Raw genomic sequence first — 144,179 nt, forward strand, 5'->3', positions numbered from 1 at the left:
CCTCACAGGTGTGCCATATCAAGATGCTGATTAGACACCATGATTAGTGCACAGGTGTGCCTTAGACTGCCCACAATTAAAGGCCACTCTGAAAGGTGCAGTTTTATCACACAGCACAATGCCACAGATGTCGCAAGATTTGAGGGAGCGTGCAATTGGCATGATGACAGCAGGAATGTCAACCAGAGCTGTTGCTCATGTATTGAATGTTCATTTCTCTACCATAAGCCATCTCCAAAGGCGTTTCAGAGAATTTGGCAGTACATCCAACCAGCCTCACAACCGCAGACCACGTGTAACCACACCAGCCCAGGACCTCCACATCCAGCATGTTCACCTCCAAGATCGTCTGAGACCAGCCACTCAGACAGCTGCTGAAACAATCGGTTTGCATAACCAAAGAATTTCTGCACAAACTGTCAGAAACCGTCTCAGGGAAGCTCATCTGCATGCTCGTTGTCCTCATCGGGGTCTCGACCTGACTCCAGTTCGTCGTCGTAACCGACTTGAGTGGGCAAATGCTCACAATCGCTGGCGTTTGGCACATTGGAGAGGTGTTCTCTTCACGGATGAATCCCGGTTCACACTGTTCAGGGCAGATGGCAGACAGCGTGTGTGGCGTCATGTGGGTGAGCGGTTTTCTGATGTCAATGTTGTGGATCGAGTGGCCCATGGTGGCGGTGGGGTTATGGGATGGGCAGGCATCTGTTATGGACGAAGAACACAGGTGCATTTTATTGATGGCATTTTGAATGCACAGAGATACCGTGACGAGATCCTGAGGCCCATTGCTGTGCCATACATCCAAGAACATCACCTCATGTTGCAGCAGGATAATGCACGGCCCCATGTTGCAAGGATCTGTACACAATTCTTGGAAGCTGAAAATGTCCCAGTTCTTGCATGGCCGGCATACTCACCGGACATGTCACCCATTGAGCATGTTTGGGATGCTCTGGACCGGCGTATACGACAGCGTGTACCAGTTCCTGCCAATATCCAGCAACTTCGCACAGCCATTGAAGAGGAGTGGACCAACATTCCACAGGCCACAATTGACAACCTGATCAACTCTGTGCGAAGGAGATGTGTTGCACTGCATGAGGCAAATGGTGGTCACACCAGATACTGACTGGTATCCCCCCCAATAAAACAAAACTGCACCTTTCAGAGTGGCCTTTAATTGTGGGCAGTCTAAGGCACACCTGTGCACTAATCATGGTGTCTAATCAGCATCTTGATATGGCACACCTGTGAGGTGGGATGGATTATCTCAGCAAAGGAGAAGTGCTCACTATCACAGATTTAGACTGGTTTGTGAACAATATTTGAGGGAAATGGTGATATTGTGTATGTGGAAAAAGTTTTAGATCTTTGAGTTCATCTCATACAAAATGGGAGCAAAACCAAAAGTGTTGCGTTTATATTTTTGTTGAGTGTATTTGTCTTCTATTAGAAACACATCTATCTAAAGCAGAGGAAACTTTACTGACTGGCCTAATTTAGTTGTTTTTTCAGCTTGTTATAACAGCAGACAAAGAGGAGTAAGTATATTATATAAAGTGAGGAAAATAATTATTTGAACATCTACCAACCAGCAAGAATTCTGGCTCACACAGACCTGTTAATTTTTCTTTAAGAAGCCCTCTTATTCTGCACTCTTTACCTGTATTAACTGCACCTGTTTGAACTTGTTACCTGTGTAAAAGACACCTGTTCACACACTCAATCACACACCAACCTGTCCACCATAGCCAAGACCAAAGAGCTGTCTGAGGACACCAGGGACAAAACTGCAGACCTGCACAAGGCTGGGATGGACTACAGGACAACAGGCAAGCAGCTTGGTAGAAGACAAAATGTTATGATTATTTATTAGAAAGTGGAAGAAACACAAGATGACTGTCAATCTCCCTCGGTCTGGGATTCCATGCAAGATCTCACTTTGTGGGGCAAGGATGATTCTGAGAAAGCTCAGAACTACAGAGGAGGACCTGGTCAATGACCTGAAGAGAGCTGGGACCACAGTCACAAAGATTACCTTAGTAACACACGATGCTGTCATGGTTTAAAATCCTGCAGGGCAGCAAGGTCCCCCTGCTTAAGCCAGCACATGTCCAGGCCCGTTTGAAGTTCACCAGTGACCATCTGGATGATCCAGAGGAGGCATGGGAGAATAGAGCTTTTTGGAATCAACTCCACTTTAGAGGATAAGAACAACCCCAAGAAAACCATCCCAACCATGAAGCATGGGGGTGGAAACATGATACCCTGAGGGTGCTCTTCTGCAAAGGGGACAGGACGACTGCATCGTATTGAAGGGAGGATGGATGGGGTCATGCATTGCAAGATTTTGGCAAACAACCTCCTTCCCTCAGTAAGAGCATTGAAGATGGGTCATGGCTGGGTCTTCCAGCATGACAATGACCCAAACACACAGCCACGGCAACTAAGGAGGGGCTCTGTAAGAAGCTTTTCAAGGTCCTGGAGTGGCCTGGCTAGTCTCCATACCTGAACTCAATAGAAAATCTTTGGAGGGAGCTGAAACTCCAAACCTGAAAGATCTAGAGAAGATCTGTATGGAGGAGGGGACCAAAATCCTGGCTGCAGTGTGTGCAAACCTGGTGAAAACTACAGGAAATGTTTGACCTCTGTAATTGCAAACAAAAGCTAATGTACCAAATATTAACATTGATTTTCACAGGTTGTTAAAATACTTATTTGCAGCAGTAACATACAAATAAATGATTAAAAAAAAAACATACATTGTGATTTCTGGATTTCTGTCTCTCACAGTGGGCATACACCTAAGATGAAAATTTCAGACCCCTCCATGATTTCTAAGTGGGAGAACTTGCAAAATTGTAGGGTGTTCAAATACTTATTTTCCTCACTGTATTATAGTATTAATATTAGAGTATTATATATACTATATAAGTATATAGTTCACAGAAGAGTTCCATTCATTCGTAATAACTCTGACGGATCGTGAAGGTCAGTATATAATAATCCAGGCAACTATTTCTCGTGAAATATTTACAATTGTTAATTTATGTGCTCCCAACAATGATGACCCAACCTTTTTTCATACACTCTTCACAGATTTCTAATTTAACCCTCTGTGGTCCGAGGGCATTTTTTTTGAACAGTTCACTTTCCTGACATAAATGTTTTATTATTGCTGTTAACTTTTCTGCATCCCACAATCAAGTTTTATGTCTCTTCTGTCAGGACAACTTGTAATTTCAGAATATATATGCAATAGTTGTGTTTTATAAGTGTAACAAAGGTTTACAATCAGAAATAAGGAAAAAGTAAAATGTAATATATTTTCCACACAAATTTATTCAAAACACACAGTAAACTATAATAAACAACTGTTTTGACACTTTCTAAAGGTCATTTGGGCTCTTGTGTGAAAGACTGTACAAGAAAAAGGTTCAAACAATAAACACAAATGCACATTTTGAACAATATAATCAAAATGGTCTATGCATTTTGTTTGTCTTCATCTCAAAGCAATTTCTGTCTGCTATTACACAAAAGTCACATCACAAACTTCTACTGTGTTTTGGAGTGTTCTGTCCTGCTCTGAAAGCAGCTTTGACACTTTGGCCCATTTATACTCTGAGGAGCGGCCCCTTCCCCCCTCGCTCCATTGATATGGTAAACAGTGCTTTACGCCCGAGCAAGAGAGCTTGCCACAGGCTTATTCAATAACATTCATAGGTAATGAGGAGTGGAGCATCTCTAAAACTCACACACTCGGTGTTTGAGCACATGAGATTGTCAGAGGCCCTCCTTCTGCGCTGTCTGCTCAGTTGCACTGATTGCTGTGTGTAATGGCACAGGGCGCATTTGAGCAAGCAGCCAGATGGATATTCAAATGGGCCAACTAGTAACACATCACTCCTAAAAACAATCATTGGGTTATCGTGAGGTAAATCTGCCCTACGATTGGATTTTGGAAAATCATGTGAGGGTGAACCAATTCCGATTGGACACTCACATTGCGCACGTCATCACACAGCTTCTATGAGGAGTACAAAGATGGCCGATGGCTGGCTTGAAAGTCCGCGGAGTTAACCTTTCAGCAAGAAAAAGTAAGTTTCTATCTCATATCATTAAAAAGTTATTCATAATTGAGTAAAGCTTGGTGTCAGCCATCGTATACAATGGCATCGGCCCCAGAGCATTAATGGCCAATTCAGCAGTCATCATTGGAGGGGACTTTAACGTTGCTTTAAACCTGTCTTTAGATCATTCCAGTTCTCCAACATCTGTAAGGCTTTCTCAGTCTGCTAAAACTATAAATGAGTATATGGATGACTTTGGTTTGGTGGATAGTTGGAGAATCAAAATACATTGACATAGGAATACACATTTTTCTCTCCTGTATATTAGTCTCATTCTAGAATTGACTTGTTCCTCTCTAGTAATTGTATAACTCCCAAAATTAATTCTAAAATTCATTCCATCACTATCAGTGATCATGCTCCTGTGTCACTTTCTGTACAAATAGAATCCACTATTAAACTGTCACACTCATGGTGCTTTAACACCTCACTTTTAAAGGACTGTGAATTTGATAAAATCATAAGAAGAGAGTGGGCAGGCTTTATAGAAAGATATGACTCTCCGAGTGTTTCTCCTTCTTTGCTTTGGGAAACTGGAAAAGCAGTAATTAGAGGGAAAATTATTTCATATTATTCTTATAAAAATAAAATGGAACATAAATTAGAAAATAACCATATCAAAAAACAAAAAAAAAGTTCCTCATTCAGTGACTTAGATATGATAATTTCGAACTTAATAATAAATCAGGTAAATTTCTGGCAAATCAACTACAACGTAATAAGGAAAAATCAAGGATAACATACATCAGATCAAGCTGGAAACTACAACCCCTGGCAAATATTATGGAATCAGCGGCCTCGGAGGACGTTCATTCAGTTGTTTAATTTTGTAGAAAAAAAGCAGATCATAGACATGACACAAAACTAAAATCATTTCAAATGGCAACTTTCTGGCTTTAAGAAACACTATAAGAAATCAGGAAAAAAAAAATTGTGGCAGTCAGTAATGGTTACTTTTTTAGACCAAGCAGAGGGGAAAAAAAAATATGGAATCACTCAATTCTGAGGAAAAAATTATGGAATCATGAAAAACAAAAGAACACTCCAACACATAACTAGTATTTTGTTGCACCACCTCTGGCTTTTATAACAGCTTGCAGTCTCTGAGGCATGGAGTTAATGAGTGACAAATGGTACTCTTCAATCTGGCTCCAACTTTCTCTGATTGCTGTTGCCAGATCAGCTTTGCAGGTTGGAGCCTTGTCATGGACCATTTTCTTCAACTTCCACCAAAGATTTTCAATTGGATTAAGATCCGGACTATTTGCAGGCCATGACATTGACCCTGTGTCTTTTTGCAAGGAATGTTTTCACAGTTTTTGCTCTATGGCAAGATGCATTATCATCTTGAAAAATGATATCATCCCCAAACATCCTTTCAATTGATGGGATAAGAAAAGTGTCCAAAATATCAACATAAACTTGTGCATTTATTGATGATGTTATGACAGCCATCTCCCCAGTGCCTTTACCTGACATGCAGCCCCATATCATCAATGACTGTGGAAATTTACATGTTCTCTTCAGGCAGTCATCATTATAAATCTCATTGGAACGGCACCAAACAAAAGTTCCAGCATCATCACCTTGCCCAATGCAGATGCGAGATTCATTGCTGAATATGACTTTCATCCAGTCATCCACAGTCCACGATTACTTTTCCTTAGCCCATTGTAACCTTGTTTTTTTCTGTTTAGGTGTTAATGATGGCTTTCGTTTAGCTTACCTGTATGTAAATCCCATTTCCTTTAGGCGGTTTCTTACAGTTCAGTCACAGACGTAGACTCCAGTTTCCTCCCATCCGTTCCTCATTTGTTTTGTTGTGCATTTTTGATTTTTGAGACATATTGCTTAAAGTTTTCTGTCTTGACGCTTTGATGTCTTCCTTGGTCTACCAGTATGTTTGCCTTTAACAACCTCCCAACAATTTCCCATGTTGTTTGTATTTGGTCCAGAGTTTAGACACAGCTGACTGAACAACCAACGTCTTTTGCAACATTGCGTGATGATTTACCGTCTTAAGAGTTTGATAATCCTCTCCTTTGTTTCAATTGACATATCTCGTGTTGGAGCCATGATGCATGTCAGTCCACTTGGTGCAACAGCTCTCCAAGGTGTGATCACTCCTTTTTAGATGCAGACTAACGAGCAGATCTGATTTGATGCAGGTGTTAGTTTTGGGGATGAAAATTTACAGGGTGATTCCATAATTTATTCCTCAGAATTGAGTCCATATTTTTTTCCCTCTGCTTGGTCTAAAAAGTAACCGTTACTGACTGCCACAATTTTTTTTTTTCCTGATTTCTTATAGTGTTTCTCAAAGCCAGAAAGTTGCCATTTGAAATGACTTTAGTTTTGTGTCATGTCTGTGATCTGCTTTTTTTCTACAAAATTAAACAACTGAATGAACATCCTCCGAGGCCGGTGATTCCATAATTATTGCCAGGGGTTGTATATGCAGTCGCCACAGGAAATTAATCAGATATTTAAGAACTACTACAGCAATCTATATTCATCGGAGAATACACCTAATCCGGTAGATATCCAGTCATTACTCGACAATCTAAACCTACCTCAGCTATGTAAAGAGCACACAGATACATTAGACACACCTGTAACTATCATAGAATTACATGCAGTTTTGAACAAAATGCCTAATGGTAGGGCTCCTGGCCCAGATGGCTTTCCTCCCGAATTCCTGAAACATTTTTGGCATTCACTATTAGGACTGTTTCAGAAATTTGGACTAAAGGTCAGATTCCCACTCATATGAAAATGGTCTAGTTGTCAAGGAAGATGCAAGTATACGCCCTTTTATCTCAATGCACAATATGGTAGCATTCAGTTTGTTAATTTAGTAAAAGACCAGGGGCTGCGTTTTTGTCCTGATAGAACTGGCATCCAGTATAATACTAGTGCCGAAACAATGCAGACCTGGTGTGGTGACCCTGCACAAAACAGGAACAGCTAGCTGAATGTACCACAACATTTCTATATTTTAACCTCCTTACTTGAACTATACTGTCCCATGCAAACATTTTTGAATGTGTTGCAGTGTGATGCAGGAATTGATATGTATTGCATTAAATGAAGCTGACCAGACAAACCCTGAACTATTTTGGGATTATATTGTCTGCAATGATTATACTGTCAACGATGAAACTGAAGTCAAAGTAAATGCAAATGTCACTGTGGTATTGTTTTGGTTCCTTTTTCATTTGTTTGTTTTGAAAATTGCATTTTCTATATGGCCCATCTTCCTCTGGATTGGGTTTGTATAATGCACTTGTAGAATGCCAAAGGACTACATAATACGGACTTTTGACAGTCATTTCATTAAGGTGAATAGCTGTGCATCTGCACTACTGGAAATGTTTCAGTAGAGTGAAGAGGACACCTCTTGAATAAAGTTACTGTAAGGCCCCTGTCACAGTGGCGTATTCGTAGAGCTGCTTATTACAGTGCATCATCTACGCTGTACTGAGCAGCTCTCCGCCCACTTCACGAGGAGTTTTTTCTCAATACGCAGCAGTATGTTGAGGGCTACGTGCGTTAAATGGAAGAAATTAAACATGTTTAATTTTCTTCAGCGTACAGCACAGCATGGAGCCTTCACGCAAGTACATGCAGCGCCGTGCTACTGTCCGCTATTGTGAGCCCGCCCACACTTCAACACAGTACTGTACACCACTTCACATCTCCCTGTTGTTCTTCTGGAGCTATAAATACTGCAAGATTGTTGCTTCACTTTATCATACTGGACTCATATGAGGACTGGTTCACTGTGTTGCATCGTTTCATAAACGTGCTCTGTGTGTGTGACACACACACACACACACACACACACACACACACACACACACACACACACACACACACACACACACACACACAGACAGCGAGAGAGCTATCAATAAAAGCGCTCTCTCCCAGTTTAACGAGTCAGTGTTTCGTCCAGGGCAGCCTTTACCACAGCTAGACTCAGCAGCATCTGGACACAATGAAAGTGACCCACAAGACAAAAATAATAATAATAATAATGTTAAATGACTTTTTGAGCCGCACCACACCATGCAGTAGAGAACAGAGCACACTTCCACAGAGGCAGAAAATAGCACTGAACTGGTGCGGCATGGCACACGCGACTGAAAAAGGCTGAGTATGCACGTATTTAAATGAAACAATGCCGCAATGAGCAGCTCTATGAATACGCCATTGTGACAGGGGCCTTAAGCAACACCACTGCAAGGATCAAAGCAAGGACTGCAAGGACTCATGACACTGTCAAAAGCTGGCTTCTAGCTTGCGACAAGCAAATGAAGGGAGACAAGGTTTAAGCCAGTCAAGAGAGTTCTATTGTAAAAATTAACTTTAAATAAAAATAAGCAGTGAGGTGCAGCATGTCAATGGGTGATTCTTAGACTACGGGCACTTATGTCCTTTGATCATATTGTATGAAAAACAGAAAAAAGGGGAAATTTCACACTTTTATAGTTATATTTACAATGAAAGTGTGTTAAGAAATTTGTTCTAGTAGTCTGATGACTTTTTCACCTTTTTTCAGCATCATTATATGCAAATAGCCGTTTTGTGCTTGTCCCACACCCAGACTTTTGATCTTCAATGATAAAAATGAATGGTAAAGAAATGTTTTTTCTAATGTTTTAAAATATCTCAATAAAATATCAGTAAAATAATCAAAACATAATTGGGGTATTCAATGTCATACAACTGTTGTGATTTTTTTTAACAAAATGTAGTTGTCCCACACTATTGCTGTAATTTCCACCACAACACTAATGTCCCTTTAAACAGTTTGTATGAAAGATTGTTTGGGTAGTTTCTATGGTGATAAACAGTGACATCAGAGCACATGTATATAGCACCAAATCACAACAAACAGTTGCCCCAAGGCGCTTTATATTGTAAGGCAATGGTGTGGTGGAAATTATATTTACAAGGCCAATAGTGCCCGTAGTTAAAGAATCACCCCAATACATAAGGTGTATACAGCACATGTATGTGCATATCTGTCTGAGTGGGAAAACCAAAACAAAAACTGAACAAAAAGAGGTTAGCTGTAGGAGCAAGCAGAAAGTGAGAACTAATGCATCCTGCACTAATACACCTCCAGCCCCTATCTGACTAGCATCTACCTGTAATTTAAAGGGTTGCCCAACCTGTGGTGCTACGAGTACAGGAGCTGAACACAAAGGAGCTTTTACTGCTCCAATTGCCTCGTTACACTGGGTGGACCAAACAAACTCAAACTTGGCCTTCAACAGCTTGTGGTGTCCCCACTGACACCACTACCAAGATGTTTTTGCAAAAAAGCACAATAGTACCTCGCCATTCCCAGGAAGCGCATAAGGTCTTTCCTTGTGGTTGGCTGCAGAAACTGCTTTACAGCCTCCATTTTTGTTTCCACAAGACACACAAAACCCTGACCAACAACCTTTCCAACTCAAGTCAGTCGCTTTAGCAAACTCACACTTTGTTCAGTTAACCATAAGCCTGTTCCACACCAGTTTTCCAACAAGGCAACACAGACACCAACCATCCTTTCACCGCCGGAATCTTGACAGACTAACAACCAAACACAAAAAGTAGCTCACCTGCTGCCAATCTGGGTTTAAGGACAGGGGATACTCCCCACTATTCTCAAAAACAGCTACCTAACTGCTCCCTAGTCTTTGTGCAATTACATATGATGGGGTATTATGCACACGAAACCAGTAGAGTGAAAAGGTAACCAGAACCTGGCCATTTTCAACAGCCATGGAGGTGCTCCCGAGCCAGTGTTGGGGAAAGGGAAGAGGAAGCTCCAACTGCATTCACTGCAGCCTAAAACAAAACCACCACAAGTCTCATATGGAAACTCGCTGATAAACCTCAGAAGGGAAGGACACCCACCTGAACACAAACCCAGCAAAAAAAAAAAAAAAAAAAAGGTGCATCACAAACAAAATTAATAAATGTTAACACAAAAAAGGAACAAATGCTCTACTGCTGCCCACTAAACAATGGCCTAACCAAACATTCCCTCAACAAAATTGGCAAACTCAACCAGTGAAACAGTCCTCAAACTCAAATCTAACAAGCCAATTTGGATGAGCCCCCATCTGTCACAAGTTGGCTCCTAGCTTGCAACAAACAAATGAGGGGAGATGAGGTTTAGGCCAATCAAAACAGTTTTATTGTAAATAATTAACTTTAAATAAAAATCAATGAGGTGTGGGATGTCAATATGTAAGTTTTATACAGTGCGTGGATGTGTGAACATGTATGTCCAAATCTGCCTGAGTGGGAAAACCAAAATTAACAAACTGAACAAAAAGAGGTTACCTGTGGGAGCAAACAGAGAGAAAGTGTGTTGCTGGAGCCCTGCTTATATAAGGAGCTCCAGGTGACTCCAGTCAAACATGGCCCTGCCTCTGCCTGCAGGAGGACCTGCTCCTGCAGGGCCATGCCAATACACCATGTTCCCAATTTGAGCTCTGAAGAGGAACAAGGCAGGGATTTATGCTTAGTTCTTCTGAAACATCTTGCACCGGCTATTCGATGTTATCTAGGTATATATGGATCAAACAGAGAATATACTGTTACTAAAATATGCTTTTGATGGGATCATTGATTTTAATGAATTCCAAGACATATTCCGTGACTTGGAAATGGTCATGTATCCCTTTCCCCAGCAAAACTGGCTGTAAAAGTAATGATTTCCTTTGACACTGCTCCTTATATTTAAACAGCAAGTCGCTCAGTGGAATAGCACTTGCACTACCACTATTCAGACCTGGGTTTAAGTCACAGTACCTATCCATGTCTTTGAACAAGACACTTCATCTGCATCATCCCAGTCCACCCAGCTGTATATGAGTACCAGGCTTGGCTGGGAAAGTAATGTGGGGAGAATCAGACTCCCATATGTTTTATGATATGAAATGTAGGAAAAAGAATGGCACTTCTCCTTATTGTATTTAATTTGTCCATTTACCTACGGCCTCTGAACGTGCAGGGATTGTGTACAAAAATGTGCTGTAATTCCTAAATACTTAATGAGATGTTTATTGAACACAGAGTATTAAAGTTGAAGATATATGCTGCAAGTTTATATTGATTGTTTCAATTCAGCTCCAACTGTGGTGGTGGTGTACAGGCAAAATTCGACAGCGTGTTCATATCCAAATAGTTGTGGACCTACCTGTACATAGCAAACTACAGCCATTGATAAAATTTTAACTGAAAAATGATCTAAAGTTTGTTCACAAGAGAAGGTCACATATTTACATACGCATGCACGCACACACACAGACACAAGCACACACACACACACACACAGCAGGCCTCTGCTCATCATGGCAGCCTCATCTATCTTCCCAATATTTCTTATTATTTGGTCTGCAGGTCACAGCCCCTGCAGAATTCATGGACCTCTGCTCCTTATCAAGATCAATTCTATTCAACTTCATAGGAGCTGGGCACTCTTATTATATAATTGAATTTGGATGGATAATGAGAGCAGAGCAGAGCTCTAACACCTGTGATCTCCAGAGACAAAGTGTGGACCACCTGCCACAGCTGCTAACACATGACAAACCAAAGCAGAGAGGGACTCTCACAGGAACTTCATTCACAGCGGAATAAAACCGAGTTTGGAATGAATCCGATTTACAAAGAAAATAGCACAGAACAGATTTACATGCAAATAGCACATAGCTGCAGTGACTTGAAACTATCTGCAACACAAACCACAGTCGAAACAAGTGCAAATCCGGCCCTGATTTTCCAAGACAGAAGCTGTCTTATTAAAAAAATAAAATAGACTGACGTGTGCTTGTGTGGAAAATGACCTTGTTAAAGTTTTGACACTTTAACTTTGAAATTTTTCTTGTTTACAGGTGGCCTGCTGAGAGTTTTATCATAGGAAAAAATATGACATTATGCATGACTCAGTTTTCTTACACTACTTGGGAAATGAAGCAAGACTGTTTCCCACTGAAGAAATGTTTCACCCACTGGGAAATGTCTTTGAATGGTTTCTTAAAAGGGAACTAACAGTACGAGAGTGCAGCATTTACGTGCATGAGAAGTAAAGATCATAAGATTTATGTTATCACTAAGAAGACCCTAAAATAGGAACAGTTGTCTGAGATTTCAAGTGCTTCATATGCAGGGGTAAAAATAAAGGCTATTGTTTTCTTGTTGTTTGTATCTCAGCAGCATATCTCAACAGCACATGAATAGGCCAACAATCAGGATCAAAAGTCAGTGATCAACATAAAAAATCTGCAACAAAGATAAGTGTTCAGCATCAAAGATCATTATCAGTGATCACAAGTAAGCAACCTGGGTAAAAGGTTAGTCTTAAGGATACAATGATTGTCTGTTAATTGACGTACTTTGGTCCAGATCTAGGTAATGATCCAGGTCAGGTGACCAAATCTATTTTGGACATGAGTAGTTTAATTTTACATACCATTCCACTGCAGATGCTGTATCAGACTATTGTAGGAAAGAAAGAGGTGAGCAAGAAGGTGGGGCTCTTGATTGACCAGTTGATTTACTCTCCTATCCTCACCTATGATTATTAGTAATGGGTAACGACTGAAAGAACTAGGTCAGGGATACAAGTGGTGAAAATGAGTTTCCTTCATTGGGTATCTGGGCTTACATTCAGGAACAGGATGAGAAGCTTGAATACTTAGAGGGAATTGGAGGAGAGCAGCTGGTTCTTTGCATCAAAAGGAGCCAACTGAGGTGGTTCAAGCATCTGGTGAGGATGACCCCTGGAGTGTGATGTATATATGTCCAGAGAGCGCTCAAATAGTGCCAGGTAATCTGACACTAAATTCAATCACAACGCTAATTTGATGGTTGATGAGAAAACTTGAGAAACAAATGATCAAATGCAGCCAACATAAGAAAAGATATGCTGATATCTGGAAAAAAATAAATAAATAAAAATAAAACAACTATGGCCACTGCAGTGGCATAATTCATAAAGAAATGGACTAAATCCAAATATTTCCAAAACATCCATAAATGCTATGTCATAACCTTCAGTATTATTATAAGAAATACTGTGATGAACCAAATAAATATATGATCTCAGCCACAAGAGAATACAACCAGAGACACCAAAGTAGTCCAGTTTCTCCAACTGTCATAGTCATGGCCCTCCTATGACCCTGCCCGGTGATTTTCTGTTTCGTTGTTTTCTCTTGCCTCATAGTGAGTGCCGTTTTATTTTTGTCTCTGCCCTTTGTTTACTTTGTTGTTGCTCTGCTTTTCTGTTTCTTTTCAGTCACTGATTGTACTGTCTGTTTATATACTGTTGCCACATGTAGTTCCATTCTAGTTTAGTCTTGATTTTTTTTCCTTGTTGAACTTTTTTGGTCTCAATTTATTTTCTAGTTTCTGTCACTGAATTCTCTGCTTCTCTGAATTCTCTGCTTCTGTTTACTAAAGTTTCACTTTCCTGCACTCTCTTGCACCTGCTGGACTCATCTTTGTCACATCCTCACCTTCACCACACCTGACTCTTGTCACGTCTTGATTACCCCACCTGCATTTAAGCCCCATTTCACATCCTCACCTTCACTACACGTGACTCTTGTCACGTCTTGATTACCCCACCTGCATTTAAGCCCCATTTTTCAGGTTATCCACTGCTAGTTTGTTGTGCTCTGTGCCTTGTGCTGTTGCTCTCGTCCCAGCCCTTTTTTTTATTTTTATTTTTATTTATTTATTTATTTATTTATTTGCATTTTTTTCACGCCATAGTTTGGATTTTGATCTGGTTGCCTTACTGTGTATGACCCTGTTTGTGTTTTTTGGACTCTGCTCTCATCTCTGCCTACATACTCTGTCTCACTGTGTTTTTTGAACATTGCTTGTTTTTGACTATGCCTCAGCCCAACGTTTGCCTGTTACCTCTGTATTGGTGCCTGCCTACCTGTGTACTGAACCACTGCTTTGCCTCCAGATAAAGCCTTTCGATTCCCTCATCTCTGCCTCTGGGTCTGCATTTGTGTCCTCAACCTTTTGTGCCACTTGTTCAAGAATCCCAACACCAACATTAAACAGGTGCATCACAATTAGACCTCAATTTGTTTTTGTCAGGGATTTCAGAGAGTGAATTTTTATTAATATTTTCTGGACTCATTACATGTAAACTAAAACTTTTCAAGCTTATATTTATTTCTTTCTTTTTTATTTTCATAATGGTGGCCTTCAGCTCTAAAAAATAGAAAATGTATATCTGAGAATGCTAGAATATTTAATTTTTAAGTCACTATTTATGCACTATATATTCAGTACACATAACCACAATCATGGCAAGAACTGCTCACTTGACAGTTGTCCAGAAGATGTTCAGTGACACCCTCCACAGGGAGGGTCAGCCACAGAATTGCTGAAATGTCTGGCTGTTCACAGAGTGCTGCATCAAAACGTATTCATGGAAAGTTGACTGGAATGGAAAAGAGTGGTAGGAAAAGATGCACAAGCAACAGGGATGACTGCAGCCTTAAGAATACTGTCAAACAAAGCCAATTCAAAAACCTGGAGAGAGCTTCACAAGAAGTGGACTGAGGTTGGAGTCACTGCATGAAGAGCAACCGCACACAGACATGTCTAGGAAATGGGCTACAAGTGTTGCATTTTGAGTGTAAGGCCAATCCTGAACCAAAGACAATAAAGAGAAAAATAATTTGGCCACTACTCAGTGGTCCAAAGTCCTCTTTTCAGATTAAACTAAATTTTGCATTCATTTGGAAATCAAGGTCCCACAGTGGATGAAGAGTGGTGAGGCACAGAATCCAAACTGCTTGAAGTCCAGTGTTATGTTTCCACACACCATGTGATAATTTGGGGTTTCATGTCATCTGATGATATTGCGCCACTGTGTTTTTATCAAAAGTCAACACAACTCTCTACTAGGAGATTTCAGAGCACTTCATGTGTCTATCTGCTGGCAAGCTTTACAGATATGCTTATTTAAGTTTCCAGTAGGGCATGGCACCGGCCCACACTGCCAACATTACATGTACCTGCTTTGCTGACCATGGTATTACTGTACTTGAATCACCCCATGGACAATTCCTCATATATTTTGTTTGGTATATTGTCAAGAGGAAGATGAGAAACACCAGACCCAGCAATACAGATGAGTTGATGGTTGCTATCAAAGCAGCCTGGGTGTCCGTAACACATCAGCAGTGTCAGAGGCTGATTGTCTCCATGCTACGCTTCATTGATTCATTTATTTGTGCAAAAGGGAGCATTGTGTGCATAAATGAACATATGCTTCAGAAATTTGACATTTCTGTATTGCAAATCCTTTATTTTGGATTGATCTCAGGAAATATTTTAATAATTTGAGATACACATTTTCTATTTTTTCTGCACTTCACTGACTACAAACACAGCATCAGAGCTGCTGAAGGTGACACCATCCTGGCAGAAGAGTTAAATTTCTTCTTTACTCGCTTCAAGACTTTGACACCAGGAGCAGCCACGTCACTACCAGCAGCCAAGAGCAACTTCACAGTGGGCAAGCACGAGGTGAGGCACACGCTGAGGGGTATCAATGCAAAGCAACGGGCCCTGACAGCATCTCCGGATGGGTGCTGAAAGATTGTGCTGAATCTGGAATAAGGACGTTCTGTCAGACTGCTCATAGAGAGTCAGGATTGGCCCTCACGTATCCACAGATCTCACACTTTTAAATTCAGATAAAACTGAAGTTATTGTACTTGGCCCCACAAATCTTCGAAACATGGTGTCTAACCAGATCCTTACTCTGGATGGCATTACCCTGACCTCTAGTAATACTGTGAGAAATCTTGGAGTCATTTTTGATCAGGATATGTCCTTCAATGTGCATATTAAACAAATATGTAGGACTGCTTTTTTGCATTTGCACAGTATCTCTAAAATTAGAAAGGTCTTGTCTCAGAGTGATGCTGAAAAGCTAATTCATGCATTTATTTCTTCTAGGCTGGACTACTGTAATTCATTATTATCAGGTTGTCCTAAAAGTTCCCTGAAAAGCCTTCAGTTAATTCAAAATGCTGCAGCTAGAGTACTGACAGGGACTAGAAGGAGAGAGCATATTTCACCCATATTGGCCTCTCTTCATTGGCTTCCTGTTAATTCCAGAATAGAATTTAAAATTCTTCTTCTTACTTATAAGGTTTTGAATAATCAGGTCCCATCTTATCTTAGGGACCTCTTAGTACCATATCACCCCTCATAGGGGCTCATGTTGACCGTTGGGGTTTTTCTGTAATTATTGTATGGCTTTTGCCTTACAATATATAGCGCCTTGGGGCAACTGTTTGTTGTGATTTGGCGCTATATAAATAAAATTGACTTGACTTGACACTCAGAACCAGTTCCCTTCAAGGCTGTACGATGAGCCTGCTGCTCTTCACCCTCTATACCTCTGACTGGACCCCCATCCACACCAGCAACACCTTGATTAAGTATGCGGATGACACCACAGTGGTAGGCTTTATCACTGGAGGAGATGAGTCTGCTTGCCAGGAGGAGGTGGAACAGCTGACAGTGTGGTGTAGAAAAAAATAACCTGCTCCTGATCACACCCAAAACCAAGGAGCTAATCATTGACTTCAGCAGAAACAAAACAGACATTCAGCCCATTATCATTGGCAGGACCTGTGTGGAAAGGGTCAGGGATTTCCATTTTCTGGGAGTCCACACAGAGGAGAAACTGACCTGGAACAGGAACACCACACATTTGTTAAAGAAGGCACAGCAAAGACTCCACTTTCTCACAATAGGAAAAGTAAAATAAACCAGAGATTTCTCATGTCTTTTTATCACTTTATCATGGAGAGCATCCTCACATTCTGCCTCTGCATGTGGTTTGCCAGCTGCACGGTGGCAAACAGGAAAGAGCTCCAGAGGGTTACCAAAATGGCAGAGAAGATCACAGGGTGCATGCTACCCACACTGGGGGACCTTCATGGCTCTTACTGTCTCTGTTGTGAAAAGTGTGATGACATGGACCCACAACAGGGGGCGTAAATGAATGGTCAATGGAAATACGAAGTAACAATTTAATGTTGTGAAATGTGCACAACGGATACAGATACAATTCAATACTACGGTCAATTATAAAGTTGGTGTCATGTGGGCAGGCTCGAGGATAGGAGACGCCCGTCCAGAGAAGAGTCGGGACCCACACGATTTCCAACGCCAACGGATCTGGAACACCCCAGAGCCGCCAAGTCCTGAGTCCCCAGGTGGCCACCGTCTCCAGCTGTCAGATCGGGTACTGCTGGCAGGAAACAGAAACAGTCAAGAGTGGGTGTGTGTGCACACACCCAGTAAAACAGTCAGAAGATTATTCCTGGTGGAGGGAGAAAAACACCACCTCCTTATCTCACTACTTCCTCCGGTTATCTGTGCAGACTCCACTTAACAAGTGTAAGAGTGAAGAGTGGAGAACGCCAACTCTTACCACTCCCTCCAACTCGGCAGTCAGTGGAGAAGCTGCAGACTCAAAGGTACAATAGCTACTAGCTCAGATGTGAAAGACGTCACAACTTAACTTAGCTGAGTCAATAATTACGGCTGAGTGTCTACCTGAATGGTTTAGATCAGGGGTAGGCAACCTGTTCCAGAAAGAGCCATGAGGGTGCAGGTTTTCTTTGCAGCCACTGACTCCACCAGGTGATTTTACTGATTAATATCACTTTGAGCAGATGGAATCAGTTAATCAGTGAAATCACCTGGTGGAGTCAGTGGCTGCAAAGAAAACCTGCACCCTCATGGCTCTTTCTGGAACAGGTTGCCTACCCCTGGTTAGATGATTTCTCGGCGGAGATGTGGTGTCTTCTCCCGGCCTTTATGGGTGAGGTGTGATGAAGGTGATGAGTGACAGCTGTCAATTCCAGTTCCTGGCGGCGACTGCGCCCTCTGGTGCCTGAAGCCCGCCTTCAGGCAGGGCACCCTCTGGCGTTGGGCCAGCAGTACCTCCTCTTCGGGCGGATCACACAACAGTCTCAGGAGAGCCAACACCATCCTAAAGGATTCATCCCACCCTGGCCGCTCTCTGTTTGAGCTACTGCTATCAGGCAGGCGGTACAGGGTCATTAAAGCAAGTACAAACAGATTGAAAAACAGCTTTTGACATTGGGGTGAATGTGAGGCAATATTGTAAAGCCCTTTGAGTGTCTGATGCAGATGGACAGGCCTTATATAAATGCAGTCCTTTTACCATTTCTAGCCAACCCAACTGCTGTTGGAGCTATGAATGCCACTGATAATAGCCATGTCACATGCCACACTTGGCATAGTAAGTCCCTTGTAAGTAAGTAAGTCCCTGCTCCCTTGTTTTGCACTCGGGATCGCCACAGCAAATCCAAGGTGGATCTGCATGTTGAATTAGCACAGGTTTTACGCCGGATGCCCTTCCTGACGCAACTCCACATTACATGGAGAAATGTGGCAAGGGTGGGATTTGAACCCGGAGCCTTCTGAACTGAAACCAAGCACATTAACCACTTGGCCACCACCCCTCACATATGACAATTGGCATAAATATTTGTAAATGAGCAATAGCCACTATCATATGTGCAATGTCTACAGTTTCTGTACATACTTTTCTCCTGTTTTTGCATATAATTTTGCTTATACGTACTTAGCACTATTTTTTTCTTAACTTCCACTCTGAGCATGCCTTTTTTTTTTCAGTTACATTTTATTTTTATTTCCTTTAAAGTCTTTTAAGACCTTTGAAGTCTGTGTGTGGTTAACTCAGGTTTATATTTGCACTGAAAAGGCTTCCACCTTACCTTTTGTTGTACTTGTTACAGTGACAATAAAGAATGTGAATGTAGTCCATAATTATCAAAATGACCATGGAAAAATACTTGAAACTGTAGTTTAGTTTCTGTTCTGCAAAATATACAAAATTTTCACTTTCTGAAATACCTCAAAAAAATCATATTTTTCACAATATTCAAATTTTTTTAGATGCACTTGTAAATATTGTCTGGTCACACAAACAGAAAACAATGCCTAGCTAACAATACTGTCTTTGAATCAAATGCACAGCACGTACAATGGGGGAGATTGCATAAAGGTAGTGTATTCATCGTGAGTTATGGTAACAGTTTGAAGCATTGACACTTTTATGTCAGTTCTTTGGCCAGATGTCTCCTCCACACATGAAGTGGGGATAAGTGTGCAGTACAAGTGCACCCTCTTCACACTGCTTGGATACAGATTCACACCAGGGATGGAAAGTGTGAGATTCAGACTGAAGAGGGTTTCTCTTGAGCCGATGCCTCTAGGGCCCACAACCAATCACAGAGATCCATGTCTGTACCTGGAGAGGTTTGATCCTATCAGACAGTGGAGAAGGCCATGTGGCTGTTACCCCAGACTCTGGCGTGTGCACACATACACACTGTAGATATTGTTCTCAAGCAGATAGCTAGCTAAGAATAATGGTATTTCCCAGCCTGAGTGACATTATCTTTTTTTGGTATAGGCTTCAGTGCTCAGGCTCTGTAATGTTACACTTTGCTGCAGCATGAAGTCGTGGATGAACAGGGGGCAGACAATAAGTGTAAAATGAAGACAGAGTTAAAAAAACAAAAGTACACAACACCAGGTTTTATTTTAAGCGTGCTTTGTTAGTGAGCAGGATATATCAATGATTTTACAAAAACAAAAGGATTTCCACCCAAGTGTTAATCTAGCCAAAAACAACTTAACTGAGTGACCTAAGTGTAAATTTGTTGGGTCAACATGATGAATTTGCGTTACTGTTCCCTAATTACCATGGTTCAAGCCAGCTAGATTTGAAAAGGTAAATGATGACCGAAATGTAAATTTGTTGGGTTAACATGACCAATTTGCCTTACTGTTACTCAATTATCATGGTTTAGGCAAACTAGATTTGTAAGCGTATATGTAACAAAAGTAAAACGTAAGTCCCTATGGCTGCTCCCTTGTTTGCACTCAGCAAATCTGGGGTGGATCTACATGTTGAATTGCCCCAGGTTTCATACCAGATGCCCTTCCTGACACAACTCCACATTACATCGAAAAATGTGGCAGGGATGGGGTTTGAACTGGGAACCTTTCGTACTGAACCCAAGTGCACTAACCACTTGGCCACCACCCCTGCCATGTAAATAGGTCCAGCTACTTTTGAAATAGTACAGTTGCATATCAACTTAACTTTGCTGTGTTGGATCAGCAAAATTTATGCAGATCCACCTGGAATGTGCTGTGGTGACCCTGAGCTCATACAAGCAGGCAGCCAAAGGGTCTTACTGTATTGTGTTTTTTTTGTTGTTGTTGTTGTTTTTTTTGTTTGTTTGTTTGTTTGTTTTTTTACATTTACCCGTACAAATCTAGTTGGCCTGATCCATGGTAATTTAGTAACAGTAATGCAAATTCATCATGTTGACCCAACAAATTTACATTTAGGCCACTCAGCAAAATTGTTTCTGGCTATGTTAACACATTTTACTTGGGTGGAAACACTTTCCATAATTTTATTATGTTCACTAAGCAAGTTTAAGCTTTTTAATGTTATGTTAAAACTACATGATTTGACTGTGTTCACCTGTAAAACTTGATTCTATATCATAGATGTTGTGTGGGCCGCTGAAGAGGAGGTACTGCTGGCCCACTACCACCAGAGGGCGCCCTGCTTGGAGTGCGGGCTCCAAGCACGAGAGGGCGCCAGACCCAGAGGAAGTGACAGCTGTCACTCATCCTCTGCACCAGCTGTCACTCGTTTATCATCACCACCATATAAGCCGGACTGCAACTCCACCTCCCCGCCGAGAAATCGACTACCAGTACTAAGGTAATTTCTCTGCTGAATTTAAACTGTGACTTACGTCTGATCTGTTTGCAGCCGTTGTCCTGTGGTGCCCTTTCAACTGGGTTGGCGGTCCGTGAGAGAAGCGACGTCTTCGCCTCTCACTCCATCCAGATAAGTGGTTACAGGAGCTGCTAGTGTGTTCCTAGTTTGGAGGTGGAGGTGCTCCCTCCTAACTGTGTTTGGACTGCGAATTACTGAGTGTGCGGACTCACACTCACACATCATCTTTCTGCTTTCTGCCAGCAGTACCAGGGTCGACAGCCGAAGACAGAGGCCACCTGGGGACTCGGGACTTGGCGGCTCCGGTGTTCTTCAGGCCGTTGGTGGTGGAAGCCGTGTGGGACGCGGCTTCTCTCTCGTCGGGCGTCTTCTATCTTCGAGCCTGCCCACACGTCACCTGGTGTTTATTGACTGTGAAAATTAAGACACGTTTCGTTGTGTAATATCACAACATTAAATTGTTACCTTTTGGCTTACTCATTGTCCGTTCATTTGCGCCCCCTGTTGTGGGTCCGTGTTACGACACCTTCCCAACAATAGATGCTACATGTTAGACTTACATTCATGTAACATAAAAACCAACTACACCCATGTTTGTTTTTTTGAGTGGCAGGTCTTGGGTTTATGTTTGTTTATTTATTTATTTATTTTTTATTTGGATCCCCATTTGCTGCAGCTGAGCTGCAGCTATTCTTCCTGGGGTCCACACAAATCAACAAACACAATATACAAAAATCCAAAATGCATTCAAAAATATATAAAATGAGAAATAATAAAAAGGAAAAAACAAAAAAACAAAACAATCAAGTTCCGATCAAATTAATCTTCACAGCTCGTCAATTCATGTATACAAAAAAACTTATCTATAAATGATCAAAAATTAAACCCAGATTGCTTATTATGTCCACAAATGTTGTTTTAGATTTGTAATGAATTCCATTCCTTCATACCCCTAAATATGACCGTGTTCTTTATGGCATTAGTCCTGGCTACAGGAAGCATAAACTTTCCCACCACAGCATGTCTGGTTATGTATGCATGATTTTCTGAACTGAAAGAGAAATTCCTAAACAAAATACATGGTAACTTAGTAACAATAATCTTCCTGGTAAAAATAATCAGTGAATATAAAAGTCTATCTTTAACTAGCATCCAGTTTAAATTTTTATGCATTGTAATAATATTTGTCCTGTAACTGCAGTTGAGTGTTATATGAGCAGCTTTATTTTGAATAATCAGTAATTTATTTATCATTTCACCAGAGGCATTTGACCAAGCTGTTGGGCAATAATCCAGGTATACTAATAATAATGTTTGTGTCATGATCCAGCCCTGTTGGGCCTGGCTGTTATTATTTTAAAGTCTTTTTTCTATGTTTGTGCTCTGAGCTTTTTGTATTTCTTAATCATGCCATGTATCATAGTCATGCTTCAGCTGGTCTTGTTTCTTGTTCTTGTCAGGTTTTCATGTTCATGTTATCATTGGTTTTGTTTGTCAATCATCCTCGTATTTGTTCACTCTTGGTTCCTTATGTAGCTGTAGTTTAGTTCTGTTCATCACATTGTGTGTATTATGCTTTGGTCACAGTTTTTGGTTGTTATTTACCTGCAAGTGTTTCCTGTCTGGTTATGTTCCTTTAGTTATTTATTGCTCTCTGTTTATCATTTATTTTGTGTTGCTTTATTATACTTTAGTCACAGGGTTTTGTTATTTATCTGCAGTGCTTCTTATTTGATTATGTTCCATTTGTTATTTATTGCATTTTCTGTTTATCTGTTATCTTGTTTTATTAATTGCATTATTCTCTAGTCACCGGGTTTGTTTATTCGCTGTTTTTCAGTTGTTTATTTTGCTCTTCTCATTTGTGTATTCAGTTCTTATGTTCAGGCTTAGTTTGTTACCGGTCATAGTTGTTCTGCATTCTGTCCATGGTTTCTGTTATTGCCTCTTGTTCTTTGACTGCCCCTGCTCCAGCTCTTGTGTCTTTGTCTCCCACACTTTGATTCAGTCTGCTTTGCATTTTCACTCACTCCCGCTCTTGCACCTGCTCACGCATCTTTGTCTGTTTCATCACCCCACTCTGTTTTCCTGCATTCACTATCTTGTCTCATGCATATCTCTGTTCACTAGTCACGCCCCCTTCCAGAACCTTCACCAACACCTGCATCTCATTTCACTAATCACACCACCAGTTATTTAAGCCCTCACAGTCTCACAGTCCCTTGCTTGATTGTTGAATGTCTTTCACTTTCCAGCTGTTGTTTCCTGCCTCATTTTGTCTTGTATTCAGCCTGCCGGTATTAGACCTTGTTTTGTCGTTGACCACGTTTTTGTCTCTGCCTTTGACTGCCACCACGCTTTGTATTTTGACCTGAGCCTGTTTTTTCAACCAAGCCTCAGCCTCACGTCTGTCGGTACCTTTGCCTCATTGCTGGACCACCTGTAAACTGAATCACTGCCTTCTTCAATGATTAAACCTAATTCAAACTGCACCTGCTGTGAGTTTGCATTTGTGTCCACCTGGTTTGTGCCCCACCCTGACAGTTTTAATAGCATAATTCAAAGTTGAACAACTTAAAAACCTTGCATGTCTTCTCATAATCAGTAAGGCAAGGGAACAAATTATTATGTTTTGAGACTGATCCAGATCAAAGTATAAATCCTAAATATTTTAATGAGTTAGTTATTGAAACATTTTACTGTTGCACGCACAAACAGCACTTTCAATCAATCTAAAATGTTAATTATCCTCAATCGTGAAAATTAAAAGGGGAAGTGAAAAACTTTTTTACTGTAATTTTACAGTTTGGGAGTAATTGTAATGGTTTAGTGACTTGTTTTGGAGAGAATGAGGGCTCTCTCCGCCACCAAAGGTCTTGTAGCAGTAAACCAGCCTTGCAACTTCAGAGACACTGTGGTACTACAACAATAACAACGCTTATACACTCCCATGTCGAGGCACCAGCAAGGTAGCAGCTATAACAACACAACAAAGACTTCATTTCTTACATGTTCATCATCATGGCGGAGCTGGCAAAAAAAGAAAAAAAAAATAGCACTGTCGTAGGAACAGAGGAAAACAAAAATAGCATGACAGAGTAACGGGATACATACGGGTCAACTTCAGTAGGGTTTTCTTGAAATAGCAGAGCTGAAAGATAAAGAAATGTGAAAAACAGATGCAGATGCTCAGCCCTGAGCAGTGGACTGCTCAGGGCTGAGCCCCTCCCCCTCCAGGATTGTCGGACAAGGCCGTTGACGGCGCCAAACAGGCTGCCTCCGGAGTGTTCTGATAAACTGGACCTTCAAATCTCGGTTGTCGTCTTGTGTCCTTGTTTTGTCTGTGTGATTATTGTTTTTCTGTGCTGATGGGGATTTTTTTCCTCATTGCTGCTGTGTAACGCAGCGGCTATGAGGGTTTTTTTTTTTTCTCCTTTTCCCTCGTGTTTTGCTTTTCAATATATGTTTATGTACCGGGCCGGCCTGTGTGTTGTGTGTTATGTGTGTGTCATCTGTTATGGGTCGGTCCTGGTTTGCTCAGCCCTGCTGTTGACCAAGGCAGGGATGTACATCTGGAGCTGGTCCCCAGGCGCCTAATGGCGACTTCTGCTCCTACTGGCAATTAGGATGGGTTAAATGCAGTAGACACATTTCTTTGTGCAGGGAACATGTTCTTCTGTGCATATGATAATAAAATTCTTTTGAATCCTTTGAATCTGTGTTCCTGCTGCTGGGGTAAGATTTTGAATGGAGTTTGGTGTGATGTGAAAGCATGATGTCATATTTCCTCACTGATCATGCACGTCCTCACAGAGACTGAATGAGAAAGAGAAACAGAGAAAGAGATTGTGTATGCAAGAGAGACAGAGAGGGGCAGAGACAGGGACAAACAGAGGCAGAGACTGAGAGAGAGAGAGAGATAAAGAGAACAGAGTGAGAGACTGGGCACACCAGCAGAGTTTTATGACATACACTGCATGTGGAAAGTATTCACAGCACAACACTTTTTCCAGATTTTATGTTGAAGCCTTATTCCAAAATGAAGTAAATTCATTTTCCCTCAAAATTTTACTCACAACACCCTATAATGACAACATGAAAAACAGTTTTTTTATTATAGAAAACAACAACAAAACTAAGAAATCACCTGTACCTAAGTATGCACACCCTTTGCTCACCACATTGTTGGTGCACCTTTGTAAGCCACTACAGTCTCAAGTCTTCTTGAATATTATGTGACAAGCTTGGCACCCCTATCACTGGGCAGTGTTGCCCATTCCTCTTTGTGGCACCTCTCAAACTTCATCACGTTGGATGGGGAGCATCGGTGCACAAACATTTTCAGATCTCTCCAGAGATGTCCAAGAGGATGCCGGTCTGGGCTCATTCAAGGACATTGACAGAGTTGTCCTGAAGCTACTCCTTTGATATCTTGGCTGTGTGTTTAGGGTCAATATCCTGCTGAAAGATGAGCCGTCACGCCAGTCTGAGGTCAAGGGTGCTCTAGAGCAGGTTTTCATCCAGGATGTCTCTATATCTTGCTGCATTCATCCTCCCCTCAATCCTGAGTAGTCTCCCAGCTCCTGCCTCTGAAAAACAACCCCAAAGCATTAAGCTGCATACACCATGCTTCACTGTAGGGATAGCACCTGGTTTCCTCCAAACATGTTACCTGGCATTCACACCAAAGAGTTAAATCTTTGTCTCATCAGACCAGAGAATTTTGTTTCTCATGGCCAGAGAGTCCTTCAGGTGTCTTTTGGCAAACTCCAGGCTGGCTGCCCAACAAAATAATAATAATAATTGTCATCATCATTGTCATCAGTTTTCCTCCAGGCACATAGCTAGAGACAAATGGACTATATTTATATAGTACTTTTTTTCCAAAGCTTTGCAATGATGCCTCACATTCACCTACACAACAAGGTCAGCATGTTGCCACACAAGGTGCTCAACTGCACACCAGGAGCAACTTCAGGAATAAGGACCTTGTGCAAAGCCCTCTGCAACTTCAGGAATAAGGACCTTGTGTAAAGCCCTCTGACAAGTACTTGAACCAAGGACCCCCGGTCTCAAGCCCTCCACTTTAACCGCTGGGCCACAGAGGAGTTGAAATCCTCACCCAGCAGTGAAAAGGTACACATTTGAAGACATTTTTTTTCATACATACAACAAAAACAACAGTAATAATAATTATATTTTTAACAACTAAAACATCATTCAGTCGCTATTACTCTTGAGTATTCTAGTTTTACTCCTACAGTTCTGTAGGAAGTAGAACTGATGAGACAAAAAAAAACAAAACTGGTTATATAATTTTTTTTTTTTTAATAAATAACGATTACAATTATGAAGCTGCCTGAAGATTAACAAAATGAATATTTTCTTTTCATTTTACCGTGCGTTGACTAAGGACAATCATGCAATAAATCAGATTTTTTAAATGGTTCAAGACTACCCCTGCCTATTCTCCATGTAATATGGAGTTTCGTCAGGAAGGGCATCCGGCTTGAAACCCATGCCAAATCAACATGCAGTTCCAGATCTGCTGGGGCAACCCCAAGTGAAAAAAGGGAGAAGTCAAAAGAACTTAATTTCTATATCAAGACAGACATAAGTTTTAAAGCCACTGTCAGCTATTATTTTAGTGCAGTAAATTCAGGGCTCACTTTGTTTAATCCAGTTGACAAGATTGTTTTCTTTGAGGATTCTTGCCGTTTCATGATCTATCATTAATTAACAGTGACGATAATTGCTAAGAGCATGAACTGTGTTATATTCCAGTTCATCCAGCCAAAACAGCAGACACGCCTGGAAACACCCACACGGTCCACATGCACAAGACCTCATACTTTGCACTGGCTGTAGTGCTCACAGTGTTGAAACTGAGCCTATGGTGTTTTGTGTGAGTGAGTCAATATTCTATTTTGACTAACTAGGATAGAGGATGCTATTTTTTTGTGCAATTGTCTGAACAGTAAACAAATAAGAATTGACAAAAGCATTTAAAATCCAATCACAACACATTAGGATGTGCTACACTGCTGCAGATTGCTCTTATTTTATTTACAGCATCTGTTATCACAAACACACACCAATGAAAATTGGGAAGCGAGAGCCACTCACAAATATGCACCTTCAAAGCTTTTTTCTACCATTTCACAGGTCAGAAGGGATTATTTCTGTTTTCATGGTGTGGGGTACCATCATAGCCACACAAATAGACTATTTCACAAGTATGACGTTTGTGCTTCAAAGACACACACAGAGACAGACTCACAGACACAAAGGTACTTTATTAAATTAGATGGGGAAACATGTGCCCAGTGCCTCAAAGACAAGAGCCTTTCTCTTCCCACCTAATTCCAACAAAGGGACGCTTCCTCCTTTGTTCTACACTCCCTTTTGTCTCTGTTCGGACAAGGAACGAGGGATCCAGGGTAAGGATGAGTGCCTGCCAATTCCTAGCAGAGAGGGGAAAAATCTCTCCTTTCTTTTGTTTGTTTGTTTTTCTGTTAAGTTAATGTGAGCAATGCTGATTAGCGGGTGGTACACTGCACAGTCGTCTTCTCCAAGACTGGAAATGAAAGCAGACAACTATTTCTATCTCGAATCTGTCTCAGGAGTGATGTGGTCCTCACTAAACACTGTAGACATGTAGAGATGCAAGAAAGAATTAAAAACAAACATCACGTAGGGACAGGCCATCTCTAAAAATGGGTGAATATTTCTAGTTTGATTGCTTGTGTATGCAACACGAACAACAACCGAGGAGGAACACATTCTAAAAATCAGGGCAGGGTCAGCTCTGAGTGTAGGTACATCCACCGCCCTATGGAGGTGCCTAAGTCCCGACTGGAAACCATGCAGACAGACTCCTAGTTGATCTTTACCTTCGTTAACAGATTTATTTTGGGCTGTAAGTTTACATATGCCATGGCCCAAATCTTTCAAACTCAGTTTCCTCTAATTGTACATATTAAATTTTTCAACAAAGTGCATGTTGTGAGTTTTAAAGACTATTTTATATTATCTCTTGATGGCATCTTTAATGAACAGGCAAATCAAGTCAAGTCTGGGGCCATGAACTGGTGCTGCCGCAGACCCGCCTTGGGTCCTGGATGACAACTACCCAGACAGACACCCCGTCCATTCCCACATCTTGAAAAAATAACCATCTATCGGTCACAGCCAGGTGAAACGTGGGCATTCCCTTGGCCTTCTCCAGCTACTGGGATTCTCAAATCTCACCTGTCTGCTGGATCATGCACAGATAAATGGGCAACATGGCCAAAATGTTGAAGCTGATTCTCTCTCACATGCAAGTGATACTTGTAGCGGAAAGCTGTGCCAACCTTCAATGTCCTAAGTTTGCATCAAGCAAAGGTCATGAAATTTCTTTAAAAGGAGAAACTTAACACAGCAAGGCCTGGTATATCTCCAGGTATCAAAGGGAGACCCTCCGAGCCAACACAGGATGGCTCGGTGTCATAAACCCCCACCCTTTCCAGGATTTAAGATTCCCCAAAGTGCATTCCTCACGGAGCTGCGAATTCCCTTATCAGCCCGAAAGATGTTCCAATTCCTTTCTCTCATAAAAAAAAAACAGACCACAGAAAGACATATCTGCCCCCAAAAGTCCTATACATATGTCTTTACAACCTGATTCAAGAAAAACCATCTCACTGAAGAACTGCCATCAACTTGTTCATCACAGTCCAGTTTTTCTGATCAAAATCGACCCAATATTGACCACATTCACATTTTGTGATGAAATCCAAAACCCAGTCCTTTCTAGTCCATGGAACAAGAGTGACCCCTGTTTATTCTGATGATCCCAGACTACGAGCGCTACAGAGATAAAAACATCCAGGTCAGCTAAGCCGCAACAGAGAGTGAACTGCCATTGCAAGTCACAGCAATTATGACTGAAAGCGCTCCTGGTAACCTACAAAACCGGGCATGGTGACTGGCAGAGTCCCTTTGCCAAGGTACCGGAGACAGCTGTGTGGACGGACGGTTCCTCGACTGAAAACCAGACGGCTTCCAGCATCGGACCTCACGGAGACCAGCTGCACTGCACCTCCAAGTAAGACCGGGGCATGATGTCAGAGATAAACAGAGTGGCTTTGTTTAATTCTATTCAAAATCATTAATCTTCTCTCACATATATCTTCTTCTCTCATAAATACCAAAGTAAATTCCCTGCTGACTAGGATGAATTTCACTCATAAACTCCCGCTATGAAACCAAATTATCTGAATAACATATAATCATTGCTCACTGAATTTCGTCATCATCAAATTGCTTACTGTGATATATCCTGTTATTTAACTCCTGTCTGAGTTAAATAAATATCTTAAACATGTGAAGTTGTCTGTGATTTTTGTATGGTTTTACAGATGGTGTCGGGTCTGACCTGCAGAACGCATGCCTGGAATATTGAGACTGAGTAATTAAAGTGAGACTGAGTAATTAAACTGAGACTAATTAATGAATGTTTAAATTAAAGTACCTATGCTTCAAATAGGTGGTGCCCTTCTTCGGGGTAAAATTATCCACAAGTGATAATTTCAAATATCCTAAACACATATTATATTCTTCCTGATTCTGCAACATACTCCTCATCTTAGTGTCTCTTAGTCACCACTTGTTTGATGCATAGTCATTCCAGCAGTACCCAAGGATCCTTCAGAGACCTCCAAGTCTCACAACCATACAACAAGATAGGCAGCACCAGGAAAAAAGACTTGGACCCATGTTTGCCTGTAAAGATCTGGGCATTGCCAAACTCTCTTGCCAAACTCTGTCCAGTGACCTCATGACTACGTAAACTCTTCCCTGTAGTCCCAGGGTGCATCAGCAGCAGCCAACCAACAAACTGCCATTTACATTCATACAATTATGGTTAACACTGCTGGCTCACAGCAATAAGGTCGTGTTCCACTCATGTTCCCGTGGGTTCCCTCTGTATTCTCCCACTTCCTCTTACTCCCAAATGTTTCAATATAAACCCCATATGGTGCACGAACCCTGCATCATAAGGGGATCTATATGGGATTCATATGGGACAACACTTTTGTGAGCTGATGGTGGGAGCTGTCAGCAGAATGGGATGTACAGCACAGGCTGCTGCATGGTTGATGTTTGCACAGTGCTGTGACATGCAGCTGGAGCCATTCTACAGCTGAGTTTTTATTTTTGTCTCTGTTGTGGCGGCATGGGTACAATGCTCTCCAGTAATTCCACCTCCAGAGAGACATGCTGGATACAGTATGTCATGATAGGTGCTACACACCTGTCACATCCCGGTCAGCTGTGTTTGATGGCACCCCACTGGGACATGTCAGCCCATCCAGGTGCACGAACTGCACTAAGGGCCCCTTCACACATAGTGTGCAGTTTGGACAAAGTGCACACTTAGTGTGCATGATGCAGGAATTGTGTGCAAATCGTGTAATGTCGTCCCTGTCGCCAACACCTCATACACCTGTTGCTACAACTAAGCACCTGAAAGACAAAATGTGCGCTGTGCAGACCCATCGGCCAAATTCCAGGTGACATGCACGAACACCTAACACTGCTCACATGGAACTTAGAAAATGTGTGGCCAGTCACAGTCTTGGCACGACAAGAGACTGCAGATAATCACTGTCATACTGCTGTGAAATTTGTCTAAGTTCCTCACGAGTGTGACTTTGCAAACACACACTGACACATGGGTGGGTGTGTGCTCCACTCACGGGAGGCGTGGCTTCTGACAGAAGCAGCTATAGTGATCTGTCATTCTGGACATTCCAGCTACACAAGACCAACTATGTTTGGACACTCATTGACCAACAACTGTCCACTGTGAGGTGCGTGTGTCTGATTGCTGTATTTACGTGGACATAAATAAAAAGATATATCGCCGTGGTGGCGACAAGCTGCAGCACGCGAGCGCGTGCACGGAGTGGACACTGACAGCCCCCCAGGTTGGAAGAGACCATCAGATCAGAACACGCAGTGGGCGATCTGACCATCACGTCACCCACGTGAGCTCTGTTCCACATGAAGCGGTGTCTGTGCTGTGGCAGGCCATCCACAAAACACGCGTCTCAGGCAGAACATGAGCACGGCTGACTGGATGCCCCTGACCAGTAGATGTGGACATGATCAAAACACACTGGATCATTGTATTGCTTGATAAATGCAGTGTTTTTACATGGTGTGGGATTTAATTTTTTTTTGTAATATTTCCATGTCCTTCCTTATATAAGGCAGATTCCCATAGCTTTCACAGGACAGCTCTTTAGCTCAGTGGTAAAGTCTCTGACTGGTAATCCAGAGCTCTTGAGAGGCGCGAGTTCACATCCAGTGGGTGGTGTATTTTTCTCTTTCTTTTTTATGATTCCACATAAGTGGCGCGATGTGGTTCCATAGGTACTGGCTGGATTTTATTTTTTATTTATACCACATAAGCGGCGCGATGTGGTTCCACACGTAGCAGCTGGTTTTCACTTTTTTTTATTTATACCACATAAGCAACGCCATGTGCTGCACCTAGCACTGTTCCTGCTCAAAAGACACCGGCACATACACAAACTCTCGCACCGGGTTTGTGCACGCCTGCGCTTCGGCGCGATGTTTCGTGTGCTAATTTCGAACTGTTTTGCGCTGTTTTGCCATTTTTGTCCAAATGCCATCCAAACTTCGCACTGTGTGTGACGGGGCCATAAACAACAATTGCACTGCACTCTGGCCACCATTCGAGTTTTCACCACCTCAACTGCACCTTGACAATGTTGGATCGGGGAGCAAGACACACTTGCATGCCACTTGTGGTGCTTGGGGGATGGACACGACACAGTGAACACCCCTTGGACAATGGTGTCCTGGAAACTACATTCATGCTGGCCGTGCAAATGGGCTCACATTTTCAAAGTGCCTGATGACTACTCTCGGAAGTTCATGGGGGGGCACTTCGTCTCTGGCTGAGTGTGGGTCGAATGCCCATTCGCATGCCATTCGCCATCATTTGGCCGCTGGTGTGAAGGCTAGCTCGATCATGACATTCGACCAGGGTTCAACGTGCCTAATCATTTCATGCAGCCCCTCGACTGCGGTCCAAATGGTCCAACCTGCATATGACATGTCGTATAAATGTTGCGACCATGGTCAGATAGCAGTACAACTTCATCTCGACCACTGTTCCAGTCGGTTTTTAGCATGAGTGCAATGCAAATGTGGAGCGTATGTGCTATGGCTGAAGGGTTTTGCTGACTGCTGTACGAGGCGTTTGAGTGTGGCTCAGATTTTCATGAGTGCAGTTTGAATACTCAGCCTCATTCATATTATGTGTGAAGGGGCCTTAAGGGAAGTTTCTTTTTGGTTCCCAGAATATCCTGGTAATGTTAAAATAAAGTAACCTAAAGATATGTTTCATCCATACATTCCCAGAAGATTCTGGTAATGTTACCTAAAGTCATAGTCTTGTTATTGAAAGAAATTTGGAGTAAGGAAGACAGTGATACTAGAATGAATATATTTGTCAAATTTCCCTCAGCTATAAACATGACTTTTCAATATAAAAGGAAGTAATAACATTAGGTAAGCATTCGAGAAACTTTTCTAATAACCATAACCTAAATATAACCAATATTTAACGTTATGTGTTGGCTGGGTCCTGACACAGTGAAATGCCACATAATATGTAATTTATCAACTAGTGCCATTAATATTTGCTAACCTGGTAGATGCTGCTAACAACAACTGGCTGCACCATGCAACAAACCAAGCAGTATACTGAAATACCAACACACCTTCTTCACCATCATCCTTCTCCATGAGGTCTCCTTGGTGTGCTGCTCATTTGTTTTGTTTAGTTCTCTATATTCTGCAAGAGCAATCCAAATACTGTAAAGGCTTTAATGGAGGTGACTTGTAGTCGGAGATGTCATTCCCAGTTGCAACTTATGACTTTGGGGGTAACTGAACTTTGCAGTGATCTAGGGGACAGAGGCCAAGGTTTCTCTATGCTCCAACATTCCAGAGGAATATTAAGGTTATGGTGCATTTACACATAAGCAAGATGCGTTACGAATGTCATTTTTCTGTCATTCCTGACACATTCGTGACATTCTTAATGTGACTTAACGCATCTGAATAGGTTTCTTAATAGTGCATGTTGGTGCGTGATATTCTTGATATTCGTGGCGCATGTTTTTTGCCTGTCAAAAAATCTTCCACGAATGTCACACACCACCCTCATTTTGTCTCACGTCGTGGAGGTCGCAAGTGAGCGTATTGATCCATCTTGATGACTAGTGATCCTTAATAGAACGTGACAATGTTTGTAGTGGTTCCTGTGATGGTTCTTGGAGCCCAAACTGTCATGCGTTATTACGAAGTGACACGGAAACTGTCATGTTTTGACACGACTTGTAACGCGGCATCACATTTCACTACGTGCCACGACGAATCAGTTTTCTGTCACATGTGCATAATTAAACTTGGCTCCACAGCGTTCAGTTTGATGCAGTATGCCGAAGAGGAACAGTGACACGAAGTCAGCCAAATGTCATTCTACAGTTCCTGCTGAAGCTCCTCAGGACGCTCCTGCAGGTGTTCCACCAGCTGTTGTAATCGATGAATGGGAGATTGAGTCTGAGCAACCAGTGGAGCGAGAGGAGACTCACATGCAGCCAGACATCTCTGCACCTCCTCCAGTCCGGAGGAGGAAGAAGCGTGCGCACAATTAAACCCTGCTGCACCACATTTTGATTGCTGACACCAAGTTGGCTAAAAGTCTAATTTCATTGCTCTTCAGCGCGCTCCTGCAGGTGTTCCACCTGCTGCATGTGCCTGATGTTTGGGAAAATGCGCGAGACGAGAGCCGCATGAAGCCACACATCTGACTCTGTCCGTCTCTTCCTCCTCCTCTCTGCACCACTCCATGGCACAGAGGCCAACTACGCATGCAGTCAACTTCAATCAACTTTTTTCTTGTATAGCGCCAAATCACAACAAACAGTTGCCCCAAGGCGCTCCACATTGCAAGGCAAGGCCATACAATAATTATGAAACACAGTCTACGTCTAAAGCAACATAACCAAGGGATGGTCCAGGGTCACCCGATCCAGCCCTAACTATAAGCCTTAGCGAAAAGGAAAGTTTTAAGCCTAATCTTAAAAGTAGAGAGGGTATCTGTCTCCCTGATCTGAATTGGGAGCTGGTTCCACAGGAGAGGAGCCTGAAAGCTGAAGGCTCTGCCTCCCATTCTACTCTTACAAACCCTAGGAACTACAAGTAAGCCCGCAGTCTGAGAGCGAAGCGCTCTAATGGGGTAATATGGTACTATGAGGTCCCTAAGATAAGATGGGACCTGATTATTCAAAACCTTATAAGTAAGAAGAAGAATTTTAAATTCTATTCTAGCATTAACAGGAAGCCAATGAAGGGAGGCCAACACGGGTGAGATATGCTCTCTCCTGCTAGTCCCCGTCAGTACTCTAGCTGCAGCATTCTGAACCAACTGAAGGCTTTTTAGGGAACTTTTAGGACAACCTGATAATAATGAATTACAATAGTCCAGCCTAGAGGAAACAAAGTTCTTCTGAAAAACTGGAGCGATCTGACTTTGGTTGGATGAATATGGGTGTGTGTGGAGACAATTCACCTCGTTCACAACGTGACAGAACTTACGATATACACTGTTACACGCAATAGTGCATAACAACGCGGAACATTATTCTTGACCGTGCGTAATGGTTCCTGATAATTCTGCAGCAACACGTGCCATTAATCGTAACGCATGGTAACAGGTTGCAGCAGTTCCTGAGGACACCTGAAGCCTCTGCCCCGAATCATCACATTCGTGATCAGCGGCCAAGAATGTATACTTCATGGTATTCGTGACTTGTCGTCGTTATGTGTAAACGCAGCATTAGACCTCCACCATACCAAGTCTTCCTGCTATGCAATCATCAATATCTGTGATGAAATGATCACTATTTTATGTTGAAACATAATGTTAATTTTGTCAGCTTGATTTTGAGCACATGCAAGTTTTCACAGTAACTTGCTTTTACTTACTGCGTACACAGTAATTAGGGAAGTGAATATTCTGACTTTATCATCATTTATGTGCATATTTTGAAAGTCCAAACTATATAAATCTGAATACTTATCAGACTGGTTGGCCAAAAGTGATTAATACCAAATACCAATGTATGCATCATTATGCGCCAGCCCCCCCCCCCCCCCCCCCCCAAAAAAAAGAGATTTGTGACATTAGTGACATGAAATTTGGGGTTCCACAGGACTCCTAGGCCCCCTGCTTTTCTCCCTTCATATAGCACCCCTTGGGCACATATTGCAGTGTTTTGGGATTACCTTTCATTGCTATGTTGATAATACGCAGTTATACATGCCGGTAACTGCTGGTCATCTCATCCAAATAAAATCCTCAGAGGATTGCCTTGCATCAGTGAAAAGCTGGACGTTTAGCAATATCCTACTTTTACACTCTGACTAAACTGAAATGATGGTGCTTGGTCCAGTGAGACATCAGCACCAATTTGACCAGCTAACAATTAGCCTATGCTCCTGTGTCAGACATCACACAGACAAAGTGAGGAACCTTGGGGTAATTTTTTTTTTTTTATCCTACGTTGTCCTGAGACCCATCCTGTCTATGGCTGATGCTGAGACCCTGATTCATGCATTTGTTTCTTCTAGATTGGACTACTATAATGTTGTACTTTCTGGTTTACTGCAATCCAGCATTAGGGGTTTCCAATTGGTTCAAAATGCTGCTGCCAGACGTTTGACAGGAAGCAGAAACTTTAACCACGTTACACCCATTTTGGTGTCTGTTCACTGGCTTCCTGTCTCTGTGAGATCAGATTTTAAGGTTCTCCTATTAACCTATGAAATTATTCATGGACTAGCACCCCCATACTTAGTTGATCTAATTAAACCCCACGTACCGGCCCAGGCTCTGGGTCCGCAGGGAGCAGGGCTACTTTGTGTCCCTAGTGTGAATTAAAAGTCAGTGGTTACAGAGCTTTCTCTTATCGTGCATCTGCCTTCTAGAATGATCTTCCTGCGTCAATAAAACAGATTCTGTCAGATTCTGTAAAGACTTTCAAGTCCAGACTTAAGACGCACTTATTTTCCCTTTCCTATGGCTAGCATACTGGCATAGTATGGTACTATGCTTCCTACCCTTTTAAGTTCATTTTATTAGTAAACAGAGCAGGTCACGGCCTCAACTTTATCTAAAGTCTGGGTCTTTTAGTGAAGCTTAGGGCTAGTGTCCAGCGATCACCTTAGAATTTCTTCTGTTTTCCTTGTTGCTTAATGCTGACAAATTATACCATATTTGTAGTGTTTGTGCTGCCTGATTCTGTTTTTGTTTTTTTTTCCTCTGTCTGAGGTGCGGCTCCATCCAGAGGTGGGAGTGGGTGTCTTCTTCTGTAATGGCCATGAAATAGACGGGATCTGTGGTCCCAACCCCCCCGCTGTGGACCCAAGCTCCCCCTTCCCCTCCTCTCTCCAGCCAGCCTCCCAACCTGGACACCAGCATGGATTGCCAAAATTTCCTGTATATCTGTATTGTCAAGTGTCTCAGTAGCATGGCCCAAGCAGAGGGTCACCCATTTGAGTCTGGTCTGCTTGAGGTTTCTTCCTCAAGTCATCAGAGGAATTTTTTTCCTTACCACTGTCGCCTGTATGCTTGCTCGAGGCATTGGTAACGCTAGACCTTACTTGTGTGCAGTGCCTTGAGGCAGCATTGTTGTGATTTGGTGCTCTATAATTAAACTGAATTGAGATATTGTAAAATTCTCAGAGGGATGGACCAGTCATGAAAAGTCTAAACTGTTGAGGATCAAATTTTACTTGCACATAGTCAATGGGGTAAAAAGAAATAAAGGTGATACTACCAAGAACCCATTTTCCCACCCAGGAACCCACCATGTTCCAGAACTGCAACCTACCTACCTACAGTAGTGTTCAGAATAATAGTAGTGCTATGTGACTAAAAAGATTAATCCAGGTTTTGAGTATATTTCTTATTGTTACATGGGAAACAAGGTACCAGTAGATTCAGTAGATTCTAACAAATCCAACAAGACCAAGCATTCATGATATGCACACTCTTAAGGCTATGAAATTGGGCTATTAGTAAAAAAAAAGTAGAAAAGGGGGTGTTCACAATAATAGTAGCGTCTGCTGTTGATGCTACAAACTCAAAACTATTATGTTCAAACTGCTTTTTTTTTTTAGCAATCCTGTGAATCACTAAACTAGTATTTATTTGTATTACCACAGTTTTTCATGATTTCTTCACATCTGCGAGGCATTAATTTTGTTGGTTTGCAACCAAGATTTTGCTCCTTTACTAGTTTGCTTGGGGTCATTGTCTTGTTGAAACACCCATTTCAAGGGCATTACCTCTTCAGCATAAGGCAACATGACCTCTTCAAGTATTTTGACATATCCAAACTGATCTATGGTACCTGGTATGATACCTGGTATGCGATATATAGGCCCACCACCATAGCAGGAGAAACATGCCCATATCATGATGCTTGCACCACCATGCTTCACTGTCTTCACTGTGAACTGTGGCTTGAATTCAGAGTTTGGGGGTCGTCTCACAAACTGTCTGCGGCCCTTGAACCCAAAAAGAACAACTTTACTGTCATCAGTCCACAAAATATTCCTCCATTTCTCTTTAGGCCAGTTGATGTGTTCTTTGGCAAATTGTAACCTCTTCTGCACGTCTTTTATTTAACAGAGGGACTTTGCGGGGGATTCTTGCAAATAAATTAGCTTCACACAGACGTCTTCTAACTGTCACAGCACTTACAAGTAACTCCAGACTGTCTTTGATCATCCTGGAGCTGATCAATGGGTGAGCCTTTGCCATTCTGGTTATTCTTCTATCCATTTTGATGATTGTTTTCCGTTTTCTTCCACGCATCTCTGTTTTTTTGTCCATTTTAAAGCATTGGAGATTATTGGAGATGAACAGCCTATAATTTTTTGCACCTGTATATAAGTTATCCCCTCTCCAATCAACTTTTAATCAAACTACGCTGTTCTTCTGAACAATGTCTTGAATGTCCCATTTTCCTCAGGCTTTCAATGTGAAAAGCATGTTCAACAGGTGGTGGCTTCATCGTTAAATAGGGGACACCTGATTCACACCTGTTTGTTCCACAAAACTGACGAACTCACTGACTGAATGCCACACTACTATTATTGTGAACACCCCTTTTTCTACTTTTTTTACTAATAGCCCAATTTCATAGCCTTAAGAGTGTGCATATCATGAATGCTTGGTCTTGTTGGATTTGTGAGAATCTACTGAATATATTGGTACCTTGTTTCCCATGTAACAATAAGAAATATACTCAAAACCTGGATTAATCTTTTTAGTCACATAGCACTACTATTATTCTGAACACTACTGTAAGTACAAGATGTAAAGTGCTCATGGACATGGCCAGGGTAAGAAGGCTGAAACATGACCACTCCCCAAAAAAGATTCACAAGTTGAATGGTCAAAATTAAGCCAAGAACATTCTGAAGACAGATTTTTCAAATGTTTTATAGAGAGATGAAATGAGAGTGTTCCATGAGTGGCTGGATTACTAAGCGACCCACAGTGCCACATCAAGTCAGACACCATCAAAACCACAACTTGCAGACACTGCAGAAGAGCTGTTTGGTCTGAGTACAACCTTCTGACAGCAACCCTGCAGTTTTTCTTTAACAGGATATTTAGTTAATGAACACCTTGTTGCTGCGAAATATCATGAATTAATGAATCTATAAATCTCTTGCACTCTTACAGTGAATATTAATGAAATAAATACAGCACAATAATAAATTGTGCAGCAACTGCAACACATTTTGTTTTTCGGTGTATTTACAATATGTCAGGATATGGGAAAAATTAGATCCCAGAAACAGGACACACACATGGGCTTTGCATTGTAAAAGATGATTTATTTACAGTGTAAATAGGCAAGGCAGACAGACATGATGATAGATGTGATTTATGTCTGTGGCAATATGACAAGTGGGATACTTCTGACAGATGCATAAACAAACTGTACCAGTGATTTAGCTTACAAACATCTAATCATATGTGTGGTTTTATTAACATTAGATCACTGTCCATCAAGTTATTGGAAGTCCATATTTTGGTGGCTTAAAATTAATTAGATATTGTGGCTTTGTATGAATGACTGGAAAATATATCTACATGCTGCTGGATGACATTTCAAATGATTTTATTAATGGCCATGAGCCCAAGATGCAAGGCCATGTAGAACACTGCTCCTTTTTTTTTTTTTTACCTGGCAGCTTTCCATCTTCCAACACCTAAGTTGGGTTGCTGTCCAGCCCCTTGACCCGTGTTCTATGTAGTTACTTTATTGAATTGATTGAACTTATTTAAAATCTGTTAACACATACTCAGGCCAAGTCAGAGGGGCATGCATTGGTGCCTTGTATCGCTACATCCACTAAACTAAGGAAATGTCTTGGGTCCTGGATGGAAACTTTCCCGTCAGAAAATCTATCCATCCCCATCTCTACAAAGTAATCATTTACAGTAGTGTTCAGAATAATAGTAGTGCTATGTGACTAAAAAGATTAATCCAGGTTTTGAGTATATTTCTTATTGTTACATGGGAAACAAGGTACCAGTAGATTCAGTAGATTCTCACAAATCCAACAAGACCAAGCATTCATGATATGCACACTGTTAAGGCTATGAAATTGGGTTATAGGTAAAAAAAAAAGTAGAAAAGGGGGTGTTCACAATAATAGTAGCATCTGCTGTTGATGCTACAAACTCAAAACTATTGTGTTCAAACTGCTTTTTTAGCAATCCTGTGAATCACTAAACTAGTATTTAGTTGTATAACCACAGTTTTTCATGATTTCTTCACATCTGCAAGGCATTAATTTTGTTGGTTTGGAACCAAGATTTTGCTTGTTTACTAGTGTGCTTGGGGTCATTGTCTTGTTCAAACACCCATTTCAAGGGCATGTCCTCTTCAGCATAAGGCAACATGACCTCTTCAAGTAATTTGACATATCCAAACTGATGGACCCAAAAAGAACTCCAGACTGTCTTTGATCATCCTGGAGCTGATCAATGGGTGAGCCTTTGCCATTCTGCTTATTCTTCTACAAGCATCTATTTTGATGGTTGTTTTCCATTTTCTTCCACACGTCTCTGATTTTTTTTTTTTTTTGTCCATTTTAAAGCATTGGAGATCATTGTAGATGAACAGCCTATAATTGTTTGCACCTGCGTATAAGTCTTCCCCTCTCCAATCAACTTTTTAATCAAACTACGCTGTTCTTCTGAACAATGTCTCGAACGTCCCATTTTCCTCAGGCTTTCAATGAGAAAAGCATGTTCAACAGGTGCTGGTTTCATCATTAAATAGGGGACACCTGATTCACACCTGTTTGTTCCACAAAATTGACGAACTCAGTGACTGAATGCCACACTACTATTATTGTGAACACCCCCTTTTCTACTTCTTTTTTACTAATAGCCCAATTTCATAGCCTTATGAGTGTGCATATCAAGAATGCTTGGTCTTGTTGGATTTGTGAGAATCTACTGGTACTTTGTTTCCCATGTAACAATAAGAAATATACTCAAAACTTGGATTAATCTTTTTAGTCACATAGCACTACCATTATTCTGACCACTGGCAACTTGCTTCTGACAGATTGTTTGTTGCTGTGACGCTACTCTGAACTTCACATGGTTGTATACGCTTCTTTTATTTCTGTTTAGCACTCTTCTGGTTATTAATTGTATCTACTCTGAACGTTATTTAACAACAGTCTTGTTGTGAATCGCTAGCAGTTAGCATTCGCAAGCGGTTAGCTTTCGCTAGCTAGGTTTACTCCTTCCCTCCCCCCATCGTTACTTTTTATAGCTGTTTCTTTTTTACCTGTTTAATACATATGTTCGTTTTTCCGTCGAACTGTGAATTTTAAGTAATTATTTTACTCCTGTGTAAAATCTTAGAAGCGGCTAGCATTTTCGCTAGCGGTTAGCTTGCATTAGCTATTTCGGACCCCCGTCATCATTTTTTATTTCATTTTTTTTACACTTCTGTTAGTTAATTAACTGTGTAGTGTATATTATAGCTGCTGCTTTTTTTTTACCTGTTTAATACTTCTGTTAGTTTTTCAGTGTAATTGCTGTGAATTTTTATTAATTTATTTGCGTCTGTGTGAGCCTTAGGAGTGGTTAGCTTATCCATTATTGGTTAGCTCGTCTTTGCTTGGCTACATTCTTGAATTTCATCAGTTAGAGCAGCTTCTTAGCTCAGTGGCGTTAGATGTTACGGGCACTCCAGATGAGGTTAGTGTTGGGCCGTCTAGCGAGCCCATTAGCATCAGCTTAGAAACGCTGGCTGTGGAGGACGGCTTTCGGACTGTGGCTAGGCGGAGGAAGCCCCGTAGGGCTTGGGGCCCGGTTGTGGCACCCCGATCACACTCACGAGTGCGAACTGTGAATTGATTCTCCCCCTTGGACTTGCCTGATGTGAATTCTCTGAACCCACAAGTGACTTCCACTTGTGTCTCCAGGCCGGAACACCGGACTTTAGTGATAGAGGATTCTAACCCGCAAAGTCAGGTTACAGATGCCGACTGACGTTAAATGTATTCCTGGGGCCAGAGCTCCCGACATGGCATCTCATCTTAGGGTGCTGACGCTGCAGAAGGGAAGACAGACGAAGGAACATGACATGAGATATAGTCACATAGTTATTCACGTTGGCACCAATGATATCAAGATGAAGCATTCAGAGGTCACAAAAATGGACATAGAGAGGACTTGTGACCTTGCCAGAAAGATGTGTCGGCATCGATTAATAGTCTCTGGTCCCCTCCCCTGCAGGGGTACTGATGAGGCATTTAGCAGGCTGACATCGTTAAATAGGTGGCTGGTGCAGTTTTGTAGACAGCAAGGCTTTAGCTTTATTGATAACTGGCCTTCGTTCTGGGGCTGCCATGGCTTGCTGATGCCGGACGGCCTCCACCCTGCTGGGGAAGGCGCCGCCATCTTGTCTGTGAACATAGATAGAGCTCTACAGGGAGGGTAACATTAGGAATCTACAGCAGGCCACAGAGCAGGTGATTAGAGACCCTGCAAGGCTTATGACAAATGTGGGTGTGGAATCCATTAGCTTAGCAGGGAATTTAGTGCAGAAAATCCACTATGGTGATAGTGCAGTTTATTTGCCAGGGAGGGAATTTCAATAAGTTGAGACTGTGGCCTCCTTCCGTAGTCGTGTCCATAAAAATCATACTGGGATATGCTTTCCAAACTTAATACCCATTACTATATTGGATGATGTTGAAATTGAGGATGGTCCAGTGGTTGTTCCAGCAATAGCAAAGATTTCGTTTCTGCTACCAACAGCACAAGATTTCCTGGATTACGTTGGGAAGAAAATAGAAGTCATCAGGTTAAACATATCCCAGCACGCCTTAACCCAGCCACTACACCCTGCTATTGAGGTGGGTGCCACTACTGAGGTATTACCTAGATTTACAGAATTTGATAGTATCTCAATAGGCATGCTGACAAAACTCATAATGTCAACAAAAAGCACAACCTGTTTATTTGATCCGATACCAATAAAACTGTTTAAGGACCTGTGGCCCACTCTTGGGCTGACTGTGCTGAAATTTATTAATCTTTCTTTAACTTCTGGATCTGTTCCTAAATGTTTCAAATCTGCAGTGATTAAACCACTACTTAAGAAACCTAATCTTGACCTTAGTGTATTGAAAAACTATCGGCCGATATCAAATCTATCATTTTTCTATAAAATTCTGGAAAAAGTTGTGTCACGGCAGCTCATAGACTATCTTACTGAGAATAATCTCTTTGAGCCACTGCAGTCTGGTTTTAGAAAATATCATTCCACAGAGACGGCTCTCACTAAAGTGGTGAATGATCTTCTGCTTACAATGGATTCGGAGACCACTACGGTTCTGTTGCTGTTAGATCTCAGTGCTGCATTTGATACAGTGGATCATCATATTCTACTTGATAGGCTGGAAAATCATTTTGGGATTATTGGGAGTGCACTTGCATGGCTGACATCATACTTGACCAATCGTTCTCACTGTGTTGCATGGCTGACATCATACTTGACCAGTCGTTCTCACTGTGTTTTGTACAGTAACACTACCTCTAACCTTAGTGACATGAAATTTGGGGTTCCACAGGGGTCTGTCTTAGGCCCCCTGCTTTTCTCCCTTTATATAGCACCCCTTGGGCACATATTGCGGCGTTTTGGGATTACCTTTCACTGCTATGCAGATGATACTCAGTTATACATGCCGATTGCTGGTAATCTCATTCACATAAAATCCTTAGAAGATTGCCTTGCAGCAGTGAGAAGTTGGACATCTGGAAACTTCCTACTTTTAAACTCTGATAAGACTGAAATGATGGTTCTTGGTCCAGTGAGACATCGGCATCAATTTGACCAGTTAACGCTCAGCCTCGGCTCATGTGTCATACATCACACTGACAAAGTGAGGAACCTTGGGGTCATTTATGATGCTTCATTGTCCTTTGGCCTTCACATTAGAAATATTACTAGGACTACTTTCTTCCACCTGCAAACTATAGCGAAGATTTGTCCCATCCTGTCTATGGCTGATGCTGAGACCCTGATCCATGCATTTATCTCTTCTAGATTGGACTACTGCAATGTTCTATTTTCTGGTTTACCACAGTCTAGCATTAGGGGTCTCCAATTGGTTCAAAATGCTGCAGCCAGACTTTTGACATGAAACAGAAAGTACAACCACATTACACCCATTTTGGTATCCCTTCACTGTGGCTTCCTGTCCCACTGAGATCAGATTTTATGTTTCTGCTACTAACCTATAAAATTATTCATGGGCTGGCACCTCCCTACCTAGCTGACCTAATTAAACCTTACGTACCGGCCCGGGCTTTACGTTCTCAGGGTCCAGACTTAAGACGCACTTACTTTCCCTTTCATATGGCTAGCATACTGGTACAGTTTTGTTTTCCACTTTTTACTCTTTTAATTCATTTATTAGTAATTGGAGCAGCTGCGGCCTCAACTTTACCTAAATTCTGGGTCTTTTAGTGAAGTTTATGGCTAGTGGCCGGCGATCACCTTAGTATTTCTCTGTGTCTTGTTGTTTCATGCTGGCAAATTATACAGTACTTTTTGTCTTTCTAATGCCTGATACTGTTTTTTCTCTCTGTTTAAGGTGCAGCTCCATCCAGAGATGGGAGTTGTATTTGTGTTGGCGATCCTCCTGTCCTGTGCGCCAATAGCATTTCTTGTATATTCGTCCATGAATTGTTCTGTAATTTATGTTTGTAACATGGCCCAAGCAGAGGGTCACCCCTTTGAGTCTGGTCTGCTTGAGGTTTCTTCCTCAGAGGAAGTTTTTCCTTACCACTGTTGCTCTGGGGGTTGCTCAGGTTAGACCTTACCTGTGTGAAGCGCTTTGAGGCAACTCTGTTGTGATTTGACGCTATATACAGTGAGGAAAATAAGTATTTGAACACCCTGCGATTTTGCAAGTTCTCCCACTTAGAAATCATGGAGGGGTCTGAAATTTTCATCTTAGGTGCATGTCCACTGTGAGAGACATTCTAAAAAAAATAATCCGGAAATCTTAATGTATGATTTTTTAATAATTTATTTTTATGTTACTGCTACAAATAAGTATTTGAACACCTGTGAAAATCAATGTTAATATTTGGTACAGTAGCCTTTTTTTGCAATTACAGAGGTCAAACGTTTCCTGTAGTTCTTCACCAAGTTTTCACACACTGCAGCAGGGATTTTGGTCCACTCCTCCATACAGATCTTCTCTAGATCTTTCAGGTTGGAGTTTCAGCTCCCTCCAAAGATTTTCTGTTGAGTTCAGGTCTGGAGACTGGCCAGGCCACTCCAGGACCTTGAAATGCTTCTTACGGAGCGCCTCCTTAGTTGCCCTGGCTGTGTGTTTGCGGTCATTGTCATGCTGGAAGACCCAGCCATGACCCATCTTCAGTGCTCTGACTGAGGGAAGAAGGTTGTTTGTCAAAATCTCACCATACATGAACCCACCCATCCTCCCTTCAATAAGGTTGCAGTTGTCCAGTCCCCTTTGCAGAAGAGCACCCCCAGAGTATGATGTTTCCACCCCCATGCTTCACGGTTGGGATGGTTTTCTTGGGGTTTTTCTCATCCTCTAAGCATGGTAAGTGGCACTAATTCCAAAAAGCTCTATTCTGGTCTCATCTGACCACATGACCTTCTCCCATGCCTCCTCTGGATCATCCAGATGGTCACTGGTGAACTTCAAACGGGCCTGGACATGTGCTGGCTTGAGCAGAGGGACATTGCTGCCCTGCAGGATTTTAAACCATGACAGCATCATGTGTTACTAATGTAATCTTTGTGACTGTGGTCCCAGCTCTCTTCTGGTCATTGACCAGGTCCTCCTGTGTAGTTCTGAGCTTTCTCAGAATCATCTTTACCCCACAAAGGGAGATCTTGCATGGAATCCCAGACCGAGGGAGTTTGACAGTCATCTTGTGTTTCTTCCACTTTCTAATAAATAATCATAACAGTTGTCTTCTACCAAGCTGCTTGCCTGTTTCCTGTAGTCCATCCCAGCCTTGTGCAGGTCTACAGTTTTGTCCCTGGTGTCCTTAGACAGCTCTTTGTCTTGGCTATGGTGGACAGGTTGAAGTGTGATTGACTGAGTGTGTGAACAGTGTCTTATACAGGTAACAAGTTCAAACAGGTGCAATTAATACAGGTAAAGAGTGCAGAATAAGAGGGCTTCTTAAAGAAAAATTAAAAGGTCTGTGTGAGCCAGAATTCTTGCTGGTTGGTAGGTGTCCAAATACTTATTTACAGCAGTAACATACAAATAAATTATTAAAAAATCATACATTGTGATTTCTTGATTTTTTTTTTTTTTTTTTTAGATTATGTCTCTCACAGTGGACATGCACCTAAGATGAAAATTTCAGACCCCTCCATGATTTCTAAGTGGGAGAACTTGCAAAATCACAGGGTGTTCAAATACTTATTTTCCTCACTGTAAATGAAAATAAATAAAACACTACTGTATGTGCCTCAGTGAGGTGAAACATGGACGTCCCCTCACTGTAAAAATCATCAGGGTGATTCAACTTTAAAATGTAACTTCAACTGCTGCCTTTAAAAACATAAGTAAACCCAACTTAAAAAGCTTTTATTCAACTCAGGAAAGTAAGTTATATAAGTTGCCCAGTTGGTAACTTGTATAACTTACCTTCCTGAGTACTGGGAGTAATTACAAAAGTTATTATTCAACTCAAGAAACTGCAAACCGTTTTTTGTTGTTGTTTTTTAGCTTTCACTTTTGATATTCTGTGTACTTCTTATCCTGTGTGCTGCTATACAATCCTGCTGGAACCTCAATTTCCCTGAGGGAGTCTTCCCAAGGGATCATTAAGTTCTATCTAATCTAATCTAATATATATAAACTGCCTAGTTGGCAACTTCTGTAACTTACGTTCCTGAGATGAATAAAAGCTTTTCTTGAAGTTGAGTTTACTTATGTTTTAAGGCAACAATTGAATTTAAGTTTTTAAGATGAATCACCCAGATATTTTTTTACAGCGTAGGACTTTTCCAGCCAAGGCACCTAAGGTGCTAGTTTCCAAAACACTACCTTACAGTGACTCCAAGGAGGGATTAAAGACTTTGTCCCTGCTCTGAACAGCACTCACAGTATCTCTTTATAGGCTGGCTTTGATATCCAGTACCTTCTTGGGAATCCTGTGAATCCCCAGGATGTCTCAGAGCAGCCCAGTCATCAAACCCTTTGTGAAAGTCAATATAGACTGCACTGCCAATGTTCAGACTTCCATCTAATGAGTAGTCACAGAGCTAGGATGTGGTTGATGGATGACTTCTTGTTTGTGAAGTCAGACTGTCCAGCTGCTGAGTGGCAAGTAGTAGCTGGAACTGAATGTGATTAAAAATAATCCTTGCAAGTGTTTTTCCTTACACAGACAGCAGTGCAATATACCTGTAGCTATTCTAATACAAGTTATCACTCTTTATTGTTAGGAGTGGGATAGCAAGTAATTTCTGTCAGCCTATAGAGAAGATGCCCATCTCCCAGATTTAAAAAAAACTTCAATCAGCTCCAATCAGGCACAACTGCTGAAGGTAGCCAGCCCAATGGGACAAAACAGCAGAATCGTCTGTCAGAACATAGCCATCATCTGGCATAACTGTGGCCAAATGGGGTGTATGATTTGAGGAATTAAAGGCCTACATTTATCTGGAGCCCTATACCAGGGATCCTGGACAAGCAGTTGAAGATGAGAGTGCTGCAACTCCTCTGGATGATATTCTGAGTGCTGTCAGACATGAAACAGCTCTTCCAATGCACATTTATGACACAATGCAATCTATTGCAACTTTTAGGGTCTGGCAGGCAGAAGAACACCCACATTCTATTTGGTTTGCCAGTTGTGTCAATATCTGCAAGATGATGTTGAGGTTGATGTTGACTTTTGGCCAGATTGAATCTCATGCACAGAGCAGATGGTGCTCTACAGACTTCAACTGAATCCTCAGGAAGCCACAACCAGAGTATGGTCACAATTCACAAACTGGCCCCATCAATAGACCATAGAGTTCGGCAGAGTTCCCCAGGATTTTCCCATGAGATCATGATCCCCTTTTGCAAATCTGGAATTAGAATACCATTGGGGCACTCCTTCTGCTGAATCACCTCTGGATTATTTACACATTATTCACTTTGTGTGTTTTTAGGAATCCGCTAGCTTAGCGCAGCTACTAGATCTTAGCCGGTTTAGCATGGCGGCTTCTCCTGTCTCTCCCGTACTTTTCTGCTCTGGGTGTGAAATGTTTAGTAATTCCTCGGCCTCCTTTAGCAGTAACGGTACTTGTAATAAGTGCAGCTTATTCGTAGCTTTGGAGGCCAGGCTGGGCGAATTGGAGGCTCGGCTCCGCACCGTGGAAATTCTACAGCTAGCCAGGCCCCTGTAGTCGGTGCGGACCAAGGTAGCTTAGCCGCCGTTAGTTCCCCCCTGGCAGATCCCGTGCAGTCGGGAAAGCAGGCTGACTGGGTGACTGTGAGGAGGAAGCGTAGCCCTAAACAGAAGCCCCCGTGTACACCGTCACCCGTTCACATCTCTAACCGTTTTTCCCCACTCGACGATACACTCGCCGAGGATCAAACTCTGGTTATTGGCGACTCTGTTTTGAGAAATGTGAAGTTAGCGACACCAGCAACCATTGTCAATTGTCTTCCGGGGGCCAGAGCAGGCGACATCGAAGGACATTTGAAATTGCTGGCTAAGGCTAAGCATAAATTTGGTAAGATTGTAGTTCACGTCGGCAGTAATGACACTCGGTTACGCCAATCGGAGGTCACTAAAATTAACATAAATCGGTGTGTAACTTTGCAAAAACAATGTCGGACTCTGTTGTTTTCTCTGGGCCCCTCCCAATCAGACCGGGAGTGACATGTTTATAGCCGCATGTTCTCCTTGAATTGCTGGCCTACCAGCTTCTGAGTGGTGTCCAAAATGAGGTGGGCTTCATTGATAATTGGCAAAGCTTCTGGGGAAAACCTGGTCTGTTAGGAGAGACGGCATCCATCCCTTTAGAGGGAGCAGCTCTCATTTCTAGAAATCTGGCCAATTTTTTTGGATCCTCCAAACTGTGACTGTCTAGCGTTGGGACCAGGAGGCAGAGCTGTGGTCTTATACACCTCTCTGCAGCTTCTCTCCCCCTGCCATCCCCTCATACCCCATCCCTGTAGAGACGGTGCCTGCTCCCAGACCACCAATAACAGCAAAAATCTATTTAAGCATAAAAATTCAAAAAGAAAAAATAATATAGCACCTTCAATTGCACCACAGACTAAAACAGTTAAATGTGGTCTATTAAACATTAGGTCTCTCTCTTCTAAGTCCCTGTTGGTAATGATATAATAATTGATCAACGTATTGATTTATTCTGCCTAACAGAAACCTGGTTACAGCAGGATGAATATGTTAGTTTAAATGAGTCAACACCCCGAGTCACACTAACTGTCAGAATGCTCATAGCACGGGCCGGGGCGGAGGATTAGCAGCAATCTTCCATTCCAGCTTATTAATTAATCAAAAATCTAGACAGAGCTTTAATTCATTTGAAAGCTTGTCTCTTAGTCTTGTCCATCCAAATTGGAAGTCCCAAAAACCAGTTTTATTTGTTATTATCTATCATCCACCTGGTCGTTACTGTGAGTTTTCTCTGTGAATTTTCAGAACCTTTTGTCTGACTAGTGCTTAGCTCAGATAAGATAATTATAGTGGGCGATTTTAACATCCACACAGATGCTGAGAATGACAGCCTCAACACTGCATTTAATCTATTATTAGACTCTATCGGCTTTGCTCAAAAGTAAATGAGTCCACCCACCACTTTAATCATATTTTAGATCTTGTTCTGACTTATGGTATGGAATAGAAGACTTAACAGTATTCCCTGACAACTCCCTTCTGTCTGATCATTTTTTAATAACATTTACATTTACCCTGATGGACTACCCTGCAGTGGGGAATAAGTTTCATTACACTAGAAGTCTTTCAGAAAGCGCTGTAACTAGGTTTAAGGATATGATTCCTTCCTTATGTTCTCTAATGTCATATCCAACACAGAGCAGAGTAGCTACCTAAACTCTGTAAGGGAGTTAGAGTATCTCGTCAATAGTTTTACATCCTCATTGAAGACACTTGGATGCTGTAGCTCACAAGAATACAGAAGTGTCTGACTCCGTGGTATACTCACAAACTCGTAGCTTAAAGCAGATAACCCGTAAGTTGGAGAGAAATGGGTCTCACTAATTTAGAAGATCTTCACTTAGCCTGGAAAAAGAGGTTTGTTGCTCTATAAAAAAGCCCTCCGTAAAGCTAGGACATCTTCTACTCATCACTAATTGAAGAAAATAAGAACAACCCCAGGTTTCTTTTCAGCCCTGTAGCCAGGTCTGACAAAGAGGTCAAGCTCTATTGAGCTGAGTATTCCATTAACTTTAACTAGTAATGACTTCATGCTTTCTTTCGCTAACAAAATTTTGACTATTAGAGAAAAAATTACTCATAACCATCCACAAGATGTATAGTATCTTTGGCTGCTTCAGTGATGCCGGTATTTGGTTAGACTCTTTCTCTCCGATTGTTCTGTCTGAGTTATTTCATTAGTTACTTCATCTAACCATCAACATGTTTATTAGACCCCATTCCTGCCAGGCTGCTCAAGGAAGTCCTACCATTATTAATGCTTCAATCTTAAATATGATCAATTATCTTTGTTAGTTGTTATGTACCCAGGCCTTTAAGGTGGCAGTAATTAACCATTACTTAAAAAGCCATCACTTGACCCCAGCTATCTTAGCTAATTATAGGCCACTCTCCAAACCTTCCTTTTCTCTCAAAGATTCTTGAGAGGGGTAGTTGTAAACACGCTAACTGATCACCTGCAGAGGAATGGTCTATTTGAAGCAGTTTCAGTCAGGTTTTAGAATTCATCATAGTACAGAACAGCATTAGTGAAGGTTTCTATAAATGATCTTCTTATGGCTTCGGACCAGTGGACTTATCTCTGTGCTTGTTCTGTTGGACCTCAGTGCTGCTTTTGATACTGTTGACCATAAAATTTTATTACAGAGCTTAGAGCATGTCATAGGTATTAAAGGCCTGCGCTGCGGTGGTTTGAATCATATTGTCTAATAGATTACAGTTTGTTCATGTAAATGGGGGAATCTTCTTACAGACTAAAGTTAATTATGGAGTTCCACAAGGTTCTGTGCTAGGACCAATTTTATTCACTTTATACATGCTTCCCTTAGGCAGTATATTAGACGGCATTGCTTAATTTTCATTGTTACGCAGATGATACCCAGCTTTATTTATCCATGAAGCCAGAGGATACACACCAATTAGCTAAACTGCAGGATTGTCTTACAGAATAAGACATGGATGACCTCTATTGTAGTTAAGTTATTGTACTTGGCCCCACAAATCTTAGAAGCATGGTGTCTAACCAGATCGTTACTCTGGATGGCATTTCCCTGATCTCTAGTAATACTGTGAGAAATCTTGGAGTCATTTTTGATCAGGATATGTCATTCAAAGCGCATATTAAACAAATATGTAGGACTGCCTTTTTGCATTTACGCAATATCTCTAAATCAGAAAGGTCTTGTCTCAGAGTGATGCTGAAAAACTAATTCATGCATTTATTTCCTCTAGGCTGGACTATGTAATTCATTAATCAGGTTGTCCTAAAAGTTCCCTAAAAAGCCTTCAGTTGGTTCAGAATGCTGCAGCTAGAGTACTGACGGGGACTAGCAGGAGAGAGCATATCTCACCCGTGTTGGCCTCTCTTCATTGGCTTCCGTTAATTCTAGAATAGAATTTAAAATTCTTCTTCTACTTATAGGTTTTGAATAATCAGGTCCCTCTTATCTTAGGGACCTCGTAGTACATATTACCCCATAGAGCGCTTCGCTCTCAGACTGCGGGCTTACTTGTAGTTCCTAGGGTTGTAAGAGTAGAATGGAGGCCGAGCCTTCAGCTTTCAGGCTCTCTCTGTGGAACCAGCTCCCAATTCAGATCAGGGAGACAGATACCCTCTCTACTTTTAAGATTAGGCTTAAAAACTTTTCCTTTCGCAAGGCTTATAGTTAGGGCTGGATCGGGTGACCCTGGACCATCCCTGGTTATGTTGCTTTAGACGTAGACCTGTGGGGGGGTTCCCCATGATGCACTGTTTCGTTTTGCTCCGTATGCATCACTCTGCATTAATCATTAGTGATCGATCTCTGCCCCCCTTCGCGGCATGTCCTTTTTTCTGGTTTTCCATCATCCCCAACCAGTCTCAGCAGAAGACTGCCCCTCCCTGAGCCTGGTTCTGCTGGAGGTTTCTTCTGTTAAAAGGGAGTTTTTCCTTCCCCCTGTGGCCAAGTGCTTTCTCATAGTGGGTCGTTTGGACCGTTGGGGTTTTTAATAATTATTGATGGCCTGCCTTCCACATATGGAGCGCCTTGGGCAACTGTTTGTTGTGATTTGGTGCTATATAAGAAAAAGTTGATTGCGTGATTGATGTATCATATCTAGGTGCTATACATGTGGAAGGTCAGACCTTACAGTGTTTCCCAGTCAGTATTTTAGGATGCCCACCAGGCCAACGAGAACTCCTACAAGGCCAGAAATATTTTTTTTATGACTCAAGGAAAAGTAACTGCTGAAATAGTCAAAAATAATTATGCATGAGTTTTGAAGTCAGTCGTCATTTTGGCACATCAAGAACACCTTGATTATGGTTTTCACTCTCACTCACTCACCCTCTCTTCTGTGGACTTGTTTGGCAGCAGGTTAATCAGCTCATTACTATTATTTTGATCTTACCCCTGCAGATGGCTTGTTTCATGAAATGTTCACTCGCCTTTTGAGTGATCAATTGGTGTCTTTGAAACGCCTCAGTAATGTCTAATTTACATCAGACAGTTTGCATTTCTGAAGACATAGGAAAAAATGTATAATTTTTGAGACTCTCACACTGGTCTGCATGATGCCTTTGTTGCGACTGATGAGCAGTGGCTTGTTGCAGAGCCTGATTCAGGGTTGCTAATTTGCAGCTTACAGGCCATGTTTGGCCCAGCATTAAGCCTGGTTCACATGACAGGATTTTAAAAGTACTGTATCTTTAGGTTTCCAAAACCTGAAAGACCACACACGTGAAGATAAAAAAAAAAATCATAGATCTAACAGGTTTGATCGTACAGTGTGTGGTGTTCAGCCACACGGTAAGGACACCACCACACACGAACAGATTTCACACACGAACATTCCCAGCTCAGACAGGAAATCTTGCAGAAATCTCTCGAGATTAAACATGACTTCAGAGTAAACAAAGGGAGATACTTTGTGGACTATTTAAAACAGAGGGAAAAAACAATACAAAAGAAAAAGAAAGGCGGTCTTTAAGGAGTGAAGACAGCGCGTCCACCGGACTTTCTGGTAAGTCAGAACAGCTGTTTTGATTTTATTTTCCACTCCGTACATCCGTCACCTCGCTTTCTGATTGGCTTCATGTCACATTCAGCAGGCTGCATGCTCGTTTGTGGTCGGAGGTGTCAGGAAGCATGAACTTGTGGCACAGAAGGTGCAGGACACAAATGCAGACCCACAGGCAGAGCTGATGGAATAATCAGAAAAACTTTATCAGGAGGGAAAGCAGCGGTTCGGTACACAAGTTGGCAGACAGCAAAAGCGGAGGTACAAGTAGGCGTGAGACTAAAGGCGTGGTCAAAATACGAGCAGGGTTCAGTAACATGAAGAGACTAAGTACTTGGGCTGAGGCAAAAGCAGATCTGAAAGACAAAACAAGGTTAGTACACGACAGGGCAAAGACAGGACAAGACAAAAGGCTGGTATGTGGATAGAAACAATCACAACAAACTGGCGAGGTGGTGCTGAACTCAAAAGACTTAAATAAGGCAGGTGGTAAATTACAGAGAACAGACACAGTGTGCAGAAGGTGCTGGAAGGGGGTGTGACTGGGGAAGACAAGGCAAGTGCAAGAGAGTGGAGTAGGACAAAAGCAAAGTGAACAGGGGCAAGATACTAAAGTGACAGAAAACCCAACGGTGTAAAACATGACTTACTTGACAAAGCATAATAAATGTGAATGAAATAAAGGGGCAAAACTAAGAACTAAGGTGGGGAGTCAAACAGTGGAAAACCAGAAAACTAATGATAACAACTAAAACTAGAGAGGACCTGATACGGGAAAGTGAATACAATAAACATGACAAAACAAACTAACGACTGAATAGAAAATAATGATGAACAAAAACAAAACCAGAGACTTACAGACTACAGGTAATGCAAAGAATGACTAAACTACAAATAAATGATAACAGAGAATTCAATTGGTAACAAAAGCATTACACAAAATAAAGAAATGAACAGAACCTAAACCCAGGACCTAACTGACAATGTATAAAGATATTAAAAATCCTCAGTATAAGTCTAGACCCAAATAAGGGGAAAACCCCGACATGAACCCCGGGGCCGGGGCAGATCCTGACAGGAGCACACCACACACGCTCCGATATCGGGCCAAAATAATCCAACATGTTGAATATCCTCAATTTGCAATCTTAACACACCACACATGGCAGGAATATCTGATAAGATTATCTTTAGCGTCATCATGATTGTCGGGGCGTCCTTAAGATTGTTGGAAGGAGAAGATCGGGTCCGATAACGTCCTAATTATCCTGCCGTGTGAACCAGGCCTTAGTTCTTTCTTCTTCTCCATATTGCCATTGTGCAGTGCATGGGGTCAAAAAAATGTTGTTGAAAAGCAATGTGTCAAGAAAATTAGTTAGTAGTGGTGGTGGTGGTTTTCCTCCACAGCAAAATTGGGACCTATATTTCCATATAAGATAAGTCTTGATTGCACACTGGTAGGTTCCCTCTGTAAATCTGAACATTTTTACAGTAGGGAAAAACTGACTGTGTGACATCTGTTAATGGATTCATTTCGGAGAGAATTAGCAAGATGGCGGATCTCTGCACAGCAGTAGGTGGTGTCACAATTATTTTCTTCATCTGTACCTGCTACTTTTACAGCTGGGCTCTTGGATGTAACACCACATAGCAGGTGATTAAAATGATATCTTTCAGGGCTCAGCAATGTTTTGTGTAAATCATGTCTGTCATGCATCTCAAGCACCTACTTCTGAACAATTTTGTCCTATGAACACATATGCAGATGACTGGAGTGGATGAGTGACTAAACTGGGCTATTGACCTTGTGTCATTCATTGCTTAAAACTGACCACTAAAGATCTGTTCATCAGACTAGCACAAAGATAAGTAGCCTTTGTCTGAGAGTTACTTATTTAGACATGAAGATGTTACACTTATAGCTCTGCTTACAAAAAAGAACATCAAACAACCACAAGCAAAACCCCAAATATAATTATCATTGCGAGCATATATTTGAACTTAACAACTTCAGTTTAGTTATTGACTATATATTAAACAATATAGGATTGTGTTAGAAAAATTTGGCACTTTGAGCTTCTGCACATTTATTTTTTTGTCTGACATAGAAATGTCAGGCTTCTTCATACAGTGCATCCGTAAAATATTGACAGCTCTTCACATTTTCCACATTTTGTTAAAGCATGATTCCAAAGTGAATGAAATTCATTTTTTCCCCTCAAACTTAATACACAGTACCCCATAATGACAATGTAAAAAGGTTATATTTCTGTTTGTTTTTTTTAGATTTTTTGCAAATTTATTAAAAATAATAATAATATAATATAAAACTAAGCAATTGCATGTACATAAGTATTCACACCCTTTTCTATGAACCTTAAAATTAAGCTCATGTGCACCATGTTTCCAAAGATCATCCTGGAGACATTTCTGCAGCTTAATTGGAGTTCACCTGGGGAAAATTCAGATGATTGGACATGATTTGGAATGGCACACATCTGTCTATATATAAAGTCCCACAGCTGACATCTGTCAGAGCACAAACCAAGCATGGAGTCAACGGAACATTCTGTAGACCTTTGAGACAGGATTGTCTCGAAGTACAAATCGGGGGAAGCGCATACAAACTTCTGCTGCTCTGAAGGTCACAAAGAGCACAGTGGCCTCCATCATCTGTAAATGGAAGAAGTTTGGATCCACCATGATTGTTCCTAGAGCTGGCTGCTTGTCTAAACTAAGCAATTGGAGGAGAAGGGCCATAGTCAGGGAGGTGACCAAAAGCCAATGGTCACTCTGTCAGATCTTCAGCATTCCTCTGCAGCAATCCACCAGTCAGGCTTGTATGCGAGTGGTCAGATGGAAGTCATTCCTTAGTAAGAGGCACATGGCTGAAAAACAGATGATGATGATTGACTTTTTTTTTTTTTTTTTTGGGCAGCCCACCTGGAATTTGCCAAAGGAACGCAAACTACTCTTAGACCATGAGAAACAAAATTCTCTTGTCTGATGAGACAAAGATTGAACTCTTTGGCATGAATGCCAGGCGTCATGTTTGGAAGAAACCAGGCACCATCCCTACAGTGAAGCATGGTGGTGGCAGCATCATGCTGTGGGGATGTTTTTCAGTGGTAGGAACTGGGAGACTAGTGAAGATTGAGGGAACCATAAATGGAGCAATGTACAGAGACATCCTGGATGAAAATCTGATGCAGAGTGCTCATGACCTCAGACTGGGGCAACGGTTCATCTTTCAGCAGAACAATGACCCTAAGCACACAGCCAAGATATCAAAGGAGTGGTTTCATGACAACTCTCTTAATGTCCTTGAGTGGCCCAGACCTGAATCCGACTGAACATCTCTGGAGAGATCTGAAAATGGCTGTGCACTTATGCTTCACATCGAACCTGATGGAAGTTGAGAGGGCCTTCAAAGAGGAATGGGCAAAACTGCCCAAAATAGGTGCACCAAGCTTGTGGCATCATATTCACCAAGACATCAAAAAGGTATTGAGAAAAGGGTGTGAATATTTATGTACATGTGATTTCTTAGTTTGTTATTTTTAATAAAGTTGCAAAAAAAAATGTAAAAACTTTCTTCATATTGTCATTAAAATACAAGGCATCTATGGGGGGACTGACCAAAGATATGCATTGCCACATAATGCACAGACCTACTTCTCTCCTCATTCTACATGCGTAATTAACACATTGTGTAGGTAAAGTGCCCACCTAATATGGCTCATTTCTTTCTTCATACAGCTATCAACTATAACATGACCACCTGCCTAATATTGTATATTTCCCTCTTTTGCCACCAAAACAGCCCTGATGAGGCATAATAATAATAATGTATTAATTTATATAGCGCCAAATCATGACTAATCGCCTTAAGGCGCTTCACAAACATCATTTAAAAGCAGAATAAAATGAAATAAGATTAAAACACAATAAAAAATAACCATAAAAAGGTAAAAGAAGTAAAATAAATAAAAGGAATAAAAAGACACACAATCATATAAAATACTAATGATAAAACAGGGAGAACAAATGTGTCTTCAGCCTGGCTTTAAAAGTCTCCACAGAGTCCTTTAGAATCCGATCTCAAAGAGACCGGAAGCCAGTGAAGGGATGCCAGAACCGGCGTAATATGGTCAAACCTTCTGCTTTGTGTCAGAAGTCTGGCAGCAGTATTTTGAACCAGTTGAAGACCCCTGATGCTGGACTGTGGTAAACCAGAAAACAAAGCATTACAATAGTCCAATCTAGAAAAAACAAAAGCATGAATCAGAGTCTCAGCATCAGCCAGACAAGATAGGGCGAATCTTTGCTATTTGTTAGATGGAAGAAAGCAGTCCTCGTAATGTCCCTAATGTGGAGGTCAAAGGACAACGTAGGATCAAAAATTACCCCAAGGTTCCTCACTTTGTCAGTATGATGTATAACATGTAACATGTAAGGCATGGACTCCATTACACCTTTGAAGATGTGCTTTGGTACCTGGCAACATGACATTAACAGAAAATCCTCAAAATCCTACAAGTTGCGTAGTGGGACCCCATGGATCAGACTTTTTGGACCACATCTGATAGATATTGACCACTCTGGACTGGTAACATCCCACAAGAGCTGCAGTTTTGGAGATGGTTGTCTAACCACCGCAATTTGGCCCTTGTTAAAGTAACTCAAATTGTTATGCATCCCCATTTTTCCTGATTCAAACATGTTAATGTCCACATGACACTGCAATGAGATGATCAGTGTTATTCACTTTGCCTGTCAATGGTTATAAAGTTATAGTTGGTTAGTGTGTGGATATGCTCTCAAATTTTTATGTAACATTTTACACATGCAGGGAACAGAAGTATGCCAGCTGTCATTGAGAGAAATGGCAATGGTTTAGATCAGTGTGTGCACATAAAGGATATTTGCGCTATCCTCCTCAACATACGCTTTCTTTGAAAATATGTGGTGTTTTCAGAAATTTTGTTTTACTAATTTTTTATGGTTATGTGATGCTACGATTTAGGAGTAGCCATTTTTAGTGAAACTGACAAAACCTTACAAGAAATATTCCTAATGTGAAAAGCTCATTTCACATGTACCATCCATGTGGACATAGTGACACATCGGACCTCTGGCAAAGCATCAATATTTGAAGTTTGAGGAATGTGACAAGGCTGGAGTAGTTTGACTTAAACTAGGCTTCTGAAAACAACCTGTGACATGTCCAAGTTAATAATCCCACTATCTTTTTTTACTCTTTGCACAAGCAGCTTTCTTTGTTCCCCACAAACATTCACAGATGAGAGCACCAGCAAACCCACTGCGACTTCTCTGAACCCTTCTGCAAGAGTAAATAGTGTTTTCCTTCAGGGCAAAACTGCAGAGTAGAAAAGTATTTACAAGTGTGTATGTGCATGCTGGTGAATGTGTATATTGTGTAAAGTTGTTTGTGTGTATCTTTCAGGCCAGCAAACACAGGTTTTGACACTTATCATTGTGTGGGAGGAGGGAATAGCAGGAGGCAATAGAGTTGGACACCACACATACATACAGACTCACAACTCACGACATCTGAAAGAAATCCCGGCAGCAATTTTACAGCCAAGCAAGAGAACAGGCCTGCGGTGTGACAAAACGTAACATAAAAACACAACTTGCAACAGCAATCAGTGGTATAGAGGGAGTATTGGAGAGGATAAATTCATTTCCTTCCAGTATTATAAATACACCCCAGTGACACAAAGAGTGAAAACAGAAAGTATAGAGAGTGGCACATATTTTCTTTAAGTTTCATTAAAACTTGACAGAAAAAAAAAGAATGGTGGGACGTTGAAACTGTATTTAAAAATCTGTATACCTCTCTTTGTTATGTTTGAGCTGCTTGGGTGGGTTCTCAAGACCAGGCACCTAAGTGGCTCTACTCTACTTTTCTACTCTTCTATTTTACTCTTCCTTTTTAGGTATTTAGATATACCTTAGTATACTGGCATAGTTCCACCTTAGAATTGGAATATAATATATAAGATATACCTTACTGAATTTTCATGTGCAGGGGTGCATGGTACGATAAAATTACCATCCCAGTAAGTGAACCTAGAGTAGAAACAGTATTCAGCTTTTTAACACAGCAAACTATGTAATCCCTCCCGGAGAGATAGTATGTATTAAAAGAAAGCAAATGTCTTGGGTTTCCTCAAGGCATGCACCAAAGGTGATACCAGTGTGAGGTATTTGGTTCAGATGCTGCCCACTTAAGGTAACGTGAGTATGGAAGGGATAAAACAGAAGTCAGCACTTTGGAAACATCTTATGAAGACAACAAAGTTAAAGGAGATTGCAACCTTTGAATTACAAAATTATCAGCAGAGGAAATTCAAGCAACACAAGCAACACAATAGGTTTTAACAAGAGTGCACAGCTTTTTTGAAAAGATAGTTGTTCTATGATTCTTGCTGTCACGTGCCATGTAACTCAAATGACAAGAACAGGTGGAACAAAAGAAAAAAATCACAGCAATTTTTTTTTTTTACATTGTTGTGGTGATGGATTGTGGGGATGAATCACATCATCACCAAGAGATTTGTGTAAAATTGTTATGATTTAAACAAGCCTTGCTCTATGGCTGACGAAGGCACAAACCAGAAATGGCACAAAAAATCTCAGCAGTGGAAAAAAGCCACAAACCATGTCATAAAAAGTCACAAACTGACGTTAGACAACCTAGACATTATAAAGAAGAGTAGATGCCGCATCAGGGTTTTCATGTATCCATAATCCCTTGCGCGCCAGAGAGTCACTGCAGTCAAAACAACATAGAGAATCCCCATGATGACAATTGTAAATGAATATTATACTACAAAAATGTATTTTTTATGCTTTGTGCATCACATTAATAAGAGACTGCATGCATGACACCCTGAAACGTGCTAAAACAATTATAATGAATAATCTGTGTCTGCTACGTTTAATCTGCATGGAATTTAATAAACACAAACCAAATTTCAGACATATTATATATATTAGTCTGGAACAAAGAGGACAAACAGTGTTGTAAAGGACAATAATCAAGACATTAAAGAGCAAACTTCACTTTCCCTCAGAACGACATGAACAGCAGCTCCCATTGAAAATAACGGAGAGACAGCCTTGATTCTCGCATGTTTACATAAACAAACGCAATAACGTCGTCTAAACCCAGAGAATATATTCACGAGAGTTTTAGGCACAATATAAAAATAGTTTTATGTTGCGATGTTAATGGTGTTGTCCGTGTGTAGCGGTTAAGTGCAGCGTGATAAGAGCGTATCAATGCAGTTCTCAATGTTACTGAGATCTTGCAGCAGCGGCGACCTCTCCGAGGTTTTGCGGGATTTGAAACCTGAAAAGGCAGATTGGTTGCTGTGGCGCAAGAATGCAGCGACCATCTTGGTCCAGTCATCGTAGTTATTCTATCACAAGGGCGATGGTAGATGAACATAGACATTATAAGAGGAGTAGATGCCACACTGGGTTTCGAGGTGCAAGAAATGGGGCCGCCATCTTGGAGTGTCGTAGTGATTCTATTACAAAACAGTGAAGGTTTTGATTATCTTATTTTCTTTTTAATCTTTCTAACATAATAGTGTGGAAATACCAAGTGTTCCAATACTTTTGGAGGCACTGTAATCCTAAGCTTATGATGAGTGCAAAATAGTGTGGTATTATTACTGTTTTGTTTAAGATGCTTAATTTTCATTGTTGCTGCCATTTGTGTGAAATCATAGTCATATCTTATATCATATTGATATGACAATATTGCGTATGATAATTTGGCCAAATTGTAAGCAAAAAAGAAAATGCTGTAAAAGGGTAGGGATCTGGGGTCAGAGCACCCCCAGAGACTGAAAGGCAAATATATATATATATTTAAAAGGCAGGGGGTCTGGGGGGGGGGGGGGGGGGGGGCTTCCCCAGAACCTCAAAGGCAAAAAATAAATACATAAATTTGTAAAAAGCTGGGGGGGGGGGGTGGGGAGCAGAGCCCCAGAAGCTGAAAGGTTTTAGCCATCCTCATGCTCCACCGAAGCATTTACTCAAAATAAGTCTGAAGGACCTAAATGACATGGTGGAGGCTGAAGAGCTTCACTCATCATGTCCACGACATATACATATTAGCTTATAGCAACAAGGAGAAGATTCAACTGAAAAAAAAGCAGTAATGCAAAAAGGTAACATAATTATTTCCTGTAAGGTGCTGACTGGAATGGTGAAGAGTTGCAAGTAAGGCATGAGGGAGAAGCACTGTATGTTTGTGAGGAAATCACGGAGCAGATACTCGTGAAACCAAAGGGGTGCCAGTAGACTTACTGGTGGCTGATATTAAGATGCTAATAGAAAAATTGTTGTTTTTAGACTATGTAGGGACTTTTTCATATGACATCATTATGAAAATTCAATCACAAATATTTTGCTGATCAGTATATTCTTTAGATCTTGGTTCTTGGTTGTTGATGTCCACAAAAAAGCTTTTGTCATTATGGGCCATGTTTTTTTACCTTGGCCTTTGACCAATCTAGCTCCAAAATCTGATTGTTATAATTGTACGGTGGGGTGTTTTTTGGTCGGGTTTTGGGTGGTGAGTTTTATTTGTTGTCTTTTTGTTCATGATATTCCAGATTCAAGATTCTCTCATTTGTCCCCAAGGGGAAATTTTGTCTTGGACACACAGGCAGCCTCATAAATACACTAATCAAGTACAGACATGACAAGACAGACCCAGACAATACATACAATCACAATGACACATTAGTGACCTGCTCTTTGGTTGAGTTCAGGAGGTCACTGATATAGGGAGGAATGAGTTTTTATACCTGTTTGGGTATCTCTTTTTGTTTTAGATGGAACTCGGTAGCAGCATCCCAGATAGAAGCAGCTCATATTGAGGGTAAAGACATGGAGGGGTCAGAGGTTATTTTCCTCACCTGTTTAATAACAGCCTCCTCAATATATGCTGTAATGATGGATACTCTCTTACTCCCATCACTTTATGGCCGTGCGCACCAGCCGCATCAGTTCTGATTTAGTTTTGACTGACAGATTACTGAACCACACAGACATTCCATACCTAATAACACTTTCAACAACAGCCTGATTAAAAAATAAGCATAATTTTCTGTTCAACACCAAACACACTCAGTCTGCGCAGGAAGTACAATCTTTGTTGAACCCGGCTGCAGACTGAGGTCACATGGATGTCAATGTAACACCCAGGTATTTGTAAGATGGACCTGGGTGACCTCAGCACTGTCAATACAGAGCGGGGTGTGGTCTCCCATATGTCCTGGGTCAAAACAACCTCCTCAGTTTTCCTTGACATTGACAGTGAGATGATGGACTTTACACCACTGCACAAAGTTCTCCACCTCTGATGTGTACACTGATGTATCCGTGTTTGTTCTCCATGAGTCCTAGATGGCTGTGTTGCCAGAGAATTTGGAGTGGAGCTGGAGTGTCTTCTGGTGTAGTTGTTGTATAGAGGGTGAACAAAAATGGCGAGCTGACACAGCCCTGCGGTGCTCCCAGTGTTGATGGATTTTCAATCTGATGATGTATGGTTCTCTCTGACCTGGCTGAGTCCTGTTGGTTAGAAAAGAGTGATACCATCTGATGATATATGGATTACAGACCACTGAAATGAGCTTACTGAGAAGGATGTGTGGCAGCAAGGTGTTAAATGCAGAGATAAGTCAATGAATAGAAGTCTGTTATAGGCCCTGGGATTTTCCAAATGTTGTAGGATCAGGTGCACTACTGTCAGAATTGCATCATCAGTGCTACGGCTGTCTCCGTAGGCAAACTAAAGTGTGTCTAGGTGGCTCTCAGTATTTCAATTTAGCTCTGTCACCAACTTCTCAAAGCACTTCATTACATTAGATGTTAATGCAATGGGGCTGTAATCATTGTTTTCTCTGGGGGACAGATGTTTTGGGAACCGGGATGATGGTGCCTTTTTCCATAAAGATGGAATATGTGGGAGTCACCTGACCTCTGGAAGACAGGGACCCAGGCTGGTGAAAGTTCGGCCTCGCATGTCTTCAAAAGGAAGGCTGAAATACCATCAGGGACCGTTGCTTTATTTGCTTTAACATTCCTTTAAAAGCCATGTGACTTCTCCAGTAGTGATGTTATTTTGTGGTGCATCCTCAGCTGTTAAATTACTCAAGATGTTATGACAATCAGATAAGAAATTATGTAAATCATGCCTCAAATAAAATATATAATCCAGTGATTTGCCATTTTATTCCCATCTATTGAGTGTAAGGATTTCTTACTGAGAGTTATATTTGTAATGGCTTTCATCATGGCCCACATTCTCCTTGTGTCCCTAGTTCTGAAGTCCCATTCAATTGAGTCTCTGTATTGTTGTGTGTGTGTGTGTGTGTGTGTGTGTGTGTGTGTGTGTGTGTGTGTGTGTGTGTGTGTGTGTGTGTGTGTGTGTGTGTGTTATTAACTTTATGTTTTGGTTCTTGCTGAATATATCTCATTTTTATAAGTCCTTATTATTAAAAGCAATCCTCTTATGCTTATGCAGTCTTTGGCATCTTTTGTGATGTAGGCTTTGTTGTTAGGATACAATTTTATTGTATTTTGGGGTATCACAGCATCAACAGAAACTGATGTAAGATGTTATCATTTCTGTGGTTTTACTTAGGTCAGATTCGTGGAAAACCTCCCAATCTGTAGTTATATAGCACCCCTTTAAAGTTTCAATGCTGTCATTTATCCACAGTTTAACAGTTTTAATCAAGGGTTTGGTCCTTCTAAGGGTAGTGCGATATATGGGGATTAGCTGCACAATGTTGTGGTCAGAGCTGGACAGTGGTGGTTTAGCCTTTGCTATGGTTGCATTCTGAATGTTTCCATAGCACTTATCAAGCACTTTATTTCTGGTGCCACATTTGAAATATTGTTCAAACCCTGGTAGGGACATTTCCAATCTACAATGATTAAAGTCGAAGTCGATGAACTGGAGCATCAGGAGTTTGCTGTAACTGTCTGTGCACACACTCGGCCAATAATGCTGCTGCTCTTCCAGCATTTCCACTGGCAGTACATAGACGGCACAGAGGATTATGTCCCAAACTTTGTGGGAAGGTAGAACAGTCTTAGTGTGATGTACAAGTATTCAACGTCAGGGTTGCAGATGGTTTCTCTCATTGTATACTGCCTGCACCATTCAATCTCTGATGTATACGCACACTCGCGGCCTCTGATTTTGCCAGACTCATAACTCCTATCAGCGCGTAAGAGCGCAAAGCATTTATCTCCACTAGTGAACTGGGGATGCCTGGGTGCTGCCAGGTCTCAGTGACAGTCATCAAGCAGCAGTCATGATACTCGAAGCAAGCCCCGGTGAGTAGCCTGAGCTCCCTCTATTTTGTTTTTGAGTGAGCGCGCATTACACAAAATCAGTGGAGGGTAGTGGTGGCTGGCTACCTCTTCTCCGAAGGTACTGTCTCACTCCTCCTTGCCGGCCCCCACCTCCTTCGCCTCCGCTGCTTTTCTCTATCATTTATTTTATCGGCAGATAATGAGGCCGAAGGTGTTTTAGTCCCTCTAGTAAATCAGCCAGAAGCCTTGATGTTTCCATCTAAGAAATCCTGCAAGAGACCCGAGGGTTTCTCTGTCATAAACACGCACTTCCTGGTTAGTGTGCAGCGATGTGTTGGCAAAAGTTTGATAAAAATATGAGCCAAACAGCGGTCCAATGTAACACCATCTCCCAGCTATAACCATCTTGCAGAGTCACACCAACATTTAAACAGACAAAACGTTTTCCAACCGCTGGATTGCGATTAAAAACACAGATATGCGGCAGCACTGTTGTCTGTGTCACCGCAGAGCAGCGCCACCAAGTTTTATATGGGTTTGTTGTGTGGTATTTTTCTTGTCTTGTGTCTGGGTGTTTGGTGTTGGGCATTTCCCTCCTTTCCCCTCCTGTTTGCTACACCCTGTAAAAGATCATTCCACCACAAGTGTCCTGCATTTCCTGTTAATCACTCACTCTTTATTAGTTGCACTTCTCCATCATTTCTTCATGAGATCATTGTGCCTTGTACCTTCTTTCGAGCATTTCTTCTTAGTATTTTGTCCTGTTCCTGCCTTGCCATGTTTTTGACCTGCTTGCCTGTGTTTTGGATCCTGTTTTTGCCTCATGCTTCAGATACTGTTGGTTGTTATGGCCAGCCTTATTCTGTACTGAACACTGCCTGAACACTCATTAAACCCTGTTGAACTCATGTCTGAATCCTGCAGTTGTGTCCAACCACGTCACATCAGTGAGTCTCACAGAATGAATTCACCAGACATGGATGCAGCAGATTCAGACCCATCCCAAAGACAAGCTGGCTACTCTGTGCACTGGCCTCAGCGAGCTGACCAAATGCCAAGACATTCTGATGTCCTCTCTGAGCTCTCAGGTAGGACAGCTCCAAAACAGACTGAATAATCAGTAGTACCCTATGCCACAAGACAAAACTACCATTAACCCACATCCGGGTCCATCAGTGGAGTTGCCACCGCCCATCACTAGCTCTGAATTTTGCAATCAGCTCTCCTGACTGGAACCTTTTCCAGGGAGTCATGTGACGTCAAGTCATTCATCACCCAGTGTGGATTGCATTTTGAAGTGATGTCACTGATGTTCCAGTCCGAGAGGGTGAAGACAGTGTTTATATCTCACCTGACTGGGTGGGTGGCAGCCTGGAGCGCTGGCAGTTGGAGCCGCGGGTTGGAGTCATGTCTGTCACTCCACCACTTCACCGTCGCTTTGCTGTAGGTTTTCCAACATACCTCTCCTGGCAGAGAAGCGTCGATGTCACTAATGAGGCTGAGGCAAGGCAGACAGTTGGTAGCAGATTGCGCCACTAATTTCTACATCCTCCCTGCCAAGAGTGAGTGGAACACAGTGGCCTTAGCCAATGCGTTTTTCCAAGGACTCACCGACAATATGAAGGATCAGCTGATCACCATGGAGCTGTCAGAGGATCTGGATGCATTCATTGCTTTAGCAATAAAGGTTGATGGACAGCTGATGGACCGACGGCAGGAGGGAGCACACCATCCAATCACCGTTTTCCATCCCCAGCAGCAAGTCCGACTCATCAAACCAGGTTCATGCTGGTGGATCCACTTCCACTGTGTCCAACATCGAGGAACCCATGCAGCGGGGTGCACTCATCTTTCGGCGGAGGAGCACCATCGCTGTCAGCTGAAGGAACGGTGTTTCTACTGTGGTCAACGTGGTCACTTGATCTCAGGTTGCCAGGTCAGGGGAGCTTCTTCTTCAAAAACCCAGCTTTCTGGGTGAGTCAAAGTTTGCTTGATGAAACTCCAGCCCTGAGCATGGTCCAGACTAAAATTAAAATCTAAAAACTAAAATCTGACATTTCCTCTGTGTTCATAAAGATGTTATTGATTCAGATTCTGATGATAATCTTGTCCAAACATCTCTAATCAGGAATCTACACCTTAAGATGCACCGCCTCCCATGCCCCTGGAGGTTAAGGTGGTGGATAGCAGCCTCCTGGGGAAAATGACCTCAGTCTGTCCAATTAAGGTTCATCCAAGAAACATTCCTAAACCATCAGCTTTCAATATTTAAAAACATGACAACCTGGCTATTTTGGGGTACCCCTGGGTTAGGCAGTACAATCCTTCTTTTAATATTTTATTTTTTTTAAATAATTTCCTGGGGTCCTAGTTGTGTTAACACGTGCAGGGTTAGGGGTAAGGATCTTTCAGAGTCCTCCAATCCTGATCTCTCCGGGGTTCCATCTTGTTACCATGACCTAGCTATGTTTTCAGGAAAGCCAAGGTAAAATCTTTACCATCTCATTGTAGTAATGTTTGCCCTATTGATTATTATTGATTATTATTGATGTACATTCAGGAGTCCCAAGCAGAGAGGACACTCACACTCAGCATGTCCGGATGGTACTCCAACAGCTGTTATAAAACCAGCTGTATGTCAAGGTGGAGAAATGTAAGTTTCACAAATCCTCAGTGTCTTTCCTGGGGTTTTGGTTGGCTGAGGGTCCTTGCAAGGTGATGGCCATGGAGGATTCGGCCACTCTTCACAGCCTCAAGGAGGTCCAGTGGTTCCTCAGTTTTGCAAACTTTTATATGAAGTTCATTAGGAATTTCTGCACCATAGTGGGTCTGTTGCATAACATTACCTCCACCCACCAACCGTTGATTGGTCATATGAGTGCAAGGAAGCATTTCAGGAGCTAAAGAGATGTTTACGTCAGCCCTTGTGCTTCTCCTCCTGGACCCTAGTCAGCAGTTTGTAGTCGAAGAGGGTGCCTCTGACATTGGCGTGGGGCTGTCTCATATATGTCATTCTGATGGCAAACTGCATCCCTGTGCTTTTTATCCAAGGTGCGACGTGGCCTTGGAGTGATGCCACCTTGCTAGAGGGGGCACAACTGTGTTGTCTAGTGTGGACTGATCATAAGAATTTGGAATATTTATGCATTGCCAAGAGACTTTATGCTAGACAGACCCGATGGTCAATCTTCTTTTGCCGATTTGGTTTTGTATTGTCTTACCGCCCTGGCTCCAAAAATGGCAAACCTGATTCACTGTCTCACAAATTTGATCCTGATTACTTCAGTCCTAGTCCCAAACTATACTACCTACATTGTGTTTTGTCTCAGCCCTCACTTGGGACATTGGAAATAAGGTTAGAGTGGCTGCTGGAGGGGAAGCCGTGCCTCCAGAGTGTCCAGTTGATAAACTCCTGGTCCCGGATTCCCTTAAAGGGGAGGTTATGCAATGGGCTCACTTCAGCCCATTTGCTTGCCATCTGGAAATAAAAAGATCACATTGCTGGTCCTCCAGTGGTTCTGGTGGTCACACAAGTCAGGGAATTATGGAGTATGCCAATGCTTGCCAAGTGTGCACCACCTGCAAGATTTCAACTCAGAGACCATCAGGCAAATTGCTACCACTACCTATCCACATTTGACAATGGTCTCATATCTCCTTAGAGTTTGTAATTGGCCTTCTGATTTTGTAGGGATTCACCATAATTCTGTCAGTGGTGGATAAATTTTCAAAAATGTGTCATTTCATGCCAATACCAAAGCTGCCCTTTCTGGTAAGAGTTCTGGTCAGAGTCTCACTTCAGGTATAATCCACAAGCCAGTGGTCAAGCTGAATGAGGTCTTAGCATTCTGGCCTCATAAAACCCATCCTCATGGGTGGTGTAACAAAAATTGAACTCAAATGTTATTTCTAAAGCACATTTAAAACAACAGCTGTTACCTCTAGTCTTTAGTCTGGTTTTTGGCACCCCCAAAAAGAGTTGGGGAGAAGACCTTAAGGTAGTGATGTCCAAAGGGCAGAGAGGGTGCAGGTCTTCCTTGCAGCCACTGTCTCCAGCAGGTGATTTTACTGATTAACATCACTTTGAGCAGGTGGGCTGTCTTTTTGTTTGACTGGGTTTGTTGTATGGGATTTTTCTTGTCTTGTGTCTGGGTGTTTGGTGTTGGGCATTTCCCTCCTATCCTCCTCCTATTTCCACACCAATCCAGATCTTTCCACCACACCTGTCCTGCATTTCTTTCTAATCACTCCCTCTGTATTAGTTGCACTTCTCCCACCTCTTCTTTGCAAGATTGTTGTGCCTTGTGCCTTCTTTTGAGCATTTCGTCTGAGTATTTTGTCTCTTCCTGTGCACTGTTTTTGACCTGCTTGCCTGTGTTTTGGGCCCATTCTTGCCTCATGCTTCAAATCCTGTTGCTTCTTACAGCCAGTCTTATTGTGTAACAAACCCTGCCCCAACACTCATTAAACCCTGTCAAACTCACATCTGAATCAGTTGTGTCCAACCACCTTGTGGCACTGAATCTGACACTGATCACCTCTAGTTATCTATCCAAGTAATATTTCCACTAAGTTTGAAATAAATCCCTATTGCCATTTTGAGTTATCTTGTCCAAACACGCCAGTGTAAACAGTACCCATCCATTGCCGCTTCACCAGGCAAAAAGTCCAGAGGGCAAATTGTGAAATTCTCAGAGATTTCAGAGACCAATTTATACTGTTGAGTTGAAAAGCTAATCTGTTGAAGCTAGTCTGGAAACCAGAGTAACGACATTAGCAACAGGTGTTTTAGCCACGACAGGTGTTCCAAAACACCAGCTCCTCTGACAAAGCAGTGATGAGGGAGAACAAAAACAAAGCAAAAGAAAACAGACACACATAACCACAGAAAGCAACAACAAAGTGCAGGGATAATGAAAGAAATGATCAAACAAGTGTCTCTGTCTAACACAACCAAAAACCTAATCTCAATTTAGCCAGAATTCAAACTTGAAAATTGGTTTCCTATTAGTGATCATGATTGATTACAGCTGTTTGCTTCTCTGTGACAACGTAAAAAGGGTTTGAGAGTACTTGATGGATTGGCCAACAGTACAAGCACACACACACACACACACACACACACACACACACACACACACACACTGTTCATTGCTATCCACTATTTCAGGGACCCATAAGTCCTTGCATTTAAGAAATAATTCACTTCCTCTTAAAGTGCTATGGGGATTATGTCAGGTTGTTAGGTGTTATTGTTATCTGCTTGGTGTGGGATTTTGTGTCTTTTTGTCTGCTCACGATGGGGTTTGCTTGGTTTTGGCTTTACTGGCATCTCTTGTCTGGTGGTGGGATTTGGGTATGTCTTGTCTCTTTGTTTGTCACACCACCTTCCTGTCTGCTCTCCCACACCTGCACCTCATCTGCTCTGATCACTCTTCTTATTTAAACCCTCTGTTTGCACTCATGTTTCACCACTTCATTCTTCCCTATTGTCTTTGTTCCAGCCCTTGTTCACAGTTGTTACCTTGTTTTGCTATACCGTGTTTTTGAACCTCTTCCCTGTTTATGACCTTGTCTTTTTGTCTCATGTTTTGGATACTGTTGTTGATTCTGGCCTGTTTACCCGTGTACTGACCTATTTCTGTCTCTACCATAAAACCTATTTTACTCTAAGTTCTGGTGTGAGTCTCACATTTGTGTCCAGCATTTTAGGGTCCACGTTCAGGTCAGAACAAACTGACCAAACATGGATGCAGCAGACTTTTCCCATGTTCACCTGGTGCTCTGCATTCAAGGGCAGAAGCTTGAACAGCAGGAGGTGCGTTTATTGACTCTGACCACCAGCATTTGTGAACTCGTTAAAATCAATACCAGCTCATGTCCGTCTACCCTGCACAGTTTCACCAAAGTATTTCAGCAGTCTTTTCAGCGCACGTCCCCGGGGTGGGAGGCTATGAGGTCATTATTGACTCTCAGGCAAGGTTCACGGCAGGTGGCAGATTACGCCATCGACTTCTGCACCCTCACCACCAAAAGCAAGTGGAACATGGCAGCAATAGCTTTTTTTTTTCAAGGACTCTCTCATCAGTTCAAGGACCAACTTGCCATGGTCGATCTACCAGAGGATCTGGATTCCATGATCGCATTGACTGTCAGAGTGGACTGAAGGCTGATGGAACAACACCAGGAAATGGGCTCCAGCCACGATCGAGGAGCTGGCACAGTGAGGAGACAACAGTCAAGTGGGCATCTGCCATCACAGATGACCACGCCCACCACCCTCTCACAAGAGGAACCTATGCAGCTGGGACGCACCTGGTTGATGGCTGAGGAACATCTCAGATGACAGTGAGAAGGGAGGTGCTTCTATTGTGGACAGCTTGGGCACCCGATCACAACCACCATCCTCCATGAGGGTGAGTCAAAACATTATTAACTCTGGGAATGAAACCAGCCAAGTTAAAGCCACAATCACATGTGATGGTGTTTCAGAGACCATATTGTTGTTCACAGACTCTGGTTCTGATGCAAATTTTCTACATCCATCTGTCACCAGGAATTTGAGCCTTACGCTGCACCCACTATCATGCCCCCTGGAGGTTAATGTTGTGGATGGCAGCATTTGGGGGCAAGTGTCCCCCCACTCACAGCTGGTACAGCTGACATTCCCAGGTGGGCATACTGAATCTCTGAGTTTTCACATTTTTGGTAAAATGACACATTCCATTATTTCGGGACAGCCATGGTTACAGAGACACTGTCCAAGTATTGATCGGGCCTCAGGACAGATCCAGTCCTGAGGCCCTAGCTTCTCCCTTTTCCACTCGAGGTTGCGACAGCAGATCCAAGATGGAACTGCATGTTGATTTGGCAGAGGTTCCTTGCGCAAGTCTTTATTACACGGAGAACCTGCTGCTCTGGAACCAAGCACACTGACTGCTTTTAATTTATGTTCTCTGTTCTTCAACACATTCAAAACATCTCATAAATTTCACATTTGCATATGTGCAAGATACAACATTCATTCATTCATTCATCTTCCCCCGCTTAGTCCAATTAAGGGTTGTGGGGGGCTGGAGCCTATCACAGCAGCCATAGAGCGCGAGGCGGGGTACACCCAGTACAGGATGCCAGTCTGTTGCAGGGCCACAAACAAACACAGACACACACACACCTACGGACAATTTTAAAGATACCAATCCACCTAACCCACATGTCTTTGGAAGTGGGAGGAAACCAGAGCACCCGGAGGAAACCCACGCAAACACGGGGAGAAGATGCAAACTCCACACAGAAAGACCACGGGAACTGAACCCACGACCTTCTCGCTGTGAGGCAACAGTGCTAACCACTAAGCCACCATGCTGCCCAAGATACAACATAATTTACATATTTGTACACAAATGACTGAATTGATTTGACATAAAAGATAATGTCTGAGAATATATATATATATATATGTCCCTTAGATCTGTGAGGTAGTTGTGTGATATCCTGCAACACTCTGTGAGACACTACATGTGACATTACATAGTTGTAGTGTATCTGTTTGCTGGTGCATCCAGTCTGCTCTGTGTACAGAGCTAAGTAGAGTCTGTCGTGATAACAATTTGGCTAGGAAACAGCTGTGTGTTTTTCTGGGTAGAATTACAGTTGCATCATAAAGGGCATCTGGTGTAAAACCTGTGCCATATCCCAATGTGGATCTGTACTGGATCTGTTTGGGTGAACCTGTACAGAATGGGGCCCTCGGCAGTTCCACATTGTCCGAGTGGTTTTCTTCTACATTTTAATTTTCATTTTCCTTTATGTAATTTTGAATGCCCAATGAGGCCAATAGGTGTGTGGAATTTTTGGCCATAGTCAGGACAAGGAATAGAGTTAAATATTCTCTATCACAGTGCTAAATTAACTCTATCACAGTGTAGAATCAACACTTATTGGAGTAGAAACTGTTATAGTTGTGACCCAAAACCCAGGATTGAACTCCATCGCAGGGAGACTGAATGTATGAAGGAAACCATATTTACTGTACAAGGACAGATGCTGCAGAAATAGTGTGTACTGATATGGTGGTTTGCAGAGTGGAGACCCAGCCCACGTTGCGGTGGAAACAGGAGGTCACAGCCTGATGAGACCAGGTGTGCAGGTGAAGATCCAAGGGGAGGAATTGGTGGTAGTCCATGGTCCAGGTGGCCCCTGTGGAGCTGACGGGGAGTGGTGTCAACGCGGAGAAGGAGAGACAGTATGAGTGCAGCAGCTCACAGTCACTCTGAAACCCAAACTGAACAGAAGGTCAGAACGCAGCAAAAATGCAGTTTGCAAACAGTGAGTCAACAAACACTGTGACGGAACATATACAGAAAGGCTCTATGCAGAAATAGAGAGGCCAGGAACCAGGTAGTGAACACTGAGTTTCTGGTGCCGATGAGTTGTTGAACCAGAGTTTATATGGAGGCAGGTTGATTGCAAACAGATGTGCTCATCAGCTCCACAAGGAATGCCACATGGAAAGAGAGAGAGAGAGAGCAGAGGAGCAGGTACCAGGACGACACACAACAGAAACACTTGATTTGGCAAGATGGTAGAGCTGATTTCACTCTATAATAGTGTATTTGCTCTGTTTAGACTGGGACTATATGTTAACCCAGCAGAGTATATTTTACTCAGCAAAATTTACTGTGTGCCGTTGCTTACTGATGCTGGAAGGACTTCACTGTATTGGTAAAGGTGCCAGTGGTGTAGGGATAGACAGTGCAGCACGTGCCATCGTACTGGTGCCCGGGACATACAGGGGCCTGTGAATTTGTCTGAACTAATTTACATTATCACAGTGAAGTGCAGTGCGCACAGTGTATGTAAAAGTGTGGAAAAGTGTACTTAAAAGTAAACATCATGCATGTTATGCAGGTGATTCATTACCTAAAAGCCTTGAAGCAAACCTATCTCTGTCATGGTTTCCAAATTTATGAAATAGTTAAGTGCAATATATTCTAAAATGGTGTATTTTTCATGAATAGTAGGCTAAATTTACAATAAAGAATACTCAGTTAAAAGAATAATGTAATGTCTGTTTGGGTATTTCATAAGATGAAGATGCTATGCAGTGATGGATGCAGGGTAACCTATACGTTGCCTACCCATCAATTAATGACATAGCTGGATTTATAACAAGTGACACCAAAGACCTTGTGGAAAAATGTTGTCCTACAAACATAAATCTGGCAGTAATAACAGAAAGGACAGAAAAGAAAGCGAAGAGAAGAGAGCAACGATGACTAAATTACACAGTTTTGGATTTTCCTGCATGGCCAATATATCATGCCAGCAGCCCATCAATGAGTCTGGACACGGGGCTCCTGTTGTTGCCGGTGACAGTGGTGTCAGCTGAGAGATCATTTTCCAAGTCAAAACTGATCAAGAATTCGTCCCCCATCACACCACCAACACACACACACACATATGCACACACACAACATGAATCCAACATTGTCAGCTGTGGCTGAAGGTCCCGGAGATCAGTGCTGGACCAGCTGACCACTGTGTGCTGCACCTCAGCTGTAGAACACGCAGTGCACATATGATGGCTGATGTCATTTCTATCACATAAACTGTAGTTTACATGACAGACAGAAAGAGTGGAAATGAAATAAAACACATAAGGGTGAAGGCATGCACTCATTCTTGTGTGATCATACGCTTTGCTATGGATATACGGCGCATGTCAGCTGATCGCAGAGTGACAGCTGGATGTGACCGTACATGCAAGGTGTTACATTACAGACAGACATCAGACAGATGCAGGACATATGCATAATAATACATACTAATGCATACATGAAATTAAAATCACAGTATAAAGGAACAGACAGTAAGCCTTTTGTTTCTGTGAGGTCTGCCGAGGTCCGCTGACAGAGGTGGGCATGTCCCCCTGCGACCTGCAGCTGTTCAAATATCTGTGCTTGTAAGTCACAGCTTGGCAACACCTGTACTGGCTTGTAGGATATGAAGTCGCATAACTACAGTGTGAAGTGTGGATGTCAGCATGCTGTCCTCACGTGGGAATAAATGAAAACATATTGCTTCAGCTGACCGGCCTGTCAGTGCACCGCAAAGCTGCTGAATATCGTGCCATTCAGGAAATCACCCCACAGGATGCGGGATTTCCCCACATTGTAATAATTAAAACACGTCAATTTTGCAGCAGATCACTGCTGATGTGTTCATGACGTGAGATCCTGGCTCTTCATGAGACGGGAGCCGAATCTTCATGAGATGGGAGCCGACTCTTCATGAGACGGGAGATGGCCAGCTTGAGCGCATCAGGTAATTCATGTAAAACATGCAAGAGAGAACAGTGATCCATGACATTTCATTGCTTCCTGGTGTACGTCTAGGCGGAGGCTAAATGCGCTCCTTATAACGGGAATTAAGTATTATAAATTGTGTTTATTTTTTCCTCCACTGCTTCCACGTGCTCGCACTGTGTTCATGTGCACGAACATGAGCGTGCACCACACCGTAGTAGTTTCATGTATGCTTGCCTGAACGTGCATTCCTCCTGACAGCAGGTGTAATGTTTTGTGGTTCCTCATTTCGTTTTTGGTTTGCGGATTGTCTTCCGTTTTCTGTGTCTTTCGTGTTATGTGTGAAGGGGCCCTTAAGGTTTATCATGTGTTTATCACACTCTTGACTTTGCAAGAAAAATATTTTTTGTTCTCATTTCAGCACCACCATGCATTAGACAGCTTCTTCCCTGCTATCTTTGCAGTCTGTGCACTTTTTGTTTTGGTTTGTCATTTCATGATTTGGTTTTATTTTCCACACTCTTTGGGTTGGCCGTTTAACTTTCATCTCAGTGCATTCCTTTATTTTCCCACATGTCCCAGCTTTTCTGTTCACCCTTGTTGCACCTGTTGTTAATCAGTTGAGTATGTATGCCTCTCCCTCCTCACTGTTAGTTCTCAGTCGACTAGTTTCCCTAAGTTTGCTGTCACGTGTTACGTTCAGCTCCTGGTCCGTGCCTCACGTCCTGTCCACCCGCACCTGTCCGTCGCATGCCTCACTGTTGTTTTTGAAAGTTCTTTTTGGTTATTCCCTCGTTTGATTGTCAGCTTGTCTTTTGTAGTGTTTTTTGTGTTTTTGTCTCATGGGACTGTTTGGTCACAGTTGTTTCCACTGCTACGTTGTATAATTAAAGCACTTGTTTTTTCAAACTTCACCCTTTGTGTCCTGCTGACTGCATTGTGGGGTCCAATCTTGAATCATTTGTGACCTAACCATAACAATAGACCTCAGTGTGGGTGTGTGTATGTGCGTGAATGCACGTGTATGCTGTATGCTGCCCATGCTGAGGTTGCTACACCACTGAAAGGTGCTGCCATCTTATCTTAAAGGTGGCATGAGAAAATTACAGTAGGCAGTGAAGCAGGTGATGGGAGAGCCTTCTTACCCAAGTCTTACTGTGGGTCTAGAGTGCAGTAACTTACTGGGGAAAAATAAGTCGGCAAAAGCCTTGTACAGATAGCATCACTGAGTGTGTGAAACAGTCTCAATTTGAACATTTTTAAAACCTATCATGTACTCATCAAGTCATACAAACAGTATGTGAGCTCACAGTATAAAAAAAGTGCCTAATGAGAAATCAGATAGCAACATACATTTTCAAAAAGCTCATGTGGCACATGAAGCATATAAAAAATTCTCAGATTTCAGTTCAGTTGAATTCAATTTGTCCTTTATGTTCATTGTATAATGGATACAACAAATTGCATATGTCCCTTGGTGCTACGAATGTAAAGAGTGAGAAGGTGCTACATACACATATTAAATAAAAATGTAGAATATACTATATAAACAATAAAATCTTGAGTATTTGTGGGTGATTCTTTAACTACGGGCACTATTGGCCTTGTAAATGTAATTTCCACCACACCATTGCCTTACAATATAAAGCGCCTTGGGGCAAATGTTTGTTGTGATTTGGCGCTATATACATGTGCTCTGATTTCATTGTTTATCTCCATAGAAACTACCCAAACAATCTTTCATACAAACTGTTTAAAGGGACATTACAGTGTTGTGGGGGAAATCACGGCAATGGTGTGGGACAACTACATTTTGTTTAAAAAAATCACAACAGTTGTATGACATTAAATACCCCAATTATGTTTTGATTATTTTACTGATATTTTATTCAGAGATATTTTAAAACATTAGAAAAAAATGGGGTTTTTTTACCATTCATTTTTATCATTGAAGATCAAAAGTCTGGGTGTGGGACAAGCACAAAACGGCAATATTTGCATATAATGATGCTGAAAAAAGGTGAAAAAGTCATCATAGACTACTGGAACAAATTTCTTAACACACTTTCATTGTAAAGATAACTATAAAAGTGTGAAAATTCCCCTTTTTTCTGTTTTCATACAATATGATCAAAGGACATAATAAGTGCCCGTAGTCTAAGAATCACCCTTGTATGTATGTGCACACTGTTTTACATTCAGCTGGTCTGACATGGTCAAAATAGATACTGCAGACAGTAAATTTTATGCAGCATTGAGTGCTATTATTGCTTTGGATAAAAATGTATTTTTTAATCTATTTGTCTGGGTTTTTATTGCTCTGAACCTTTTGCTCAAGGGCAACAGTTCAAACAGTAAGTGTCCATGATGAATTGGTTCTTGTAAAATGTTGTGTGCCCTTCTGAGGCAGCAGGAACTATATAGATCTTGTAGAGAGGAGAGAGGGCAACTGATGATCTTATGGGTGGAGTTAATGACCCTCTGGAGTGTCTTCCTCTCAGCAGCTGTGCAGCTGGCAAACCAAACACAGATGTAGTATTTCAGGATGCTCTCTATAGAACAACAATAAAAGGACAGGAGCAGTCTTTATCCCCCGCTGGCTGAAGGCTTGAAGGAGCATTAAGTTGTGGTGATTTCCATCTGTCTGTCCAAAAAAGGGTATAAGCATTTTGAAATCAACCTCTTACATTTTTTTATGGGGAATGTTGTGAAACTTGGTAAAAAGTCCTTGTTATGGGTTGGTAATATGCAAATTATAATATTGTTGGAGTTGGGCCCATTTTTACCAGCGTTGTGGCCCTTAATTAACAAATCTAGACTCTGTCAGTTTTCATGAGTGGGTGCCTGCATTCTGAAATCAACTACTCACATATTTTGGATGAATTTCATGAAACCTGGTACAAGTCCTTGAAATGTTATCAAAATGTAGCAAGCATTTGTACCAAAGCAGCACTTGCCAGTGGGGGATATTGTACTCTCAGAGCACTCTTGTTGTATTAGATGGTTTTATTGCGTATTCTCTGGAATTGCAGCCTCTGCTCTGCCCTTTTAATGACAGCAGTGGTGTTGGCATTGTAGGTCAAATCCTCCTTGATGTGGATGTCTAGAAACCGTAAGTCTGAGACCCTCTCCACAAAGTCCCTGCTGATGAAAAGATGATGATTGTCTATCTCTTTTCTCCTGCAGTCAATCAGCTCCTTGGGTTTGGTTGTGCTCCCAAGCAAGTTATTTTCTGTGCACTACACTGGCAGTCATTCCACCTCGTCCCAGCATCCAGACCCACCCCCTCCCCCCAAGATGAGCCCCACCACGGTGGTGTGATCAGCAAACTTTATGATGCTGTTGCGAGGGAGTGTGTGTGCAGTCATTAGTGTACAGGGTGTGGGTCCCAGTGGCTCAGCATATAGCCCTGGAGGATCCAGTACTGAGGCTGAGGGCTGAGGGATATAGGGGCCTACTCTCACTCTCTGGGAGTGATCACAGAGGAAATCCTTGATCCAAAAGCAGATGAAGTGAGACAGTCCCAGGTCTAAAAATTTGGACACCAGTCTTTGTCTAATTAGCACATTAGTGTGCATGCACCACCTGATGCACTTTGCCCTTAATGAAGTGCCAGTTTACAGCAAAGAAAAGCCTTCACTGTCTATCCATGTGGCTAGCTGACACTTTAAAAAATTGTTAACAGAACTGTCTATGCATTAAGCAGGTAGCTGAGTGGATGAAGAGCTCGACTGCCAATATGTAGACCTGGATTTGAATCTTGCGCATGCTACCTGTCTGTGTACTTGTACAAGGTACTTAATCTCCATTGTCTCAGTCCACCCATCTGTAAATGGGTACCAGTCTAAGCTGCGGCCGTAATCTGTGTTGGACTGGCATTCTGACCATATGGGGTGGTAAACCCATCCACTTGATACTACAGGATCCAGAGATAAGCACCGGCATCAATGGGCTTCAGGACCTGTGTGGGAGTTATTCTTAACTTCCTTCTGTGAGGCAGGATGGTGATAGACGTGGAACTAAAATCCAAAAAAATGTAGTCTTGCATAGCTCCCTTGCTGCTCCAGGTGGATCACACCACTATGGAGAGCTGTGGTTATGGCACCTTCTGTTGATCTATTTGCTCTGTAGGTGAACTGGTATTGGTCAAAACTTGCTGGGAGACTTGAAATGATGTGTGTGCAGATGGGCATTTCTAATCACTTCATGATGATCAGTGTAAGTGCCACTGGACAGTAGTTGTTCAGTCTGCTAATGGTGGACTTCTTTGGGAGAGGTATGATCATAGAGGACTTCAGGCAGGGTGGCATGGTGGACTGAGACAGGAGTGGTTAAATATCTTGGTAAATACTCCATCCACCTGGTCTGCACAATCCCAAAGCACCCCTCCAGAGATTCTGTCAGTCCTTGCTGCACTCTCAGCTTGCACCTCACCTCATACTCCTTCACCATGAAGATGCAGCTGCTCTGGGCAGATGTATCCTGTGTGACTGACTCTGATGACTTCATCTCAAAGTGTGCAAAGAAATGGTTTAGCTCCTCTGCCATAGATGTGTCACCATCAACAGCTAAGAGGTTGGATCTGTAGTTGGCAATGTGCTGGAGCCCTTGCCACACCCATTGCCAAAATTTCCTGTATATCTGTATTGTCAAGTGTCTCAGTAGCATGGCCCAAGCAGAGGGTCACCCATTTGAGTCTGGTCTGCTTGAGGTTTCTTCCTCAAGTCATCAGAGGAATTTTTTTCCTTACCACTGTCGCCTGTATGCTTGCTCGAGGCATTGGTAACGCTAGACCTTACTTGTGTGCAGTGCCTTGAGGCAGCATTGTTGTGATTTGGTGCTCTATAATTAAACTGAATTGAGATATTGTAAAATTCTCAGAGGGATGGACCAGTCATGAAAAGTCTAAACTGTTGAGGATCAAATTTTACTTGCACATAGTCAATGGGGTAAAAAGAAATAAAGGTGATACTACCAAGAACCCATTTTCCCACCCAGGAACCCACCATGTTCCAGAACTGCAACCTACCTACCTACAGTAGTGTTCAGAATAATAGTAGTGCTATGTGACTAAAAAGATTAATCCAGGTTTTGAGTATATTTCTTATTGTTACATGGGAAACAAGGTACCAGTAGATTCAGTAGATTCTAACAAATCCAACAAGACCAAGCATTCATGATATGCACACTCTTAAGGCTATGAAATTGGGCTATTAGTAAAAAAAAAGTAGAAAAGGGGGTGTTCACAATAATAGTAGCGTCTGCTGTTGATGCTACAAACTCAAAACTATTATGTTCAAACTGCTTTTTTTTTTTAGCAATCCTGTGAATCACTAAACTAGTATTTATTTGTATTACCACAGTTTTTCATGATTTCTTCACATCTGCGAGGCATTAATTTTGTTGGTTTGCAACCAAGATTTTGCTCCTTTACTAGTTTGCTTGGGGTCATTGTCTTGTTGAAACACCCATTTCAAGGGCATTACCTCTTCAGCATAAGGCAACATGACCTCTTCAAGTATTTTGACATATCCAAACTGATCTATGGTACCTGGTATGATACCTGGTATGCGATATATAGGCCCACCACCATAGCAGGAGAAACATGCCCATATCATGATGCTTGCACCACCATGCTTCACTGTCTTCACTGTGAACTGTGGCTTGAATTCAGAGTTTGGGGGTCGTCTCACAAACTGTCTGCGGCCCTTGAACCCAAAAAGAACAACTTTACTGTCATCAGTCCACAAAATTCCTCCATTTCTCTTTAGGCCAGTTGATGTGTTCTTTGGCAAATTGTAACCTCTTCTGCACGTCTTTTATTTAACAGAGGGACTTTGCGGGGGATTCTTGCAAATAAATTAGCTTCACACAGACGTCTTCTAACTGTCACAGCACTTACAAGTAACTCCAGACTGTCTTTGATCATCCTGGAGCTGATCAATGGGTGAGCCTTTGCCATTCTGGTTATTCTTCTATCCATTTTGATGATTGTTTTCCGTTTTCTTCTTCCACGCATCTCTGTTTTTTTGTCCATTTTAAAGCATTGGAGATTATTGGAGATGAACAGCCTATAATTTTTGCACCTGTATATAAGTTATCCCCTCTCCAATCAACTTTTTAATCAAACTACGCTGTTCTTCTGAACAATGTCTTGAATGTCCCATTTTCCTCAGGCTTTCAATGTGAAAAGCATGTTCAACAGGTGGTGGCTTCATCGTTAAATAGGGGACACCTGATTCACACCTGTTTGTTCCACAAAACTGACGAACTCACTGACTGAATGCCACACTACTATTATTGTGAACACCCCTTTTTCTACTTTTTTTACTAATAGCCCAATTTCATAGCCTTAAGAGTGTGCATATCATGAATGCTTGGTCTTGTTGGATTTGTGAGAATCTACTGAATCTATTGGTACCTTGTTTCCCATGTAACAATAAGAAATATACTCAAAACCTGGATTAATCTTTTTAGTCACATAGCACTACTATTATTCTGAACACTACTGTAAGTACAAGATGTAAAGTGCTCATGGACATGGCCAGGGTAAGAAGGCTGAAACATGACCACTCCCCAAAAAAGATTCACAAGTTGAATGGTCAAAATTAAGCCAAGAACATTCTGAAGACAGATTTTTCAAATGTTTTATAGAGAGATGAAATGAGAGTGTTCCATGAGTGGCTGGATTACTAAGCGACCCACAGTGCCACATCAAGTCAGACACCATCAAAACCACAACTTGCAGACACTGCAGAAGAGCTGTTTGGTCTGAGTACAACCTTCTGACAGCAACCCTGCAGTTTTTCTTTAACAGGATATTTAGTTAATGAACACCTTGTTGCTGCGAAATATCATGAATTAATGAATCTATAAATCTCTTGCACTCTTACAGTGAATATTAATGAAATAAATACAGCACAATAATAAATTGTGCAGCAACTGCAACACATTTTGTTTTTCGGTGTATTTACAATATGTCAGGATATGGGAAAAATTAGATCCCAGAAACAGGACACACACATGGGCTTTGCATTGTAAAAGATGATTTATTTACAGTGTAAATAGGCAAGGCAGACAGACATGATGATAGATGTGATTTATGTCTGTGGCAATATGACAAGTGGGATACTTCTGACAGATGCATAAACAAACTGTACCAGTGATTTAGCTTACAAACATCTAATCATATGTGTGGTTTTATTAACATTAGATCACTGTCCATCAAGTTATTGGAAGTCCATATTTTGGTGGCTTAAAATTAATTAGATATTGTGGCTTTGTATGAATGACTGGAAAATATATCTACATGCTGCTGGATGACATTTCAAATGATTTTATTAATGGCCATGAGCCCAAGATGCAAGGCCATGTAGAACACTGCTCCTTTTTTTTTTTTTTTACCTGGCAGCTTTCCATCTTCCAACACCTAAGTTGGGTTGCTGTCCAGCCCCTTGACCCGTGTTCTATGTAGTTACTTTATTGAATTGATTGAACTTATTTAAAATCTGTTAAACATACTCAGGCCAAGTCAGAGGGGCATGCATTGGTGCCTTGTATCGCTACATCCACTAAACTAAGGAAATGTCTTGGGTCCTGGATGGAAACTTTCCCGTCAGAAAATCTATCCATCCCCATCTCTACAAAGTAATCATTTACAGTAGTGTTCAGAATAATAGTAGTGCTATGTGACTAAAAGATTAATCCAGGTTTTGAGTATATTTCTTATTGTTACATGGGAAACAAGGTACCAGTAGATTCAGTAGATTCTCACAAATCCAACAAGACCAAGCATTCATGATATGCACACTGTTAAGGCTATGAAATTGGGTTATAGGTAAAAAAAAGTAGAAAAGGGGGTGTTCACAATAATAGTAGCATCTGCTGTTGATGCTACAAACTCAAAACTATTGTGTTCAAACTGCTTTTTTAGCAATCCTGTGAATCACTAAACTAGTATTTAGTTGTATAACCACAGTTTTTCATGATTTCTTCACATCTGCAGGCATTAATTTTGTTGGTTTGGAACCAAGATTTTGCTTGTTTACTAGTGTGCTTGGGGTCATTGTCTTGTTCAAACACCCATTTCAAGGGCATGTCCTCTTCAGCATAAGGCAACATGACCTCTTCAAGTAATTTGACATATCCAAACTGATGGACCCAAAAGAACTCCAGACTGTCTTTGATCATCCTGGAGCTGATCAATGGGTGAGCCTTTGCCATTCTGCTTATTCTTCTACAAGCATCTATTTTGATGGTTGTTTTCCGTTTTCTTCCACACGTCTCTGATTTTTTTTTTTTTTGTCCATTTTAAAGCATTGGAGATCATTGTAGATGAACAGCCTATAATTGTTTGCACCTGCGTATAAGTTTCCCCTCTCCAATCAACTTTTAATCAAACTACGCTGTTCTTCTGAACAATGTCTCGAACGTCCCATTTTCCTCAGGCTTTCAATGAGAAAAGCATGTTCACAGGTGCTGGTTTCATCATTAAATAGGGACACCTGATTCACACCTGTTTGTTCCACAAAATTGACGAACTCAGTGACTGAATGCCACACTACTATTATTGTGAACACCCCCTTTTCTACTTCTTTTTACTAATAGCCCAATTTCATAGCCTTATGAGTGTGCATATCAAGAATGCTTGGTCTTGTTGGATTTGTGAGAATCTACTGGTACTTTGTTTCCCATGTAACAATAGAAATACTCAAAACTTGGATTAATCTTTTAGTCACATAGCACTACCATTATTCTGACCACTGGCAACTTGCTTCTGACAGATTGTTTGTTGCTGTGACGCTACTCTGAACTTCACATGGTTGTATACGCTTCTTTTATTTCTGTTTAGCACTCTTCTGGTTATTAATTGTATCTACTCTGAACGTTATTTAACAACAGTCTTGTTGTGAATCGCTAGCAGTTAGCATTCGCAAGCGGTTAGCTTTCGCTAGCTAGGTTTACTCCTTCCCTCCCCCCATCGTTACTTTTTATAGCTGTTTCTTTTTTACCTGTTTAATACATATGTTCGTTTTTCCGTCGAACTGTGAATTTTAAGTAATTATTTTACTCCTGTGTAAAATCTTAGAAGCGGCTAGCATTTTCGCTAGCGGTTAGCTTGCATTAGCTATTTCGGACCCCCGTCATCATTTTTTATTTCATTTTTTTTACACTTCTGTTAGTTAATTAACTGTGTAGTGTATATTATAGCTGCTGCTTTTTTTTTACCTGTTTAATACTTCTGTTAGTTTTTCAGTGTAATTGCTGTGAATTTTTATTAATTTATTTGCGTCTGTGTGAGCCTTAGGAGTGGTTAGCTTATCCATTATTGGTTAGCTCGTCTTTGCTTGGCTACATTCTTGAATTTCATCAGTTAGAGCAGCTTCTTAGCTCAGTGGCGTTAGATGTTACGGCACTCCAGATGAGGTTAGTGTTGGGCCGTCTAGCGAGCCCATTAGCATCAGCTTAGAAACGCTGGCTGTGGAGACGGCTTTCGGACTGTGGCTAGGCGGAGGAAGCCCCGTAGGGCTTGGGGCCCGGTTGTGGCACCCCGATCACACTCACGAGTGCGAACTGTGAATTGATTCTCCCCCTTGGACTTGCCTGAATGTGAATTCTCTGAACCCACAAGTGACTTCCACTTGTGTCTCCAGGCCGGAACACCGGACTTTAGTGATAGAGGATTCTAACCCGCAAAGTCAGGTTACAGATGCCGACTGACGTTAAATGTATTCCTGGGGCCAGAGCTCCCGACATGGCATCTCATCTTAGGGTGCTGACGCTGCAGAAGGGAAGACAGACGAAGGAACATGACATGATATATAGTCACATAGTTATTCACGTTGGCACCAATGATATCAAGATGAAGCATTCAGAGGTCACAAAAATGGACATAGAGAGGACTTGTGACCTTGCCAGAAAGATGTGTCGGCATCGATTAATAGTCTCTGGTCCCCTCCCCTGCAGGGGTACTGATGAGGCATTTAGCAGGCTGACATCGTTAAATAGGTGGCTGGTGCAGTTTGTAGACAGCAAGGCTTTAGCTTTATTGATAACTGGCCTTCGTTCTGGGGCTGCCATGGCTTGCTGATGCCGGACGGCCTCACCCTGCTGGGGAAGGCGCCGCCATCTTGTCTGTGAACATAGATGAGGCTCTACAGGGAGGGTAACATTAGGAATCTACAGCAGGCCACAGAGCAGGTGATTAGAGACCCTGCAAGGCTTATGACAAATGTGGGTGTGGAATCCATTAGCTTAGCAGGGAATTTAGTGCAGAAAATCCACTATGGTGATAGTGCAGTTTATATTTGCCAGGGAGGGAATTTCATAAGTTGAGACTGTGGCCTCCTTCCGTAGTCGTGTCCATAAAAATCATACTGGGATATGCTTTCCAAACTTAATACCCATTACTATATTGGATGATGTTGAAATTGAGGATGGTCCAGTGGTTGTTCCAGCAATAGCAAAGATTTTGTTTCTGCTACCAACAGCACAAGATTTCCTGGATTACGTTGGGAAGAAAATAGAAGTCATCAGGTTAAACATATCCCAGCACGCCTTAACCCAGCCACTACACCCTGCTATTGAGGTGGTGCCACTACTGAGGTATTACCTAGATTTACAGAATTTGATAGTATCTCAATAGGCATGCTGACAAAACTCATAATGTCAACAAAAAGCACAACCTGTTTATTTGATCCGTACCAATAAAACTGTTTAAGGACCTGTGGCCCACTCTTGGGCTGACTGTGCTGAAATTTATTAATCTTTCTTTAACTTCTGGATCTGTTCCTAAATGTTTCAAATCTGCAGTGATTAAACCACTACTTAAGAAACCTAATCTTGACCTTAGTGTATTGAAAAACTATCGGCCGATATCAAATCTATCATTTTTCTATAAATTCTGGAAAAAGTTGTGTCACGGCAGCTCATAGACTATCTTACTGAGAATAATCTCTTGAGCCACTGCAGTCTGGTTTAGAAAATATCATTCCACAGAGACGGCTCTCACTAAAGTGGTGAATGATCTTCCTGCTTACAATGGATTCGGAGACCCACTACGGTTTCTGTTGCTGTTAGATCTCAGTGCTGCATTTGATAAAGTGGATCATCATATTCTACTTGATAGGCTGGAAAATCATTTGGGATTATTGGGAGTGCACTTGCATGGCTGACATCATACTTGACCAATCGTTCTCACTGTGTTGCATGGCTGACATCATACTTGACCAGGTCGTTCTCACTGTGTTTTGTACAGTAACACTACCTCTAACCTTAGTGACATGAAATTTGGGGTTCCACAGGGGTCCTGTCTTAGGCCCCCTGCTTTTCTCCCTTTATATAGCACCCTTGGGCACATATTGCGGCGTTTTGGGATTACCGTTTCACTGCTATGCAGATGATACTCAGTATACATGCCGATTGCTGGTAATCTCATTCACATAAAATCCTTAGAAGATTGCCTTGCAGCAGTGAGAAGTTGGACATCTGGAAACTTCCTACTTTTAAACTCTGATAAGACTGAAATGATGGTTCTTGGTCCAGTGAGACATCGTCATCAATTTGACCAGTTAACGCTCAGCCTCGGCTCATGTGTCACACATCACACTGACAAAGTGAGGAACCTTGGGGTCATTTATGATGCTTCATTGTCCTTTGGCCTTCACATTAGAAATATTACTAGGACTACTTTCTTCCACCTGCAAACTATAGCGAAGATTTGTCCCATCCTGTCTATGGCTGATGCTGAGACCCTGATCCATGCATTTATCTCTTCTAGATTGGACTACTGCAATGTTCTATTTTCTGGTTTACCACAGTCTAGCATTAGGGGTCTCCAATTGGTTCAAAATGCTGCAGGCCAGACTTTTGACATGAAACAGAAAGTACAACCACATTACACCCATTTGGTATCCCTTCACTGTGGCTTCCTGTCCCACTGAGATCAGATTTTATGTTTCTGCTACTAACCTATAAATTATTCATGGCTGGCACCTCCCTACCTAGCTGACCTAATTAAACCTTACGTACCGGCCCGGCTTTACGTTCTCAGGGTCCAGACTTAAGACGCACTTACTTTCCCTTTCATATGGCTAGCATACTGGTACAGTTTGTGTTTTCCACTTTTTACTCTTTTAATTCATTTATTAGTAATTGGAGCAGCTGCGGCCTCAACTTACCTAAATTCTGGGTCTTTTAGTGAAGTTTATGGCTAGTGGCCGGCGATCACCTTAGTATTTCTCTGTGTCTTGTTGTTCATGCTGGCAAATTATACAGTACTTTTGTCTTTCTAATGCCTGATACTGTTTTTCTCTCTGTTTAAGGTGCAGCTCCATCCAGAGATGGGAGTTGTATTTGTGTTGGCGATCCTCCTGTCCTGTGCGCCAATAGCATTTCTTGTATATTCGTCCATGAATTGTTCTGTAATTTATGTTTGTACATGGCCCAAGCAGAGGGTCACCCCTTTGAGTCTGGTCTGCTTGAGGTTTCTTCCTCAGAGGAAGTTTTTCCTTACCACTGTTGCTCTGGGGGTTGCTCAGGTTAGACCTTACCTGTGTGAAGCGCTTTGAGGCAACTCTGTTGTGATTTGACGCTATATACAGTGAGGAAATAAGTATTTGAACACCCTGCGATTTTTGCAAGTTCTCCCACTTAGAAATCATGGAGGGGTCTGAAATTTTCATCTTAGGTGCATGTCCACTGTGAGAGACATTCTAAAAAAAATAATCCGGAAATCTTAATGTATGATTTTTTAATAATTTATTTTTATGTTACTGCTACAAATAAGTATTTGAACACCTGTGAAAAATCAATGTTAATATTTGGTACAGTAGCCTTTTTTGCAATTACAGAGGTCAAACGTTTCCTGTAGTTCTTCACCAAGTTTTCACACACTGCAGCAGGGATTTTGGTCCACTCCTCCATACAGATCTTCTCTAGATCTTTCAGGTTTGGAGTTTCAGCTCCCTCCAAAGATTTTCTGTTGAGTTCAGGTCTGGAGACTGGCCAGGCCACTCCAGGACCTTGAAATGCTTCTTACGGAGCGCCTCCTTAGTTGCCCTGGCTGTGTGTTTGCGGTCATTGTCATGCTGGAAGACCCAGCCATGACCCATCTTCAGTGCTCTGACTGAGGGAAGAAGGTTGTTTGTCAAAATCTCACCATACATGAACCCACCCATCCTCCCTTCAATAAGGTTGCAGTTGTCCAGTCCCCTTTGCAGAAGAGCACCCCCAGAGTATGATGTTTCCACCCCCATGCTTCACGGTTGGGATGGTTTTCTTGGGGTTTTTTCTCATCCTCTAAGCATGGTAAGTGGCACTAATTCCAAAAAGCTCTATTCTGGTCTCATCTGACCACATGACCTTCTCCCATGCCTCCTCTGGATCATCCAGATGGTCACTGGTGACCTTCAAACGGGCCTGGACATGTGCTGGCTGAGCAGAGGGACATTGCTGCCCTGCAGGATTTTAAACCATGACAGCATCATGTGTACTAATGTAATCTTTGTGACTGTGGTCCCAGCTCTCTTCTGGTCATTGACCAGGTCCTCCTGTGTAGTTCTGAGCTTTCTCAGAATCATCTTTACCCCACAAAGGGAGATCTTGCATGGAATCCCAGACCGAGGGAGTTTGACAGTCATCTTGTGTTTCTTCCACTTTCTAATAAATAATCATAACAGTTGTCTTCTACCAAGCTGCTTGCCTGTTTTCCTGTAGTCCATCCCAGCCTTGTGCAGGTCTACAGTTTTGTCCCTGGTGTCCTTAGACAGCTCTTTGGTCTTGGCTATGGTGGACAGGTTGAAGTGTGATTGACTGAGTGTGTGAACAGGTGTCTTATACAGGTAACAAGTTCAAACAGGTGCAATTAATACAGGTAAAGAGTGCAGAATAAGAGGGCTTCTTAAAGAAAAATTAAAAGGTCTGTGTGAGCCAGAATTCTTGCTGGTTGGTAGGTGTCCAAATACTTATTTACAGCAGTAACATACAAATAAATTATTAAAAAATCATACATTGTGATTTCTTGATTTTTTTTTTTTTTTTTTAGATTATGTCTCTCACAGTGGACATGCACCTAAGATGAAAATTTCAGACCCCTCCATGATTTCTAAGTGGGAGAACTTGCAAAATCACAGGGTGTTCAAATACTTATTTTCCTCACTGTAAATGAAAATAAATAAAACACTACTGTATGTGCCTCAGTGAGGTGAAACATGGACGTCCCCTCACTGTAAAAATCATCAGGGTGATTCAACTTTAAAATGTAACTTCAACTGCTGCCTTTAAAAACATAAGTAAACCCAACTTAAAAAGCTTTTATTCAACTCAGGAAAGTAAGTTATATAAGTTGCCCAGTTGGTAACTTGTATAACTTACCTTCCTGAGTACTGGGAGTAATTACAAAAGTTATTATTCAACTCAAGAAACTGCAAACCGTTTTTTGTTGTTGTTTTTTAGCTTTCACTTTTGATATTCTGTGTACTTCTTATCCTGTGTGCTGCTATACAATCCTGCTGGAACCTCAATTTCCCTGAGGGAGTCTTCCCAAGGGATCATTTAAGTTCTATCTAATCTAATCTAATATATATAAACTGCCTAGTTGGCAACTTCTGTAACTTACGTTCCTGAGATGAATAAAAGCTTTTCTTGAAGTTGAGTTTACTTATGTTTTTAAGGCAACAATTGAATTTAAGTTTTTAAGATGAATCACCCAGATATTTTTTTACAGCGTAGGACTTTTCCAGCCAAGGCACCTAAGGTGCTAGTTTCCAAAACACTACCTTACAGTGACTCCAAGGAGGGATTAAAGACTTTGTCCCTGCTCTGAACAGCACTCACAGTATCTCTTTATAGGCTGGCTTTGATATCCAGTACCTTCTTGGGAATCCTGTGAATCCCCAGGATGTCTCAGAGCAGCCCAGTCATCAAACCCTTTGTGAAAGTCAATATAGACTGCACTGCCAATGTTCAGACTTCCATCTAATGAGTAGTCACAGAGCTAGGATGTGGTTGATGGATGACTTCTTGTTTGTGAAGTCAGACTGTTCCAGCTGCTGAGTGGCAAGTAGTAGCTGGAACTGAATGTGATTAAAAATAATCCTTGCAAGTGTTTTTCCTTACACAGACAGCAGTGCAATATACCTGTAGCTATTCTAATACAAGTTATCACTCTTTATTGTTAGGAGTGGGATAGCAAGTAATTTCTGTCAGCCTATAGAGAAGATGCCCATCTCCCAGATTTAAAAAAACTTCAATCAGCTCCAATCAGGCACAACTGCTGAAGGTAGCCAGCCCAATGGGACAAAACAGCAGAATCGTCTGTCAGAACATAGCCATCATCTGGCATAACTGTGGCCAAATGGGGTGTATGATTTGAGGAATTAAAGGCCTACATTTATCTGGAGCCCTATACCAGGATCCTGGACAAGCAGTTGAAGATGAGAGTGCTGCAACTCCTCTGGATGATATTCTGAGTGCTGTCAGACATGAAACAGCTCTTCCAATGCACATTTATGACACAATGCAATCTATTGCAACTTTTAGGGTCTGGCAGGCAGAAGAACACCCACATTCTATTTGGTTTGCCAGTTGTGTCAATATCTGCAAGATGATGTTGAGGTTGATGTTGACTTTTGGCCAGATTGAATCTCATGCACAGAGCAGATGGTGCTCTACAGACTTCAACTGAATCCTCAAGGAAGCCACAACCAGAGTATGGTCACAATTCACAAACTGGCCCCATCAATAGACCATAGAGTTCGGCAGAGTTCCCCAGGATTTTCCCATGAGATCATGATCCCCTTTTGCAAATCTGGAATTAGAATACCATTGGGGCACTCCTTCTGCTGAATCACCTCTGGATTATTTACACATTATTCACTTTGTGTGTTTTTAGGAATCCGCTAGCTTAGCGCAGCTACTAGATCTTAGCCGGTTTAGCATGGCGGCTTCTCCTGTCTCTCCCGTACTTTTCTGCTCTGGGTGTGAAATGTTTAGTAATTCCTCGGCCTCCTTTAGCAGTAACGGTACTTGTAATAAGTGCAGCTTATTCGTAGCTTTGGAGGCCAGGCTGGGCGAATTGGAGGCTCGGCTCCGCACCGTGGAAAATTCTACAGCTAGCCAGGCCCCTGTAGTCGGTGCGGACCAAGGTAGCTTAGCCGCCGTTAGTTCCCCCCTGGCAGATCCCGTGCAGTCGGGAAAGCAGGCTGACTGGGTGACTGTGAGGAGGAAGCGTAGCCCTAAACAGAAGCCCCGTGTACACCGTCAACCCGTTCACATCTCTAACCGTTTTTCCCACTCGACGATACACTCGCCGAGGATCAAACTCTGGTTATTGGCGACTCTGTTTGAGAAATGTGAAGTTAGCGACACCAGCAACCATTGTCAATTGTCTTCCGGGGGCCAGAGCAGGCGACATCGAAGGACATTTGAAATTGCTGGCTAAGGCTAAGCATAAATTTGGTAAGATTGTAGTTCACGTCGGCAGTAATGACACTCGGTTACGCCAATCGGAGGTCACTAAAATTAACATTAAATCGGTGTGTAACTTTGCAAAAACAATGTCGGACTCTGTTGTTTTCTCTGGGCCCCTCCCCAATCAGACCGGGAGTGACATGTTTAGCCGCATGTTCTCCTTGAATTGCTGGCTGTCTGAGTGGTGTCCAAAAAATGAGGTGGGCTTCATTGATAATTGGCAAAGCTTCTGGGGAAAAACCTGGTCTTGTTAGGAGAGACGGCATCCATCCCACTTTAGAGGGAGCAGCTCTCATTTCTAGAAATCTGGCCAATTTTTTTGGATCCTCCAAACTGTGGACTGTCTAGCGTTGGGACCAGGAGGCAGAGCTGTGGTCTTATACACCTCTCTGCAGCTTCTCTCCCCCTGCCATCCCCTCATTACCCCATCCCTGTAGAGACGGTGCCTGCTCCCAGACCACCAATAACCAGCAAAAATCTATTTAAGCATAAAAATTCAAAAAGAAAAAATAATATAGCACCTTCAATTGCACCACAGACTAAAACAGTTAAATGTGGTCTATTAAACATTAGGTCTCTCTCTTCTAAGTCCCTGTTGGTAAATGATATAATAATTGATCAACGTATTGATTTATTCTGCCTAACAGAAACCTGGTTACAGCAGGATGAATATGTTAGTTTAAATGAGTCAACACCCCCGAGTCACACTAACTGTCAGAATGCTCATAGCACGGGCCGGGGCGAGGATTAGCAGCAATCTTCCATTCCAGCTTATTAATTAATCAAAAATCTAGACAGAGCTTTAATTCATTTGAAAGCTTGTCTCTTAGTCTTGTCCATCCAAATTGGAAGTCCCAAAAACCAGTTTTATTTGTTATTATCTATCATCCACCTGGTCGTTACTGTGAGTTTCTCTGTGAATTTTCAGACCTTTTGTCTGACTTAGTGCTTAGCTCAGATAAGATAATTATAGTGGGCGATTTTAACATCCACACAGATGCTGAGAATGACAGCCTCAACACTGCATTTAATCTATTATTAGACTCTATCGGCTTTGCTCAAAAAGTAAATGAGTCCACCCACCACTTTAATCATATTTTAGATCTTGTTCTGACTTATGGTATGGAAATAGAAGACTTAACAGTATTCCCTGACAACTCCCTTCTGTCTGATCATTTTTTAATAACATTTACATTTACCCTGATGGACTACCCTGCAGTGGGGAATAAGTTTCATTACACTAGAAGTCTTTCAGAAAGCGCTGTAACTAGGTTTAAGGATATGATTCCTTCCTTATGTTCTCTAATGTCATATACCAACACAGAGCAGAGTAGCTACCTAAACTCTGTAAGGGAGTTAGAGTATCTCGTCAATAGTTTTACATCCTCATTGAAGACAACTTTGGATGCTGTAGCTCAGAATCAGAAGTGTCTGACTCCGTGGTATAACTCACAAACTCGTAGCTTAAAGCAGATAACCCGTAAGTTGGAGAGGAAATGGCGTCTCACTAATTTAGAAGATCTTCACTTAGCCTGGAAAAAGAGTTTGTTGCTCTATAAAAAAGCCCTCCGTAAAGCTAGGACATCTTTCTACTCATCACTAATTGAAGAAAATAAGAACAACCCCAGGTTTCTTTTCAGCACTGTAGCCAGGCTGACAAAGAGTCAGAGCTCTATTGAGCTGAGTATTCCATTAACTTTAACTAGTAATGACTTCATGACTTTCTTTGCTAACAAAATTTTGACTATTAGAGAAAAAATTACTCATAACCATCCCAAAGATGTATCGTTATCTTTGGCTGCTTTCAGTGATGCCGGTATTTGGTTAGACTCTTTCTCTCCGATTGTTCTGTCTGAGTTATTTTCATTAGTTACTACTTCATCTAAACCATCAACATGTTTATTAGACCCCATTCCTGCCAGGCTGCTCAAGGAAGTCCTACCATTATTTAATGCTTCAATCTTAAATATGATCAATCTATCTTTGTTAGTTGGTTATGTACCACAGGCCTTTAAGGTGGCAGTAATTAAACCATTACTTAAAAAGCCATCACTTGACCCAGCTATCTTAGCTAATTATAGGCCAATCTCCAACCTTCCTTTTCTCTCAAAGATTCTTGAGAGGGTAGTTGTAAAACAGCTAACTGATCACCTGCAGAGGAATGGTCTATTTGAAGAGTTTCAGTCAGGTTGTAGAATTCATCATAGTACAGAAAACAGCATTAGTGAAGGTTATAAATGATCTTCTTATGGCTTCGGACAGTGGACTTATCTCTGTGCTTGTTCTGTTGGACCTCAGTGCTGCTTTGATACTGTTGACCATAAAATTTTATTACAGAGATTAGAGCATGTCATAGGTATTAAAGGCACTGCGCTGCGGTGGTTTGAATCATATTTGTCTAATAGATTACAGTTTGTTCATGTAAATGGGGAATCTTCTTCACAGACTAAAGTTAATTATGGAGTTCCACAAGGTTCTGTGCTAGGACCAATTTTATTCACTTTATACATGCTTCCCTTAGGCAGTATTATTAGACGGCATTGCTTAAATTTTCATTGTTACGCAGATGATACCCAGCTTTATTTATCCATGAAGCCAGAGGATACACACCAATTAGCTAAACTGCAGGATTGTCTTACAGACATAACGACATGGATGACCTCTATTGTAGTTAAGTTATTGTACTTGGCCCCACAAATCTTAGAAGCATGGTGTCTAACCAGATCGTTACTCTGGATGGCATTTCCCTGATCTCTAGTAATACTGTGAGAAATCTTGGAGTCATTTTTGATCAGGATATGTCATTCAAAGCGCATATTAAACAAATATGTAGGACTGCCTTTTTGCATTTACGCAATATCTCTAAAATCAGAAAGGTCTTGTCTCAGAGTGATGCTGAAAAACTAATTCATGCATTTATTTCCTCTAGGCTGGACTATTGTAATTCATTATTATCAGGTTGTCCTAAAAGTTCCCTAAAAAGCCTTCAGTTGGTTCAGAATGCTGCAGCTAGAGTACTGACGGGGACTAGCAGGAGAGAGCATATCTCACCCGTGTTGGCCTCTCTTCATTGGCTTCCTGTTAATTCTAGAATAGAATTTAAAATTCTTCTTCTTACTTATAAGGTTTTGAATAATCAGGTCCCATCTTATCTTAGGGACCTCGTAGTACCATATTACCCCATTAGAGCGCTTCGCTCTCAGACTGCGGGCTTACTTGTAGTTCCTAGGGTTTGTAAGAGTAGAATGGGAGGCAGAGCCTTCAGCTTTCAGGCTCCTCTCCTGTGGAACCAGCTCCCAATTCAGATCAGGGAGACAGATACCCTCTCTACTTTTAAGATTAGGCTTAAAACTTTCCTTTTCGCTAAGGCTTATAGTTAGGGCTGGATCGGGTGACCCTGGACCATCCCTTGGTTATGTTGCTTTAGACGTAGACTGTGGGGGGGTTCCCATGATGCACTGTTTCTTTTTGCTCCGTATGCATCACTCTGCATTTAATCATTAGTGATCGATCTCTGCCCCCCTTCTCGGCATGTCTTTTTTCTGGTTCTTTCCCTCAGCCCCAACCAGTCTCAGCAGAAGACTGCCCCTCCCTGAGCCTGGTTCTGCTGGAGGTTTCTTCCTGTTAAAGGGAGTTTTTCCTTCCCACTGTGGCCAAGTGCTTGCTCATAGGGGGTCGTTTTGACCGTTGGGGTTTTTCATAATTATTGTATGGCCTTGCCTTACAATATGGAGCGCCTTGGGGCAACTGTTTGTTGTGATTTGGTGCTATATAAGAAAAAAGTTGATTGATTGATTGATGTATCATATCTAGGTGCTATACATGTGGAAGGTCAAGACCTTACAGTGTTTCCCAGTCAGTATTTTAGGATGCCCACCAGGCCAACGAGAACTCCTACAAGGCCAGAAATATTTTTTTTTATGACTCAAGGAAAAGTAACTGCTGAAATAGTCAAAAATAATTATGCATGAGTTTTGAAGTCAGTCGTCATTTTGGCACATCAAGAACACCTTGATTATGGTTTTCACTCACTCACTCACCCTCTCTTCTGTGGACTTGTCTTGGCAGCAGGTTAATCAGCTCATTACTATTATTTTTGATCTTACCCCTGCAGATGGCTTGTTTCATGAAATGTTCACTCGCCTTTTGAGTGATCAATTGGTGTCTTTGAAACGCCTCAGTAATGTCTAATTTACATCAGACAGTTTGCATTTCTGAAGACATAGGAAAAAATGTATAATTTTTGAGACTCTCACACATGGTCTGCATGATGCCTTTGTTGCGACTGATGAGCAGTGGCTTGTTGCAGAGCCTGATTCAGGGTTGCTAATTTGCAGCTTACAGGCCATGTTTGGCCCAGCATTAAGCCTGGTTCACATGACAGGATTTTAAAAGTACTGTATCTTTAGGTTTCCAAAACCTGAAAGACCACACACGTGAAGATAAAAAAAAAATCATAGATCTAACAGGTTTGATCGTACAGTGTGTGGTGTTCAGCCACACGGTAAGGACACCACCACACACGAACAGATTTCACACACGAACATTCCCAGCTCAGACAGGAAATCTTGCAGAAATCTCTCGAGATTAAACATGACTTCAGAGTAAACAAAGGGAGATACTTTGTGGACTATTTAAAACAGAGGGAAAAAACAATACAAAAAGAAAAAGAAAAGGCGGTCTTTAAAGGAGTGAAGACAGCGCGTCCACCGGACTTTCTGGTAAGTCAGAACAGCTGTTTTGATTTTATTTTCCACTCCGTACATCCGTCACCTCGCTTTCTGATTGGCTGCATGTCACATTCAGCAGGCTGCATGCTCGTTTGTGGTCGGAGGTGTCAGGAAGCATGAACTTGTGGCACAGAAGGTGCAGGACACAAATGCAGACCCACAGGCAGAGCTGATGGAATAATCAGAAAAACTTTATCAGGAGGGAAAGCAGCGGTTCGGTACACAAGTTGGCAGACAGCAAAAGCGGAGGTACAAGTAGGCGTGAGACTAAAGGCGTGGTCAAAATACGAGCAGGGTTCAGTAACATGAAGAGACTAAGTACTTGGGCTGAGGCAAAAGCAGATCTGAAAGACAAAACAAGGTTAGTACACGACAGGGCAAAGACAGGACAAGACAAAAGGCTGGTATGTGGATAGAAACAATCACAACAAACTGGCGAGGTGGTGCTGAACTCAAAAGACTTAAATAAGGCAGGTGGTAAATTAGAGAACAAGACACAGGTGTGCAGAAGGTGCTGGAAGGGGGTGTGACTGGGGAAGACAAAGGCAAGTGCAAGAGAGTGGAGTAGGACAAAAGCAAAGTGAACAGGGGCAAGATACTAAAGTGACAGAAAACCCAACGGTGTAAAACATGACTTACTTGACAAAGCATAATAAATGTGAATGAAATAAAGGGGCAAAACTAAGAACTAAGGTGGGGAGTCAAACAGTGGAAAACCAGAAAACTAATGATAACAACTAAAACTAGAGAGGACCTGATACGGGAAAGTGAATACAATAAACATGACAAAACAAACTAACGACTGAATAGAAAATAAATGATGAACAAAAACAAAACCAGAGACTTACAGACTACAGGTAATGCAAAGAATGACTAAACTACAAATAAATGATAAACAGAGAATTCAATTGGTAACAAAAGCATTACACAAAATAAAGAAATGAACAGAACCTAAACCCAGGACCTAACTGACAATGTATAAAGATATTAAAAATCCTCAGTATAAGTCTAGACCCAAATAAGGGGAAAACCCCGACATGAACCCCGGGGCCGGGGCAGATCCTGACAGGAGCACACCACACACGCTCCGATATCGGGCCAAAATAATCCAACATGTTGAATATCCTCAATTTGCAATCTTAACACACCACACATGGCAGGAATATCTGATAAGATTATCTTTAGCGTCATCATGATTGTCGGGGCGTCCTTAAGATTGTTGGAAGGAGAAGATCGGGTCCGATAACGTCCTAATTATCCTGCCGTGTGAACCAGGCCTTAGTTCTTTCTTCTTCTCCCATATTGCCATTGTGCAGTGCATGGGGTCAAAAAAAATGTTGATGTTGAAAAGCAATGTGTCAAGAAAATTAGTTAGTAGTGGTGGTGGTGGTTTTCCTCCACAGCAAAATTGGGACCTATATTTCCATATAAGATAAGTCTTGATTGCACACTGGTAGGTTCCCTCTGTAAATCTGAACATTTTTACAGTAGGGAAAAACTGACTGTGTGACATCTGTTAATGGATTCATTTCGGAGAGAATTAGCAAGATGGCGGATCTCTGCACAGCAGTAGGTGGTGTCACAATTATTTTCTTCATCTGTACCTGCTACTTTTACAGCTGGGCTCTTGGATGTAACACCACATAGCAGGTGATTAAAATGATATCTCTTCAGGGCTCAGCAATGTTTTGTGTAAATCATGTCTGTCATGCATCTCAAGCACCTACTTCTGAACATATTTTGTCCTATGAACACATATGCAGATGACTGGAGTGGATGAGTGACTAAACTGGGCTATTGACCTTGTGTCATTCATTGCTTAAAACTGACCACTAAAGATCTGTTCATCAGACTAGCACAAAGATAAGTAGCCTTTGTCTGAGAGTTACTTATTTAGACATGAAGATGTTACACTTATAGCTCTGCTTACAAAAAAAGAACATCAAACAACCACAAGCAAAACCCCAAATATAATTATCATTGCGAGCATATATTTGAACTTAACAACTTCAGTTTAGTTATTGACTATATATTAAACAATATAGGATTGTGTTAGAAAAATTTGGCACTTTGAGCTTCTGCACATTATTTTTTTGTCTGACATAGAAATGTCAGGCTTCTTCATACAGTGCATCCGTAAAATATTGACAGCTCTTCACATTTTCCACATTTTGTTAAAGCATGATTCCAAAGTGAATGAAATTCATTTTTTCCCCTCAAACTTAATACACAGTACCCCATAATGACAATGTAAAAAGGTTATATTTCTGTTTGTTTTTTTTAGATTTTTTGCAAATTTATTAAAAATAATAATAATAATAATAATAAAAACTAAGCAATTGCATGTACATAAGTATTCACACCCTTTTCTATGAACCTTAAAATTAAGCTCATGTGCACCATGTTTCCAAAGATCATCCTGGAGACATTTCTGCAGCTTAATTGGAGTTCACCTGGGGAAAATTCAGATGATTGGACATGATTTGGAATGGCACACATCTGTCTATATATAAAGTCCCACAGCTGACATCTGTCAGAGCACAAACCAAGCATGGAGTCAACGGAACATTCTGTAGACCTTTGAGACAGGATTGTCTCGAAGTACAAATCGGGGGAAGCGCATACAAACTTCTGCTGCTCTGAAGGTCACAAAGAGCACAGTGGCCTCCATCATCTGTAAATGGAAGAAGTTTGGATCCACCATGATTGTTCCTAGAGCTGGCTGCTTGTCTAAACTAAGCAATTGGAGGAGAAGGGCCATAGTCAGGGAGGTGACCAAAAGCCAATGGTCACTCTGTCAGATCTTCAGCATTCCTCTGCAGCAATCCACCAGTCAGGCTTGTATGATCGAGTGGTCAGATGGAAGTCATTCCTTAGTAAGAGGCACATGGCTGAAAAACAGATGATGATGATTGACTTTTTTTTTTTTTTTTTTTGGGCAGCCCACCTGGAATTTGCCAAAGGAACGCAAACTACTCTTAGACCATGAGAAACAAAATTCTCTTGTCTGATGAGACAAAGATTGAACTCTTTGGCATGAATGCCAGGCGTCATGTTTGGAAGAAACCAGGCACCATCCCTACAGTGAAGCATGGTGGTGGCAGCATCATGCTGTGGGGATGTTTTTCAGTGGTAGGAACTGGGAGACTAGTGAAGATTGAGGGAACCATAAATGGAGCAATGTACAGAGACATCCTGGATGAAAATCTGATGCAGAGTGCTCATGACCTCAGACTGGGGCAACGGTTCATCTTTCAGCAGAACAATGACCCTAAGCACACAGCCAAGATATCAAAGGAGTGGTTTCATGACAACTCTCTTAATGTCCTTGAGTGGCCCAGACCTGAATCCGACTGAACATCTCTGGAGAGATCTGAAAATGGCTGTGCACTTATGCTTCACATCGAACCTGATGGAAGTTGAGAGGGCCTTCAAAGAGGAATGGGCAAAACTGCCCAAAAATAGGTGCACCAAGCTTGTGGCATCATATTCACCAAGACGTGCATCAAAAAGGTATTGAGAAAAGGGTGTGAATATTTATGTACATGTGATTTCTTAGTTTGTTATTTTTAATAAAGTTGCAAAAAAAAATGTAAAAACTTTCTTCATATTGTCATTAAAATACAAGGCATCTATGGGGGGACTGACCAAAGATATGCATTGCCACATAATGCACAGACCTACTTCTCTCCTCATTCTACATGCGTAATTAACACATTGTGTAGGTAAAGTGCCCACCTAATATGGCTCATTTCTTTCTTCATACAGCTATCAACTATAACATGACCACCTGCCTAATATTGTATATTTCCCTCTTTTGCCACCAAAACAGCCCTGATGAGGCATAATAATAATAATGTATTAATTTATATAGCGCCAAATCATGACTAATCGCCTTAAGGCGCTTCACAAACATCATTTAAAAGCAGAATAAAATGAAATAAGATTAAAACACAATAAAAAATAACCATAAAAGGTAAAAGAAGTAAAATAAATAAAAGGAATAAAAAGACACACAATCATATAAAATACTAATGATAAACAGGGAGAACAAATGTGTCTTCAGCCTGGCTTTAAAAGTCTCCACAGAGTCCCTTTAGAATCCGATCTCAAAGAGACCGGAAGCCAGTGAAGGGATGCCAGAACGGCGTAATATGGTCAAACCTTCTGCTTTGTGTCAGAAGTCTGGCAGCAGTATTTTGAACCAGTTGAAGACCCCTGATGCTGGACTGTGGTAAACCAGAAAACAAAGCATTACAATAGTCCAATCTAGAAAAAACAAAAGCATGAATCAGAGTCTCAGCATCAGCCATAGACAAGATAGGGCGAATCTTTGCTATATTTGTTAGATGGAAGAAAGCAGTCCTCGTAATGTCCCTAATGTGGAGGTCAAAGGACAACGTAGGATCAAAAATTACCCCAAGGTTCCTCACTTTGTCAGTATGATGTATAACATGTAACATGTAAGGCATGGACTCCATTACACCTTTGAAGATGTGCTTTGGTACCTGGCAACATGACATTAACAGAAAATCCTCAAAATCCTACAAGTTGCGTAGTGGGACCCCATGGATCAGACTTTTTGGACCACATCTGATAGATATTGACCACTCTGGACTGGTACATCCCACAAGAGCTGCAGTTTTGGAGATGGTTGTCTAACCACCGCAATTTGGCCCTTGTTAAAGTAACTCAAATTGTTATGCATCCCCATTTTTCCTGATTCAAACATGTTAATGTCCACATGACACTGCAATGAGATGATCAGTGTTATTCACTTTGCCTGTCAATGGTTATAAAGTTATAGTTGGTTAGTGTGTGGATATGCTCTCAAATTTTTATGTAACATTTTACACATGCAGGGAACAGAAGTATGCCAGCTGTCATTGAGAGAAATGGCAATGGTTTAGATCAGTGTGTGCACATAAAGGATATTTGCGCTATCCTCCTCAACATACGCTTTCTTTGAAAATATGTGGTGTTTTCAGAAATTTTGTTTTACTAATTTTTTATGGTTATGTGATGCTACGATTTAGGAGTAGCCATTTTTAGTGAAACTGACAAAACCTTACAAGAAATATTCCTAATGTGAAAAGCTCATTTCACATGTACCATCCATGTGGACATAGTGACACATCGGACCTCTGGCAAAGCATCAATATTTGAAGTTTGAGGAATGTGACAAGGCTGGAGTAGTTTGACTTAAACTAGGCTTCTGAAAACAACCTGTGACATGTCCAAGTTAATAATCCCACTATCTTTTTTTACTCTTTGCACAAGCAGCTTTCTTTGTTCCCCACAAACATTCACAGATGAGAGCACCAGCAAACCCACTGCGACTTCTCTGAACCTTCTGCAAGAGTAAATTAGTGTTTTCCTTCAGGGCAAAACTGCAGAGTAGAAAAGTATTTACAAGTGTGTATGTGCATGCTGGTGAATGTGTATATTGTGTAAAGTTGTTTGTGTGTATCTTTCAGGCCAGACAAACACAGGTTTTGACCCTTATCATTGTGTGGGAGGAGGGAATAGCAGGAGGCAATAGAGTTGGACACACACATACATACAGACTCACAACTCACGACATCTGAAAGAAATCCCTGCAGCAATTTTACAGCCAGCAAGAGAACAGGCCTGCGGTGTGACAAAACGTAACATAAAAACACAACTTGCAACAGCAATCAGTGGTATAGAGGGAGTATTGGAGAGGATAAATTCATTTCCTTCCAGTATTATAAATACACCCCAGTGACACAAAGAGTGAAAACAAGAAGTATAGAGAGTGGCACATATTTTCTTTAAGTTTCATTAAAACTTGAAAGAAAAAAAAAGAATGGTGGGACGTTGAAACTGTATTTAAAAATCTGTATACCTCTCTTTGTTATGTTTGAGCTGCTTGGGTGGGTTCTCAAGACCAGGCACCTAAGTGGCTCTACTCTACTCTTTTCTACTCTTCTATTTTACTCTTCCTTTTTAGGTATTTAGATATACCTTAGTATACTGGCATAGTTCCACCTTAGAATTGGAATATAATATATAAGATATACCTTACTGAATTTTCATGTGCAGGGGTGCATGGTACGATAATAAATTACCATCCCAGTAAGTGAACCTAGAGTAGAAACAGTATTCAGCTTTTTAACACAGCAAACTATGTAATCCCTCCCGGAGAGATAGTATGTATTAAAAGAAAGCAAATGTCTTGGGTTTCCTCAAGGCATGCACCAAAGGTGATACCAGTGTGAGGTATTTGGTTCAGATGCTGCCCACTTAAGGTAACGTGAGTATGGAAGGGATAAAACAGAAGTCAGCACTTTGGAAACATCTTATGAAGACAACAAAGTTAAAGGAGATTGCAACCTTTGAATTACAAAATTATCAGCAGAGGAAATTCAAGCAACACAAGCAACACAAATAGGTTTTAACAAGAGTGCACAGCTTTTTGAAAAGATAGTTGTTCTATGATTCTTGCTGTCACGTGCCATGTAACTCAAATGACAAGAACAGGTGGAACAAAAGAAAAAAATCACAGCAATTTTTTTTTTTTACATTGTTGTGGTGATGGATTGTGGTGATGAATCACATCATCACCAAGAGATTGTGTAAAATTGTTATGATTTAAACAAGCCTTGCTCTATGGTCGACGAAGGCACAAACCAGAAATGGCACAAAAAATCTCAGCAGTGGAAAAAAAGCCACAAACCATTGTCATAAAAAGTCACAAACTGACGTTAGACAAACCTAGACATTATAAAGAAGAGTAGATGCCGCATCCAGGGTTTTCATGTATCCCATAATCCCTTGCGCGCCAGAGAGTCACTGCAGTCAAAACAACATAGAGAATCCACATGATGACAATTGTAAATGAATATTATACTACAAAAATGTATTTTTTATGCTTTGTGCATCACATTAATAAGAGACTGCATGCATGACACCCTGAAAACTTGCTAAAACAATTATAATGAATAATCTGTGTCTGCTACGTTTAATCTGCATGGAATTTAATAAACACAAACCAAATTTCAGACATATTATATATATTAGTCTGGAACAAAGAGGACAAACAGTGTTGTAAAGGACAATAATCAAGACATTAAAGAGCAAACTTCACTTTCCCTCAGAACGACATGAACAGCAGCTCCCATTGAAAATAACGGAGAGACAGCCTGTGATTCTCGCATGTTTACATAAAACAAACGCAATAACGTCGTCTATAAACCCAGAGAATATATTCACGAGAGTTTTAGGCACAATATAAAAATAGTTTTATGTTGCGATGTTAATGGTGTTGTCCGTGTGTAGCGGTTAAAGTGCAGCGTGATAAGAGCGTATCAATGCAGTTCTCAATGTTACTGAGATCTTGCAGCAGCGGCGACCTCTCCGAGGTTTTGCGGGATTTGAAACCTGAAAAGGGCAGATTGGTTGCTGTGGCGCAAGAAATGCAGCGACCATCTTGGTCCAGTCATCGTAGTTATTCTATCACAAGGGCGATGGTAGATGAACATAGACATTATAAAGAGGAGTAGATGCCACACTGGTTTCTGAGGTGCAAGAAATGGGGCCGCCATCTTGGAGTGGTCGTAGTGATTCTATTACAAGACACAGTGAAGGTTTGATTAATCTTATTTTCTTTTTAATCTTTCTAACATAATATGTGTGAAATACCAAGTGTTCCAATACTTTTGGAGGGCACTGTATCCTAAGCTTATGATGAGTGCAAAATGAGTGTGGTATTATTACTGTTTTGTTTAAGAATGCTTAATTTTCATTGTTGCTGCAATTTGTGTGAAATCATAGTCATATCTTATATCATATTGATATGACAATATTGCAGTATGATAATTTGGCCAAATTGTAAGCAAAAAAAGAAAATGCTTAAAAGGGTAGGGGATCTGGGGGTCAGAGCACCCCCAGAACCTGAAAGGCAAATATATATATATATTTAAAAGGCAGGGGGTCTGGGGGGGGGGGGGGGGGCTTCCCCAGAACCTCAAAGGCAAAAAAATAAATACATAAATTTTGTAAAAAGGCGGGGGGGGGGGGGGGCAGAGCCCCCAGAAGCTGAAAGGTTTTAGCCATCCTCATGCTCCACCGAAGCATTTACTCAAAATAAGTCTGAAGGACCTAAATGACATGGTGAGATGCTGAAGAGCTTCACTCATCATGTCCACGACATATACATATTAGCTTATAGCACAAGGAGAAGATTCAACTGAAAAAAAGCAGTAATGCAAAAAGGTAACATAATTTTTCCTGTAAGGTGCTGACTGGAATGGTGAAGGAGGTTGCAGTAAGGCATGGAGGGAGAAGCACTGTATGTTTGTGAGGAAATCACGGAGCAGATACTCGTGAAACCAAAAGGGGTGCCAGTAGACTTACTGGTGGCTGATATTAAGATGCTAATAGAAAAATTGTTGTTTTTAGACTATGTATGACTTTTTCATATGACATCATTATGAAATTCAATCACAAATATTTTGCTGATCAGTATATTCTTTAGATCTTGGTTCTTGGTTGTTGATGTCCACAAAAAAGCTTTTGTCATTATGGGCCATGTTTTTTTTTACCTTGGCCTTTGACCAATCTACTCCAAAATCTGATTGTTATAATTGTACTGTGGGGTTTTTTTGGTCGGGTTTTGGGTGGTGAGTTTTATTGTTGTCTTTTTGTTCATGATATTCAAGATTCAAGATTCTCTCATTTGTCCCCAAGGGGAAATTTTGTCTTGGACACACAGGCAGCCTCATAAAATACACTAATCAAGTACAGACATGACAAGACAGACCCAGACAATACAATACAATCACAATGACACATTAGTGACCTGCTCTTTGGTTTGAGTTCAGGAGGTTCACTGATATAGGGAGGAATGAGTTTTTATACCTGTTTGGGTATCTCTTTTTGTTTTTAGATGGAACTCGGTAGCAGCATCCAGATAGAAGCAGCTCATATTGAGGGTAAAGAACATGGGAGGGGTCAGAGGTTATTTTCCTCACCTGTTTAATAACAGCCTCCTCAAATATATGCTGTAATGATGGATACTCTCTTACTCCCATCACTTTATGTGCCGTGCGCACCAGCCGCATCAGTTCTGATTTAGTTTTGACTGACAGATTACTGAACCACACAGACATTCCATACCTAATAACACTTTCAACAACAGCCTGATTAAAAAATAAGCATAATTTTCTGTTCAACACCAAACACACTCAGTCTGCGCAGGAAGTACAATCTTTGTTGAACCCGGCTGCAGACTGAGGTCACATGGATGTCAATGTAAACACCCAGGTATTTGTAAGAATGGACCTGGGTGACCTCAGCACTGTCAATACAGAGCGGGGTGTGGTCTCCCATATGTCCTGGGTCAAAAACAACCTCCTCAGTTTTCTTGACATTGACAGTGAGATGATGGACTTTACACCACTGCACAAAGTTCTCCACCTCTGATGTGTACACTGATGTATCCGTGTTTGTCTCCATGAGTCCTAAGATGGCTGTGTTGCCAGAGAATTTGGAGTGGAGCTGGAGTGTCTTCTGGTGTAGTTGTTGGTATAGAGGGTGAACAAAAATGGCGAGCTGACACAGCCCTGCGGTGCTCCAGTGTTGATGGATTTTCAATCTGATGATGTATGGTTCTCTCTGACCTGCTGAGTCCTGTTGGTTAGAAAAGAGTGATACCATCTGATGATATATGGATTAACAGACCACTGAAATGAGCTTACTGAGAAGGATGTGTGGCAGCAAGGTGTTAAATGCAGAGATAAAGTCAATGAATAGAAGTCTGTTATAGGCCCTGGGATTTTCCAAATGTTGTAGGATCAGGTGCACTACTGTCAGAATTGCATCATCAGTGCTACGGCTGTCTCCGTAGGCAAACTAAAGTGTGTCTAGGTGGCTCTCAGTATTCAATTTAAGCTCTGTCACCAACTTCTCAAAGCACTTCATTACATTAGATGTTAATGCAATGGGGCTGTAATCATTGTTTTCTCTGGGGACAGATGTTTTGGGAACCGGGATGATGGTTGCCTTTTTCCATAAAGATGGAATAATGTGGGAGTCACCTGACCTCTGGAAGACAGGGACCCAGGCTGGTGAAAGTTCGGCCTCGCATGTCTTCAAAAGGAAGGCTGAAATACCATCAGGGACCGTTGCTTTATTTGCTTTAACATTCTTTAAAAGCCATGTGACTTCTCCAGTAGTGATGTTATTTTGTGGTGCATCCTCAGCTGTTAAATTACTCAAGATGTTATGACAATCAGATAAGAAATTATGTAAATCATGCCTCAAATAAAATATATAATCCAGTGATTTGCCATTTTATTCCCATCTATTGAGTGTAAGGATTTCTTACTGAGAGTTATATTTGTAATGGCTTTCATCATGGCCCACATTCTCCTTGTGTCCCTAGTTCTGAAGTCCCATTCAATTGAGTCTCTGTATTGTTGTGTGTGTGTGTGTGTGTGTGTGTGTGTGTGTGTGTGTGTGTGTGTGTGTGTGTGTGTGTGTGTGTGTGTTATTAACTTTATGTTTTGGTTCTTGCTGAATATATCTCATTTTTATAAGTCCTTATTATTAAAAGCAATCCTCTTATGCTTTATGCAGTCTTTGGCATCTTTTGTGATGTAGGCTTTGTTGTTAGGATACAATTTTATTGTATTTTGGGGTATCACAGCATCAACAGAAACTGATGTAAGATGTTATCATTTCTGTGGTTTTACTTAGGTCAGATTCGTGGAAAACCTCCCAATCTGTAGTTATATAGCACCCCTTTAAAGTTTCAATGCTGTCATTTATCCACAGTTTAACAGTTTTAATCAAGGGTTTGGTCCTTCTAAGGGTAGTGCGATATATGGGGATTAGCTGCACAATGTTGTGGTCAGAGCTGGACAGTGGTGGTTTAGCCTTTGCTATGGTTGCATTCTGAATGTTTCCATAGCACTTATCAAGCACTTTATTTCTGGTGCCACATTTGAAATATTGTTCAAACCCTGGTAGGGACATTTCCAATCTACAATGATTAAAGTCGAAGTCGATGAACTGGAGCATCAGGAGTTTGCTGTAACTGTCTGTGCACACACTCGGCCAATAATGCTGCTGCTCTTCCAGCATTTCCACTGGGCAGTACATAGACGGCACAGAGGATTATGTTCCCAAACTTTGTGGGAAGGTAGAACAGTCTTAGTGTGATGTACAAGTATTCAACGTCAGGGTTGCAGATGGTTTCTCTCATTGTATACTGCCTGCACCATTCATCTCTGATGTATACGCACACTCCGCTGCCTCTGATTTTGCCAGACTCATAACTCCTATCAGCGCGTAAGAGCGCAAAGCCATTTATCTCCACTAGTGAACTGGGGATGCCTGGGTGCTGCCAGGTCTCAGTGACAGTCATCAAGCAGCATTCATGATACTCGAAGCAAGCCCCGGTGAGTAGCCTGAGCTCCTCTATTTTGTTTTGAGTGAGCGCGCATTACACAAAATCAGTGAGGGTAGTGGTGGCTGGCTACCTCTTCTCCGAAGGTACTGTCTCACTCCTCCTTGCCGGCCCCACCTCCTTCGCCTCCGCTGCTTTTCTCTATCATTTATTTTATTCGGCAGATAATGAGGCCGAAGGTGTTTTAGTCCCTCTAGTAAATCAGCCAGAAGCCTTGATGTTCCATCTAAGAAATCCTGCAGAGACACGAGGGTTTCTCTGTCATAAACACGCACTTCCTGGTTAGTGTGCAGCGATGTTGTTTGGCAAAAGTTTGATAAAAATATGAGCCAAAACAGCGGTCCAATGTAACACCATCTCCCAGCTATAACCATCTTGCAGAGTCACACCAACATTTAAACAGACAAAACGTTTTCCAACCGCTGGATTGCGATTAAAAACACAGATATGCGGCAGCACTGTTGTCTGTGTCACCGCAGAGCAGCGCCACCAAGTTTTATATGGGTTTGTTGTGTGGTATTTTTCTTGTCTTGTGTCTGGGTGTTTGGTGTTGGGCATTTCCCTCCTTTCCTCCCTCCTGTTTGCTACACCCTGTAAAAGATCATTCCACCACAAGTGTCCTGCATTTCCTGTTAATCACTCACTCTTTATTAGTTGCACTTCTCCCATCATTTCTTCATGAGATCATTGTGCCTTGTACCTTCTTTCGAGCATTTCTTCTTAGTATTTTGTCCTGTTCCTGCCTTGCCATGTTTTTGACCTGCTTGCCTGTGTTTTGGATCCTGTTTTTGCCTCATGCTTCAGATACTGTTGGTTGTTATGGCCAGCCTTATTCTGTACTGAACACTGCCTGAACACTCATTAAACCCTGTTGAACTCATGTCTGAATCCTGCAGTTGTGTCCAACCACGTCACATCAGTGAGTCTCACAGAATGAATTCACCAGACATGGATGCAGCAGATTCAGACCCATCCCAAAGACAAGCTGGCTACTCTGTGCACTGGCCTCAGCGAGCTGACCAAATGCCAAGACATTCTGATGTCCTCTCTGAGCTCTCAGGTAGGACAGCTCCAAAACAGACTGAATAATCAGTAGTACCCTATGCCACAAGACAAAACTACCATTAACCCACATCCGGGTCCATCAGTGGAGTTGCCACCGCCCATCACTAGCTCTGAATTTTGCAATCAGCTCTCCTGACTGGAACCTTTTCCAGGGAGTCATGTGACGTCAAGTCATTCATCACCCAGTGTGGATTGCATTTTGAAGTGATGTCACTGATGTTCCAGTCCGAGAGGGTGAAGACAGTGTTTATATCTCACCTGACTGGGTGGGTGGCAGCCTGGAGCGCTGGCAGTTGGAGCCGCGGGTTGGAGTCATGTCTGTCACTCCACCACTTCACCGTCGCTTTGCTGTAGGTTTTCCAACATACCTCTCCTGGCAGAGAAGCGTCGATGTCACTAATGAGGCTGAGGCAAGGCAGACAGTTGGTAGCAGATTGCGCCACTAATTTCTACATCCTCCCTGCCAAGAGTGAGTGGAACACAGCGGCCTTAGCCAATGCGTTTTTCCAAGGACTCACCGACAATATGAAGGATCAGCTGATCACCATGGAGCTGTCAGAGGATCTGGATGCATTCATTGCTTTAGCAATAAAGGTTGATGGACAGCTGATGGACCGACGGCAGGAGGGAGCACACCATCCAATCACCGTTTTCCATCCCCAGCAGCAAGTCCGACTCATCAAACCAGGTTCATGCTGGTGGATCCACTTCCACTGTGTCCAACATCGAGGAACCCATGCAGCGGGGTGCACTCATCTTTCGGCGGAGGAGCACCATCGCTGTCAGCTGAAGGAACGGTGTTTCTACTGTGGTCAACGTGGTCACTTGATCTCAGGTTGCCAGGTCAGGGGAGCTTCTTCTTCAAAACAACCCAGCTTTCTGGGTGAGTCAAAGTTTGCTTGATGAAACTCCAGCCCTGAGCATGGTCCAGACTAAAATTAAAATCTAAAAACTAAAATCTGACATTTCCTCTGTGTTCATAAAGATGTTTATTGATTCAGATTCTGATGATAATCTTGTCCAAACATCTCTAATCAGGAATCTACACCTTAAGATGCACCGCCTCCCATGCCCCTGGAGGTTAAGGTGGTGGATAGCAGCCTCCTGGGGAAAATGACCTCAGTCTGTCCAATTAAGGTTCATCCAAGAAACATTCCTAAACCATCAGCTTTCATATATTTAAAAACATGACACACCTGGCTATTTTGGGGTACCCCTGGGTTAGGCAGTACAATCCTTCTTTTTAATATTTTTTATTTTTTTTAAATAATTTCCTGGGGTCCTAGTTGTGTTAACACGTGCAGGGTTAGGGGTAAGGATCTTTCAGAGTCCTCCAATCCTGATCTCTCCGGGGTTCCATCTTGTTACCATGACCTAGCTCATGTTTTCAGGAAAGCCAAGGTAAAATCTTTACCATCTCATTGTAGTAATGTTTGCCCTATTGATTTATTATTGATTATTATTGATGTACATTCAGGAGTCCCAAGCAGAGAGGACACTCACACTCAGCATGTCCGGATGGTACTCCAACAGCTGTTATAAAACCAGCTGTATGTCAAGGTGGAGAAATGTAAGTTTCACAAATCCTCAGTGTCTTTCCTGGGGTTTTGGTTGGCTGAGGGTCCTTGCAAGGTGATGGCCATGGAGGATTCGGCCACTCTTCACAGCCTCAAGGAGGTCCAGTGGTTCCTCAGTTTTGCAAACTTTTATATGAAGTTCATTAGGAATTTCTGCACCATAGTGGGTCTGTTGCATAACATTACCTCCACCCACCAACCGTTTGATTGGTCATATGAGTGCAAGGAAGCATTTCAGGAGCTAAAGAGATGTTTTACGTCAGCCCTTGTGCTTCTCCTCCTGGACCCTAGTCAGCAGTTTGTAGTCGAAGAGGGTGCCTCTGACATTGGCGTGGGGGCTGTCTCATATATGTCATTCTGATGGCAAACTGCATCCCTGTGCTTTTTATCCAAGGTGGCCTTGGAGGAGTGATGCCACTTGCTAGAGGGGGCACAACTGTGTTGTCTAGTGTGGACTGATCATAAGAATTTGGAATATTTATGCATTGCCAAGAGACTTTATGCTAGACAGACCCGATGGTCAATCTTCTTTTGCCGATTTGGTTTTGTATTGTCTTACCGCCCTGGCTCCAAAAATGGCAAACCTGATTCACTGTCTCACAAATTTGATCCTGATTACTTCAGTCCTAGTCCACAAACTATACTACCTACATTGTGTTTTGTCTCAGCCCTCACTTGGGACATTGGAAATAAGGTTAGAGTGGCTGCTGGAGGGGAAGCCGTGCCTCCAGAGTGTCCAGTTGATAAACTCCTGGTCCCGGATTCCCTTAAAGGGGAGGTTATGCAATGGGCTCACTTCAGCCCATTTGCTTGCCATCTGGAAATAAAAAAGATCACATTGCTGGTCCTCCAGTGGTTCTGGTGGTCACACAAGTCAGGGAATTATGGAGTATGCCAATGCTTGCCAAGTGTGCACCACCTGCAAGATTTCAACTCAGAGACCATCAGGCAAATTGCTACCACTACCTATCCACATTTGACAATGGTCTCATATCTCCTTAGAGTTTGTAATTGGCCTTCTGATTTTGTAGGGATTCACCATAATTCTGTCAGTGGTGGATAAATTTTCAAAAATGTGTCATTTCATGCCAATACCAAAGCTGCCCTTTCTGGTAAGAGTTCTGGTCAGAGTCTCACTTCAGGTATAATCCACAAGCCAGTGGTCAAGCTGAATGAGGTCTTAGCATTCTGGCCTCATAAAACCCATCCTCATGGGTGGTGTAACTAAATTAAATTGAACTCAAATGTTATTTCTAAAGCACATTTAAAACAACAGCTGTTACCTCTAGTCTTTAGTCTGGTTTTTGGCACCCCCAAAAAGAGTTGGGGAGAAGACCTTAAGGTAGTGATGTCCAAAGGGCAGAGAGGGTGCAGGTCTTCCTTGCAGCCACTGTCTCCAGCAGGTGATTTTACTGATTAACATCACTTTGAGCAGGTGGGCTGTCTTTTTGTTTGACTGGGTTTGTTGTATGGGATTTTTCTTGTCTTGTGTCTGGGTGTTTGGTGTTGGGCATTTCCCTCCTATCCTCCCTCCTATTTTCCACACACAATCCAGATCTTTCCACCACACCTGTCCTGCATTTCTTTCTAATCACTCCCTCTGTATTAGTTGCACTTCTCCCACCTCTTCTTTGCAAGATTGTTGTGCCTTGTGCCTTCTTTTGAGCATTTCGTCTGAGTATTTTGTCCTCTTCCTGTGCACTGTTTTTGACCTGCTTGCCTGTGTTTTGGGCCCATTCTTGCCTCATGCTTCAAATCCTGTTGCTTCTTACAGCCAGTCTTATTGTGTAACAAACCCTGCCCCAACACTCATTAAACCCTGTCAAACTCACATCTGAATCAGTTGTGTCCAACCACCTTGTGGCACTGAATCTGACACTGATCACCTCTAGTTATCTATCCAAGTAATATTTCCACTAAGTTTGAAATAAATCCCTATTGCCATTTTTGAGTTATCTTGTCCAAACACGCCAGTGTAAACAGTACCCATCCATTGCCGCTTCACCAGGCAAAAAGTCCAGAGGGCAAATATGTGAAATTCTCAGAGATTTCAGAGACCAATTTATACTGTTGAGTTGAAAAGCTAATCTGTTGAAGCTAGTCTGGAAACCAGAGTAACGACATTAGCAACAGGTGTTTTAGCCACGACAGGTGTTCCAAAACACCAGCTCCTCTGACAAAGCAGTGATGAGGGAGAACAAAAACAAAGCAAAAGAAAACAGACACACATAACCACAGAAAGCAACAACAAAGTGCAGGGATAATGAAAGAAATGATCAAACAAGTGTCTCTGTCTAACACAACCAAAAAACCTAATCTCAATTTAGCCAGAATTCAAAACTTGAAAATTGGTTTCCTATTAGTGATCATGATTGATTACAGCTGTTTGCTTCTCTGTGACAACGTAAAAAGGGTTTGAGAGTACTTGATGGATTGGCCAACTCAGTACAAGACACACACACACACACACACACACACGCACACACACTGTTCATTGCTATCCACTATTTCAGGGACCCATAAGTCCTTGCATTTAAGAAATAATTCACTTCCTCTTAAAGTGCTATGTGGGGATTATGTCAGGTTGTTAGGTGTTTATTGTTATCTGCTTGGTGTGGGGATTTTGTGTCTTTTTGTCTGCTCACGATGGGGTTTGCTTGGTTTTGGCTTTACTGGCATCTCTTGTCTGGTGGTGGGATTTGGGTATGTCTTGTCTCTTTGTTTGTCACACCACCTTCCTGTCTGCTCTCCCACACCTGCACCTCATCTGCTCTGATCACTCTTCTTATTTAAACCCTCTGTTTGCACTCATGTTTCACCACTTCATTCTTCCCTATTGTCTTTGTTCCAGCCCTTGTTCACAGTTGTTACCTTGTTTTGCTATACCGTGTTTTTGAACCTCTTCCCTGTTTATGACCTTGTCTTTTTGTCTCATGTTTGGATACTGTTGTTGATTCTGGCCTGTTTACCCGTGTACTGACCTATTTCTGTCTCTACCATAAAACCTATTTTACTCTAAGTTCTGGTGTGAGTCTCACATTTGTGTCCAGCATTTTAGGGTCCACGTTCAGGTCAGAACAAACTGACCAAACATGGATGCAGCAGACTTTTCCCATGTTCACCTGGTGCTCTGCATTCAAGGGCAGAAGCTTGAACAGCAGGAGGTGCGTTTATTGACTCTGACCACCAGCATTTGTGAACTCGTTAAACATCAATACCAGCTCATGTCCGTCTACCCTGCACAGTTTCACCAAAGTATTTCAGCAGTCTTTTCAGCGCACGTCCCCGGGGTGGGAGGCTATGAGGTCATTATTGACTCTCAGGCAAGGTTCACGGCAGGTGGCAGATTACGCCATCGACTTCTGCACCCTCACCACCAAAAGCAAGTGGAACATGGCAGCAATAGCTTTTTTTTTTCAAGGACTCTCTCATCAGTTCAAGGACCAACTTGCCATGGTCGATCTACCAGAGGATCTGGATTCCATGATCGCATTGACTGTCAGAGTGTGACTGAAGGCTGATGGAACAACACCAGGAAATGGGCTCCAGCCACGATCGAGGAGCTGGCACAGTGAGGAGACAACAGTCCAGTGGGCATCTGCCATCACAGATGACCACGCCCACCACCCTCTCACAAGAGGAACCTATGCAGCTGGGACGCACCTGGTTGATGGCTGAGGAACATCTCAGATGACAGTGAGAAGGGAGGTGCTTCTATTGTGGACAGCTTGGGCACCCGATCACAACCACCATCCTCCATGAGGGTGAGTCAAACATTATTAACTCTGGGAATGAAACCAGCCAAGTTAACGCCACAATCACATGTGATGGTGTTTCAGAGACCATATTGTTGTTCACAGACTCTGGTTCTGATGCAAATTTTCTACATCCATCTGTCACCAGGAATTTGAGCCTTACGCTGCACCCACTATCATGCCCCTGGAGGTTAATGTTGTGGATGGCAGCATTTGGGGGCAAGTGTCCCCCCACTCACAGCTGGTACAGCTGACATTCCCAGGTGGGCATACTGAATCTCTGAGTTTTCACATTTTTGGTAAATGACACATTCCATTATTTCGGGACAGCCATGGTTACAGAGACACTGTCCAAGTATGATCGGGCCTCAGGACAGATCCAGTCCTGAGGCCCTAGCTTCTCCCTTTTCCACTCGAGGTTGCGACAGCAGATCCAAGATGGAACTGCATGTTGATTTGGCAGAGGTTCCTTGCGCAAGTCTTTATTACACGGAGAACCTGCTGCTCTGGAACCAAGCACACTGACTGCTTTTAATTTATGTTCTCTGTTCTTCAACACATTCAAAACATCTCATAAATTTCACATTTGCATATGTGCAAGATACAACATTCATTCATTCATTCATCTTCCCCCGCTTAGTCCAATTAAGGGTTGTGGGGGGCTGGAGCCTATCACAGCAGCCATAGAGCGCGAGGCGGGGTACACCCAGTACAGGATGCCAGTCTGTTGCAGGGCCACAAACAAACACAGACACACCCACACACACCTACGGACAATTTTAAAGATACCAATCCACCTAACCCACATGTCTTTGGAAGTGGGAGGAAACCAGAGCACCCGGAGGAAACCCACGCAAACACGGGGAGAAGATGCAAACTCCACACAGAAAGACCACGGGAACTGAACCCACGACCTTCTCGCTGTGAGGCAACAGTGCTAACCACTAAGCCACCATGCTGCCCAAGATACAACATAATTTACATATTTGTACACAAATGACTGAATTGATTTGACATATAAAAGATAATGTCTGAGAATATATATATATATATATATATGTCCCTTAGATCTGTGAGGTAGTTGTGTGATATCCTGCAACACTCTGTGAGACACTACATGTGACATTACATAGTTGTAGTGTATCTGTTTGCTGGTGCATCCAGTCTGCTCTGTGTACAGAGCTAAGTAGAGTCTGTCGTGATAACAATTTGGCTAGGAAACAGCTGTGTGTTTTTCTGGGTAGAATTACAGTTGCATCATAAAGGGCATCTGGTGTAAAACCTGTGCCATATCCCAATGTGGATCTGTACTGGATCTGTTTGGGTGAACCTGTACAGAATGGGGCCCTCGGCAGTTCCACATTGTCCGAGTGGTTTTCTTCTACATTTTAATTTTCATTTTCCTTTATGTAATTTTGAATGCCCAATGAGGCCAATAGGTGTGTGGAATTTTTGGCCATAGTCAGGACAAGGAATAGAGTTAAATATTCTCTATCACAGTGCTAAATTAACTCTATCACAGTGTAGAATCAACACTTATTGGAGTAGAAACTGTTATAGTTGTGACCCAAAACCCAGGATTGAACTCCATCGCAGGGAGACTGAATGTATGAAGGAAACCATATTACTGTACAAGGACAGATGCTGCAGAAATAGTGTGTACTGATATGGTGGTTTGCAGAGTGGAGACCCAGCCCACGTTGCGGTGGAAACAGGAGGTCACAGCCTGATGAGACCAGGTGTGCAGGTGAAGATCCAAGGGGAGGAATTGGTGGTAGTCCATGGTCCAGGTGGCCCCTGTGGAGCTGACGGGGAGTGGTGTCAACGCGGAGAAGGAGAGACAGTATGAGTGCAGCAGCTCACAGTCACTCTGAAACCCAAACTGAACAGAAGGTCAGAACGCAGCAAAAATGCAGTTTGCAAAACAGTGAGTCAACAAACACTGTGACGGAACATATACAGAAAGGCTCTATGCAGAAATAGAGAGGCCAGGAACCAGGTAGTGAACACTGAGTTTCTGGTGCCGATGAGTTGTTGAACCAGAGTTTATATGGAGGCAGGTTGATTGCAAACAGATGTGCTCATCAGCTCCACAAGGAATGCCACATGGAAAGAGAGAGAGAGAGAGAGCAGAGGAGCAGGTACCAGGACGACACACAACAGAAACACTTGATTTGGCAAGATGGTAGAGCTGATTTCACTCTATAATAGTGTATTTTGCTCTGTTTAGACTGGGACTATATGTTAACCCAGCAGAGTATATTTTACTCAGCAAAATTTACTGTGTGCCGTTGCTTACTGATGCTGGAAGGACTTCACTGTATTGGTAAAGGTGCCAGTGGTGTAGGGATAGACAGTGCAGCACGTGCCATCGTACTGGTGCCCGGGACATACAGGGCCTGTGAATTTGTCTGAACTAATTACATTATCACAGTGAAGTGCAGTGCGCACAGTGTATGTAAAAGTGTGTGGAAAAGTGTACTTAAAAGTAAACATCATGCATGTTATGCAGGTGATTCATTACCTAAAAGCCTTGAAGCAAACCTATCTCTGTCATGGTTTCCAAATTTATGAAATAGTTAAGTGCAATATATTCTAAAATGGTGTATTTTTCATGAATAGTAGGCTAAATTTACAATAAAGAATACTCAGTTAAAAGAATAATGTAATGTCTGTTTGGGTATTTCATAAGATGAAGATGCTATGCAGTGATGGATGCAGGGTAACCTATACGTTGCCTACCCATCAATTAATGACATAGCTGGATTTATAACAAGTGACACCAAAGACCTTGTGGAAAAATGTTGTCCTACAAACATAAATCTGGCAGTAATAACAGAAAGGACAGAAAAGAAAGCGAAGAGAAGAGAGCAACGATGACTAAATTACACAGTTTTGGATTTTCCTGCATGGCCAATATATCATGCCAGCAGCCCATCAATGAGTCTGGACACGGGCTGCTCCTGTTGTTGCCGGTGACAGTGGTGTCAGCTGAGAGATCATTTTCCAAGTCAAAACTGATCAAGAATTCGTCCCCCATCACACCACCAACACACACACACACACATATGCACACACACACAACATGAATCCAACATTGTCAGCTGTGGCTGAAGGTCCCGGAGATCAGTGCTGGACCAGCTGACCACTGTGTGCTGCACCTCAGCTGTAGAACACGCAGTGCACATATGATGGCTGATGTCATTTCTATCACATAAACTGTAGTTTACATGACAGACAGAAAGAGTGGAAATGAAATAAAACACATAAGGGTGAAGGCATGCACTCATTCTTGTGTGATCATACGCTTTGCTATGGATATACGGCGCATGTCAGCTGATCGCAGAGTGACAGCTGGATGTGACCGTACATGCAAGGTGTTACATTACAGACAGACATCAGACAGATGCAGGACATATGCATAATAATACATACTAATGCATACATGAAATTAAAATCACAGTATAAAGGAACAGACAGTAAGCCTTTTGTTTCTGTGAGGTCTGCCGAGGTCCGCTGACAGAGGTGGGCATGTCCCCCTGCGACCTGCAGCTGTTCAAATATCTGTGCTTGTAAGTCACAGCTTGGCAACACCTGTACTGGCTTGTAGGATATGAAGTCGCATAACTACAGTGTGAAGTGTGGATGTCAGCATGCTGTCCTCACGTGGGAATAAATGAAAACATATTGCTTCAGCTGACCCGGCCTGTCAGTGCACCGCAAAGCTGCTGAATATCGTGCCATTCAGGAAATCACCCCACAGGATGCGGGATTTCCCCACATTGTAATAATTAAAACACGTCAATTTTGCAGCAGATCACTGCTGATGTGTTCATGACGTGAGATCCTGGCTCTTCATGAGACGGGAGCCGAATCTTCATGAGATGGGAGCCGACTCTTCATGAGACGGGAGATGGCCAGCTTGAGCGCATCAGGTAATTCATGTAAAACATGCAAGAGAGAACAGTGATCCATGACATTTCATTGCTTCCTGGTGTACGTCTAGGCGGAGGCTAATGCGCTCCTTATAACGGGAATTAAGTATTATAAATTGTGTTATTTTTTCCTCACTGCTTCCACGTGCTCGCACTGTGTTCATGTGCACGAACATGAGCGTGCACCACACCGTAGTAGTTTCATGTATGCTTGCCTGAACGTGCATTCCTCCTGACAGCAGGTGTAATGTTTTGTGGTTCCTCATTTCGTTTTTGGTTTGCGGATTGTCTTCCGTTTTCTGTGTCTTTCGTGTTATGTGTGAAGGGGCCCTTAAGGTTTATCATGTGTTTATCACACTCTTGACTTTGCAAGAAAAATATTTTTTGTTCTCATTTCAGCACCACCATGCATTAGACAGCTTCTTCCCTGCTATCTTTGCAGTCTGTGCACTTTTTGTTTTGGTTTGTCATTTCATGATTTGGTTTTATTTTCCACACTCTTTGGGTTGGCCGTTAACTTTCATCTCAGTGCATTCCTTTATTTTCCCACATGTCCCAGCTTTTCTGTTCACCCTTGTTGCACCTGTTGTTAATCAGTTGAGTATGTATGCCTCTCCCTCCTCACTGTTAGTTCTCAGTCGACTAGTTTCCCTAAGTTTGCTGTCACGTGTTACGTTCAGCTCCTGGTCCGTGCCTCACGTCCTGTCCACCCGCACCTGTCCGTCGCATGCCTCACTGTTGTTTTTGAAAGTTCTTTTTGGTTATTCCCTCGTTTGATTGTCAGCTTGTCTTTTGTAGTGTTTTTTGTGTTTTTGTCTCATGGGACTGTTTGGTCACAGTTGTTTCCACTGCTACGTTGTATAATTAAAGCACTTGTTTTTTCAAACTTCACCCTTTGTGTCCTGCTGACTGCATTGTGGGGTCCAATCTTGAATCATTTGTGACCTAACCATAACAATAGACCTCAGTGTGGGTGTGTGTATGTGCGTGAATGCACGTGTATGCTGTATGCTGCCCATGCTGAGGTTGCTACACCACTGAAAGGTGCTGCCATCTTATCTTAAAGGTGGCATGAGAAAATTACAGTAGGCAGTGAAGCAGGTGATGGGAGAGCCTTCTTACCCAAGTCTTACTGTGGGTCTAGAGTGCAGTAACTTACTGGGGAAAAATAAGTCGGCAAAAGCCTTGTACAGATAGCATCACTGAGTGTGTGAAACAGTCTCAATTTGAACATTTTTAAAACCTATCATGTACTCATCAAGTCATACAAACAGTATGTGAGCTCACAGTATAAAAAAAGTGCCTAATGAGAAATCAGATAGCAACATACATTTTCAAAAAGCTCATGTGGCACATGAAGCATATAAAAAATTCTCAGATTTCAGTTCAGTTGAATTCAATTTGTCCTTTATGTTCATTGTATAATGGATACAACAAATTGCATATGTCCCTTGGTGCTACGAATGTAAAGAGTGAGAAGGTGCTACATACACATATTAAATAAAAATGTAGAATATACTATATAAACAATAAAATCTTGAGTATTTGTGGGTGATTCTTTAACTACGGGCACTATTGGCCTTGTAAATGTAATTTCCACCACACCATTGCCTTACAATATAAAGCGCCTTGGGGCAAATGTTTGTTGTGATTTGGCGCTATATACATGTGCTCTGATTTCATTGTTTATCTCCATAGAACTACCCAAACAATCTTTCATACAACTGTTTAAAGGGACATTACAGTGTTGTGGGGGAAATCACGGCAATGGTGTGGGACAACTACATTTTGTTTAAAAAAATCACAACAGTTGTATGACATTAAATACCCCAATTATGTTTTGATTATTTTACTGATATTTTATTCAGAGATATTTTAAAACATTAGAAAAAAATGGGGTTTTTTTACCATTCATTTTTATCATTGAAGATCAAAAGTCTGGGTGTGGGACAAGCACAAAACGGCAATATTTGCATATAATGATGCTGAAAAAAGGTGAAAAAGTCATCATAGACTACTGGAACAAATTTCTTAACACACTTTCATTGTAAAGATAACTATAAAAGTGTGAAAATTCCCCTTTTTTCTGTTTTTCATACAATATGATCAAAGGACATAATAAGTGCCCGTAGTCTAAGAATCACCCTTGTATGTATGTGCACACTGTTTTACATTCAGCTGGTCTGACATGGTCAAAATAGATACTGCAGACAGTAAATTTTATGCAGCATTGAGTGCTATTATTGCTTTGGATAAAAATGTATTTTTTAATCTATTTGTCTGGGTTTTTATTGCTCTGAACCTTTTGCTCAAGGGCAACAGTTCAAACAGTAAGTGTCCATGATGAATTGGTTCTTGTAAAATGTTGTGTGCCCTTCTGAGGCAGCAGGAACTATATAGATCTTGTAGAGAGGAGAGAGGGCAACTGATGATCTTATGGGTGGAGTTAATGACCCTCTGGAGTGTCTTCCTCTCAGCAGCTGTGCAGCTGGCAAACCAAACACAGATGTAGTATTTCAGGATGCTCTCTATAGAACAACAATAAAAGGACAGGAGCAGTCTTTATCCCCCGCTGGCTGAAGGCTGAAGGAGCATTAAGTTGTGGTGATTTCCATCTGTCTGTCCAAAAAGGGTATAAGCATTTGAAATCAACCTCTTACATTTTTTTATGGGGAATGTTGTGAAACTTGGTAAAAAGTCCTTGTTATGGGTTGGTAATATGCAAATTATAATATTGTTGGAGTTGGGCCCATTTTTACCAGCGTTGTGGCCCTTAATTAACAAATCTAGACTCTGTCAGTTTTCATGAGTGGGTGCCTGCATTCTGAAATCAACTACTCACATATTTTGGATGAATTTCATGAAACCTGGTACAAGTCCTTGAAATGTTATCAAAATGTAGCAAGCATTTGTACCAAAGCAGCACTTGCCAGTGGGGGATATTGTACTCTCAGAGCACTCTTGTTGTATTAGATGGTTTTATTGCGTATTCTCTGGAATTGCAGCCTCTGCTCTGCCCTTTTAATGACAGCAGTGGTGTTGGCATTGTAGGTCAAATCCTCCTTGATGTGGATGTCTAGAAACCGTAAGTCTGAGACCCTCTCCACAAAGTCCCTGCTGATGAAAAGATGATGATTGTCTATCTCTTTTCTCCTGCAGTCAATCAGCTCCTTGGGTTTGGTTGTGCTCCAAGCAAGTTATTTTCTGTGCACTACACTGGCAGTCATTCCACCTCGTCCCAGCATCCAGACCCACCCCCTCCCCCCAAGATGAGCCCCACCACGGTGGTGTGATCAGCAAACTTTATGATGCTGTTGCTGGAGGGAGTGTGTGTGCAGTCATTAGTGTACAGGGTGTGGGTCCCAGTGGCTCAGCATATAGCCCTGGAGGATCCAGTACTGAGGCTGAGGGCTGAGGGATATAGGGGCCTACTCTCACTCTCTGGGAGTGATCACAGAGGAAATCCTTGATCCAAAAGCAGATGAAGTGAGACAGTCCCAGGTCTAAAAATTTGGACACCAGTCTTTGTCTAATTAGCACATTAGTGTGCATGCACCACCTGATGCACTTTGCCCTTAATGAAGTGCCAGTTTACAGCAAAGAAAAGCCTTCACTGTCTATCCATGTGGCTAGCTGACACTTTAAAAAATTGTTAACAGAACTGTCTATGCATTAAGCAGGTAGCTGAGTGGATGAAGAGCTCGACTGCCAATATGTAGACCTGGATTTGAATCTTGCGCATGCTACCTGTCTGTGTACTTGTACAAGGTACTTAATCTCCATTGTCTCAGTCCACCCATCTGTAAATGGGTACCAGTCTAAGCTGCGGCCGTAATCTGTGTTGGACTGGCATTCTGACCATATGGGGTGGTAAACCCATCCACTTGATACTACAGGATCCAGAGATAAGCACCGGCATCAATGGGCTTCAGGACCTGTGTGGGAGTTATTCTTAACTTCCTTCTGTGAGGCAGGATGGTGATAGACGTGGAACTAAAATCCAAAAAAATGTAGTCTTGCATAGCTCCCTTGCTGCTCCAGGTGGATCACACCACTATGGAGAGCTGTGGTTATGGCACCTTCTGTTGATCTATTTGCTCTGTAGGTGAACTGGTATTGGTCAAAACTTGCTGGAGACTTGAAATGATGTGTGTGCAGATGGGCATTTCTAATCACTTCATGATGATCAGTGTAAGTGCCACTGGACAGTAGTTGTTCAGTCTGCTAATGGTGGACTTCTTTGGGAGAGGTATGATCATAGAGGACTTCAGGCAGGGTGGCATGGTGGACTGAGACAGGAGTGGTTAAATATCTTGGTAAATACTCCATCCACCTGGTCTGCACAATCCCAAAGCACCCCTCCAGAGATTCTGTCAGTCCTTGCTGCACTCTCAGCTTGCACCTCACCTCATACTCCTTCACCATGAAGATGCAGCTGCTCTGGGCAGATGTATCCTGTGTGACTGACTCTGATGACTTCATCTCAAAGTGTGCAAAGAAATGGTTTAGCTCCTCTGCCATAGATGTGTCACCATCAACAGCTAAGAGGTTGGATCTGTAGTTGGCAATGTGCTGGAGCCCTTGCCACACCCGCCACGTGTCATTGCTGTTGAAGCAGTCTTCAGTCCTCCTCCTGTAGGCAGCCTTGGCCTCTCTGATGCCTCCCTTCAGGTTGGGTCTGGCAGCACTGGAACATACCCCATCTTCAGACCTGAATGTGGTGTTCCTCCCCCCGGAGCAAGTACACAATAAAATCACCAGTGTTAAATTGACACTGACAGTGAACATATGATCCCATTCTGGTCAGAGTAGAACTGGAAACACTGTTAAAGTAAAATCACCAGTTTTACACTGGTGATTTTACTGTGTACTGCATGTCTCTGGTCTTCCAGGGCTTCTTGTTAGGATAGACCCAAAAGCACTTGTTCATAAATGGTAAATGGACTGCATTTATATAGCACTTTTCCATCTGCATCAGATGCTCAAAGGCCTCACATTCACCCCGAAGTCAGGGTGCTGCAACTAGGGAATTAAGAACCTTGCCCATGGGCCCTTAGTGATTTTCTGGTCAGGCTGGGATTTGAACCAAGGATCCTCTGTTCTCAAGCCAAACGCTTAACCACTAGAACATCACCTCCCCATAGTGACAATGTCCATGCAGTGCCTCATACAGCCCAGGGCAGCTGTAGTGTACTGCTCTAAGTCCTGATTACTCAAACCAGTCCTGCAGCGTCTGAAGGACATCTTTAGGCCATATTCTGACAATTCTGGATGTAATAAAAGCACTCTTCCTGAGCAGGGTGTATGATTGGATTAGAAGCAGGGACAGATGATGTGACTGGCCCAGGTGTGATAGTGGCTTAGCCCTAAAGCCTCACTTGATGTTGCAGTAACCTTATCCAGTGTGTTTGCTCCCCTTGTGGTGCATTTCAGTTTCCATGAAGGAAGGGCATCCAGCACAAAACCTTTGACAAATCTGAATGTGGCTATTGGTGCCATGGTGACCCAGAGAAACCGGAACCAGCTGAAAGTCAAACATCAACTCACATTAAGACATCAGTTCTCTGCTCAAAAGTCTTGTCTATCAAATCTATCAGATCCTTTAGTCTAGGCTTTATTAAAATTAGTTCAGTGTCTTCTAAATCAGTATTGATAAATTATTTAAGTTTGGTGCACTAGTTAGATAAGATCAGGCTATGTGAAGATTACACTTCCCTTTGCATATACCCTGTCCACATGGGTATACAAATACTGGTGTTTCTTGCAATGTTGTTGTTAGGGGTCCCATCAGGACCGGACTATTACAGGCAATGGACTCAAATCCTGGGAGCAAGGATGAGAATGGGTTATGAACAAAATGAGATTAATTTACAATAATGAATAACTGAGGAATTAAAGTGCTGAGCTGGAGATGGTGCCTGCAGACCCGAGACAGGGCCCGCTTGTAGCGGTGGAAATCCGGGAGCTGCAGTGCACACAGAGCCAGGTTTGGGAATTAGAGAGTGAGTTGGAATCCTGGATAATGGGACTGGAACCAGAGCCAGGTGGAACGCACAGAGCCAAGGAATGTTCCAGGAGGACAAGGAGAATAAAGAATAAAGGTGAGTGAATGCACTCATAACACTGGAAGCCTTTAACAACAGAATTTTCACAGTAGGCTTAATACAAGAATTGTTCATAGTTCAGGAATTGTTCAGAGGTCAGAGGTCAGCAACAGCATGTCTTATGATGCAGTTTAATTAAGCTGGACTTGGCTTCAGAATCGACTTGGAAGTTCTTAGTAGTTCTGCATAACAGTTCATACAGTTCTTGGTGACAGTTCTTGGTAATGCACAGTCACAAACAGGAGCAAGGTGAGAGGCAGAATCTCACAAACTCAGAGTCGACAGGAACTTAGCTGAATGGAGCAGAGCAGCACGCTCTGAGTCAGAGTGCAGATGAGCAGCGGCACAGCTGCAAGTTCCAAAATGACATTGTAGTGCAGGTAGTGGCGTGGAGACATTGCAACATGGAAGTTGCACAGGAAGGCATCTGGAAACACTAAAGGTCAAAGTACTCTATTATGGAAAATAGAGGTGCCAGGTTACCTTGAGATGAGCTGTCAGCGTAGACAAGGTTATGGATCAAAGTCATGGATCAATGTCATTGTCAATGTAGAGTCTGGCAAAGACTGAGCTCAAAGCCGGGGTTTAAGTAATCCGCTCCTGATTAGTAGTTCATGAGTGTCAGGTGAGAGGAGATGATGAGTTGCAGGTGTTCCTCAGCTCTGCAGCATGCCACCTGGAGGGAAAACAGACAAACAAGAGGAGACAGAAGGGGAAGGGGAAAGAAACAGACATAAGGCTGACCATAACATGTAATTCTAAAGAAAGCAACATGGAGGAGTATCTTTACAAATCTGTCTACAAATTCTTTGATCACTCTGCAAACGTAGTTATCGTGGACTGTCTCACCCCAGCTTGAATACAGTTATCTCAAGCCTGCTCACTTGTACTCTGGCTCTTAATCTGTGATGGTCAAGATTGTTGATGCCCTGGTTTACTGAAGATTTATGGCATCTTAAACATAAACAGTGGAATATGGCACTTAAAAAGGTATAACTTGGAGCTCATTGCTCAAACATGCCCCTGGAATTTAAATGACTGGAATATTTAAATTAAATATAATAAATACCCGGGTGTAGGTAATGCCGATATTTTGCATGTTAGTACAACTGTATTAGTACACTGATTTGGAGGACCAAGAAGCACAATATAAAGAAAATATAGACCCCATCAAACTGTTTCCAGAAATAATTCTTCAGAAGTTTTCAAATGAAAGACTTAGGCCAAGCGTCCTTGAGCAAGACATTAAACCCCTGCTGTCTTTAACTATGCACCCATGTGATTACCTTCTGTTCTGACCTCCTCGTGTATGGAATGAATTATCGTAAAGTCATTACCACTGCCAAGGAGACCATGCTTTCACAGACATCTGTCTGATAGTTAATTTACTATCACACCTACTCGGAAATTAGCAACCTAACCAACCTAACCAAACCTATGACATTTATAATGAATTTACATGTATTGAAAGTTTGTTGTTTGCTGATAATAACAATACAATCACCATCTTCATCAACCCACTTAATCTAATTTAAGGTCATGGGGGTGGGGCTGAGAAACCCTTTCATACTTTCACTCATACCTACAGTCAATTGAGAGTCACAAATTCACAAGAATCACTGAATTAATCTGTAAAGGCATTATACAGTGCAATGTCAGAAAACTAAAAACGAATAGGTGTGGTGTCTTTTAGCTACCTACTTACAACACAATAGCAACCATGATGTATGAGTGGGCAGTCTAGAGCAAATTTTTAGCACCCAGGCTGTTTAAGAAGTGTGGTCCAGATTCATCTTATGCACTGTTGTTCTGGATCTCTATGCCAAGAGGCAAAGGTGGATGTAGAGTGGTGCTTCATAGGGCTGTAGCACCTCCGCCCCTCCTCCCTCCAAGTATTTCAGTGGCCATAATTTGACCCCACCAGAAAAACAGATGTATCCATTCACAATCATGTCATATGAGTGTGGTGAACTTACATTTTCATGGGGTTAGGGACATGCAGAAGGGTTGGGGTGAGGTGGGTTTGATGTGCCTCTTTGGGCTCAATAGGCCTCTCTGCCTGGGGCCCTACAGTCTGGCATTGGCACTTGCAGCCAGTGATGTTACCTGTCACAAGTGGCTTATTAAGGTACATTTCTATGGTCCCAAGCTGGATATCCACAGAGAAAAAGCATAGAAAAAGTCATCCAGCTTTGCATGTTCCTCAATCTACTGGCATCCCTGACTTGAAGTATAGTTCTTGATCAGCCCTATCCCCTTAAATAAATGTAATAAAAAAAACATCACATGCAATGTATGTATTCCTCTCCACTTCTGATACCCCACTGGGTGCATTGTGTTCACTTTCACACTTTCTCCCGCACCTTCTGTCATAGCAGATGTAGGCAGACATACATTTAGTTAAAACTTGCCAAAATGTCTCAGTGTAAATCTTTGTCTCTGCTCTCATGAATAGAGAATAACTCTTAATGTTCTGTGCCTGAATAATAGAATGCTTGAAGTCTGTAAGACTGATTTCTTGAGGGCAATTCACACTCAAGCAGAAGATTATGATGCATGTGCAGCCATATTTTTTTCATTTATATTTTATGTTATATTGGTGCAAGCAAATGGGGAGGCAAACAGGAAGTAAGTAGAAGTAAGAAATGTAATTTTGGAAGTTTTTTTTTTTTTTTTTTTTTGGCGGTGATGGTCTAGTGGTTAAGTGTTGGGCTTGAGACCAGAAGATCCTCAGTTCAAATCTCAGCCTGACCCGAAAATCACTAAGCGCACTTGGGCAAGGTCCTTAATCCCCTAGTTGCTCCCGGTGTGTAGTGAGTACCCTGTATGGCAGCACCCTTACATCGGGGTGAATGTGAGGCATTCGTGTGTAAAGTGCTTTGAGCATTTGATGCAAATGGAAAGTGCTATATAAATGCAGTCCATTTACCATTTATTTTCTTTTTCCTGCAGGAGCCACATGGGAATCATTGGCTGGGTGTACATCTTCTCACTTAGTACATTCTGAAAGAGATCAGGTCTACACTCTGAAAAAGGTCAGCTCATCAAAAGTGTGCCCAAATTGTCACTGGTTTGATCCCTAGATCGGTAGGATAAAATATGGGCAATGGAATGAAAGAGCAGTATTTGTGAAACTCATGAAAGCACTGGAATGGCCTTTGAATTCCTAAGTGAACACATCCAACTGCTCAGTGACCAATACGTCAGACTGTGGCTTTACTGGTAAGTTTGGAAAGCATATGCTTGGATAAAGTGAACTGAGCTACTGAGAGAGACTCAAGTGTTGTATATCATTTACATAGAGAGAAATGTCAGCTATAACATTTTTGCCATATGGCATACATCTCTGGACATGGTCCACCATGCATGTGCCTCAGTGCTGAGGACTCTAGTAACTGGAAAAACCCACCACAACAGCCATATTTTATCTGGCTGCACCAGGTAGAGGACTCCTTTTGAGATGTAGAGATGCACCCTGGGAGGTTGCTGTCCAGGATCCAGGTCAGTTCCAATAGTATGGTGGACATGATGATACACAGCATCAGTGCATGCTCCCAGAGCACATAAAACTGACACAAACTTGCAGACACCCCACCTGAAAATTCCTCTAAATTTATATATGTTATTTTTTTAATTGTTTTTTGGTTTTTGTTTGTTTTTTCAATGTTAGTCAAATAGTTTGGTGTGTTTTCAAAGTTATCTTTACCAGACAGATAAAACATCATTCTTTGCACAAAGTTTCCTCAGGGGTTCATCAAATGGTTTTCCTTAGCAGCCTGCCAGAGACTGTATTGTTCACAAAAAAGGTATGTACATTATTGTTGGAAAATCAAAAACTCACAAAACAAAAGAAACATAATTCTATCCAAAATGTGATAGCCACAAATGACACAGTAGTCATCCTTGTAATAACAGTGAACTATCTCATTATTCATCTGTGGAGAAAAAATCTGAAGTGGTGTCACCCCTAGATATGTAAATTAATTAGTTTGAAACAAATTAAATGAAGGGAAAGAAAGAGTGCTTCTCATCCATGCTAATATTTGGAGTTTTTTAATCACATAATTTATATTATTACTGTGACCATAAACATATCTTGCAGTCAGCTGTTTGCAGCATGGATGGATGGATGGAACGAACAGGTACGTATATCATCAACTGCATATTGATCCAGATCACTCCCAAGAGAATCTGGATCCAGAATCTGAAACTGAATCAAGATCACCTCTGAAATTCAATGGAGTCTTCCATGCCCTAATATCTATCTGTGTTGCAAATTTGGTGAGAATCTGTGAAGTAGTTTTGACTACTTCCATCAAAGCCTATAAATAGGGAGCCGTTGATCCAGAATCCGGATCTAGATCCAGCTTACCTCCAAAATTTAATGGAATCTTTCATGGCCTAATATCTATCTGTGATGAACATTTCATAAAAATCTGTGCACTAGTTTTGATGTAATTCTGCTAACAGACAAACAAATAAATAAACGCTGATGATTTTATTCCATCCTTGGCAGACGTAATAAAAAGAAACTTGCCAAAACTACCAGTCAAAAGTTTTGACACATTTTAAAATTGCTCTGTGTTTGAAGATATTGCTGTTTATGATTTAAATCAACAAAGACAGCAGGCTCAATGAATGCTGTTTTGGTCAGACCCAGAGAAATGTCCATTTCAACAAGAAAGAGAAGAAAAAGTATAGTGAAATCTAAGCCAAACTGAAGGTCAACCTCAAACAAATTCCAATAGATTTTTTTTTTCACTACCATGCATTTCTCTGAGGTTACAAGAACAACATATCAAAAATATAGAAAAGTCCAAGTGGTGGAAATATACCTAATTTGCATAAATCCATTTTTGCTTTAAAAATCAGTCATATTACATCAATCACATTATAATTTCACTTATAACATTTTCAGTGCAGTATAAATGAATAAAATACATTAATAATGTATGGATTTTCATTTTAATGAAAATTACTGTCATCTACCTTGTTCCTTAATTAGCATATTTCCAATATGGGGGACAAGATGACTACAAGAATGCTGCTTGTAAGATTGTAATCCGCCATATATTTGGTATTTACCAACTGATTATTTCCATATAATATCTGATGACATGATCACCTAAAAAAAAGCAGGAATTTCTCGGCAATTGGGAAAACAAACAACGGTTTATTCATCTGCTTGATGAAAAGCTGCAAAACACTGGGTGCACTGTGTACGAGGTCAAAAGTGATGCCGATGTACTAATTGTACATACTGCCATAGAATCTGCTGAAACAAAAGATGCAGTTCTTGTTGGTGATGATACTGACTTGCTAATCCTACCATGTTGACCTGCAATCCCATAAGGTAATTTTTGCACCTGAATGTAAAGCAAACGCTCGGACAAACCGAGTTTGTGACATTCAAAAGACAAAGCTTGCATTGGGGGTGGTTGTATGCCACTTCTTGTTTGTGCATGCTTTTTTAGGCTACGATACCACCTCTTGCGTGTTTGGTCTTGGGAAAGGTCTTGCCTTGAAAAACATACAAGACAATGAGGTATTCAAGGAAGAGGCTGATGTTTTCAACCAAATAGAACAAGTTGAGAAGGAGCTGTCCCTCCTAATGATGGGACTGACGACTCTCCTGACGACATGAATGACTCATTACCGTGAATCTGCTTTGACCTGAGTACCCCATTGTAAACAGGGGACAAAGCGTGTCTGAGACCCCCTCCCCGGTTAAAGCTGGGTTTCAACTGTTTCAGATACAAAGCTTCCTTCACTCGCCTCTCAAACCATTTCTTTTCTCTGGCTAAGAGTCATCAGGAGACTAGTCGGGTACCATTAGTCATCTACTAGTGGTCTAGTCAGCAACTAAATTTGACATTGAATGAATTAATCTAATTTTAAAACTTCATGGGAAAACTCAAATATGACATTTTAACAAATACAAGCACAAATTTACAAATACAAAAAAAAAGAAGAAAGAAACAGCATGAGCATGAAGACAATACCTGCATTCATTTACTGGGCATAGACTACCCGTTTGAGCTGACTAATTCATCTGCCAAGGTTCACACTTTCTTCACTGAGTGAATGGAGTGGTCTCAGCTACAGCAATCTATTCTTTTAAGGGGTAAATGAAGTTAATAAATGTTTTTTGAGTAGTCAACTAATATAAAAAATTAGTCAACTACTTGGATGTTAGCTAGCTGTAGTCAACTATTATCACTAGTCCCATCCCTAGAAATTGAAGCTTCTCACAGTGTAGTTTACATTTCAAAATTATATCACAATCTCCCAGATCAGGGCGCAAATATTCAGCTATTAAAAACAAAGAAGTAAATGCATGGAATGCATGTTTACTATTGTTGTAAAAATAGATAACTAAAAATCTGAGCATGGTCAGGAAGTGTGAGATAGTTGACTGGATTTCTTGACACTGTGAAATTCATTACATTGTGGTGCTCTGATTAAAAAAAAAAAAAAAAATCAGAAAGCTGGGTTCAGTTAGATTTGCAGGCTGTTCTCAATCAACCTGTTTACAATGCATTTTGTGGACATTTAAATTTATGTAGAGTAAATAGAGCTTTAGAGTGAAACTCTGAGGAAAAAAATAAAATAAAAAATAAAAATAAAAGAGATTTTGTCTCAGTGTAACCTCCCTGAATAAATAAAGGTTAAATTCAAGACATTTAAGTGCATGGGCAGCCTGATGCTGATCAACCAGTACACAGAAATGGGTGAAAATAAGGTTTGATAACAAGAAATATATGTAAAAGGTTAATACACAGGAAACTGCATATATTTTGTTCTTTCCCCAAATGGTTTGTTTTATTTGAAATATTTGTGCTTTTGCAGGCTTGAGTTGTATGTAGTTAATAACATATCAATTACCCTTCAATTTCTGGAATGTCCAAAAAAAAAAAAAAAAAAAAAATGCTGAATACAGATGACATACAGTATGTAAAACGTGTTTATGGTCACAGTAGTGAAATTAATTAGAAATATGTTCAAAAAAGCCCTCAAAATATTGGCATGCATGAGCAGCACTCCTCCCTCCTCCATTTAATTTATTTGAGCTCAATTAATTTACATATCTAGGGGTGACACAGGCTCAGTTTTTCTGTGCAGATGAATAAAAGGATAATTCATTTATATTAGCAGCATGACTGCTGTGTCATTTGTGACCATCACATTTTGGATAGATGGATATCTACTGTATTATAAAGCACCCTTTGCTTTATGAAGTTTTATTTTTCTACCACTAATGTACATACCTTTTGTGGATTTTACAGTTGATGGTGGGCTGCCAGGCTAAATTCTTTGACAAAGCCCGAAGGAAACCTTGTGGAAATAATGGTGTGTTTTTTGTTTTTTTTTTTCTGTCCACTAAACGCAAGTTTGAATTGCAATACCAAAATGCTTGACTGGCATGAAACAGACAAACAAAAGAAACAAAAACAATTCAGGGCAATTGTCAGGTATGAATGTGTCAGCAGAAATACCAAAGCATCAACTTTTTAGATGGTCCTTTAGTCCAGTTAACTGCACAGTAACCATATTTTCTTCGATATTTGTAATAAAATTCTCAGAAAGAACAACCACAATCAATTCCACAGTAGCTAATGGCCACTGCTAGCGGGACTCTGGACCCACCCCACTATCAATCAAAGCAACCACACCCTTAATTACTAACATCTTTGTGGCGTAAAATAGCTAAAAACCCATGACTTATGTAAAAATTTATGTTCCATACACTTGTCACGAATGGCGAAACAAACAACAACAACCAATTTTGTTGTAAACATGTTTATTTTTGCTCTCAAGTAAAAAATTCTGCTCTGAAGCAAAATATTTTGAACCACCCTCAAGTAGCCATACAAGAAACTGTAAAGTGTTTCATTCAAGCAGCATGTGGGGTTATATCAAAGATAAACACTTCTCTGCTTGACTTTTACTCAGATCAGATGAGAACAAACCCAGAGACACACTTCCACATGTACAAATGTAGACACAATTTTGCAGTATTTGAGACATGAAATTATTACAAACTGATGCACAGACACCAAGGAGTCCTGCAGTCAGACATCAAAGGCCTAATGCTTTATTCAGCCTGCTTGCTCAGGGGTGAAGACAGGACAAAGCTGCTCTACAGAGAGAACATTTGCACTTCTCCCTTCCTCATTACACCTACAGACTTTATTTATTTTCAAATTTCAAACCAACTTGTGCCTGAAATGCTTCAGGACAGGCACACATATGATGTTATAAAAACTGTGCTTCAAGAATTATTGTTAAATCTCTCATATCCATGCTGGCTAATATTCACCTGGTGGAGCTGGATTGTGAATAACTGTTGTACTTCCTCATGCAGTAGTCTTTTTTTTTTACATGTGACCTTAGTAAGGGCCCCTTCACACAAAGTTTGGACGAAGTGCGCACTTAGTGCGCATGACGCAGGAATCGCATGCAAACCGTATGAAATTGTCCCTGCCTCTAATACCTCATACACCTGTTGCTACAGCTACTTGCGCACACCAGCGGCTGAAAGACAAAGTGTGGACTGTGCGAACCCATCACACCCTTTCACAGCAGGTACCAGCCACATTACAGGTGACACGCATGAACATCTAACACCACTTAGAAAAAGTGTGGCCAGTCTCACTCTTGGCATGACAGCAGACTGCAGGCGACCACTCTCGTAATGGCAGAGAAATTTGTCAAAATTCCTCTGTGGCTTTGGTCTGTGCACTGAGAACTGACAGGAGGTGTGGCTATGACAGGAGCGGCTGTGGTGATCTGTCATTCTGGACATCCCAACTGGACAACACCTACTGTGTTTGGACAGACATGGACTAACACCTGTCCACTGTCTGTGAGGCACGTGTGTTTGATTGCTGTGCTTATGTGGACATAAATAAAAACATATATCGCCATGGCAACAAGCTGCGGCTAGTGAGCACCCACACGGACTGGACACTGACAGCCTGCCTGGTTGAAACGGACCATCAGATCAGAACACCCAGCGGCCGATCTGACCATCAATGTCACCCACTTGAGCTCTGTTCCACATGATGCGGTGTCTGTGTTGCGGCGCACCGTCCACAAGACTCGTGTCGGGCAGAACACGTGCGTGGTCGACAAGACACTCCGGACCAGTAGTTGTGGACATCAGAGCATGCTGTTTCTCATTCATGTCATTTCATGACTGTATATTTTTGACTGTGGGTCATCTACAGAGAAACAGATGGATCGTATTTGTATTGCTCGCTTGATAAATGCGGTGCTTTTATATCGTGTGTGATTTTATTTGATTTTTTTTTTTTTGTAACAGTTCCATGTCCTTCCTGATATGAGGCAGATTCCCACAGCTTTCAAAGGACAACTCAAGTCTCTGACTGGCAATCAGAGCTTTTGGAAGGCATGAGTTCATGCCCTGTGGGTGGTATGTTTTTTCTTTTTTCTTATTCCACGAGTGGCGCGATGTGGTCCCACAGGCACCAAATGGTTTTAATTTTTATTTATTCCACATAAGTGGCACAATCATGTGGTGCACCTCACACTGTTCCTGCTTGACAGACACTGTCGCATGCACGAACTCCCGCTCCGGACTTGTGCACGCCTGCCATGCCAGACAGGAGATAATATACCTCTGGAAATATAATTTTCTGGCTTGCTAAAAATTAAATTCAACTGTCTGGACAAATAATAAAATTCTGTTCTGCTTCTGACCAAACAGAGCTTGGCTGTAGGTTGCTTATTCACAACAAAATGTATGTAGTATGTTGTAAAAGTAATTTTAAAAAGTCAACTTAAACACCATGACTTCAAATTACCACTGGTCCTGTCATGGTTCACACTTCTGGTGCTTAATTTATGATATCTGGGTTTATATTTCTAGTGTCATCTCCTGTGTATTGTAGTCTTGTGTAGTGTTTATATTATCTGGCATTCCTCATCCATGTTAATTAGTCAAGTTTTCCTGTTTATTATTTCACTCATCACTCACACATCTTCAACTGCTTACTCCAAATAAGGGTCATGGGTCGTGCGAAAGTACACTGTACGTTCAGGGACACGGCGTTGGCCGTGTTTTAAAACCTGATTGACATTGCAGCACTGAATGCACATGTGCATGCACTGGGGTCAAAGAGAGATGGATGAACTTCTTGGTGGAGCTTGTAAGAGAGCTTGCACAGTCTCATATTGCAGCCAAGGAGGTGAATAAGGAAAACCTTCAGCAGCAACCACCCACACCTGACACAGGGAAAAGGGCATTGTGCCAGTTTAAGAATTGCTGCAAGAAAAACCATGCCACTAAGCGTTGTGTTTATTGTAACAAGTTCACATGTAGCAAATGCAGAAAGGAGATGTTGTGGCAGTGACAGGTGTGTTCAGACAATCTCTAAGCAATAAATTTCAGCAAGAATGCAAACATAAACTGTGTCTACCTTTTTACTATTACTGTTCCATATGTTTACCCGTTTGTGCCCAGATTGTTGCCAGTAGTCACACAGCTTGTCACTAGGTCAAATGTCACCTAGTAATGATAGAAATAATAATAAAGCTGCATTAGTACCATTGAGATTTTTTATTGAGTCGAAAATGACAGTGATATATTTTGGCAACAGTTACTGCCATTGGGGCAAAATGGGTTAAAAATTATAATAAACCATATACCATATACCATAAACCAAATCAAACCATAATAATTAACAAGCATAATAATGAGCAGGAGTTACATAGAAGTCCCTCTGGGGTCCATTTGGAGACCAATTTGTTTCTTGAATATCTTCGTTACTAATTTTTTTTAAATACTTGGGTTCTGTCTTTAGACTTACTTCTTACAAATGTAATTGAAACTATTTATTATTATTATATTTTTATGTAAAAAAAAATAATCTTGACCAATCAATTACCAAAACAAATATAAAAAACATTTATTCTCAACATGGCTCAGACTATCTGGTCCTTTTGAGGAGTGAGTCTTTTTCACTGTAAAGCACTTTGGCATTCCTGTCCTTCTCCCTAACCCCTGCTGAGTAGAGTGTAATGGCCTCATTTACAAAATACTGGTGACAAGCTGGGCTGTTCACAGCCGCCATTTGGCACCACCTTGGGATTTAAAGGAATAAGTGCCATTTGGCACCACTCTGGTAGTTCTAGTGTTACAACAATTTTTGTGGTGTAGAGCAGCTCTGTGGGAGCACCCACAATTTTGTTGTACTCTCCCTGTACAATGACAATAAAGACCTATTCTATTCTATTCTGTTCTATTCTATTCTATTCTATTCTACTCTATTCTTTATGAGTGACTAAATTATATATGGGTAAACTGAATCAAAATATCTGTAACTGTAATGGCACAAGTACAATGAAACTGAGGTAGAGACTTTCAAATTCAGTGCTGCTGAAAGACGCTAAGGACAACCAACACATGAAAACAGATAACAGACCGACACAATTATTTTAAGAACAAAAGCAATTTGAGATTTCTGACATCCACCAAAATGGATCTGGATCACCTTCAACATTCAGTGGAGTCTTCCATGCCCTAATATCTATATGTACTGCAAATGTGGTGAGAATCCATGAAGTTGTTTTGATGTAATACTTAAAAGCCTATAAAGTGAAATCCTGAGCCAGAATCCTGATCTGGATCATCTCCAAAATTCAGTGGAGTCTTCCATGCCCCAATATCTATCTGTGGCGCAAATCTGTTGAGAATCTGTGAAGTAGTTTTGACATAATCCTTCAAACCCTATATAAAGAGATATCTTGATCCAGAATCTGGAACCAGATCTGGATCACCTCCAAAATTTAATGGACTCTTACACAGCCTAATATGTAGCTGTGGTGAATATCTGGTGAGAATCCATCTAGTAGTTTTGACATAATACTTCAAAGCCTACATATAGTGAAATCCTGAGCCAGAATCCAGATTCGGATTACCTCTCAAATTCAGTGGAGTCTTCCATGACCTAATTCCGTCCACCAATGACGTAATAAAATCATTGTTGTGTATTTATTTATTTATTTGTTTGTCTGTCTTGACTATCTGTTAACAAGATTATGTCAAAACTACTACACTGATTTTAACAAAATTTTCATTACCAATAGATATTAGGCCAAGGAATGCTCCATTAAATTTTGGAGTCTTCCATGGCCTAATATGTATCTTTGGTGCAAATTGGTGAGAATCCTTGAAGTACTTTTGATGTAATCCTTCAAATCCTATATAAAGTGAAACTTGATCCAGAATCCAGGTCCAGATCACCTCCAAAATGTAATGAAGTCTTCCATGGCCTATTATATAATGGCTGAGTGGATCCTTGTCATTTGATTGGTGCTTTGTATGTCACATGACATGGATTAATTCATCCCATTTGTGTTGCATTGGATTTAGAGTACAGTTTGGCTCCATGCATTTACAATGCAAATTTGGTTCCATACGTTTGGCACCATTGCACTCTGCACACATGCGCACACACACACACACACACGCATATGTCCTCATGCACTCGCGCACATATGCTCGCACACGCTCGTGCATGCACGCACACGCTCATGTTCGTGCTCACACATGCACCCGCACCCACACAACGCGTGCACGCACGCACACACAAAACAAATCTACTGTACTGTCTGGAGGCCGTTGGCAGGAAGTTAGAATGAAAAGCTGGACTAATTTCTGACGTGATTTTTATTTTGATGCACTGAGGATGTACACAGTCTTTTTTGGCAGTACACGTACATGCACCCAGTTGTGTGTGTGTGTGTGTGTGTGTGTGTGTGTGTGTGTGTGTGTGTGTGTGTGTGTGTGTGTGTGTGTGCACTTGAGCAGGGGACAATGACTACCGAGACATGATTTGATTGAGCTAACTGACACTGCTAATTCTTGTAACACACACAAACACACAAAAATCCACTCCGCTGTAAGCCATCTGGATGCATGAAGAACTGTTTAGATGAAAAGCTGATGTGATTTTTGGCTGCACTGAGGAACTACACAAAGTCTTTTTTTATGGAAGTCCGAAGTCAGTGCACAGCATCACTGGACTACACGTCACAATTTGGATTTTAGCAGAAGTGGAACACCAAAATGTAAGTCCCTTTTCTGTTGTTTATAAATTAATAATATATCAGATGACAAGGACCTGTTTTAGCCATTATATAAAACAAATAATGAATGTTTTTACATTCTTTCAATGGAACAAATTCGGTGAAAGCTGGAACATACCATTCAACAAGCGAAGCCGAGTTAAATGGTATGTTCCAGCTTTCACGTTATTCGTACCATTGAACTTATAAACATTCATTATTTCTATAATATTTATTTGTGGTCCAAATTTGTCGAGAATCTGTGAAGTAGTTTTGATGTAATCGTCATTCCAAGGAGCAGTCAAATGACTTTTGGGAGGAGTAAGATTATGTAAGGGGAACACTGCAGCACAAAAGTTCCTAATGAACCTTCTGTAGAAGTTGGCAAACCCAAGAAATCGCAGGACCTCTTCACGGGTATGGGGCACCGCCCAATCTGCCACAGCTACAATCTTGTTCAGATCCATTCGGGTCTCCACCTCAGCTAACATAAACCCCAGGAAGGACACTTATGGCTTGTGAAACACATTTCTCCACCTTGTTGTACGACTGGTTTTGGAGTAACCACAGAAGCACTGTACAGACATGTTGTGAGTGAGTCTCCTCATCGGGGAGGAGATCAAAATGTCATAAATGGTAAAATGGTAAATGAGCTGCATTTATATAGTGATTTCCCATCTGCATCAGATGCTCAAAGTGCTTTACACATCAATGCCTCACATCCACCCCAATGTGAGGCTGCTGCCATGCAAGGCACCCACTCCACACCAGGAGCAGCTAGAGGATTAAGGACCTTGCCCAAGGGCCCTTAGTGATTTTCTGGTCAGGCTGGGATTTGAACCGAGGATCCTCTGGTCTCAAGCCCAACACTTAACCACGAGACCATCACCTCCCCTCGTCAAGATAAACAAAGATGAATGTGTTCAAATATCTTCAAGCATTCAGATCCAGATTCTGGATCAAGATATCACGTTATATCGGCTTTGAAGGATTATGCCAAAACTACTTCATGGATTCTCACCAAATTTGCACCACAGACAGACAGTACAACATGAAAGACTCCAATGAATTTTGGAGGTGACCCAAATTTGGTGACCCAAAAACTGAGATTTCTGAATGATGTCAGAAATCAGTGCTAACCACTAAGTGACCGTGCTGCCCTATTGTAATTTAAAAATCAATAAATGACTTAAAACTAAATAAGACAATTTATATATAAGTAAGGGTCACCAACTCTGCTCCTAAAGATCATGAACACTGAATGCTTTCAATGTGTACCTGCTGCAACCACAGCTGATATGTCAAGTCTGGCACTTACCTCTTCACTGGCTGAGCAAACCTAACTTTACTAATTAGCAATGGGTGGACCGGGGAGACCCGGTGACCTCTATAGAGTGAAGTGTTTGCAAACAGCACAGAAAGGCAGTACTCAGAATACAGCACCAGCAATGTTTTGTCAGTGTAGTTTCAGAATTTGGATCATTTCACTTGGTCAACTGGTTAGGCCTCGGTCCCACTGAATAATAAGCCATGACTAATGAGCCACACATGGGTGTGTCAGGGATTATTTGAAGAATGATCCATGTCTTAAGCTATCACGTATCTGCTACTAAGGCAACTCTATGTGCCTCTCTGGACCTCACAAGTGCCACATATCAGCCTCTCGTGAGCCACGACTGACCTGTCATTTGAGCCCAGTCCAGCCTCAAATGGTTTGTGTGGCCGCATATGATCCACGTCAAACCACATGTGATCCATGTAGCACCATGTAATGCGACGTTGGTGCATGTATGGATTTGGTCCAAACCTCCAGCCCTCCCACACTTACTCCTTTTAAAGTGTTGGTTATCAGTTCACAGCATCCATTCAAGATGTTGTCACATTTTTTTAAACGCAGTTCAAAAATAGATGCTCCAGTACAATCCGGCCAGTGTGCTCATCTGTGCACCAGGCTGCTGTTCACCTGTCTGCAAGAGTCATTAAATGCACCAGACCAGCTAGAACTGAACCACTGGTTCCTGGACAGCTGCCTCTGCACGTCTTCTCACTGGCTTTATTTAATCTGCGGCTTACAGTCATTTTGACACTGTGATCCAACTTTTAACTTTATGTTCATCCACTAATGTGTGCAAAATCGCTCTTTTGCGCGCTGGCATTCTGTGTTCCTGCACAATCGCCTCTACGCGTCTTCTCGCTGGCTTTATTTCTTCTGCGGCTTACAGTCATTTTGACACCGTGATCCAACTTTTAACTTTATGTTCATCCACTAATGTGTGCAAAATCACTCTTTTGCACGCTGGCATTCTGTGTTCCTGGACAGTCGCCTCTGCGCTTCTTCTCGCTGGCTTTATTTCTTCCGCAATTTTAAACACACAGTCATTTTGACACCATGATGCAACTTTTAACTTTGTGTTCGTCCGTTATTGACTGCAAAATCACTCTTTTGCAAGTTCACGCTCTCCGTAATGCTCGTCTTGAGCATGAGTCATTACGTCAGCGCACTCAGAGTGTGCCTCATCTGATCCATTATGTTAAATCTATTATAAACATACTTTTACAGCTGCTTATAAGAGGGAATGAACATGACACTGTTTTACCAAGCTATTACAATAAAAACTTTACAAATACTTACCTTTTGAGCTGTTCTAAATACGTTCTCCAGCTCAGTGCATGAGACAGAGACAGGAAAAAAGCTCCAAATTAGGGTTGAGCCGGATACTCGTTTCAGACGAGTATCAGGTACGGATAAAGCATTTTTGACGAGCACGAGCATTATCCGAATAAAAGTCATCAATATCTGTGCTCGTGCTGAAGGAAAATTCTCATTGGCTAACTGACTGTCTTCACGCTCTGTGACTGGCCAGTCACACACTGCGCCCGCTCCTCCCTACACAGACACGTCTCACTGCAGTATCTCTCACACACACACAGACAGGATCTCTCTCTCTGTGCTTGGCTGGATTCTGCCTCACAATGCTCTGTCAGTCCTCTTTAAGTTTTCTTCAACTCGCCTCTTTTTCAGTTTGTCTGATATTTAGTTACTTGGTGAACTTGTTTTGTATCATACGCAGTGCTTTTGACAAGACAGAGCTGAAAACGGCTCGTGTCGTGTCGGTCACTGCCTCCATTCCATTCGGGTTATTTATTTGTTTATTTATTTAACCGTTTGTTTGCTCTTTGTTTTGTTGGTGATATACACTCAATGAAATGAAAGATTACTGGAAAATATAAACTGTGAAAAACCATGTGGAATTGATAACATGGATGGAAAACTATTAAAAATTGCAGCTACATCAATAGCCAGGCCGGTAAGCTATATTTTCAATCTATGTTTTGATGAATGTATTTATCCAGATCGATGGAAAATAGCAAAAATTATTCCTCTAACAAAACATTCCAAAGAGCCACTGACTGGGCAGAACAGTAGACCAATAAGCATCTTACCTGTCCTGAGTAAATCATCTTCATTCTGATGCCCAGCATGCCTATAAAGCATGCTACTCAACAAGTACAGCACTTACAGCTCTGACTGATGACTGGCTGCGACAAATTGATTGTAAGCAACTGATAGGAATTGCATTTCTGGACTTTAGTGCGGCCTGGATCTAGTCGATCATGAACTTCTAATTGGGAAATTATCAGCATATGGATTTAAAAGCTCTGTTTTATGTTTTTTAAGAAGTTATTTGGTCGACAGAAAGCAATGTGTTGCTTTCAATGGTTCATTTTCAGATACTGTGACCCTAACGTGTGGCATTCCACAAGGCAGTTGTCTTGGTCCTTTGCTGTATAGTATTTTTGTAAATGATATGTCATATATTTTACATAGGGCCTGTATGACTGTATATGCAGACGATACAACAATATATGTTTCTGCTTCTAGCCTGGATCAGGTCAATAGCACTTTACAAAAAGAGCTAATGTTGATTTATGACTGTTTGGTGTGAAACAGGTTAAAGTTGAATGTGTTAAAAACTAAGTGTATGATTTTAGGCTCTAAACATACCTTAAGAGAAACCCCGAAGTTAAACCTCTCTCTGCACAATCAATTATTAGAACAAGTGATTGAGATAAAATTGCTTGGGGTGACTTTGGATCAAAGGATGTCTTGGACAACACATATTAATAATATTGTGACCAAAATGAGCAGAAACATCTTTTTAATTCGATGCGATGCTCAATTTATGTCAACAGCAACAAGGAAATTAGTTTTACAGTCTTTAGTGTTGTGTCACTTAGACTACTGTTCTGTTGTGTGGTCAAAGGCTGCTCTTAAAGACCTGAACAAACTCCAGATGGCACAGAATCGAGCAGCAAGATTCGCTCTAGGCTGTCCTTTTCGAACCAGTGTTAACATCCTACATCAAAGACTGTCATGGATGACCTCTAATTTCCTGCTTTTAAACTCAGATAAAACTGAAGTTATTGTACTTGGCCCCACAAATCTTAGAAACATGGTGTCTAACCAGATCCTTACTCTGGATGGCATTACCCTGACCTCTAGTAATACTGTGAGAAATCTTGGAGTCATTTTTGATCAGGATATGTCATTCAAAGCACATATTAAACAAATATGTAGGACTGCTTTTTTGCATTTATGCAATATCTCTAAAATCAGAAAGGTCTTGTCTCAGAGTGATGCTGAAAAACTAATTCATGCATTTATTTCCTCTAGGCTGGACTATTGTAATTCATTATTATCAGGTTGTCCTAAAAGTTCCCTAAAAAGCCTTCAGTTAATTCAAAATGCTGCAGCTAGAGTACTGACGGGGACTAGAAGGAGAGAGCATATCTCACCCATATTGGCCTCTCTTCATTGGCTTCCTGTTAATTCTAGAATAGAATTTAAAATTCTTCTTCTTACTTATAAGGTTTTGAATAATCAGGTCCCATCTTATCTTAGGGACCTCGTAGTACCATATCACCCCAATAGAGCGCTTCGCTCTCAGACTGCAGGCTTACTTGTATTTCCTAGGGTTTGTAAGAGTAGAATGGGAGGCAGAGCCTTCAGCTTTCAGGCTCCTCTCCTGTGGAACCAGCTCCCAATTCAGATCAGGGAGACAGACACCCTCTCTACTTTTAAGATTAGGCTTAAAACTTTCCTTTTTGCTAAAGCTTATAGTTAGGGCTGGATCAGGTGACCCTGAACCATCCCTTAGTTATGCTGCTATAGACGTAGACTGCTGGGGGGTTCCCATGATGCACTGTTTCTTTCTCTTTTTGCTCTGTATGCACCACTCTGCATTTAATCATTAGTGATCGATCTCTGCTCCCCTCCACAGCATGTCTTTTTCCTGGTTCTCTCCCTCAGCCCCAACCAGTCCCAGCAGAAGACTGCCCCTCCCTGAGCCTGGTTCTGCTGGAGGTTTCTTCCTGTTAAAAGGGAGTTTTTCCTTCCCACTGTAGCCAAGTGCTTGCTCACAGGGGGTCGTTTTACCGTTGGGGTTTTACATAATTATTGTATGGCCTTGCCTTACAATATAAAGCGCCTTGGGGCAACTGTTTGTTGTGATATGGCGCTATATAAAAAAATTGATTGATTGATTGATTGATTGATGACAGTGAGGGAGTGACTGGCCTGTTCTTCTGTGGTTTCTTTGCAAAAAAATTTGGACCACACACAAACCTTTTACCCTGTTCTCTAAACTTTAACTCACTGGTAACAGGCATGAGTTTAACACAAGACAAGCTACTTGTTGTGTGGGCCGCTGAAGAGGAGGTACTGCTGGCCCACCACCACCAGATGATGCCCTGCTTGGAGTGCGGGCTCCAAGCACGAGAGGGCGTCGGAGCCGCTGGAGTGACAACTGTCACTTATCAGCACCAGCTGTCACTCATCACCATCACTACAAAGGCCGGACTGCAACTCCACCTCCTCGCCGAGAAATCAGCTACCACTTAGGTAGTAACCTTCTCTGCTGTAATTTTCAGTGATTAAACATTGTTCTGTGTGCAGCCGTTTCCTGTGGCTACAGTCTGAAACTGGATTGGCGGATAGTGTGAGTGCAACGTCTTCGCCTCTCACTCCTTCCAGGGAAGTGACTGACAGGAGCTGCACGGGTGATTCTGTTTCTGGAGGTGGAGGTTCTCCCTCCCGGAGGAACTGAGTACGGAGAGATTACTGGGTGTGTATCCACGCACCCACCATTAACTGTTTCTGTTTCTGCCAGCAGTACCAGGTCTGACAGCTGGAGACGGTGGCCACCTGGGACCCAGGACTTGGCGGCTCCGGTGTTCTTCAGATCCGTTGGCGGTGGAAGCCGTGTGGGATCCGGCTCTTCTCTGGACAGACGTCTTCTATCCTCGAGCCTGCCCACACGTCACCTTGTGTATGATTGACTGTACTCCTCAACTGCAATTGTCTGTATTCCGTTGTGTGATTCACAACATTAAATTGTTACTGTTGGCTTTATCCATTGTCCGTTCATTACCACCCCCTGTTGTGGGTCCGTGTCACTACACTTTCACAACACTACTAGTTCTATTTTTGTTTTGCCGCTGCCAAAAACTAATGCTCTAAAAAATACATTTATATATCGATCAATCTTATATTGGAATCAGTTGCCTCGGGATGTGAGGTTAATATGAAATCATATAGTTTTTAAAGCAAATCTTAAGAAATGTATACTCAACAAGACAGTTCTCCTAATGTAGTCAATGTAGTGTTGGTGTTTGTTTTGTGAAGAAATAACTGTTACTTGTGTATTTTCTGTGAATTGTACAGTTGGTGCTTGTGAATTGTATAAATTGCAATACTTTGATGTAATTATTATATTTTTATTTGAGAATGGACCCCAGGAAGAATAGTCTCTACTTAGGTAAAGACTAATAGGGATCCTTAAATAAAGAAATAAAGAAATACACTCAGTTGGAAAACTTTGCTCCTACTGAATGCATTGTTTTTGAGAAGAATACAGTGAAGGCTGACATATTATTTCCCTGTTTGCCATCACTGGATGTTTGTATGAATCACCAAGTTCACACAGATCATTAATCTTACAGACCACTTACACACATACACACATATAACTGAACACACAAAGTAGCCTATATTAATATTTTTATTGAATATGGCTGCATGCAGTGTCTGACACTTTCTCACTGCAGTTCATAAAAATAAATTGGTTAGTTGAACAACCTCTCTCTCACCCTCTCACACACTCACTCAGTCACACACAAATGCACACACACACACACACA

Source organism: Thalassophryne amazonica, chromosome 4 (genome assembly GCF_902500255.1).
Source record: "Thalassophryne amazonica chromosome 4, fThaAma1.1, whole genome shotgun sequence".
NCBI classification, from domain to species: domain Eukaryota; kingdom Metazoa; phylum Chordata; class Actinopteri; order Batrachoidiformes; family Batrachoididae; genus Thalassophryne; species Thalassophryne amazonica.